General features: G+C 37.9%; 5 protein-coding genes across 5 annotated transcripts; 2 read left to right on the forward strand and 3 right to left on the reverse strand.

The window, feature by feature from the left end:
- Positions 1 to 8346: 8346 nt before the first annotated feature.
- map3k19 (mitogen-activated protein kinase kinase kinase 19) lies at positions 8347 to 16098 on the forward strand. The gene is made up of 7 exons (XM_051708239.1): positions 8347 to 8616; positions 9067 to 9272; positions 10784 to 10827; positions 10913 to 12838; positions 12939 to 13040; positions 14134 to 14825; positions 15094 to 16098. Exons 1-7 carry the CDS (start codon positions 8432 to 8434, stop codon positions 15182 to 15184), a joined length of 3246 nt encoding a protein of 1081 aa, XP_051564199.1. The 5' UTR covers positions 8347 to 8431; the 3' UTR covers positions 15185 to 16098.
- Positions 16099 to 16691: 593 nt separating this feature from the next.
- On the reverse strand, positions 16692 to 20118 carry ccnt2a (cyclin T2a). The gene is given in 3 exon segments (XM_051709512.1): positions 16692 to 18050; positions 18159 to 18229; positions 18374 to 20118. Coding segments are annotated over 3 exon segments (1695 nt in total). The 5' UTR covers positions 18639 to 20118.
- On the reverse strand, positions 18399 to 24896 carry LOC127446915 (cyclin-T2-like). Its single transcript, XM_051708238.1, has 7 exons — positions 24706 to 24896; positions 24291 to 24372; positions 23392 to 23520; positions 22216 to 22276; positions 21774 to 21836; positions 20147 to 20562; positions 18399 to 18537 (listed from the first exon to the last, which is right to left on the reverse strand). The coding sequence occupies exons 1-6, from the start codon at positions 24861 to 24863 to the stop codon at positions 20483 to 20485; spliced, it is 573 nt and encodes a 190-aa protein (XP_051564198.1). The 5' UTR covers positions 24864 to 24896; the 3' UTR covers positions 18399 to 18537; positions 20147 to 20482.
- A 269-nt stretch (positions 24897 to 25165) lies between these two features.
- Positions 25166 to 32200, reverse strand: acmsd (aminocarboxymuconate semialdehyde decarboxylase). The gene is made up of 10 exons (XM_051708235.1): positions 32059 to 32200; positions 31273 to 31317; positions 29902 to 29998; positions 29356 to 29405; positions 28947 to 29183; positions 28649 to 28742; positions 27072 to 27167; positions 26781 to 26953; positions 26230 to 26328; positions 25166 to 25891 (listed from the first exon to the last, which is right to left on the reverse strand). The coding sequence occupies exons 1-10, from the start codon at positions 32113 to 32115 to the stop codon at positions 25829 to 25831; spliced, it is 1011 nt and encodes a 336-aa protein (XP_051564195.1). The 5' UTR covers positions 32116 to 32200; the 3' UTR covers positions 25166 to 25828.
- A 3646-nt stretch (positions 32201 to 35846) lies between these two features.
- On the forward strand, positions 35847 to 75943 carry LOC127446913 (transmembrane protein 163-like). Its single transcript, XM_051708236.1, has 8 exons — positions 35847 to 36195; positions 39938 to 40057; positions 66664 to 66707; positions 67522 to 67613; positions 68769 to 68865; positions 70757 to 70868; positions 72927 to 73068; positions 73545 to 75943. Exons 1-8 carry the CDS (start codon positions 36006 to 36008, stop codon positions 73603 to 73605), a joined length of 858 nt encoding a protein of 285 aa, XP_051564196.1. The 5' UTR covers positions 35847 to 36005; the 3' UTR covers positions 73606 to 75943.
- Positions 75944 to 118140: the final 42197 nt, after the last annotated feature.

Below are 118140 nucleotides of genomic sequence, written 5' to 3' on the forward strand. Positions count from 1 at the left end.
ATCAGACTGCAACAGGCTATCAGAACCCAACGGATCCAGGCTGATCGGAGGCAACCCCAACTATCAGCCTGGTCAGAGGGTCTGGTTGTCCACATGTGACCTCAAACTACAGCTACCCTGCATGAAGCTCAGTCCAAGGTATGTGAGTCCTTTCAAAATTTTACGACAGATTAACCCAGTTACATACCGATTAGAGCTTCCTGCTTACTACCACATCTCTCCCTTTCATGTGTCCCTACTGAAACCGGTCCACTCCACATCTGGACCCGGTATCACAGATCATGAGCTGCCTCCTCTGTTGGAGATTGATGGAGCACCTGCATATATGGTCAAAGAGATCATGGACTCGAGAGGAAGAGGGGGCCAGATACAGTACCTGGTGGACCGGGAGGGCTATGGACCTGAGGAGAGATTGTGGGTAGCCACCAAGGACATACTGGACCCATCCCTGATTCATGATTTTCACTAAGCATACGCTAATCATCCAGCACCACGACCAAGGGGATGTCCCAACAAAAGAACACCAGGAGGTGTTCGTAGAAGGATGTATCATCTGAGGTTGATACATCCTACCACCACCAGAGTACTGATTATCACACATTCCTTCATTGCTCATTTCCTACTTGCTGTGTGTGTTTGTGTGTGTGTGTGTGTGTGTGTGTGTATGTGTATATATATATATATATATATAGCCATGCATATCCATTGTTCCTTGCAAAGTATTGCCAGCTAACCCCTGTCTTACTGAATGTTTTCCATTGCCTGCTGTTCATGTCTCACGTTATGACCATTGTGCCTGTTTCTCTGGATATCGTCTTTTGGATCACTGTTTTGCTTTGTATGCCTTGTTGGACTGTTTGCCTGTTACTGAATCACTGCCCGTTATATCGACTATGTCTCTCAGCTTAGCGATTTGGATTTGTTTAATAAATTTATGGATTAAGCATATGGATTCAAAGTTTCCTCCATGTCCAGTTCGTCACAACAGCTCTACTGAAGATACTAAACAAGTACACTAGAAATCAACTTAATACATTTATGTTTGAGATGAGAACATAATTATATGGCAATGTCCAAGTGATTCAACACAGTCATCAAAAAGTGATATGATCAAATTGCTAGGAAAGTTTCAAATTAATACAGACTTCTAACAGATGGTGTTCACTCAACGTGATTTTTACCGCTTGCTCAAACTTGTTTAAAATGAGCTAATCAAACACAATTCTTTAGCATCTGGTCTCAATTTAATTTCAATATTTACAATCCATCGATGTTCACTTAATCCAATTGTGTTGGGACTATGTGAATAATATTTGTTGCATCAATGTATTGCTGAAACCGAGCAGGGGATGTCCAGATCCTAGCATGCTTTTCAGGGGACTGAATTGGGAAAGTACATTTTAAAATTAAGTGTTTTACTGTTTCTATACAAAATGGAACAAGTAGGAGACTTGTTATTGTTTAATGTTATGTTGGGATTTAGAGGAGTTTCTATAATGCTGAGTTTTTTGGAGGTTGTAGAAGAGTGGAGCTAATGGTTAGGTCAAGGTTGGATACATTTTTCTGAAAAATCAGTGTGTAGGAATGTTGCTGTTTTAATGAAGCTAATATTGAGGGATATTAAGTATAATGACATATTGGGGATCTGTAAACTATCTGCAGCACTATGCTTGTTATACAGTGCACACACTTATCAGAGAGAGAGAGCAATTTGAACCGATCAAACTCAATTGGCTGCCCAAGTATTTGAGCAGAGCGTCATATCAAAGAAACTCATTTTCATTGTGTGGAACTAATGTCTACAATTGGATTATGGTAAACCAAAACCATTTTCTTCAGTGCAAAAATGCATTTACACAGCAATTTCACTTTCATAAAAGTTATGAGATTAATGTTTTAAATGTAAACTTATGAATATAGAAATAAAAATAATGAAAATATGAAGTTTTGCTTTTAAATATGAAACTAAATTATGAAATAAATGCTCTATCATGAAAACAAAAAAGTTTAAGCCTGCTCTGATGTTGCATTTTATTTGCACAGAACCAAAGCAGTATCAGAACTGCCTTTAATACTAGGGGCTGAGGAGGTGGGTCAAAGCAGGCATATTTAGTCTGGTTTATTTGCACCATTGCATCCTTACACAGAACTTTGTGCAGGCACAGAGCGGCCTTGGCTTGGCTGTGTAAAAACACATTTAGTGTGAAATGGTTTTGTTTCTTGTTTACTTAATGTTCTTCTTTTCAGGCCTTGCAAATGTGTAGTGCTTACTTTTGATTCGGGTCTTTTGATCTTTCATGTATTTTGTCATTAATCATTGAAGTATTTTGTGTTCTGGATTCATTCATGTAGCTGTAGTTTCAATAAATGCAAAAGCAACATCTAAAATGTTGCGGTGTTCCAGTAACTACTGAAAAAGGTAGTAAAGGTTCAGATCACATAAGTGGATGATATAAAATGATCTTTTAATGCAGCAGAATAAAAGTGTGTAATGCTGCTCTATGAAGGCTGTTGCACCCATTAAAGGCCTATCCCACAGAATGATGGCCATGGGCATGGTATGCAAAGATGTTACAAATTACAACTTCTCTGCAGAAGGTCATGGTGTACAATATGATGTAACTTATTTGAATAAAATAATGGATATTTATGATATTTCTATAACAATGACAGTGATGAGTTTGTGGTTCAGTCTAAAATGATGTGTAGCAAATAGAGGAATTTAGAGTTCAACATGAACAGCAGTATTCATCATGTTGTGAATCTGCATATTTGTTTATGTTGCACCAACTCTTCTCTAATAGAAGCACTCAGGTTGTGTAATGTTGTTAGAGAATTCCACTCTTCATGTTGTTGGTGTAAAGCAGGAAATAGAGTTCTGTTTCTTTATTATTTTGTTGTATGTTTGCTAAGCTGCTTATAGTACAGTGGACAATGTATCATACAAGTTTTCACAATGAAATTTAAAATGTCTTGGATGCACAGACAAAACTGAAGATTTTTGATAGAAAGTAGTATATTATCATAACAAAATGCTTCTATGGACAATTCCCCTATGAAACCAAAACAAAGGTTTCGCAGTGAGTTCATTGTTTTCATGCCAAAGCCACTGTCTCCTTGGCAACAGGCTGTAAACTCAAAGCTGCTTCAGGCAGAAAGACGCAATGAAGACAAAGCACTGACCCTTAAAAAGACAAAGACATAAATACAGGAACTGTTTGCTTATTTAACTGAAACATTTAAATCCAGAAACACTGGACAACAAACGGCTGGTGCAGGTGAGTCTTACTGGCTTAATGTAAATGACACAAGAGGCTTTTCATTAACTTAAATTCAGGAATTCTTAATTTGACATCTACTGATTTGTCTTTGGAATCTCTGGTATGATTTTATGTATATAGTGAATTATTCAGCTATTATGACTAAGTGATTTTTTTTCCTATGAACTTAAAGCTGATTTTCATGTCTATGGTCATTTTTAATCTACAGTATGTATTATTAAGTTGCATTGGATCAAATCAGTAAGTAAACAAGCCAAAAATGTTTTGATTATTTATTAAGGAATTTGTCCGCGAGAATAAAATATTGAAAATCTTATTCCAGCTCAAACAGAGCTGTAATGGGAATTTCTTTGTAAACACAAAACCGCATGGAAGAAGAAAAGCTCTTTTTCACACAGAGCTGAGAATACCAAGAAAGGTGAGATATTCATTACAGTAAGTTGACAAGAGCTGGAGATATTTTCTCCCTCCACTAGTTTCTGTGCTTGTGGATCTACTAGAACACTGGAGCATGGGGACGCATGACATAAGTAGATTTGTTGGGCTGCTGTTGAAGGAAGATCTGGAGGCCGTGGCTCTGGGGCTGCAGCAAGGACTTTACTCCTGGGATGAAATTAACCTGCCTCATGATTCACAAGGCTCCACTCCACTTATGAGTGTCTGCCAGAGGGGACTTACTATGGTATGAGACACCAGGGTTGATATGATCATTATGTTTGAAAAGCTAAGCTGATAGGTGACTTTTGTGTAGTGAAGCTGATAGGGGTCTAATGTACGGATTGATTGTGTGGACATTATATTTCTCTAATGAATTCTTGTTCCTGTTTCATGAATGTATATGCTTTATTTTGCAATATCATAAACCTGTGTTCCTGGAAATATGGCCAAATAATAATTCATGACCATTTCATTAGATTTTGACATTGTTGAAACTTCTTTCATCATACATTCTGAACATAGGTGATGCATTTCCTTCTGGAAAGAGCAGCAGATGCTACGCTATGTAACAACAATAACCAGACAGCTCTTCATGTTAGTCAGCCAGCACTCCAGGGGGAGCTGCTGTTGGCCCTGATCATCAGAGATTTACCCCACCAGCAGCAGCTCTCAGAGGCAGCCTGGAGGGGAGACCTCTGCTGTCTAAAGGACCTGATGGTGAGCGGCTCAGACTTAAACTTCCACTTGCCATTTTACTATTTGAAATATGATATCAACACTAGGTTCATTCAAAGCAGGTCAGACTCCATGGAGAGTTCTCTGATGGATCAGTATTGGTCATCTAACATGATGAGAGAACAAGATATATTTTTTCCTAGTCTTTTGTGTGTGTGACAGGCCCAGACAGACTTGGTGGACCTCAATAAACAGAACAGAGATGGACTGACCCCTCTGATTCTGGCTGTAAGAGATGTGGATCTGTTTGAAGGACTGGAGATGCCATGGGAATATCAACCACTGGAAGTGGTGAAAGAACTTATGTCTCTTTCAGTGTAAGGAACCCAAATGCACTTCATTTGATAACATCACAGATTATTTTGAAAGCATTCTGAAATCTTCTTGGACCAAGGTATTTGAAAGTCACAGACTGTAATGGAGATCAAGATAGAGATTGCATGTGATTTAGAAGGCCTGTCTCATAACAAATCTTCACTAACTCACTTGTTCTTCTTTCCAGTGACATGAAGATCACTGACCAAAGAGGTCACACAGCTCTGTGGTACGTCTCTCAGATTAAGAGCTCTATAAAAGAAGAGCTTCTGAGAATAATGAATTCTTCAGCACAAGGTAAAACGAATAGAATTACAATTTGCAATCTCATTCCCATATTTATCAGTCCATCATCATCAAGTTTTCTCTATAGTTATTTGTCCAGTGTGAGAATAATCTAGCCCTGAACATGAGAGATGCTTTTTAGACAGTTGTGAAGCAATCATGCTGTATGCAAACCTTTTGTTTAGATACATTTTCTTGCACCACCTATAACTCATATAATTCATATAATACAGTGTATATCTACTTCTCAAATCATTGTATTATTGTTAACATGTATGTTCTCAGTATACAAATGCATTTTCCATTTATTATAAGAAAATTCATCCCCCAGGGTCATTTGTGTCAACTCAACCAGAGGTCCCTGGCTCAAAATGTTTGAAATACACACTGTAAATGATGATGAAAGCCAAATTATGAAAGCCAATGGATCATTATCTAATCCACAGTTTTTTAAGGGGGGTTAATTAAATTAAGATTTCCACATATAGAGCAAAACTACAGGTACATTTCTGAAATCCGAAATCTTGATATGTAATGCACTGCTTAAATCGCCACATGTGCCACTTATTCTAAAGAAAATAGTGTATTTTTCCACTGTCAAAATTGAGATTTTAAGTTTATTCTTTTTATGGGGATAAATACAGGCACATTTCTAATTTCAACAGAATTTGTACTTTGTTAGACCTTTTTTTTTTTTTTTTGACAAGAAAAACTCACATACCATGTGACCCACATTTGGTTTTCGACCATTGAAAAGTTTAACATTTAACAGCTTACGCATGAAGCCACATTAAGAGACTCATATCTCTGGGATTTAACTATATAAGGCCTTGAATAATATGAAGATATGTTAGGGAAAGTTTGTTCTGAACCAGAATCTAAAAGGATATTAAGATATATTTTATGGCAGAGGCTATTTGCATTAAGTGTAAATAGCAAAATAAGCATCTTTGCACTAAGTGCAAATAGTGTTAGATGCTATTTACACCCCGGTGCAAATTGTGGCAGATACAATTTGCACCCTTATTTAAAAACTAACATACAGTATAGTGGCATCACTGCAGCGTGTTTATTGTGTTTATATATATTGAGTCCCACAGACACCCTAGACCAACCCCTACACCTAACCCTAACCTTCCCTTACAAATCTTCACCACCGTTTTACTAAAGTAACCATATTATCACCATAGTATTTTGTAGTAAAATCATAGTCACCACAAAATTAAACATATTTACTCTATTAACACCATATTGCTGTAGTAATACCATGATTAATTGCATTAAAATATGGCTACTACAATATTACTATAGTAAAACCATGGCTAATTTTACCTGGCTCTAACCATTCTCTCAATTCCCCAACCTTCACCGAGACCAAATTACTATGAGGAGATCAACCTTCATATTAATTTTGTATTAATTATTATAAGTAGTGTTACAGGAAATATTAAGGATGGAGACAGAAAACAGGATGGGAAAAGGTGGGACAAAAGGTGGATTAGAACCCGTGTCGTCCGCACAAAAAGATGCACATCCACTCTGTTGTTACCCACTACACCATTACAGTATATATAGCTGTGCTGTGTGGCAGGTGCTATTTACACCTATTGCAAATAGTCACTCCGATATTTTATACTTCTAGGGTTATATGCATTAAACATAAAATGACCCCCCCCCACTTTGGACTCACACCATTGGCATATAGTGAAACAAGGGGCGCTGAAGTCAGCTGATTTTAATAATAGACCTACCCATTTATAAATAATGATGCTAAATAATGATAAAATAATGCTGCTGCCACCTTTCAAAGGTAATTTTTTTGGACCTGTAATTTTGCTCCAAGTCATTGGCAAAAATTGTCATTTTGACCCTATGTTTCTCATTCTTAAACAAGTAGGGAAGTTTCTTACATTTGGTTGATTGATATGAAATAACCCACCATCTTTAAGAAGTTCAATTCATAAATAACTGTTTATGTTCTCAATAAAATGACTTATTCTTAGTATTTGTATTGTATTTTTAAGAAACAACATTCATGTGCCTGGAGTGCTATTGGCCAGGAAGTCCTGATAAATTCCCCATCTGCTCTCCTTCACGTGGCTTTTGCACTCCAGTTTCAGCTAGGATGAAGGTCAGGTGTTCACACGCGTCTCACTCGTTAATGTGATGTCTCCCCACAGAAGTCCCTTTGAATCATGTGAACAAAAGTGGACAGACTTAATGACTGCTAACTATATAAAATTATAATTAAAAAAGCCTTTCATAGCATTCCATTTGGGTAAGCCTTGGTCACTGTAGTCTGGCATTACAGCTGGCTAATGATGGTGTTAGCTGATTGAATGGATCACCTCCAGATGGTCAGTAACCAACAGGGGAATTATTCAGGTGTGAATTTGTGAGAGGTTATTGTATTTAGGGTAGGGTCAAGCTCTACTGGCTTTTGTTTAACAGTTTTGTTGCTTGGTGCATGCCAGCTTTGTAGATGAAAACCTTTTAAAAAATTGCTAATACTTTCTTTATTCAGTGTTTATCTAATGCACTGCAAATAAAATTACTTACTGAAATTTTGTGTTTTGCAGAGAGAATCAACAAAGATTATATTTGCCCAAAAACACCATACAGACATTCACCAAGGTGAGTCAACAACTACACTTACAAAACATTAATTATACTCATTCTGCAAGGGGAGAAAAATACAGAATGCCAGAGGTACACCTGTTCCTCAGACTTCTAAACAGCCCTATGGCAAACTTTTCCACCACCCTGAAAAAAACACACACACACACACACACACACACACACACACACACACACACACACACACACACACACACACACACTCACACTCTCTCTCTCTCTCTCAGCCTATCCCTCAAATGATCCATGACAATGGGAGGGGTTTATCTAACTCGGCTTTTTAGGCTTTTCTGTACCAAGCTAGACTACACAGAGTCAACAGAGAACCTTCACTCGCAGATAAGGATTATTCCATGACTCAGAGCAACCATAAAACATTTAGTTTCAGTGTGGCCTGGACTAATTTAGAAAAGACTGACTTTGAGTAAGGTAGAGAAAAGTATTTATATAATATAATATATTTCTTTTTAAAATATACATTTCTATGTGTATATCTGCATATTTTGTATACATCGTTGATTGGCTAGATAAAAAGTGATGTTTATGTGTAGATGTTAAAAGGCTTAATTCTACATTTTACAATTAACATTTTTACATTAATTTCTTTATTGAATAATTTTGATTTACAGTAATATATAGTTCTTGGTACATTGTAGGGTTTCTAAATTCATTTGTACTGGGTTTTGTGCCTTTGGATACTGGATGGTTGAGTAATACTACATTGTTGTGACCTCTGTATTATGACAATTGGAGTAATTCAGCCCTGTAATATGACCATAGGGGTTGCTTTACGTGGCCTTTTATATCCAAAGTGTATTTGTCTGCATGTGTGTATGTGCACAGATAACAGGATTTGCTGTGAGGGTTCTATGGAGCCAAAGATAGATATCAGGCAAGACGGCAAAGATGAGAGGAAACGAAGCAGGTTAGCCAGCTGATCATACAGTACTGTATATACAACCATTCATCCCTTCCTCAAACTAAATTAGCATTCACATAAACAAAGACAGACAATAACAAGTGAACAAATCACACTTAAATATCAACAACACCGCCGGTGCAAACATAAATTACACAAACAAACCTACTGTGCTCACAAACAATCTGGTCTAGCCTGCATGAAACCCCATGTCCATTCAGTGCCTCCCTCTTATTTTTACACAAAGACTGTACAGAGGAGTACGGTTACAGGATCAAGCAGTCCTCAGCATAACACTGGGGTTCCAGGATGTGCTATTATCTACAAAGAAAGAAGAGGAGATTTGGCTTTGTCCTTTTTTACTCAGCAACATTTAAAATTTTTTTTTGCTTTTTACAGAAAACAGTTATTTTTTAAATTGAAAATTGTAATATAATCAATATATTTTTCACCCAGTCGGACTTCATCCTTGCCGAGCTTGTGGGACTGCAGAAAAAGCTGGGACAAAATAAGGCATCCATCACTCAATAAATTGACCTCCTCCTCGAAACCTATTCTTCCTGTTCGACATTTCACACAGCTTAGTAAATCTGCACCAATGCTGATGCAACCTCTTCTTGATGCAAGTGTGCTGCTGCAAGCTCGGGCTAACATTTATAACAGTAAGTCCATACTTGTTAACTGCAAGAAGAACTCTCTCATATTTAATGGCTAATTAATCAGATACATACAGACCTGGGGTCCTAACTTCCCCAGATAGTGATGGGGACACTATACTCTAAAAAGGCACCATCCTTCAGATGAGATGTTAAACCAAGGTCCTGACACCCTGTCAGTGTTATTAAAGAATCCCAGGGCACTTCTCATAAAGAGGGACGTAACCCTGGTGTCCTGGCCAAATTTCCCCATTGGCCCAATCATAGCCTTTTAATAATCTTCATCCATGAAATGGCTCTATTACTCTACTCTCTCCTCTCCACCAAAAGCTGGTATGTGATGAGCGTACTGGCGCACTATGGCTGCCATCACATCATCCAGGTGGATGCTGCACACTGGTGGTGGTTGAGTAGAGTTCCCCGTTTCCTATGTAAATCGCTTTAAATGTAGTGTCAGAAAAGCACGATATAAGTGTAAAATTCATTCAGTCATACAAATCAGACAGACAGCCCTATTCGGACTAGATTAATTTTCCGGACATTGTCTGTACAGTAATTGTTACTGTTGACGTCTGTAATGTTTACTGTCAATTCATACAGGATGAGCAATGTCTGTAGAAATTACCGGATAGGCGTGTCTTCATTTACGTGTTGTCATCATGTTGGAAAAGATTATTTAGCAGCAATAAGGTTATTAATGATTAGCTATATGGCTTAAGTATTGGGAGATGCATATGCTGTGCTAGGCTAGGTACTGTAGAATAAATCTTACCTAAAATTGCCACAAGCCTTAATCCTTTGTTAAGAGGTTTGCATTGTCTTGTATTCATATTGCACCTTTCAGGCTCTGCATCTCCACACAATACTACCATATGATGAAATTCAAGCACAAGGTAAAAACAAGTACTTAAAACAGTGCAGAAATATCGGGGAAACTCCTTTCTCACAGGAGATTGGGCAATATTTACACACATGATTAGTATAACCTGTAGTTATTTTTTCTGGGTGTTTTATGGAAGGTAAGAAACGCTGTTACCTTTAAAGGCGCAGGAATGCAAAATCCAGAAAAAATTACTGATCAGACCGATTCGCACAGGATTAAAAGAACCCCTGTTAATTATTGCATTACCCAATGTCATTGTATAAAACTAATCCCAATTGAATATCAAATAACATATATATATACAGTATATATATATATATATATATGTGCAAACATGTATTACTTGGGAAGCAGTTTGAAAGATTGCAGAGGACCAATTAAACTATATGTACCAGCTGAAATGTAAATGGGTCCACAAGTTAGAGAACTGTACATGCACCAAATCATTACTCCAGACTGGGGTTTCATCCAAATGTGACAGTGGCCACTGCATGTGGAGGAGATGGACTTGAACTGTTTAATACCAATAGGCAGAAACGTGGCTCAAGATCATGGAGCATCAAGGTGATAATGTGCAGAAGTTAACATGAAGGGCAGGCATATAATTATTTTTTTCTTCTTCATTGAACTACAGGGCTCAGAGGTGGTGATACAGAGGATGAAGATGTTAGACAAAAGGTAAGAATAAATATTATTTATTTTAAAAATATTTAAATAAATACAAATATGCCTGAGCATTTCCTTTCATTGTTGTGATTGCCAGAGTTCACAACCTACTCTGTGCACAAGGACACCTAAACATCTAACTCCACTGGACACTAGATGTAGGGATGGCTCTGCGCTTTCAAGTCTTGAGCACCCAATGCATTTAAAACCAACTAGCATCTTACCCCTCTCCTCAGAGTCCAGACGAAATGTGGAAAGGATCTCCAGGCAATCTGTCAGAAGATCCAAAGGCACTAGAGCAGGCAGTCAGGAGAGCAATTCCTGCAGCAGTAGTAGTCAAGAAGAGGAGGAAAATGTTCCCCAAGAGACACACAAGATATTTGGGTGCTTAGAGAAGTCATTAAATTTGGAATTGGGGTCTCATTTGAATTTTCAGGATTTAGTCAGTTCTGGAATTATCACAAAAGCGACAGACCGTGCTATTTCAGATGACAAGAAAGATGATACACCATTCAGATCTTTTGAGGTTGAGGCTAAAATGAGACAAGAGTCTTCCAAAACAACTGAAAACTCAGAAGATCTTGAGAAAAAGTCTCAAAACATTGACATAATCAGGACATACTGTACTTCCTATGATGGACCCAGCAGTATAGCTAAAGAAATCCATCCTCTAGTCAGAGACAGAGGATCCGAGTTAATTGAAGTTGAGAAGCACCTCACCAATGTGGATATTAGTGTAGTAGATCAAATTCCACTTGACAAGAACAAAACAGTTAAGTCGATCAGACGAAAGGACAGAAAAGGCAAAACGTCTTTTCACACAAATCAGTCATTCAACATTCTGGCACACAAGAACCAGAGTACTGTTAATACCACAAGAAATAGGATAAATTCACCTTGTCACTCAAAGGCAAAACTTAGAGAAAGCAAAACCAGAGGCTTAGTTATAACAGGAGAGACCACTAACAAATCATATTTGCCAAGGATGACACCTACACCGACTTATAAAAACACTACAAATGAAGCCCCACCGACAAAAAGGGTCTCTGAACCCCTTCAACACACAAAGTTGAGTGGTGATGACAAGAAACTTAGTAATAATGGTGAAAACCAACTTAACAGAGATTTGAGAAGTGCAAGACCTTCCAAAAAGCCATCATTAGGTGCAGCACAGCGAGCAAGATCTGCTGTGGACTATGTCACTTACAATGACATGTTTCTGAAGATCAGTCAGGGAGATGAAGGTCCAGCAATCTATGAAATGTTTGCAACTCCTGTTTATGAAAATCTTAGAGCAGGCAAGTCTTCCGAGAAAACCATACAGGTACATACAGTGGTTGAAGTTAAACAAATCAATGGAAAGCAGAGAGGCAAAAAAACAGTGGAGGTTAACAGAAGGAAACATGCTCAATCAGAAAGATACAGTCGAACTAAGTGCAGGCAACTCAAGAGGAGAATTAATGCCCCAAAAGGAACGATAACCCATCCAGCCTTTGCAGAGAATAAGCACCCTGTTTTTGAAAATTCTGATGGGACTTTCCAGCAGATGAAATCCAAAATACCTGATATTAAGGGTGAGGGAAGGGAAACTATAGAAAGACAATGCAGTTCCATACTGTCAGTGATTGAAGAAGTACTATCAAACTCTTTGTCTAATAAAAACATTCCCCAGCTAAATAATTCAACCACAAGGCCTCATCTCATTAAGGACATAAAACATCAAGAGCCACAGACTCCAACTGACACAAGTGCCACGGTTGAATGTGAGTTATCGAGTGTGAACAGATTTACAGCACAGCCACTGATCAATACATGGACAAGTGACAGATCAGTATCACCTGCATTCCAGAGGTTTCTGAATGAGGTGAGTGATGGACCGCTTACAGATGACTTGCTGCGGTCTTTGGCAGAAGAGTTGATGTCACTGGAGGGAAGAGATGCTGAAACACTTAAGACTGAAAAGGAAGATAGAAGGGAGTCCAGAAATAACTTGCCCTCAGAATTCAAGAAACGTTTAAATGAGGTAAAATGCTAACACGACTGGATATTTAACTTGTAAATAGATTGTCACTTATAAATACACAATACCTTACTCATCACATAAGGTTTGTGTTGTCCATTAGGGTGTTTCCTCCGGTGAACTGCATTATACTAACGGATTCTGCTCAGATGATGCTATCACATGGACAAAAGGAGAGGTTCTGGGTAAAGGAGCTTTTGGAACAGTAGGTGTCAAAATGCAGCTCCTTCAAAGCACTTTAGTTTTAACCTGATACTAATGGAACAGGGACTTCTGGTTGATACGAGTATGAGGAAGTCATACCTCTTACACCCTCCCACAGTTATTAGCCCAACGATATATGTGCATGTTAAGTTGTCAAATGGTTATTTATTCTACAGCTGCTTTTACACGTGAACATGACCTCAAAGTTCAAAGCTGCATCCCAAATCCCATACTTCTGCACTATTTTTAAAGTAGTTTTCAGTGTTCACACTGCAAATGTAACGAAGAGTAGTGGTCATCCGATATAGGTTTTTTAATGGCCGATGCCGCTATCCAATACAATGCCAATATACTGTATAACACAATTTAATATTAAATAACAAACATTAAACGCTAAAAAAAAAATCTCTTATTTACCACTATATGTACTCAATTTCACACAAAACTAAAAAATTATATTGCATTTTAAGTGGTAGATAGCAGTTTCTTCAGATTTCTGTTTTGTCATCAAATTTTTGTAATTTATTTGCACATGAATAAATTGTTAATATATTAGGAAGAAGGAAGTAACAGTACACACAGTAGTCCAGCAACCATGGATGGCATGTCGCATTTACTAAAAAAAAAAAACAGAATCAAACCAATTGTACATACAGTGCATAGTGAATAAGACATTTACTTGTATCACAGGTGAAGCGCTTTTACCTTGGGCTGCATCCGAAAACGTAGGCAGCTGACCTGCTACCTTGCTGCCTAATCAGTTAATAACATGTCCACTCTGACCTTGTTAGTTGAAAAGCATAGAGCAGCCTTGTCATGTGAATTTTAGTCTTCATATTTCACCATCGAAGCAAGGTTGGACACGATCCAGGCAACGTTGATGGACCACAAAAAAACAACTCATCTCAAACAAGTCAAATGCAAAAAGAATCAAACAAAGCCTTCAAGCCCTAGAGATGAAATACTAATTGGGCACAAAAGATAGATTTTTGTAAACAGATCTGATTTATAAAATATTCTCCAAGCCCAATAATCATGGGTGCAAATAAAAGACTTTTATGTTTCTCATTTTGTTCTATATCTTTATGATATAGGTGTATTGCGGGCTAACCAGTCAAGGTCAGCTGATTGCAGTAAAACAGGTGGCATTGGATGCTTCAAGTTCAGAGATGGCAGAAAAAGAGTATGCTCGTCTGGAAAGAGAGGTGGATCTTCTTAAGAACCTTCACCACACTAACATCGTTGGGTTCTTGGGCACAGCTCTGTGTGAGAACATTGTAAGCATCTTCATGGAGTATGTTCCAGGTGGTTCTATCTCCAGTATCCTGAACCGATTTGGACCCTTACCAGAGAAAGTGTTTGCCTTCTACACCCAACAGATTCTGGAGGGGGTTGCCTATCTTCATGCCAATAGGGTCATCCATAGGGATCTGAAGGGGAACAACATCATGCTTATGGCCACTGGGGTGGTCAAGCTAATTGACTTTGGTTGCGCTCGCCGTCTAAGCTGTCTGACTGGAAGCAAAAGTGACCTTTTGAAGTCTGTGCATGGTACTCCATACTGGATGGCACCAGAGGTGATAAGTGAGACCGGTCATGGACGAAAATCTGACATTTGGAGCATTGGGTGCACAGTGTTTGAAATGGCCACAGGAAAGCCACCCCTAGCACACATGACCAAGATTGCAGCGCTGTTTTACATTGGAGCTCGAAAGGGCTTGATGCCTTCTCTATCCGACAATTTTTCGACACATGCTAATGGCTTTGTCCAGGCTTGCTTAACCAGGTAAACCTTCGAAGAGCAATTTATTTGTCAAAGTTATTCTAAAACAAACAAAAAAAAAAAATTATGTATATTTTACAGTAATATTTATCACGAAAATTAACTGCGCAAAGCTATTGCATTTCACCCAAAAGTTGAGAACGTTTTATTTTTTTTATTTTTTTTTTGTGGTTAGAAAGTGAAGAAAAAAAAAAAGAAATCATCTGCATAATTGTGAAATTTATCTGTTAACAGCTTGAGAACAGCAGAACATTCTTTTTGCTCTTTGCAGAGATCCAACACAACGACCATCAGCAGAGGAATTGTTAAAACATCCATTCATCTCTCATCACAACCAAGTCAACAAATGGCCAGTCAACTGAAAACTTATCCATTGACCAAATCAAACAAACAAAGATAGAACTGAGCAATTTAACCAAATAATCTAAGAGGAATTATTTTAACCTTGGATGTTTTTAAAACAATGACATAAAGCAAATTGACAAATTATAACCCTAATCCATCATAATTTAACCTGGAGGAATTTTTTTTAATTTACCAAACATGTTGACAAGCAGAAAAACTAATTTCATACATGTGCCATTATGTAAAAAACAATAAATGATAACACACACAAAGACTGAGGTTAAGGTAGTGGAAACCACTGAATGTATTATTAAATCTAAATAAAATGGGGGATAAGAAAAACATAGTTGGCAGGATTTGCACTTGCCTTACCTAACTGCAATATAGGGACCCAAATTAAAATGGTTTGAACAACACTGGCCTCATTTACCAATAGCTTCACACTAAAAATGCAATCGAAAGATCAAAACCATTCATCTGCATTCAGAAATAATGATACAAAGAGGGCCGGTGAAAGCCCAGATCTCTTTGGGTCAACATTGTGATAATTAACTCAATCTCCTTTTACCCACCCATGTTTCTGGTTTTGTTATTAATTAGGGAGTTGCACAAATAGCCTACTGCTTCAAGCCAAGGAATATATTAAATGCACTTCACAGCTAAGGTTATGTAAACTTCATAGAACTATACTTTTACTTTTTGAGGCACAGCCTTTGGCATCCAGCTTAAGGTCATCTATAAGGTCAAAAAAGGAACATTGCATGGCCTCTGACAACATGCCAGGTATTTGGCAGGGTGTGGATTGCCTACGAGTTCCTGGAAGTAGTATGGAACACTGGAGGACTGCAGCTAGAAAGGCCAACGTTAGATTTTTATCACAAGGCCCTCCCCACTATAGAGAGAGAGAGAGAGAGAGAGAGAGAGAGAGAGAGAGAGAATTTTACAAGCAGCTCCAAACCTGAGAAGTTATAGTACAGTTTTTAACTTACAAGAATCTATTTCTTCATGCTCTGTAAACAGGTCTCATCCCTTTCGAAATAGACATGCAGCCACTATAGAAGGTATCAAATGGAGAGGAAAGGAAAATAAACATTCAAGAAACTATGGAAATTAAATAGCTTGATTCTGCATTCCCTCTACTATATTCTGAACAAATGAGAGGAGTGTCAGTCGTTTTAGAGGGTGCTTTCAGTCTTAAGTGTTTTATAAATTATCACTATGAGAAAAACTGCCTTTCTTCACTCGTTCTACTTAGTCTCATGTAAAGAATAAATGTTTTATGTACTATAACAGCTCTGACAATCATATACCTGCTCACGCATACAAACCAACTGCTCATAAGGGAATACTGAGGACAAAGCAGCAGTTTCACAGAGAGACGGCCAGACTGAACCGAACTGCCAGAAGATCGGGAAACAGTTTTTATTTTCTTTCTCTTATTCTTTTCATTCACATTCCTGTTTTCTTAATCATGACACCTATGCTTGATTTTTCTTTTACATTTTATCCTCTTTTCCTATAGGTTCAAGAGTTCATTCATTGGGCACTTAACAGCGAATCAAGCATATCAAAAGTATCATTATAGTCTGTGTGTTGGCCATTAGCTAGTCTGGCGCCCTCATGGCCGTGGCTCTCCACTGGTTTCCTGTGCAGTTTCACTAGGGTGCTGAGATGTCCGTAGCCCACCTGGTATGTGACAGGGGGAGGGGGGGGAAGGGAAGGTTAAGAATAGAGTTGTGAGATGACACACTGCTGAACAGAGGAACAATGAGAGGAACTACCTGCACTGCCTTTGGAGCTTTTGCTCTTTTTGGAGTGGTGATTGAGGCTGGCTTCATTCACCCTCTTGCGTGAGGAGGCAGAGCTGGATGCTGAGCTTGCCCCCTCGCCACCAGGATCTACCGGGCTCCGAAGGGCCAAACCAGCTGCAGGTGCCTCAAACCCACTCCTGCCATTGCCGCTATGTGTGTGGGAATGGGAGTGGCCATGTTTGTGGTGGTGACGATGGGCTGAGTGGTCTCTGTGTTTTTCCTTGCTCACAAGTGGGCTGGAATGTTTGCTCTTTGCAGCACACTCATCTGAGGAGCTATGCTGTTCCGAGGACACCTTAATTTTCATTTTTAGCTCCTCCTTACTTGAACCTGCCTTTTCGCTATGGGGAGGGACTGGAAGACGAAGTTTTAAGGAGCTCCCCTTCTCTCGTTTGTCCCCCTGCTTTTCCTGCCCAGGGACAGGCAGCTTCATCTTCAGGGGTGAGGCTGTGGTGGCTCCAGCACTGCTGCTCAACCTCTGCTGCCCGTGAGAAAGTTGGGGCAGGTGCTTGCGGTGATCTGTCTGTGCTGGAGTACCATAGACATCCCTGACCTCAGTCTCCACATTCTGCTGCTCTTGTCTACGTTTTTGCACTGCCAGCTCAGCGTGTTTCTCCCTGTACTTATCCAGAGACATTTTCTGTGTGGGTGCTGCAGGTGGAGGACAGGTTGTGGCCTGGTGCTTCGACACACCACTGGCCTTGTGTACATGTTTTGCAGGGTTCAACTCTGAGCTTTTGTCAGGCCGTTGTGGGTGCATAGAGGAGTGCGGGGTAAGTTGTTTAACAGAATATGGGTCTGAACGAGCTAAGTCCTGAGGCCAGTCACTGGGGGCGGTGTAAGTGTATGAAGATCCCTGCATGTTGGCAATGGAATCCAGGGAAAGACAGCTGCTTGTGTTGCCTGGTAGGGTCACTGGAAAAGAATTGGAGGCTTTCGAGAAGGCTGTATTTGTAGAGACCCCGGGAATGGCATCCATCAAGGATAGGTCCTGGGTTAACGAGGTACCTGGTAAAGAGCTGCTGTCTGAGGCCTGACCATCAGTTTTGGGCTTCTTAGCAGCTTGTGTAGCCTAGAAGTAAATACAGCAACAGCTTGAAAGCAGAGTTTAATTTAATCAAATTAATGTACCTAAGACTAAAAAAAAAGAAGCATGATTTAACATATTCCAATCACCTACCCTCCAATTCCGAATTCTCTTTAACCTGCTGGGTGTCTTTTCTAGAATCTGCAGAAACTCGTGGGTCAGTTCTTCAACACAATTCAAATGAATATAAATCATAAGTGACTTACCTAACAATGTATGTAATGTGAAATAATGAGCCTTACTGGGTAATTTAACTCTGAAATGCCAATACACGTACAACCTGTTCATGGGAAGAACACATCACCTACCATCAAGAAGCTCAAGTGTAACTGAGCTGTCCACATACTCCCACCAGTGCTTTCCATCGGTGGAAACGGGGATCTCCCAGTTGGACCACTTGCAGGCCAGGTGAATGCAGACACAGGCTATGACTGTGGGCTTGTACTGTAGGCAGAAGGTGGTGAGGTGCAGACTGCAAGAGCAGCACATCATGGAGGAGAAAGACAATAAAGAGCACAAACGATTAACTGCTGAGGAGAGGGAAGGCAATCTTGAATATCTAGAAATTATCATTAAGGACACAGAGTAATATTAAAGCACAGTCACAAAGCTATTCCTCAATTCTAAGTAACAAACTTCCAAAAATTTGCCTGCACAGTTCAGAAACCTTTGCTTATATCAACTTTGATACAGCATTAAGCTATTTAATCACATTCAGTGTCATGTAAGATGGCTACGGTTGAAAGATAACCAGCATAAAATAAAAGTATTTTTCAAGCTTGAATTTATTATACACATTTTGTGCCATATGAAGAGGTAGAAAGTAGGTTACAAGGTAAAAACTGAATGGCAAAAGAAAGCATTTAAATATAGTTTTCCCAAAATTTGTCATTTGAAGTTTAGAACAGCACCCAAAGCAGTAGGTCTAAAAAAACTGTTTGTGGGATCAAATCTGTGCAAACAAAAATTACAGGGTTGTTACTCATTATCAAGGGTAAACTTGACACTGTTGAAAAAAAGGTGTAAAGGCCTGCAGACAACAGACAAATAGGAAACAGTAAAGAAAACAAGCATATGGATACCATCCATGTTTACCACATAAGAAATGCAAGCCCATGTAAGGCATAAAGCCGGGTTGACTATGTGGCCTGATTATGTGCTTATTATGTATATCTACGAACTTGCCAACATTTCTTAATAGCAATGTTACAGCATATTAAGTTATGTGGAAGGGTTGCACTTGCTTTATTATACTAAGGCCAGAACAACAGCAAATACTAAAAAGATCTAATCTGCTACAAGAGTCCTTGAAGAAACCAGCACAAACAAAACATTCCTTCCCCAATATGCTAACAATCTTAGTAGTGTTTTACTAAAATTTGAAAATGAAGAAAAAAAATTATAATAAATTGAAGCCTCGGTCAAAGGTGGATGGTAACCCTGTGCCATAGAACAGAATCAATGTTTGGACATGGGCTAAGGAGAACATGGACATTTTTGCCGGGGGTATGTTCAACAGGCTGCATTACCTGCAGGCCATGTGTTAAGCACATGCTCCTCTACTCCCATGTTCAGACATTGCAGACAGTGCTGCAAAGGTGATGAATACTAAATGACAGCTAAAGTGATTTAAAAATAATAAATAAAATAAAAAAATGAGGGGGGAACAAACACTATTTACTTTAATTATAACAAAGTAAATAACTGTACAACGGAGACTACACCCTTTAAGGACCTTTTCACCTGAAATCATAATCCTTTGTTACCTATCTGATACCATAAATCTTTCAGTTTACGATGTGCAAAAATATACAGCCAATGAAACAATTATTTAAAATTTACAAAGCCAGGTCCTTAATGGTTTTGTTTGCATTAAAAAATAGATACATCAAAACCAAAGCACAACAGATGTCTACATCTCAAAAATAAAGTCAGACACTGAACGACAAAAAAAAATGCAACTTCTAAATAATTTGAATACAAAAAAAAAAAAAAAAAAAACTATGACCAAAACAAAGGTTAATTTATCACTTTGAGAATAAAAATCATAGGAAACAAAACAAAGGGGTCTGGGTACTTACCGTGAGAATTTCTATGTAATGTTTACATCTGTGTAATCTTTAGCTGCTATTCAGGCTACCAAAGTGTCTTTTTTTAGACAAATGCACTTCTGTAACCGAGCAAACGTGAGGTTCAAGAGCACCACTACACTTCACATTGTGCATTCAACCCCTCTGTGCCAACAATGATCCCCCGTACAATACACCGCACTGCAACCGGGGCCGGAGCCGCCGAACCCCCTCCCCACCCCACCCTGAGGGCATGTTTGAGAGGGGGGCGTCCCAGTAGCCACCGGTGCAAGGAGGGTGTTGGACACTGGTAGGGTAACCTGCAGTAAAGGAAGCTATAGTGTGCAGTTACAGTGCAACAAATGAGGTTCTGGATAACAACCTGTTGGTAGCCATGAAATAGGAAGTCTGTGCCAGATCCTTGCTTGCTGTAATAAAAAAAAAGAAAAGAAAAAATGCGAGTGAGAAAAGATGGGAAAGTGAGTATAAAACATTATAAAAGCCCCGATATACTTCCAGAGAAATTCTTCTTCGTTTAGGGGTAAAAAGAAGTTTGAAACAGCCATGCAAACGTTATACTGTTTGCGAACATCCAGACACCCGCCATACCGCTGTGGGAGGTGTTTAGAAGTACATTTAAATATGAGGATGCTCAGTAAAACCTTAACTAATTGTGACACTAAAATGTGGTTATCAATGACTTTATGCCTCTTTCTATGAGTAGAATTCACACTAGATCAGTGAAAGTAATATATATGCAGTAGAAAATGTACAATTCTTCTTTTGTTTTGTTTACATTCTGAATTTATGATGCTAATGTGCTAACACGCCATACGTGGCCATAATATGTGCAGATTACACTCTGTTGTTGTAATTTTTGATGACACTGATACTACCGCAAAGATTGGTGTTTAAGAGTGTTAATGGGAAGAATACAGACAAAAAATGATAGGCATGTCTTACTTTGGTGTTACTGGCTTTCGGCTGCAGAAGGCACGAGTAATGCAGCATATAAACAAAAGAGTGAATGGGCACTTGAGAGTATTTGAGTAGATTTGATTCCTTTTGTAGACTAATAAAAAAATAAAAAATAAAAAAAAATGCATGACATGTTCTTGGAAAATGTCTCTACACGAACAATCTAACAGATGTAGGTAAATTTGCACCAGCTCGCTAAAAACTCTGAACTTTGTTCATGTTGACTGATCTTAACTGACTGAATGCCAGGAATTAGCTGCAGGCCTCAAGGTAGGTGGAGCCCCAGGTCACACCTACCGATGAAGTGGACCATTGGCAGTAAGGTGTTTAGCAGCTGGTAAAAAGCTTCCGTTAAAGTTCACCCTGGCGAGCTGTTACGAATCACCAAAACGAACTCAAAAACACATTCTATTTGGCCAGATTGTGTTGTAAATAACATCACACCCATTCATTCTTTAATTTCGTATGAAGTATATCTGGGCCTTAAGCGAGTAAGGATGAGACCTAATTTTGCTTGATACACTGAGGGTTACCTCTCCTTGAACTGCATGCTTAGCCATTGATCAAAGTCAAATTGTTTGAATCAAAGATTAAGTCAGCACTGTATTATATATAACAGTGATTAGGGTGTTGTAAAGATCATATGAAGGAAAGTCTATACCTCGCACTAGCTGGGAACATTTCACCACATCAGTATGTGGATGTTCAATTGTTATTTCAAAGCCTGCAATATAAAGCACATTTAGTTAATTCACAGCTGTTTCACACAGCTCTGCAACAGTTGTACATAATGAAAGCCATGCATTAGTTAGAACAAAGGCTCTAAAACAAAGCATTATTACTGATACATATGTATCGTGTTACAAAATAACATACTAGATAAATTTGAAATCAAAATGGGCATCTTTGCATTGAGCCTTAATACCCTTACAACCACCATTCTGGTGAATTTAGAAGTGGAAATGTGTCTTCTTTCAGAGCCAAACTCAATTTTCTTTTTTGGTTCAAAGTCCTTAATGGTTTCAAAGGTGAACCAATGTCAGCAAGCGTTCTAATATTCACTCTGATATTTAGTTGAAAGGAACCTCCTTCCAAAGACTTACCTAAAGTCTGCAGCACTATGGTTTCAAGTATCACCAGCTCTTGAGCTTGCTGGAGGTATGCCTGAAGTTCAACAGACAATCATTACATAGTGCTTGTAATGTGTCTTTCTGTTTCTTTAACCAACAGACATAATTTTACTCAGCCACTGTGACTGAAACCATGTATTCCTGCAAAGCTAATCAGATGCAATACTTTGCCACATAAATAGCACTTAATTATAAATTGGTGTCTTCAAGACAATGACCACGTTTACATGCACTTAAGTTTATTCCAGGGTTTTTGTGAAACGACGTGTAGAGAAAATGGTTTGACACACCTTGGTTTCTCCCAGAGAATGCGGATTATGTGGCCGTGTAAATGCATTAGCAGTGTTCTTACAGGTTTTTGAAGAGTGCGCATGTGCGCTGAACAGACCGATAAATAACGTCATAGGATGGAGCACAACAACAAATCAACAAAGTGGAAAGAATTCAACATGTCTGGGAGTACAGTGGGAAAAGCACATACACTATCAAATATACTCATTTATATATCACCAATTTAAAATATCGACTACTGCCCTTCACTTCCGTGTATATGTGCTCAAGTACATTGGGGGAATCCCAGAGTTTTATGTAAGAGGGAAACCCCAATATTGCAGCACAATATCACTGCAGGTCGCAATGGAAAGTTAAGAAAACAAACACAGCACCAACTCTGGAATATCTGTAAATAAAGTGAAGTTACAGAAAATAAAATGGCGAAGTCTTCCTCGGATCCCATGTTTGTTATTTACACAAGCGTCGCAAGGAAATTACATTGCTGTGGAGAAAAATGCTTTTCTGACTAAGCCACATGTATACGTGAGTAAAGAGAAAGCCGCAAACACAGTGCATGTAAACAGGAACGCCACTTTCCAGCCTTAAGCAGCTTTCTCACAATAAACAGCTTTCTGGTGTCCATGTAAACAAGCTCTATATTTCTTATTGGTAATTTCAATTCAAAGAAGATGTCTGTTCAACAACACTTAATTCAAATCCCAGCACTAGCACACTAGATTTCAAAAAGTGATTCTGTAAAGACATAATCTGTACTCTCTTGTGCACACAAGTTTAGTAAAATGTATTCAGTGTGATGAAAAGGTAGAGGAAATTGATGGGGAGAAAAAAGATAACACCAGAATTCACCAGACTTACATTACTTTTTGTATCCAGTGGAGGCTCCTGGGGGTTTAAACATGCATGCGCTACTTTAATTACATGTTCAAGTTTCCGTGGTTGTTCTTCAACTTTTGCAGCAAGAAATAATGTTGCTGGGGAGATGGTCTGTGGAGAAAAAAAACACGTCTTCACATGAGATATTACACATACTGACACAGTTGCATCAAAGTTTATGAATATTTATATATATCAAACAAAAAAGGACAAGGTGTTTCCCACAGGTTCATTGTGACTCTTGCAGTTAACAGTGTTCTTAAATATTTCCTTTTACTTTAAAAGGAATAGTTCACCAAAAAATGACAATTCTCTCACCATTTACTCACCCTTATGCTGTCTCAAACTCTTATGACTCTTTTTCGGAAAACAAACAATGCGTTTATATCTATACATTCCAAGTCCATGTAAAAAGACAAAGGCAGCATAACTTCCATCCACCTGTACCCATGATCTGAGATTCAAGTGCGAGTTTGTGTAATCAAGCTTCGAATCATGATCGCACCAAGGAGACTGCAGAAGGCAAGATTTATAGTGAAAAAGGAGTTATCTTTTAAAACCGACTGCATCGCTTCAGAAGACATTGATTAAACCACTCAAATCATATAAATAACCTTATACTGCTTTTATGTTCTTTTTGGAGCTTGGAAGTTTTGGACCCCAAGGCATTGTATGGATATGAACATCATATCTCCTTTAAAAAAAAAAAAATCTTTGTTTGTGTCATACGAGTTTCAGACGGAATAAGGGAGAGTAAATGATAAGATGGTTACAGTTAGCTTTAGGCTCATAAATAAAGCTGTTTGAAAGGACTTTCATGTTAACATATGGTTCAAAAGGGCATGCAGTACATGTGATAGGCAGCATAAATGGAAACTTACATTTCTGTGGAATTTGGTGAAGGAGTGGTACATATAAAATCTGTGCATGTAAACAATGGCAGTATTTATTGTGAGTTGAGACCTGAAGATTAGAGTAAAGGAAAACGCAAGATCATGTAACTTCAAATTCCGTCATCTACTGGCCTATTTTCACAATTTGCCCAAACACAAACAAATACCCCATAAGAGGTTCAGGGCTTTAATATTTACAGTAAACTGAGATAAGCGCGAGCTGGCAATATAACGGGGTTTAATTAGGAATATCAACCAATTTCAGTCGAATTTAAGGCTAATATAGATTTTAATAATAAAAAAGGTATTACAGAATCTACATCTATTCTAGATATTACAGCAACCCAAACTGTGACAGTGAGACTAAACGGGCCTGCTGTTGACCAGCACGTCTGAAGGATACACATTTAGTCTCTGGCCCATATCCTGAATGAGATTTGCGGCTTGCTGTCGGTACGACAGTTCTCTGTCTGGTTCCATTCCGCAGCGGCGGGACAGGGTGGTTTCGAGCTGCTCCCGCGTGAAAAACCATTTGGACGCTGATCCCCGGCACGTAGCCATTACCGTCCAGCAGAAGATCTGAGTGTGAACGTCACGTACGCGCAGCCACACGCTTCTCACTTACGTCACGCACGCCCGGTCTCACGTCTGTGAAGTACGTCATACAAGCGCTACTGCTGGGGGCTGTAGTTCATAAATATCAACGCTGTAGTTTTAACCAACTTAGTTTTAGATTTTATCATTCGTTTTATAGCATCAGGAAGAAAAATAAAGGCTGTCTGTTTATTAACTTGTAAACAAAACAAATAAATATGTTTTATTTACAAGTTGGAGGTAGATAAAACACAAGTAGAGTGCTCAGATGATTTATTTATGATATATTTATTTCAGAATCTTTTTTGTCAGTTTATTACAATAAAATACAATTATGATCAAATTGTGGCCTTCCATTCCTGTAAATAAAGATGCATAATCATTTGTGATTGACTGGAGCAGTTCGCCATTGTTGCTGCGTCGCTCACACCACAGATTATTATTATGTGGCGATAATGTAATATCAAACATGCTTGAAAATATGCAACATCTGTAACAGCTCAAGACTGGCTCAGATCATGTCGCTGAAGTGCCCATACATTATAATAAACATCTCTCGAGCATAACGAGCACCCACTTGGCTGTGATCTTGGGGTTTTGTCGCAGAGCTCAAAAATCCAACTTAAAATTGAAATGGAAAACTATTAAAGGGAACTTTTGAAAATGTAAAAATTGAAACAGGAAATTATCGTTTTATTAGGATGGAACAGTAACACAGAAGAGTGATCATAGTATTCTGTAAACAGAATATGTAAAAATACACAGCAGGTTGTCAAAAATCACATTCAATATAAATTAATATTGCATTAAATGAAATAAAATGAATAAAAAAAGAAAACAAATCAATTAAGGTTTTAAATGAATGACTTTTGAAAGTCATGATTCAGCTCTCTGGTGGCATTATCACTTCTGATGAACATCGACACAATCAGTCACTCAAACTGTTTTCTTGACAGTCCTAAAAATTCCAGAGCATTTCCAGCAAGCAATTTGTCCTAAATAAAACAGTAAAATGAGGAAAGTTGTAAAAAGAGAAGTACTTTTATATTAGTATACTTTATGTGTATATGTTTTCATTTAATAACATTAAGTATATAAAATATATATATATATATATATATATATATATAAATTAGCAGCAACATGATTATGTTCTTGACGTTTGAGGCCTAGTTTATTAAGATGCCTCACCATATTTGGCATTCATGATTTTTTTCACAATTATCAGTCGGATATTTTTATTTTCAGTTTAAGATTCTAAGGAAGCTGTTTATGTATCTTAAATAAAATCCAATGTGTTAACTGTGCACTTAAATATATGTTTATATATTACCTTTAGGGAACTATCAAACTCATCCATGGATTCAATCAATGTTCCTGGCTCCAGTTCCCCTAGTGGGAATGGGTAATCTGTTCCTAGCATAACTTTATCCTACAAGAAACAGAGCCTTTTATTAGAAATAAAACAGCACACATTTCAAAAGTTAGAGTTAGTGTTAGCTGTGGGTTTACTGCTGCGCAGTGTTATAACCAATATACAAATATCCTGCACATGCAAAATCTAGCTTTGCCATTTCTTTATTCAGAGCAGAGGTAAAACACCATGGGCGAAAAAATAGAAAAACAGGTCCCTGTTGCTGTTACAAACTAGGTTCTAAAAGTTTAGTGGTTGGGGTGTCGTGGTAGGAAAAAACTCAATAAAGGGTTGCTGTAGTTAAAAAAAATTTTTTGGGATCCACTGAGTTGTTGTTATAAATCACTGCCTATACAAAACAGTAATGACGAGTGTCTGTTTTCACTTATAGACAAATAATGCATATACAAATATTTTGTGGGCAATGATATTTGGCATTATTGATGATATATGAGAATTCAAATAACCACCTTTCCTATGACTTCTGTGAGTAACTTCAGTGAGAGTGGGTCATGCACAAGAGAATCTGTGTAGAATGATCCTAAGTATTTGCGTGGGTTGATCTTGTTGTCGGTTGCACAAAGATCAGGTCGCACCTTAAACCCGTGCTCAATTCGACCGATGGTGTATGGAAAAGAACCACCTGGATCAAAAGTATGAAATATGATACCACATCCCTCAGGATTCATAGTTTCCAGTTAGCACCTCAGATTCTGTTCTAACATTGATCATTTGTGTAAAATGAATATTTTGTTTTTTACCTCCATGAGCAAAGCAGACCTTAAGTTTGGGGAATCTTTCAAAAACACCTCCAAAAATCATGGAACAAACTGCTGTCGTTGTTTCTGATGGCATGCCTGCCAGAAAAAAAAAAAAAGAGAGAGAGAAATGGTGCCAAACATTTGTAAAACAGACGTAAAGGGATAGTTGTTGTTGTTCCAAATCTTTATGACTTTCTTCCTTCTGCAGAACGCAAAATGAGATGTTAGGCAAAATGTCAGCCTCAGTCACCATTCACTTTCATTAGATGGAAAAAAATGCAATGAAAGTGATTGTTGACTGAGACTAACATACTTTTGAGTTACACTTCCACAGAAGATGAAAAGTCTTACAGGTTTGGAACAACATAAGGGTGAGTAAATGATCACAGAATTTTTATTTTTGGGCAAACTATCCCTTTATTTACTGTGACATACTTGTCTTTTCATTATAACCACAATTTAATAGAGAGGTTTGTAGTCAAACATAACGTAGGCAGTGTTGGGTAAGTTACTTAAAAATAGTAATCCATTACAAATTACTAATTATTTCTCTACAATTTGTAATCAGATTACTTTAATAATTACTTCATTGAAAAAGTAATCACATTACTAATTACTTACTTTTAAGTTACTTTCTAAATCACTTTTCCGCTTAACAAATTCTTCTTCTTTTTTTTTTCTCCCCTTTTCTCCCCAATTTGAAATGCCCAATTCCCAATGCGCTCTAAGTCCTCGTGGTGGCGTAGTGACTTGCCTCAATCCGGGTGGTAGAGGACGAATCTCAGTTGCCTCCGCATCTGAGACTGTCAGTCTGCGCATTTTATCACATGACTTGTTGAGCGTGTTACCACGGAGACATAGCGCATGTGGAGGCCCACGTTTTTCTCCGTGGCATTCACGCACAACTCACCACGTGCCCCACCAAGAGCAAGAACCACATTATGGCGACCACGAGGAGGTTACCCCATGTCACTCTACCCTCCCTAGCAACCGGGCCAATTTGGTTGCTTAGGAGACCTGGCTGGAGTCACTCAGTACACCCTGGATTTGAACTCGTGAATCCAGGGGTGGTAGTCAGCATCTTTACTCACAGAGCTACCCAGGCACAACGCTCAACAAATTTAAAATAATGTCTGTATTTCTTTCTTGTTCATTGTTACACACAAGTCATACACTCAGCACCTCACATTTCTCCTTCATAATGACTCGTTACGGGGCCGTAATTCATGTATTCTGCATAAATAATATATTAGAAGCATGACCCTAAAATGCACTTAAAAGGAACTAAATTAATTGAAAGTCATTAAATGTAATTTGATTACAAGAATTTAAAATATAATGCATTAAACTACTTTTTTTGACTGAAAGGTAATTAGATTACAGTAACTAATTACTTTGTAACTGGATTACACCCAACACTGATATAGGCTATATTTGAGCTGTATGATTAACCCTCCTGTTGTGTTTAAATTTGGGCGACAACTTAAATGTTTGGGGTCAAAATGAAAGAAACTTCACACTCATTCATTCACTCAGTCATTCTGTGTTTTCAGGTCAAGACATTCAACCAAACCCACCAACTAACCAAGGCAGCCAGTATTTAGCCATTCTCCCATCTGTCTGCATGTCCCATGGATGTACAAATATCGAGCAGTTGAGTTCTTCAGCTGCCTGTAGTGAGAAGCACATGCTGGTTTTAAAATAATCTACACAATGAGACAAAAATGCTGCTGCTATCAGTTGTCAGAATGCTATTATGTCATGAACATGTATGTACTAGTTATGCAGATCAAATTAAAATGAATGATCAAATTTTGATTTTGATGTGCAAACAAGTGGGATCAGTAGTACATGGTGCACAAAATCTTGTCTTACAGCATAGATGGGGAACAGCTCTGGGGAATTGAGGTCCCATTTGTTTATATGAGAGCCAATTTGCACTCCAGGGAAGCCCAGCTGATTCACACAGCGTATCATCTCTTGTACTGCTAGATCAGGGGCCTGCATGGGCAGAGTGCCTAGCCCTACAAAGCGCTTTGGATATCGCTTCACTGTAGCCGCCAAATCATCATTCAGAATCCCACACAGGTCTAGTGTGTCATGGGGTTTAGCCTTTAGAAATGGAGAGGAATTGCTAGGACTGAGCTAATGGACAAGCATCAAAAGGAACTTTAAGGAATTATGTGAGGTGGCAAGTATAGTTTTTTTTTTAATGATAAATCTTTGAAACAAAATGTTTATTTGCCTAATTTATTTATTATATTTTTGCTTTACTGCTTCTTACCCAGTAGCTGAACATCACAGGCACAGTGGAAAGGGCCTGTACTGTCACTCCTGAACAACATGAAAACAAATCACTGTAATAAATCATAATGAACGAGAAATGTTATCTGCAGATAAAAGCAGAACGAAGAATAAAAGGGTTAGTTGCACCCAAAAATGACATTTCTGTTCACTCACGAACCACATAACTTTCTCCCAGAGAACACAAAAGGAGATGTCAGACAGAATGTCATGGACTGACAGCCTTAGTCCCTATTCACTTGCACTGTAGGGGAAATAGCAGCATCAACATTCTTCAAAATATATCTTCTTGTGTCCCATGGAAGAAAGTAAAGTCATACGGGTTTGGAATAGCATGAGGGTTAGTAAGTGATGACAGAATTTTCATTGGTGAGTGAACTACCTTTTAAGAGTGCATTTCTTAGAGACTTACATTGTGAAAATGTAAAAGTATAAAAAAAATTTTTTGTAAAAAATCCCCAAAACATTTTCATTGAAAAATAATTATATTAAAATGCACATAATGTTTGTATGTCACTGTCTTTACCATGTTTTTCCATATCCCGAATCCGAGCGTCAGCATCCCAGCAGTTCTCCTGGATCACACGGAACACTGTGCCATCCTTCATCATTTTGGCTTCTCCCTGGAACATGCGAACACAGCTGTACTGTATTCTTTTCAGTTTTTTATTTTTCAACAGGAGAAATTATCTGAATACATTGGCATTGCACATACTGTAAAAATCAACATTCTCACATCAATGATGAAAGCTACTATTTCCAGCCACTTGGTGGCAGTCCTGAGAATTGTCAAATACATACTTTAAATCAGTGCAATGGACTTTAGAATAAGAGGAGGTGCAACTTTTTGTTCCATGAGAAGCACATTTAAATCAGCAATCAAGGTTCATCTGCAGATTATAAAATATGTATTTACCTTTCAGATTGTTAAACCATAATATCATATGAGAAGTGGAAGTCTTTGTAAATGTGTTTATATGTACAGTATGTTCAGCAGCAGTATTGTTGTTGTGAGCTCAAGGTGATCCAGTTTTAGTCTGATACTCTACTCAAGCAAAACCCCATACAGAGCTCTACAGCTGCTCAGACAGGGAGCCCAGGGAAGGCCTGCTGTCGTCTTTTCCACAAACACAAACACACCTGATATCCTGCTGAAATTCTCAAGAATTAATACTTTGTAGAAAAGGTCCTTCTTTTTGGTTTGAAAAGAAAAGCCCAATATTGGGCTGCTCTCTTGACTTTGTCAATGACACTGCTACAGCGATTCGTATGACTGAATTTGTGATAGTTTAAAAATGCAACTGTGGCCAGAACAAACTTACAGTATACTGACCATTTTTTTTTTTTTTTACATTATTAGTAAGTGTTTATATAAACAATCATTCAGTTGTTTTGAATGATTTCTTCTGAAGAACAGAATACACTGAGCAGCTGAGTAGACCTGAAACCATCTGAGACATCTGAAACACACTGCAGAACAATCCAATCACTCTGCAGGTATGACAGATGCTTTAACATCCTCCTTTTCTGAGTGGAGGATCAGATCTTTCTGTGCTGCCCACTCATTCATCATGGGGTTCCTAACACACTCACACAAACACACACACTCTCTCAGGAAGAGCTCAGATGAGACCATGCCAGCAGGATCTATGGCCAAGCATGCAGAACATTTTCCGTCCAGCTGGTGTTCTTCCACTAAAACTGCAGATTGAGCTGATTTTCTCCATGAGCAACTGAGAAACCAACGGTAACTTTCTAGAATACTATAGTGTTCTATGATACATGCATACAAAACAGTGTGTGTTCTAACATGAGTTCTCTATAGAACATACACCAAACTTTATTTAAAATATATGTAATAAGGATTTTATCACTAAACATATCACTAAAAACTTACTTTGCAGTGATGGTGGAGTTGAATGAATCCATCATACCCATACCTCTGTGAAACATACCAGAAAGTTCACAAATGTCACATTTGATACAATTTTTACACTATAGTGAATTATTATTATTATTATTATTATTATTCAGTTTGCAAAATTGAAGTATGGGAATTACATCTGAGATGTAGTAATAAGCCAGTCATGCTACATAACAAATTGTTGTGTCTATTGTTGTTGTCAACAATGTAATTTTTGTTCAAGAACAGAAGTATAAAGGCTCAAGGGTGTATCCTGTTTCTGCAAAATACATACATGCATGCATACATCTATAAAATTATAACACAGATTTGGATACAGTGAGTTGGTATGTTAGGAAATAATGACATGAGGACTAGTATATTCTTTAGCTTGCCCAGATAAACAAGCAATAAAGGTCAGGGTACTGATCAAACCCTTTCATTAATGTTTAACAGATGCATACATTTGGTAAAGCTGAAGCTGTCTTGTTTGAAACAGAAAAACGACAGCACTGAGACCTTTTTGTTTGTTTGTTTGTTTTATCAATGAACATTTTGGTCAGTTAATTGAGAACATCATAAAATAGGACAAGCACATTTTATTTCTGTATATTAAATACAATGTAAACCCTGCAGACCAAGAGCTGACCAAAAAATATATAAAAACTAACAGAAATAATTCAGAGTCCTATGAAAAGAAGCATGATTCTTGGCAAGTCAAATGTTTACTTACATTTAAAAATATTTTCAAATATGGGATCCCTGTAAAGAGCAACCTACCTCTTTCAGATTGGGCCATTCCTTAGGTAAAATATGATTATGAATATCAATTTTCATTCTGCTGAGAATAACAGCTTATCTTATGGAACTTAAGATTTGACAGACTTGCAGACTGAGTGGTTAGTGGGAATGTTTAGCAGTGTACGAAGTACTCTGAGGAAAACAAACATTCCCTCCCCTGAATCCCGACTGTTCAAATGGACCAATAAAAACCCCTGAGAAGAGAGACGCCAGGTAACATTAACTTTGATAACTGATCCAAATGAATGTTATTAATTGTCTGAACAAATGCATGTCTTTGTAGTTTAGATTTGCCTATAGGCCTATATTGCGCACTTTTATAAAATACCAGTCGTTAAAAAATAAATGAATACATACAACAATAGTCTAACAAAAAATATTTTTGTTTTTTATAGAGAGTCTATAGTTTACAAGAACCATGGCTGTCACAATGCTGTCAAGTGAATTCAGCTAAAGTGACTATCCCCCATAGTATTAGTTATAAATTGTGCACAACATTGGCCTCTAGCGGTAAGTGGATGTAGTGCGTCAGACGCTCATTTATCTGAAAGGAAGCCTTCTCATTCATTTATTGCCCAAGACGAAATACTGACGGTTCATTTATTATTTTATTTAAAACGTAGACTCAGAAAAGCACATGATATCTGTATCATCGCGTTCTATTAGCTTTCGTAAACATTAGCTATATCTCACAATTAAAGGGATAGTTCACCCAAAAATGAAAATTCTCTCATCATTTACTCCCCATCATGTCCTCCCAGTGGCGTGCATAGACCTCAGTAGGGACAGGGGTGAAAGCTTAAAAAAGGGCACAGATTTTTTATTTATTTTTTATTTTTTTATTTTAAAGAGTAGCACTTACATACTTAACAGTGTATTTTTATTGTATATTTTCTTCTTATTTTGTGTATACTGTATATTGTATATTATTAGGAGTATATTGTTTACTGTGTTGTGTAACAAGATGTGTAAACTGTGTTATGTGTAAATCAGATGTTTATTGTAATTGTCATGCTGCTATGTTGCTTGAAACTGCACCCAAGACTTTCACCCACTGTTGCACTTGTGTATATGGTTGAGTGACAATAAAGGGATTTGATTTGATTTGATAAGTATACTACCAATACATTAACATATTTATGTACTAATTGAAAGTACCATATAATTGCACTTATTTCATGCTTCAAATGCACACAGAGAAACTTTGATCATTACAAATGAAGTGGTAAAGTAGTATAGCTTTTATAAATGCAATTAGAATAGGTATACACTAAGTTCAGATATAGTGTACTTTAAGAAATTACACTGGTTAGGTGCATGTTTCCATCTACAGCTTGTTTTATGATTCTACAACTTGTTTGAACAGTGTTAAAAGCAATTCTCATATCAATAATATTCTTCAAGTACAAAAAATATATTAGTAATATAAAATATGTTCCTAATATACATACTGTATATTTTAATTTTCACCATGTCTGTTCTGAGAACTTTTAAGAGCACATATTTCAACATCCTGTTATCATATTAACAGAGAACAAACTCTTTATTTGTATGCCTCATAACTCGGATGTCTTATAACAAGAGGTTACTAATGCTGGAAACTTGTTCATTTAAAAATGATAATTAAAACATTATTTTGAGTACTTTTTTAATTGCACAATGCACATTCCTTAAAACACAAGTGTGATACTAAATTTACATGTGCAGCAGTTACGGTGCCAAAACCAGTTTTGAAGTTGGGGGCCCCTAAAACAGGCTGGTTGTGACATCATCACAACAACAACATTAAGAAGTCAGTATGCAGAGTGTGTTGTACATTCAATTTATACCAGACCAGCTTCCAAAATGGTAAAAATCATGGTGATTAGTTATTTATCTACATAAATATTAGTCAAAAACTGTCCCCATACACGGTTCGAATGTTGACGCAAACTAAAAAGATTCAAATCTGCTTCCACGGAGAGAGACTATGTGCTTGTCATTATTTTCAGTTCACACAAACCACTTTTTTTCAACAAAATGAAATGCTGTCTGTTAAGGCACTGATGATGATACTACTGGAACGCTGAATTGGTTCAACTGCAGGATCTTGTGTATGGGTTCCTGCTTTTTATGTATGTATTCAGTCATTTGACAGTCTTTTATTGTTTGTGTCTGCATTCAACAACATTACATAAGCACAACATGATCTGTGTTTTATACCATTTATAAAGCAGCATATTGCATTCAATACTGTGTGCCTTGAAGATGTAAGAGTTAAAGTAACTTCATCATCCCCAATAAAAGGGTAAAAAGCAATATTTGTTAATTATCCTACTTTGTCTAATGCTGCTTAATTTATGACTGATCTTCGATATCAATCTTGTCTTACTGTGAATAAACACAAAAAAGGAATGTAAAACACTGTTATTATTCTTTGCTTGTTAACATTGTGCAAACAGCATATGGTCATTCTACGACTATAACGCAAGTCATATCATGAAAGTTACAACTACTAACATAAACATCTGGACTTATAATATATTAGTGTATACTGGAGCATCTCATTATTGTTCTAAATGCTTCTACAAATAACAAAGAATGGCAGTGACTAGCTTCATCCACTTTTATTAATTTCTGGCTACTAGCCACAAGTTAGCCACTGTCAGCCAGGGGCCTCTGTAGATCAGTGATTAGATGGACCAGTCAGACGTCTACATTTTTTCATTTTTCTCTGTGCAAAGGGCAAAATGGCACATTTACCTATTTTAATAAAATGTCAGGTGTTAAAACTACATAGGATTATAGTTATTTCCAGGAAAATACTGTAACGATTGTTGATGTTTCTGCTTGGAGACTTGCTATTGGCTGTTGTGTTTTCAAAATTAATGAGGTAGGTCTGTGTAGGTTTTGGGGAATGTTTGGAGTCCAGTGTAATGGAGTTGCAATTGTAATGTCACCAAATACGCTATAGGTTCACACTGAGTCAATTCTGTGTATTTCAAATATTAAATTCAAGGGTAGATCTTTAAAGTTTAATAAATTAATTAATATTTAAGTCCTTTTCACTATAAATCTCCACTTTTATTTTTGGTGATTTGCATTCTTTTTGCATATCGCTACCTACTAGGCAGGGAGGGGAATGTATAGTAAAAAAGGACTTAAATATTTATCGGTTTCTCACCCACACCTATCATATCGCTTCTATATAACCACTAGAGTCATATATGGATTACTTTTATGCTTCTTTTATATGTTTTTGGAGCTTCAAAGTTCTGGCCATCATTTACTTGCATTGTAAGGACCTACAGAGCTGTGTTCAGTAGAAGAAAGTCATACACATCTGGGATGGCATGGGGGTGAGTAAATAATGATACAATTTTCATTTTTGGATGAACTATCCCTTTAATTCAAGCAGCTTGAACAAATTTGACCAAACGTTTTGGCACAACAATGTGCAATTAGCCGAAGAATAATAGCCAAATATATTTGGAAACAAACAAACAAACATATATATATATATATATATATATATAGCCTAACATAAGAAAAGTATACTATCAATTGTCTGAGGTGAAAAAATGATGACTTCTCAAGACTTCTCACATTCATGTCTATCTGGAACTTCAATTAATCTTTGTGTGGGCTTAGCTAATATCAGTGATTGTGTGTTAAAGTCAAGTTAGGATGAGTGACACAACATCTCTTAACTAAACTATCCCCCATGTCTAATTACAGTTGAATTGTTGCAGTTCTTGAGCTCGGATTGGAGTTGTTCTCGGTGGGAGGGTGGGGTTGGGGTCCGTTGCTGATGCTGGGCAGATTGCGTTTATCTCCGCATCTCTGCTCCTTTCCCCTTAATGCTGGATGGCTGCTAGTCGCAGTTCGACGTGAGATCATTTTTTGAGGGCTTTTTCTGATTTCAAAAAACAAGCAAGGGAACAAACATGACAGACATGACGACTTTAGATTCATGCTCGGTTCCCAATCCGACTATCGTGGACCCGTCGGCTGCGCGAAACGGACAATGCGCCGCTGCCCAGGATCCGAACCTACCCAAGAGAGGGAGCCAGGGCGATCCCTTCGATATGGACCGGGACCAGGAGATGAAAATCACAGATAGCGTTGAGGGCCAAGGTAAACACATCTAATCTTTTAAACCACTCCAAATCAATCGGTACTTTCTGGAGTCATTTCAGAAAAAAATGGTTAAGACAATGACATTCACTGAGAGTCATTTATTTTGGGATGTAATGTGAATAAGACAAAAAAGCATGGCGAAGGTTGCGGTCCAGTGGAGCATGCAGACGCTTTGAACGCTATTAATAATTCAGGTGAGCACAAATCACTCAGTTCATATCTAAAGTTAAGAGACAGAGTAAACATATTTTCTGAGTTTATGTTATGTATAGATAGTAAAGTTTAAGTTGTAAACTACAGTTGTAAGTAGGTGGCTTGCACAGACTCAACATTTACAGTGCAGTATTCATATATTATAGTATATATTAATATATAAGTATGATATAAGTATTATATTGTATATACATATTATTTACTTTTAATTTTTGTAGTATTTTAAAGATTCAAGTATTGCAAAATAATTGTAATATTTAGCAAAATTCGCTGCAGAAATATAGGGCATCTTGTGGAGCACTTGCTTCTGTTTCACACATGGCACGAATAAATGACAGAGCACAAGCTGGTCCTGAATATTATTTAATCAATTACAGTCACGACAATTGTGCATGTGGACAATTTTATTTTTTACTCTGTGCTTGTGCATTGTGGGATTTAAATGTATCCAAGTGACTCGAGTGTTTTGACTACCTTCACCAAAATTCGTTCAGATCCATTTAATGATTCAGTGACCATTTCTGGTGATGCCAGAAGGTGGTGACAAATGAGTGTCGTGTGTGAAATGAGTTAGTCACTGAATCAACAATCAAAAGAAAATGTTAGTCCTTTAAAATTTGTATGTCTACAGACCTACAAACAGACTTTAGTAGAGGTTTTAAGCATTATAAGAACAAAGCAAATCTATCATTTCCCTACAGTTTGTGAGCTGCTGAACATGACTTTTATCAAAAGACAACAATAAATAGTCTTATAATAATTATAATTAGTTTCAATAATGTCCGTATGTTTTCATGTATAAAAAAGCGGGTCTGCATATCTATTGACTTCAGTAAAATGCCTAAGTGTTCTAAGAACACAGCAGATCTATCTTTTTTCCTACAGTTTGTCAGCTGCACACCAATATAGAGGTAAAAAACAGGAGCTGATGTTAAAATAGCTTTACATATTTAACACAGATCTAGTAATCTGCTTAAATTGGCATAAACAACCGATCAAACTATTACCTTACAGATATTATGTAAAAAGAATAACTTAATGAAGACTCATGCGCTGATATAAACTCCACTTACAATGTGTGCTTAAAAGAAGGATTGTCCTCTGTTTTTTTCTGCAGTGCATTTCACATTTATAACTCTCATTTGTCTGTTCCTCATCTCTAGATTATACATTTAGATCACCATCAATGCCTGATAAAAAACATGGATAAATGAGCATTGTTGAAAGCAACTTTGAATGAATGGAGCCGCGTTGATTAGACTGTCTGATTGATGGCCTATTACGTAAGGGTTGTTTCGGCTCATGAAACTCACCTGTGATTGGCTGGATGGCTGCTCAATCAGCCCAAAGTAACAAAACGCAAAGAATACTGTACACAAATCCACCATTTGGACTCGGTATGGGTTTACATTTTAAAGAGTGTGGGGGACGTGTCTGCTACGCCCTTGTTCATTACTATGTTATTTTTTCCTATTGGTCTGTAATGTCTGCTTCAATTGAACAGCTTCATTTCGGTTCCATTCAGTTTCATTACATCATAAGTTGCATAGTGACACTTCGCAACAAAGACTATAACACATTTAGAAGAATGGAGGAAGCAAATGTTATAGTTTAGGAATTAGCCATTGAAAAACCCATACAGGTGGATGTGAACATGTCCCCCTTAACATCTGAGGTGGTTATGGCCCTATACTCTGTAAGTAAGTGGAGATTTTCAGAGATGTATCTGATCTAAGATAAGCATTTCCACCCTTAAGCAGCATAGTCTTTTCCACTGCAAGATCTGAGTGTTACTGTTTGCTATAGCCCCCCCCCATGCAATCAGTTTGAGCCGTTGAATAATTCATAAGACCCTTCAACTCACCCACTGGTCTTTTGGAGAAATTGTCAGGGTATTATAAATGACACAAGTCAAAGAAAACAAGAAGGAGAAACAGGACTTTTACTGCTATATTCTGTTGTTTACTGAGTTATTATTATTTATTTATTCCACATTTCTTCACCTAAATGCATAGATATAAAGGGTGGGTCACAGTTAATTACAGTTTTCAACCAAAATGAAGCCAATTAAAATTAATTTAAAAAAAATACTCTTCTTCAAATTCATTCATTGAATTAGGAAATGCACCCCTCATCAGAGATGATTCACATATGGGAAGAGAAGCATATCCTATTTAACATACTTATTATAGTCTATACCATTCATTTCAAAATGGTCTAATTTTGCTTACAGCTTATCCTACAAGTTGAATAAAAAGCTAATCTTTTAGCTGATGTCCTATAAGTCTTTGAGAGGAATGTTTCTCTTTCTTTAATGCAAACCCTATTAAACATGAAAGAAATGCTAGGTCATGTGGATGTTCTGCTTCCACATGATTAGCAGTTGTGGTGGATTTAGGCATGGGCCCCTTGTTGGGTATTGGTTTGTTTTATGTGTGTAAAGTGTTTGTGGGTGAAGGTGCAAATTGAGCAACTTTACTGTGTGTAAAGGTTTGTGTAGCAATAGATCAGGAGGAAATTTCAAAGTTCAGCTTAACTGAAGTGTGTATAGGTTGGAAATGAAACACTTTGGAACTTATGGGTTACATTCGCAGGAGCGCAACACATGCTTCCCATCCTGACTGGGTAAATAGATCATGTGAGTGGAAAACAGGCCACATTCCCCAGCTCTGTTTTTCAGCTCTTACAATCACACTGACCAACTATTGAGTCTGTGCTTATAACCCTCATCATGTGACTGCTACAGGCTGACAGATCAGTTTGGAGTATAGCGGGGGAAGATACACAGGCACTCACTGTCACAATGACATACTTGCATTCATTTTTAACAGATGACACAGGTATATTTAAAGTTGACCTCTTTGGCAAGCACAACACAATATATACATTGCTTGCACATGAGACAATAGACACTCAACAGGTTGTATGGCTTTATTGGACCAACAATTCACATAGTCTTATTGATAATTAGTCTAATTGACTAAATTCATGACCAGTGGTGTAGTATTTATCAGTTATAATGCCATAAAGCACTATGTTTAGGACACAAATGTATTGTCTTGCATTTATACCATAATTTGGAAACTCACAAACCACTATAGGCACTGCACAAACAGAAATACCTATAACTTTGCTTGAGATGGACACTAATTCTGCCCCAAGTAAGCATGTAACTTTCAGCCTGCTACTGAGCCACTGGCACGGCTGCTGCAAACAACATTTACTGGAAAATCACATCCTGTGTGACTTGTTGCTGGCTCTTAAGCTGACTTTATTAGGGCCATCTAAATCTTGTTGAAATAATTTTGCTCAGCTTATTAAACAGAGCCATTGAACTGTAACAGTGTAGATTCATTTCTGTTCTTCTGACATACTGTAAAGCTTTTTAATACCTCTCCTGTCCCCGGTCTTAATACCTGTCATGGCCCAGTGAGTAAGTAATCTGTCCATGTTGTTTGTTCCTTTAGTGTAGTTCATATAATTGTATAATGGCCTTTAACCAGTGTTTTATTTACTCTGTTGACAGGTCTCTTGGAGAGCAGCATGCGCCTGAAGCCTCATGAAGCTCAGAGTTACAGGAAGAAAGCTTTGTGGGTGTCTTGGATCTCCATTGTAGTAACACTGATCCTGGCAGTGGCAGCCTTCAGTAAGTTCATGGTGATGTATATTCTGGCTGTGGCAACCTTAAAGAAATATTCCGGGTTCAATACAAGTTAAGCTCAATCGACAACATTTGTGGCATTTTCTTTAAAAAAAAGCAAAAATCGAGGTTCCAGTGAGGCACTTACAATGTAAGTGAATGGGGCCAATTTTTGGAGGGTTTGAAGACAGAAATGTGAAGCTTATAATTTTATAAAAGCACTAACATCAATTCTTCTGTTAAAACTCATGTATTATTTGAGCTGTAAAGTTGTTTAAATGCTCAGTTTTACAGTCGTTTTAGTGTTTTAGGGTTTGTTGACATTACATTGTCATGGCAACAAAGTTGTAAAATTAAACAGAAAAGGTTTGTAAGTGTGCATATTGTTTATGTGTTGTGGCTTTACTTTTGAAATATGGAGTATTTTAATGTTTACGGATTGGCCCCATTTACATCCATTGTAAATGTCTCACTGTGATTTAGATTTAGCTTTTTTTAATGAAAAGGAGGGGCAAGTCAAAATTAATTTTTGTGGAAATTATATTATGCCACAAATGCTGTCCATTGAGCTTAACATGTATTGAACCAGGAATATTCCTTTAAGTATGTACAGGTATTGGGCCTGAACTGGCAGTGGCAGACTACAGTAAATTTAGGCTAGAACTGGCCACTCTGGCCAGTGAGCAGTCAACATTGTTGGCACTGCTGCCTTATAGTTTTAAAGAAAATATATTCTGATTTTGCCAGTAGGTTTGCGTTTTGGTAACATTTTTATGTGAAACAAATATTGTATTATTATTAAAACCATCATAACTAAATCCATATTCATATTGTTAGTTATATTGTGCAATTTAGTTTATGATGTGTGGCTGAGTCATTGTCATCACTGTCATGATGCTTCGCTGTAAAAGGTGAAGAATGAATGAACAAACGAATGAAAATTCACCTCTTTGATCACTGAAGATAGAGATTTAATGGAAATTTTTTTTTTTATTTATGCTATAGACCTGGAATAAAGAAGAGCATTTTCTGTTTTCTGAGGATTTTGTTGCATTTTTAATATACTCTAAGTCTTTATAAGCATTCTATACATTCACATTCATCTATATTTGCAAACACACTTCAAACACCCCCACTACACCCAAAAACACATATAACATCGTAACACTACAAGAACACTGACTACGCCTTACAAACACATATACTCACTTGCATTATGTCATCCCTGTCTATTTGTAATCTGCATTTCATAGTTTGCTGTTTGAAAACAGTGAGTTTATCACGAGTTGTCTTCAGTGATAAAGCACTTTTGTTGGTCATCTTACATGCCAACAATACTTACTGTGTTGTCAGATGCACTGAACTATGCAAAAGCTACACAAGCAGTTTTGAATTTAATATTGACTGTGACTAGAGCTTGTACCAGTCAATTTTCTCTGGCTCTTCACCCTAAATTTACGTAAAACCCATGGCTCATCTGTCCACAAGAAGACTGATTGTCTCATGCTTAAAGAGCATGTTTGACATTACCTCTGTGTTTTGTCACACATAATGATGTGACATGTGGCATAAGTCACTGTACTGTCACTGTTCTACTGCTCAAGCATGACTGAATACTGCAGCAACATACTCTGAGCATAACATATTTTCTATACTGAACAGACATTAAGACTGCAGTGATGCCATGGGTGTTGGGCTTGTGACTGTCTTTGGTTTCTCAGAAGAAGAACACCAATCTTTGTTTTCACAATGTTTGTGGTTAGACCTAAAGACTTCCCTTTTTTTAGTTACTTCATGCAAGCGAGAAGGGAAATCGGGGTAAATATGATGTAATATAACGGTTTTTTAAGGCTTAATTCACTACAAAATGAAAATTATGTCATCATCTAATTACCCTCAAGTTGTTTCAAACCTTTATTACTCTCTCTTTCTTTCATGGAACACAAAAGGAAATGTTTGGCAGAATGACAGCCTCAGTGACCATTCACTATCATTGTATGGAAAAATTATGCAATGAAAGTAAATGGTGACTGTGGCCCACATTCTTTTTTGTTTTACGGAAGAAAGAGAGTAATAGGGTTTGGAACAACATAAGGGCGAGTAAATGATGACAGACTTTTCATTTTTGGGTACTAATTCTTTAATTCATAGAAAAAATATTTAAGGGGTCATGATATATTCCTTTTTTATAATTGTATTATCTTCCCTGAGGTCCACTTATAATGTTAGTAAAAAAAGGTGCACCACAACAGTCATAATTTAGTAATAGATAATAATTTTCCACACTGTCTGTGGCCCTCTGTCTGAAACGCTCTGTTTTAAGCTGTCCGGCCCTTTAAGACTTCAGTGTAAACGCCTACTGTTGTGATTGGCTAACATTGTGCAGCCCTTCCAATAGAGCGAGATTTGAAGTTTAATACGAAGAAATTAAACAAACTCCACATAACATTATAAAACTACATTTCAGGGTTAACACATAACATACACCCAACACATTTCATCTGAATGTATCAAACTGTTCACTCAAGCACAGCATAAACAATCAAATAGTCATGACATATGAAATATTCGTGAATGGAATTGGTCACTTATGGTTTTTCGGTCCAATAGTCCAATTTTAACTGCCCCAACTTTAGTTCCTTTGCAAAGCTTGAATCATATTGTGACTGGTTCACAATCAATCCATGCTGATACAGTATGAGCCGAAAACACATACAATCCACACTGAAATCTTCTGAAAACGAGTGACATCTTACATCTTCCATGTTTGTTTACACATAGGACTGCATGTGTTTCTCCCAGTCAGTAGTAGCAGCAGAATGAGATGCGCTTTTAAAAGTTGCGCTTGTACTGCTCTTAAAACGTGGCACACATCGCCGGTGTTGTGCGGAAACACATCAATACGATCAAAGTGGGCTGCAACAACTAATTGATAAAATTGATTATTATCGATAATGGAAATCATCGACAACGAATTTCATTATCGATTAGTTGGATACATACGTTGGAAAATGTGTTGCATGATGAAACTCATTTGAAAAACAATGGAGACAAGCTGAAGTGGGAAAAACATGATCCAAGTTGTCCAGCGCATGAGCTTAAAGATGATTGTATTATATTAAACTATATATAATGTTGAATGTAATGTATGTTAATGCTAAGGATCCTGATATTTTATCATCCTGATAATGCCAAATGTAATGTCTGATTCCACTAGTAAATGTATACCATGACAAACATTATTTTACTGGATAAACATACACATATTTTTGAAAAGAATAGTTTATAAAAATTTAATCAGCGACAATACTGTTTTAAAACCTACAATATTAATTTAAAATGTGTGTAATCATTGACAGTGTACAAGCATATGTATCTAACATAATTATGAATTTTTCAGCTGGGCAGAATTATTAATATTTCTATTCTGGTGTCACCATTGCCCTCTACTGGGCTGATGTTTTGTCCCACTCCATCCCAATGGATTATTTTACTCTTTAATGAAAGGAATGAAAGGAACTTGCATATGTACTGAAAGTAATAATAATATTAATTCAAACTTAACTTTTCATGATTCAGGCTTTGTTAAAAGTTTTGTGAGAGTATAGAATCATGAATTCAGTAATGTAAATTGAACCATATCCTTACGCCCTTTATCATTTATGTTTTTAAAAAATATATATTTTAATAAAAATACACGAAACAAAATGTAATTTTATCCAATTAATCGATTAATCTAAGAAATAATTGAAGAGTAATCGATTATCAAAATAATCGTCAGTTGCAGCCCTAGATCAAAGACGTTCATGTAGTGCATGTTTACAAAAGGCCAACAATTAAAAATAGCACAGATGGGTGCAAATACGGTCCAGGACACCTTCAAAACAACACAAAAGCAAGACAGCAAACAGCAAGATGAAACAGAATGGGGGTCAATAGGCATTGATGTCTTGACGAAGCGGCAGTCATATGCAGAAGTATTAAATTATAATATATATATATATATATATATATATATATATATATATATATATATATATATATATATATATATATATATATATATTATAATTTAACTATATAAACTGAACTCCCAACCCAAACTCCAAACCTAAACCTAACCATCAGTGGAGTAAAAATGTAATGTTAGGGAAAAATTAATCCTCTGAATCGTGCTCGACACTGATTACGCATTTGACGCAACACACTTCCGGTCACTCCACAAGGGAAGGTAAACACGCTGGAGCCGATGCAAAAATGTCTGATAGGAGATGGCGCTTGTCGTTGAGTCAGCATAATGTGGTTGATCCTATTGCTCTGGAACTATCGGAAACAACATGCCGACTTCCTGTGTGATCATGTTGCGTGAACATGATTTGCAAGTTGCTAATGCTTGTGAGAAGTGGTATAAAGGGGAGGGAATTCTCACTCTAGAGAGCATGAGTGAGTATAAGATGAGTCATCAATATTTTTGGTCCATTTTCCTGGAAGAGAAAGACTGTACATTTTAAATGTGTACATCTGCTAAAATATCTCAATGTTCGGAAGAACACTAGCATAGATGACCTTAAAGCTAACATATATGGATTCATGGGGTCTTTAAGAAACAGAATATAAGAGAAAAGTTTATCTGAAATCATGCTAAGCTAAGTCCACACCCTTACTTTTCTTTGGTAGAACATCCTTTATTGCATCACTATTTAACTGTTTCTGTTTTAAGTCACACAAATCAACTGCATACTGATTTGTGCAGTCTGATTTGTCCTCATATATTTTTCATAAAAGCTGAAAACTTAGGAGTACACCCTAAGCATTTCATTAGCAGTTAAGGCGAAATGAGCAGCTTGCAGGTGTCACAATTTAAGGATCATTTAATGAGGTTGCAAGTTCAATATTTGCCCATATTCTTTGGCCAGATTCTATGTATTTAGATGCTATGTAAACGGTCTGGGTTGTCAAGGAAACACCTTTCAACATTGGCCAGCTAGCTTTACTTCCCTAAGAAAGATGTCATATGAGTGTTAGGCAAGATTCACCCATAATCCCATGTCTTATTAGCTCCACTCAATTAGTTTTTACAAGCATGTCTTCTCAGCATCAGTAATGCTCCCATCAGCAATACTCCCATCAGCAAAAGAGCATGAAGTTTTATCTCTGGTTTCATCATTCAACCAGGCATCATGTGAAGCAGTTTGGTGCCTCTACCCAGCAAAGATTTCACAATATGCCCCTGAAACGCCACTGTTGTTCCTGTAAGATATGGTTTTCATGTGGTGGCTATAGCTCATTTCCGTTATATTAGATGCATCAGTTTTACATGAGTTTTAGATGATTATACTGTATATTTTGACAATCTCAAATCATTTGTTGCTACCTCCAAAAAGGTTACTTCCAGTTCCAAATGTAATGTTTATATATAATCCAAATCTAGTCTCACTGATGTTAGGAATATTAAATAATTATTTAGAAAGTTTCACATTTACTGTATGTTTTTCAAGTTTTGTATAATTCCTCAACTTTAGTGAGAATGACACAAAAACATAAATGCAGATATTACAGTGTTGTACTAGTCAAGGTGATGGTCAACCTCACCTACCTACAACTTAACTTGCTAGTCTCTGGTTTGATTAGCTACTTAAATTATTTTCTAATGTTTTTAATAATTCTTAATTTAAAGTTAATGTTCCGAGTTCAATACAAGTTGTGGCATAATATTGACTACCACAAAAATTTATTTTGACTCGTCCATAATCGTCCAAAAAAAAGCACAAATCTGGGATCCAGCAAGGCACTTATAATGAAAGTGAATGGGGTCAATCCGTAAATTTTAAAATACTCACTGTACTTCACATTTCTGCCTTTAAACTCTCCAAAAACTTGCCCTATTCACTGCCATTGTAAGTGCCTCACTGTACCCTTGATTTTTGCTTCAAAATTATTTTTTGTGGTAATCAACATTATGCCACAAATGCTGTCGAATATTCGGAATATTCCTTTAAGAACATTTTATCTTTTTTTTCAGGATTCTATCCTGATTTTGTTTTAGATATAATATCTATGTTCATTACAGTAATCTACAATAACATTATTAGAACATTTTTATCTTGCTACCTGCCTGAGATGATGCTTCTGTGGTAATGAGGAGCTTTTCAGTGCTCATGTTTGGCTTTTATGCAAATTATCATTTGTTTTGTTCCTTCAAAGTCACCTTACTCACAATAGCTACTTTACATTTTATCTGGCTGACATCTCATTCGGAGACACCACAGTAAATACATTTTAAATCTATTACTGACGCTGTTATTAGGCAGCCAGGGAGGGTGGGTGGATTTATTGTAATGGCATGTGTCATCTGAATTAAAATAGCCTTGAACCAGTCAGTGATCATACATTTTTCATTTCTGGATATTTCGAGTAAATGTATGAAGTGTCTTTTGTGTTGAAGTCAGGTTTGTGCAATTGGGTTTTGGATGACTTTATAGAAGAACTGGGTTTATAGTAAAGCTCTCATGGTAAATCTGTATTCTGATTTTGTGAAAAGTCATGATATGCCGAATAACATTTAGATTCTTGAGAGATTTCTTTTTTAAGAAATATTTCACCAACAAATGAAAATTCTGTGATTATTTACCCTCATGTCGTTCCAGATCCCATATGTCTTTCTTTCTTATGCAGAACGCAAAACGATTTCTATTTAAAAAAATGTTTTAGTTGATGATTTCCATACAATAGCAGTTGTTAGTGACTTAAATTTAATTCTTTTCATCATACAAAGTGAATGACGGACTTGTCACATTGACTAATTACATTTTGGGTGCTTTATTAAGCGTTAAAGTGAATCACTATCAACTGCTATTTAATGGAAATCAGCCATCACGACATTCTTAAAATATTTTGTTGGTGTTTCGCAGAAGAAAAAATGTCATATGGATTTGGAACTGTAATGTGGCTGGCAACAGGTAGACGAAGAGACGATGACGATGAAGTGCGAAGAACCCAAGTGCAGTTTATTTACATGATGAATATCCCAAACATGAACCAAACGTGAGAACAAACATGAATGACTTGACTAAACTTGACATGACTTGGCTTGACTATAAACTTGACATGTAATGCTGCACACCAACAACGATACATTCATAATACTTGACCATGGACAATGGCAAACATGAGGGCTAAATACTTGGACTTGGGAGAACACATGCCAATGATAACCAATGATCACACAGAACTCTAAACAAGATAACGAGACTGCTAACAAACTAATGAAACAATGAACCAATGGGGACAAGAAACAAGAACATGGAAAACACACGACAAGGTCACATAATGAAACAGGAACAAACATGGCATGGAACTATTTTACCAAAATAAGACATGAACAAACACATAAAACCATGACATATCCCCCCCACTAGGGGCAGCTCCTGACGCCCCAAAACAAAAACACAGAGTTCAAGAGGGAGTTGGGGGGGGGGGGGTGGACCGCCATGGTGGACTTGGCGTGGTTACATGGCATGACATGGTAACATGGTATGGCAGGATCCTGATTTGGCTGTGGTAGGCATGGATGCTGACCATGGAGCAGAGGCGGGCCTGGACCGTGGAGCAGAGGCTTGCTTGTGACATGGCATGGAGCAGTCTTGGGCTTGGCTGAGACATGGCATGGAGTAGACTGAAGCTTGGCTGTGACATGACATGGAGCAGACTGAGGCGTTATTGTGACGGGCTCAGGCGTGGCTACAACATGGCATGGAGCAGGCCAAGGCGTGGCTGCGACATGGCATGGAGCAGGTCGAGGTGTGGTGGCGACAATGGAAACATTCCTTGAGGGAAATCACATTAAAATCGACCCTGCAGGCCAGAGCACAAAAGTCCTCAACATATTCCTCAGTGGAAAGGTTTTCCTGGCGTAGACGAAGTAGTTGAACTGCTGGGTTCATCTTGGTTGGTTGAGTATTCTGTATCTGTGTGGCTGGCAACAGGTAGACGAAGAGACGATGACGATGAAGTGTGAAGAACCCAAGTGCAGTTTATTTACATGATGAATATCCCAAACATGAGGGCTAAATACTTGGACTTGGGAGAACACATGACAATGATAACCAATGAACACACAGAACTCTAAACAAGATAACAAGACTGCTAACAAGCTAATGAAACAATGAACCAATGGGGACAAGACACAAGAACATGGGAAACATATGACAAGATCACATGACAATGAAACAGGAACAAACATGTCATGGAACTATTTTACCAAAATAAAAGACATGAACAAAAACACATAAAACCATGACAGGAACAATATAAGAGTGAGTAAATAATGACAGAATATTAATTTTTGATTAACTATTCATTTAAGTGCTTCAAATATAGACCTGTGTTGCTTGGTACTGAAATAATGCTGAAAGTGAAAATGGATAGTGATTCATTGGTTTATCATTTCAGCCTTATAGTGACCTGAAGAAATGTGTGACGCTGTATCACTGCAGCAGTCACAACGCTTCTAAACCTTACCGATGTCTTATTTCATGTCAATTCTGTTATGAATATCTCATGATGCTAATTTCACATTATTAATGGCAACAACAGATCCAAATTTAGTGTTGTGTAATAAAACTGACAACTGAGGCCCAGTTCTTCAGATATATGCAGCACTGTTCATTAGGGTTATGAAAATTGTGTAGGCCAATGTGATATATAATAGATATCGCCCATTAGAGTGGCTTCACCGAGAGGTTGTTTAAGTGCATATCTTTGCACTGGGACTGCCTATATCAACCCCGTTCTGACATGCACTACATGATTTTAGTTTCACAGTATAATGGATTACATCCTCTCACACAGTGCAATATGACAGAGAAGATAAATTCACTGCAGCCTAACTTTATTCCAAGGTGTCTTTGCTGACAGAAACGTTAAATAAAATTCAACCAGGCATTCTGTAAAGAGAACATTTTACACAGTTTATACTCAGATATACTGCAAGTGCCTAACTAATGCGATGTATGTTTTTACATAGTATTCACTTTGATACGTATGTGGGCTTTTAACTGAAAGAATTCAAATGCATTGATTCCTACATTTTCTCCTGTAACAGCCCAGTTCTTTATAAACCATTAAGCATTAGAATGTGTGACTGTCATCATGCACACTGCTACTTAGAGATTATTCTGAAGCATTGGGTCTCACTACACTCACTGCAAAAATCAAATTGATAGGTTGAGCATAAAGTATATTGAGAGTTGGTGGTGGAAGGGGCAGGGTGTGGGGGAGGCTTGGGTGTCCTCCTTTGAAAGGACAATTACTGATGACATTTTTAGTGCTGAAACTGAATGTTCTTCTCACACTATATCAACACTTTGTTCATACGCCTGAGGCCAATATAACCACATTGTTATCAAGACAGTGATGACCATTTTTTGTTTTGTGCTTACTGTTGTTGAGTATTTCTGCTGAGTATTTAACATTTCTGTCCCTTGACCTGCTTAACGCATCAAAAAAGGTTTGGCTAAATAAGTTTCATGTATTCTGCTAGGCCTGTAACCTGAGCTCCAGACGTCTGTCGGTTCACTCCAGTAGAAACCTGTCTAAGCACATTAAGCCTTGGTGTTGAGTTCTCATACCAGTCCATTTAGGAAGGATGCAGCAAGACAAAACACCACAAAACTGTTCTCTTATACTGCTGTTCATGGTCCTGAATGCCAATTGGCCAATGCAGTTTACAAACAGTTAGTTCCAGTCTTCTAATCTTACTGTTCGAAGAGTGATTATATTTAGTATAATGGCATTGGGACAGTTTAATCATGTTTTTATCACTCTGCTTGTCTGTGTTTGCGGCGTTCCACACAAGCTGCCAGTTTGTGTGTTGCTCAGTGACTGATTTGGCTTTGTTTGGAACTATTTTTGTTAGCAGTGCAAAAATAACTGGTATAGAATGTAATAACTTGACACCAAAATTTTGTTTAGAACTGTTGTATAAAAGCAAAACAATACTCACGGCCGAATCACAGCTGAGCTGATATTTAGTGCAACAGCACTCTTCATAGTGGGATATTGATTAAAAAGGATTGAAGTAGTATGTTGTTGTTTCTGTAGTAAAATGTATACAGATTAAAAAGTGGACAAGAACAAGACATGAAGATCTTTCAAGAATAATTATAGGATGCTATGAAAAAAATATGGAGTTGATACCCTGAAAAAAAGCTAGTTAAATATTCCTGTATAAATGCTTTATGCATGCATGAAAGAACACCATATTTAGCACTAGGACATTAAAGTCTATTTCACCTAAACTCCTGTCTTGCTTATGTTAGAACATGAACATGAACAGCTGCTCCTCTGGTAGCCTGTTGCCATGGCACCAGGCATGTGTACATGCACAGCACACAGACACAGGCTGTGTCTCGTTTCGAAGGCTGCATGCTAGGTAGGACGCGTCCTTTGAAGGCTGCAATATCCCGAGTGTCCTCCTTTAAACGAGCCTTGTTTCAACGAGACGGCCTTTGTAGGACAAACAGAAGCGGAATGTAACATGGTTGCTATGAAAGCACGCCACTCTTTAACAAGCGCCAGTGCTTTGAGTAAGAAGGGAACAAAGTCCCTTTAGAAGGGAATGGTAAATTTTAGGAGAGTAATAATGATGTAAAGAGAAAAGAAAATAGATTTTATAGGTGTACTTTTAGTCTAATACTTTATTTTAATCACATATGAATATAATTATACATATTATATACTCTGCACCCATCTACTGAGGTACTTCAACTTGGGAATTAACATTACTTGCATTTGAACATCATATTTATGGGCATTTTTTTTTAGACATTTCCGTTGAAGCAAACAATTGTGGGTTGTGAGTGCCCATGAAGGATACACCTCATGCAACCTCCGAATTCCCGTGAAGGAAGGTCGCATTCAAAGGCTGCATTTGTAGTGTCCAAATCGCTTTTCTGAAACGAGACAGCCTTGATGACGTATGCGGCCGACAAATGCGACTTCCGGAGGATGCAGCCTTCCAAATGAGACACAGCCACACACTAAGCAGGCAGGTGTTCATAAAACATGTCAGCTCATCAGGTCAGCTTTCAACCTGTGCCTTGGTCTGCAGGCAATAGTAATATAGAGGGAAAAAAGCATCAAAATATGACCATCATCTTAAGCATGAGTGGATGTGAGGGTTCATTAAAGTCCTTGACATTCCAAGATTTCAAGCCACAATTTTTCATTGTAATCAATAAAAATAGTATTTTAAAATGTATTTCAATGTAATAAAATATCCAGTAATGCAATTGCAGATTCCACTGTGGCACAGTCTAATAGGCTGTTCTATAATATACACCAGAGGCTTTTAAGCAAAATGAAGTCACTATATCAACAAAGTAGGTCCTTTGTATTAAAACATTCTACCAAAACCTCTTGTTTTTGACATAAAGAAGCTTAAACTCTGAACAGAAATCTTTACTAGAAAAGATTATATCAGAAAGAGTTGTCATCCTCCATATTTGTTTCTCTAATGGCAGTCTGTAAGTATCCATCCAAAAATGCTTAAGGGATTTTGGTAGTGGAACAAGAATGTAGAAGAAATCAAATGAATTAAAGTCGGAAATTGTATTCAGTATCTGGCAGTTTATTTGCAATACTAAGGAGATTAATTTGTTCATATTGTATTTTAGACACATGCGGTCACAAGCTTCATTACAAGGGATACACCCAAAAATTTAAATTCTGTCATTATTTACTCATCCTCATGTTGTTCCAACCTCACATGACTTTCTTTCTTCCATGAAACACATGGCAGATCATTAGCCTCAGTCATAGTTCACTTACATTGTATAGCACAAAGCAGACTGATCTCATTGTGTAATCAGAAACAATAGGTTTACTTTTCTTTAGCTAAATAAGGGTCTGTGCTTAACGAAATTCTAAACACTGCCCCCAGTGTCCAAAGCAGTAAGTGTTGCTGGGAGGATGGGCATGTGTGAGCTCCATTTTCAGGTTGAATTGTCCACGGAGGGGCGCCAAAAGCGAGTTGTGATGCAAGTTTTTTTCAGCTGTACAGGATGTAATACAGTAAAGAGGAATTCATATTTTATAAACCAAACACCCCAACCCACCCCCAAACCTAAACATAACCATCAGTGAAGTAAAAATAAGGGTTAAATGCAACTTACGAATTGTGCTCAGCACTGATTATGAAAACGCAGTTACTTTGGTAAGCCTAAAGGTAAACATGCAAAAATGCCTGATGGGAGATGGCGCTAGCCAGTGAGTTGGTATAATGTGTCCAATCCTAGGGTACTAGAACTCTCGGAAACAACATGCCAACTTCCTGTGTGATCATGTTGGCAAAAAAGTTGCATGGAAACCGAGATTAACATAGCCTGCCTAACTCATTTTGTGTTTCACAGAAAAAAGGGTGAGTAAATTATGACCACATTTTCATTTTGGGGTGAATTGCCCCTTTAAAATGGAAACATTAATATTTTGCCAGTGACATTGATTAATATTTTCACTTCTTCAGAGTTCATTTAGTCAAGCAGTCAGCCAAAGAAGACCATTTAGGTGTTTATATGAGTGTGAGCATTGACTGGGGCATCAGATGTTTCTGTGGGCTTGCCAATCCTGTCACATGTTTCACACACAAAGCGTTAAATCTGAATGCCTTAAAACATCGAACAAACCATTAAACCCAAAAAATAGAAACACTGTCATTCTGGCACGTACTGACACCTATATCAGTACAAATATGATAGCGTTCTGCAGCACAGAGCAGGTGCAATATTTTTCCTGTTAACAGGGTAACAGCAGCCAAGCAAATATGCTCAACCGGGCATGTTGGCTGGGCATCTCTAGTCTCAAGGGGCCCATGGAGGCCGAGCTCAGACGTGAGCTGCATGTGCTGTGAGCATAACCTCAATAAATCAACCTAGATTAGGGCTTTGGAACCTGGATACGGAACCGTTGAGTGTTTGGAGGCAGGCCGGTTATGCGGTTTAGAGGATGTTAGTCTCAGGAGGGAATACCGGGATTCTGTGAATAATGCTAGGGAAATTCTTGAGTTTTATTTTATTTATTTTTTATATGCAACATTTGGTATGAAATTTGTAATTAAAATAAAATATTTGTTAAAATAACTAATAGTCAGTAATGCCAGGAGAAATATACTGTACTTTTTATTCTGTACTTTTAGCACTTTGTAATAATTTTCATTAATGACCAAAGTTCAGCCATGCAACTTTATGCATGTGGCTAAAGCTGAAAGGTTCTTTGACTTGTTATGTGTAAGCCAATCAGCTCGCACACATGTGACATGTTAAGCCAATCGGCTGGCATGGTGTAAGCTGATTGGTCTTTTGACTTGTAATCAGATAGCCAATCAGCTTGTGTCTCTCTCTTTGTCTAGCATTTAAAGGGCTCAGTTTTGCAGAGAAACTGGCTTCTTTGCAGCGTGCTGCGAGTGTTTTGTCTGAAAATGCTGTTTGCTCAGGTGGTTTGCTGGGGCGTATGTTCTGTCAGCTTGTATGGTAAGGTCTGCTTTTGGCCATGACACACAGAAGTGCATCTTTAACAAGGTAAGCATTAGCCAGATCTGGCTGGCACACATCGCTATTTTAGGTCATTAAATTAAATTAATACACGCAAAGTATCTAGTCAGGTAAGACTGTAGTGTGTAAATTCTTGTGCGGATATGCACATAAATCTCATATTCAACATAGCGACTGAGAAACTCTCCCTATGTGAAAAGAAATAGTCACATTGTTAACAATAATTATACTTACCATAACATATGATGGAAATGCACCACAGCTCCACCATGAAATAGTGTTGCTTATTTTTTCTTTGAACATGTATTGTTTTGCAGACATCAAGTTGCTGTTAGTGTTAGGCTTCAACACTCAGAGGTAATAAGTCACTGATAAATTGGTTCACTACATTCTGTCTGTTTATTTGTCCACTTTCATGGCCATTACAGTTTTTCTCGATCGATTTTATGCATATCTCCAAACTCGGGTCACTGCTCTCAAAACAATTAACACAGCCAACTGAAAACTTTGTAATTGTCTTCTTTGACAAGGAAACCCACTGCTCTGGAGCTGGTAAGCAGACCACTCCATCCTCCGGTGGAGGGCCGGGAGGAGAATCTTTTGTTACCTTTTCATTTAATTTCGCCACATGCCCAAGTGGCTGCGGTACCCAAGAGTTCAGCAAAAGAGCGGTTTCCTTGTTCCCTGGGTCACATACCCGGTGCATATGGCCGTCATCACGATCACCGTCCACCATTCCATTTTGGCAGGTTTGGCGCTCCAGCGGCGGTCTCCCCGACCCTGCGCGCCCAGCTGTGGCACAAATCTGCCCCCGATGTGACGGTCTCCACAGGTCACGAGGACAGGCCTCTTCCTCCCCCGTCCCAGGCTGTTCCAGGGGTGGTCACAAGGAGCCAGGTAAGTGCTTTGATGTCCCTGAACTCAGCACGGCCGCGACACGACGTGGCACCTCAAGCTTCGCCACGCCGCGAGGCCCCACCCGCCGATACGTCTGACGAGATTGTCGCAATGGCTGGTCCGGACAGTCCGACTCGGCTTCGCGATTCCAGACGTCCGCCCAGGTTCAGCGGCATCCACTTCGCCTTGGTGAAGGGCGAGAACGCCGCTACCTTTGCGCACAGAAATCGCTGCCCTCCTATAAAAGGGTGCGATAGAGCCTGTCCATCCGGCCGAGATGAAGAAGGGGTTTTACAGCCCCTACTTCATTGTACCGAAGTAAGGCGGTGGGTTGCGGCCAATCTTGGACCTGCGAGTACTGAACCAGGCTTTACACAGACTCCCGTTCAAGATGCTGACGCAAAAATGCATTCTAGCGAGCGTCCGGCATCAAGATTGGTTCGCGGCGGTAGACCTGAAGGACACGTACTTCCATGTCTCGATTCTACCTTGACACACACCGGTGCCGGTTCGAGAGTCGGGCGTATCAGTACAGGGTCCTCCCTTTCGGCCTGTCCTTGTCCCCTCGCGTCTTCATAAAGGACACAGAGGCAGCCCTTGCCCCGTTAAGGGAAGTGGGCATTCGCATCCTCAACTATCTCGATGATTGGCTAATCCTAACTCACTCTCGGGATGTGTTGTGTGCACACAGGAACCTGGTGCTCTCGCACCTCAGCCGACTAGGTCTTCGGGTCAACTGGAGAAAGAGCAAGCTCCTCCCGGTTCAGGGCATCTCTTTTCTCGGCTTGGAGTTGGACTCAGTCTCGATGACGGCGCGCCTCACGAACGAGTGTGCACAGTCGGTGCTGACCTGTTTGAAGGCGTTCAGACAGAAGACAGTGGTTCCACTGAAACTGTTTCAGAGGCTCCTAGGGCATATGGCATCTTCAGTGGTGGCCACTCTGCTCGGGTTGATGCATATGAGACCGCTTCAGCACTGGCTCCAGACTCGAGTCCCGAGGTGGGCATGGCACCACGGGACACATCGCGTGGCCATCACGCTGGTCTGTCACCACCTCTTCAACCCTTGGACCGACCTCACATTTCTACGGGCAGGCGTTCCCCTAGAGCAGGTCTCCAGGCGCATCGTGGTTACGACAGACGCCTCCAAAACAGGCTGGGGATATCCGCTGTATGCAATGGGCACGCAGCCGCCGGCTCCTTGACGGGCCTGAGGCTCCTGGGCCTTGACCAGTGGTGCCTCTCTAACAGACATTTGCAGAGCAGCAGGCTGGGCAACACCCAACACCTTTGCAAGGTTCTACAATCTCTGGGTGGAACCGGTTTCATCCCGAGTAGTGGCAGGCACAAGCAGGTAAGTCCGGGACAGCTGGCCAGGTGTATCGCTCGCGCATAGCGCCTTTCACCTCTCTTGAGCTGAAGACGTGCGCTGTTGACTCCCAGTAGTGTTCACAAACTGTGTTCCCTGGATGACTTCCTCCAAGCCCTGTGGCAGACAAATTTGCAGAGAAACTCGCTGCCCTGTACTGGGGTAGGTGCTCCGCATGTGTTGGTTCCCCATAGGTAACCCGTACACAACGTATATCTACCGCTAATTCATTTCCCTGTTGGTAAACTGCGTCTTCCTTAGGCAGAGGCCCCACTGGCCCAGTCACCATGTTTGTAGAAACTCCTCCCCCGTAGGGTAGGACCTACCATGTGACATCTCCACATGACATACTCCCGACAAAGCTCGGCAAGACCATGTGATGTATTTCCACTCAAAATACCCCTCCTCTCTCTGGGCGGGGTGTGGTCTCCATGGTGTCTTCCCTTTGGGAGTGACACCCCCCGACGTAGACCTGGTGGCCCCTGTCGGTTAACAAATTTCACTCTTTTTTTGGGGAGAGAAAAAAAAGAGAGGATAAGAAGCCATGACTGGGCTAGCCTGTCTCTATCTTTTGGGCAGTCGACTTGTCCCCGAAGGGCCGTTGGACACTCATAACAGCGTTGGGGGAGATTACGTGTCAGCCTGGTGTGCTGGCTACGAGGCACACAGTGGTCTGCCCATCACACACCGCCAGTTCACGTAACACAGGTCAGCCAGTTGTGGCATTTCATATAGGGACCCCTAGTGTCACTACATCGACACAACGTCGAGTAAGTGACATATAGGGAACGTCCTGGTTACTTGCGTAACCTCCGTTCCCTAATGGAGGGTACGAGACGTTGTGTCCCTCCTGCCACAACGCTGGACTACCCGCTGAAATGGCCGGGACCTTGTCTCGGCTCTTCAGCACAAAACCTGAATGAGTGGTTGCATACCAGCTCCTTTTATACCCGTATGTTCGGGGGAGTGGTATGCAAATACTTGTCACAAGAAGTGTGAGCTCCGAGAACCACGTCTGGGAGGGCCAGTAGGGTGCTACCAGGATGACCTGCTCCTCGTCCTCCTTGACCTTGCACAGAGTCTGTGCAAGTAGGCTCACTTGGGGAAACGCATATTTGCGTAGGCCAGGAGGCCAGCTGTGTGCCAGCACATCTATGCTGAGGGGTGCCTCGGTCAGGGCGTACCAGAGCGGGCAGTGGGAGGATTCTTGGTGGAGAGTCTCAAGGTAGAGGTGAACAGGTCTACCTGTGCCTGTCCGAATCGACTCCAAATCAGCTGGACTACCTGAGGGTGGAGTCTCCACTCTCCCCTGAGGGTAACCTGCCGTGACAGCGCATCCGTTGTAGAGTTGAGGTCGCACGGGATGTGATTGGCTTGCAGTGACTTGAAGTGCTGCTGACTCCAGAGGAGGAGACGGTGGGCGGGTTGTGACATACAACGAGAGCGCAGACCGCCTTGGCGGTTGACAAATGCTACCGTTGCCGTGTTGTCTGTCCGAACTAACACGTGCTTGCCCTGTATCAACGGTCGCTCGGAGAGCGAGGTCGGTCACCGAGCGCAGTTCCTGCATCAATCCTGGGGCGGAACTACCCTCGTGCAGTTCCTTTAGTGCCTTGGCGGACTTGCAGGAGAGCCATGATGTGCAGGGTGGAGGCGGCTCCATAGGCCTTGGCTGTCAGAGACGACGTAAGCCTACAGGCCTTGGACGGGGGCTTTGGGCATCCGCACCAGGTGGCGGCGCTCTGCGGGCATAGGTGCACCGCGAGCGCCTTTTTCCACCGGGGGATTGCCGAATAGCCTTTGGCCGCCATTGAGGGTAGTGAGGGCGGGGGAAGCTGAAAAGATCGTGACCGGGCAGTAAAAAGTGCCTCCCACGACCTTGTCAGCTCTTCATGCACTTCCGGGAAGAAAGGAATGGGGCGTGGCTTTGAGTGGTGCCGCGAGCCCAGGAACCAATCATCGAGCCGCGAAGGTTCATGGAGGAGCGGAGGGTTCCACTCTAGCCCGATGCTCACGGCTGCCCGGGAAAGCATGTCATCATCTCCGCGTCAGCCTGCTCGAGAGCTCATCACTTTCGCTTGCTCCGAATAAGAGGTTGAACTCGCCGTGAGACGAGCCGGCGGACTCACCCGGAAGCCCGATCGGGGCAGACGAGCGTGCTGGGGAATGGGAGGTCCCCAAATCGCCCCCAGTGCTAGCCGTGCTGGCCTCATACCCGTGGGTAAAAGGACCGAGGCAGGGAGCCTCTGGGGTGGCTTGCTTTCTTACGAAGGCAAGCCGCGACTGCATCGTTGCCATGGACATGTCCTCGCAATGAGTACATGACCATCCACGAACGCTGTCTCCGCATGAGCAGTGCCCAGACACGAAAGACAGTGATCGTGACCGTCAGAAGGCGAGAGATAACGAGCGCAACCAGGAATAACAACAAAGGAAAGGCATCTTTAAAAAGACGCATCTTTAAAAAGACGTTCTGTGTGTGCCGCTCTTTTAGAGAAATATACTCTTTTAGAGAAATATACTCTTTTAGAGAAATATACTCTTATTTCTGCCGAAGCGCCCAGGGGCATTCTCTGCAGTGCACCAGTGCAGAGGAGGGAGAAGCCGCTGAAATGCGCCGTCAGATCCAGCAGAGGTGAATGAACAGTCGTGAGAATTCAGCTCAGTGAGCATAACCGTTCAGCTCCGAAGAGAAAATCTGAATGAGTGGTTGCATACCAGCTCCTTTTATACCCGTATGTCTGGGAGAGTGGCATGCAAATACCACTCGCCAATTTTCATTGGCCTTTTATCAAAGACCAGAGGTGTTTCGGGCTCCCAAGAGTGACCCCTCGTGTCACTACATCGACACAACGTCGAGTGAGTGACAGATAGGGAATGCAATTTACTAAACTTTTCACACAACTATCATGACTCTGCTATCTATAAAAGGGGTAAAATATGAAAATTCAGAGTAAACATACAATGAGGAGGAAGAAGAAGAGGTAGAGTGGGTAAAGAAAGTGAAAACCTGAGTAAGAAGTGATGAGAAAAGGGGAAAGTTTTCTCAACTTTTTCAGGTGTGTGCATAGAAAGACTTCAGGAAAGACCAAATGGAGATGGTGTAATGATGGTGAACAGAAAGAGGACATCAGGGTGGAAGATTAGACTAAAGAAGGCTCAAATGATCTGCGAGTCCCTCTAATTGATCGTGTTATGAATTATGATCTCTCTAAGACACAGAGTGTTCGGCCTAATGTGAGCAGATCTACAGTGACTTCAATCTCAACAAAAATGAAGAAGAGGGAGGAATGGCATTGGAAGAGGAAGAGCAGGGACAACTAGCAATTTAGAGAAATGTTTTATGATAAATGTGTTATTTCAATAGTAGAGTTGTGTGTCTATAGCTGAAAATGTTATGAATTCAAAAGAGAACACATCTATAGTTTTGAAGTATTTCGTTTTTATAAATGCATTATCAGAAAAGAATATAGTGCTTCATTTTGCCATGAAATTGAATTGTTCTGAAAAATTGAGTGTCTGTTTCATCTGCTAAATGAATTGTTTTGAGAGCATTATGATTATAGTTTGGAGAAATGTATAAAATCGATTGAGAAAAACTGTAATTCCCTTCTTTGTCTCCCTTCAGTGGGCACAAGTCAGATTAGACAGCCCTCATTGACTGTGCTGAAAAAAGGCCTTAGGAGTACAAATATTCCATTGAAAGCCATAATGGTGTAATTTACAGCATACTGTATGGATGTGCTGTTGGTGAAAAGCAGAGCACCTTATTTCTTTTGGGTAAACCTGCTAACACTGTAAGCTGTTTGCAAATACCATGTTCCTGTTCCCCTGGGATTTAATTAGTATTGGAATCGATTACTTTCTTACTTTCTATGTAATTCAGTGAAGGCCTCTGTGGTCAGTGAGTAAAATGGCTGCAGACCATGAAATGGAATGGTTGTGTTTTAAGATTTTGGTTCAGGTGAAACAGTGTTTCCATATATCAAAGATTAGATCAAACATTGATCAAGTAACAACAAGTTTTCCGATTCTCTTTAAGGACTTTAACTTTTTTTATTTGCCGTGAGAGCTCAGAAATGTTTAGCATTTTAATGTGGGTATGCCATATTGACAGGATATTGGTCTTGGCGGACTAGATATGCTGCACAGCAAGTACGGAGACTTGCTACTGCTAGAACATACACAGACACACTGAGTTAAGCATGTGGACATGCTGCTGCTGCACAATTAGAAAAACACAATACATGCTGCACCAAGCATTTATGACATGCTGCTGGACAATTAGACATAAATACAATTCCTCCGGTAGCCGAGATGGTGAGTCCTAGTTGAGACCAAGACCAGTAAAGGATGAGTCTAAGACGAAAGTTTTTTTTATTTTTATAAATGTATTAAATATATAGTTTAAAGATCTGAATATATCAAATAAACCTAATTAAGCTTATGTTGGTTAAACAATATTACCAGTTGAGATAAAAAATTAAATTAATGACACGTCCTAGTTTAAGTGAACAAATTGGCATAACAATTCAACGTATCAGTGTCTTATAGACATATTGCAGATGAGCAAACAACATAAAATAGACATCTTCCAGATGTAAACACACACATCAAATAGATGTCTGGGTGTTGTACGTGTGCTACCAGGTAATAGAGTATAACACAGGTGTCTCGAGACACATTTGTAACATGTTTTGATGTTCTTTTTAACTTGGGGGTGGGGGGGAGAGAGAGAAAGTTTTTTAAAAATGGTGGACACCAAAAACACAGCGATATGTAATGTAACGTCAAAGACATCTGTTTAAAAAACAGCATGGGTGAATGCAACAGCATGTTTAGCATGAGCCCCTTATTATCAAGACAAAGCACCAATGGAAGTTTTTCAATGTTACCTATCAAAAAAGCAGTCTTTTGTTGACTGTTGGTAAATATCCACTTTATCCAACGATTGTTTTTTTTTTTTTTTCATTTTCTAAAATATCCCGATGCTGTTTCAATGAGTGAGAAGCTGCTTAAACTTATTCAGTAAGATAGCAGTCAGAACGAATTGGACTTGATTCAGACCTAACATGTTTGGCCAATTCGTGAAAAGAACTGACTCAATAGAATGATTTATTTGTGAACTGGGCATCACTAGTTCTGATACTTTGCAGCAGATTGAAATGTAGTACAAATGTCAAGATATCTGATATTGGGGGCCTGGGTAGCTCATTGAGTAAAGACGCTGACTACCACCCCTAGACTTGTGAGCTCAAATCCAGGGTGTGCTGAGTGACTCCAGCCAGGTCTCCTAAGCAACCAAATTGGCCCAGTTGTTAGGGAGGGTAGAGTCACATGGGGGTAACCTCCTTGTTGTCACTATAATGTAGTTCGCTCTCAGTGGGGCAAGTGGTGAGTTGTGTGTGGAGAAAATAAATAATAAAATAAAAAAAAGATCTTTGATATTGTCATCCAAAAATGTTTGTCAGATAAGTCGAAGCTTTCACTGTATATTTTTTTTGAAAAAGGACTCGACTGGACTCTGGGTTAAGTCCGAGTCCACACTTGTTCGAGTTTGAGTCAAGACCAAGTCAAATTGCTCACGAGTCCATGACAAGACTAAGACTACGAAAATATGCGACGAGTCCAGTCTCGAGTACTACAACACTGTGCCTTCACATGCTATCACGAATTATCGTAAATACGAGTTTCCCATTTGGAAGTTGCACTTGAACGCCGTAACTACAATTGGGAAACTCTGTGATAATTTTGATACCTGAGTTTCCGAGATGGGAGGAGTTGTAAACTTTCAACATTGTGGAAGAGAGTGTGGTTTCTGAATTACAGATTTTATTCATTTTTCTTAATATACTAATTGTTAGCGCTTGCCGATTCGTTCATATATATTTAAGTATATCAGCAACACTTTGATGCATTTTCACACAGTGAAAATAGCTTGTAATTCCATTAAAATCCATAAAAAAATTCCATTACCATCGGCAAGCTAATTTAGTAATATGTATTATGGTGTGACTGGTGTCAAAATAAAAGTTCCTCAAAAATATGTATGAATAAACTTGGAGTAGTCCATGTTTCCTGTTCTTTCTGACAACAAAACACTTGAATGCAACGTACTTGTAATTACCACTTCGGAAGTGGGAACTAGGATAATTCCGATAACACATGGAGGCAGCATAAGAGTGTGGAAAACTCTACTCTGCATGTATTAAATGGCCCAGCTGTAGTCCGTGAATTATTATAGACAACATATTGCAGCAGAGCAGAGGAAGAGTAATGTTGTGATAGCCACTGTCCCCTAACGTAGCTGCTATGTGAAGAGTTTGCATTCATTTGCATTGTAGTTGTTAATAAGCCTACAGTACGTCCTTCTTCGTAACACACACAAACACTCAAATTTATTTCCTCTAATGAGCTAAATGTTGATTATTCACACTGTGGGATGGTGAATGTAATTGGCACAGTTACTAATATGACGGTTCTAAATTATTATTATTGCCTTAAAGGGATAGTTAACCCAAAAATGAAAAATCTGTCATCATTTACTCACTTTTATGTTGTTCCAAACCCATATGCATTCTTTGTTCTGTGGAACACAAAATGAGATTGACACAGAATGTCACCATGAAAGTGCATGGTGACTGAAGCTAACATTCTGCCTAGCATCTCCTTTTGTGTTCCACAGAAGATAGAGTGTTATACAGGTTTGGAACAACATGATGGTGAGTAACTCATGACAGAATTTTGGGGTGAACTATCCCTTTAGGCCTATTGAACAATTTCAAATTATTACTTTCTGTGCTGCTTTTAAAATTGATCGCAAATAGATTGCACTAGAACTAATGGCATTCTGGATAACAAATGAGTCAGTCAGTTCTAAATATATTTCCAAATTAAGAAAATGGATGGCAGATTCTTTCCTTTCTTTTCAAAGCAAATAATTAGCTGCACTGCACCACCTTCAGTCATTAAAAAAGGAATCGTGACATCACTTGTCATGACATGTCAAGTCAATCACAACCTGAAATAAAAAGTAAAGCTTTGACATGTATATTTGAAGGTGACAATTCAAAGCAAAACAATTCCACCCTCTCTGTGAAATCAGATCATTAGAAAACAGGAAGGACACAATTCCACTTTCTGTTTCACTGATGTCTCTGCCCTCCATTGAAATTCACAACACACACAGTCTTACAAGAGAACGACATCCCCAGTCAGCTCAGCTCCTTCGAGACAGGGATTAGTGTGATAAAAAACAGGAGGGTGGCCATTATCAGCCCCAAGCACTTCGAGAGGGGTTCTCCCACCATTGTTCATTCATTACAAAGAGACTTTCTGTGCAAGAGGAATTTAAAATGGGAGTTTTATTCTGTAGAAATCATTAAAATGCTGTTTTAACTTGATGATTGATCTTGTTCCTGATTAGATGTAGAAATGCTGAAAAAATGACAGATGTTCTCTAATTAAGCTTAGTCATCTTCACTAACTAAAGCAGATCTGACCTTACACCCAAGACAGGGAGAAATTGAAAGTGAAATAGAGGTAAAGTGTGAATGAGAATAGATGCCAGCCATCTCCCCTCCCCTTCTGTCTCTCCCTCTCTCTTTTTCCTCTCCTGCTCTACCCTGTTATGGGTTGTCTTGTGTCTTGTTAGCAAACACCCAACTGTGAGTTTCATCTCATTAAGCACTGACAGAAACAGAGCTGTGTGTGTTTTGACAGAATATTTGACTTTTTTTTTTGCCGTTTTGTGTTCTGACTACAAAACTTTAAGTTTGCCTGTAATTTCTCCAAGTCAAAGCTGTTATTTGTCAAAGATCTGTGTCAACCCCCGCTTCGCACTTGCAGTCTCCTCCGGAGCCTTTATACGATACATCAGCAGAGAATGACAAATCCTTTTGTGTTTTTCATGTTAATACTTAATTTGGACATAATACGAGAGACAATCGCAGTTCTTTTGACCTACTTCTTCAGGCATGCTTCCTCTGCTGTAACTGCACTCACTGGATTCTTTGAACTTCATAGTAATGCCTATGGTGTGCAGAGATTTTTATTGGAAGTATTTCATATGCATATAGGCCAAAACACATTCTGTAAAGGTGTGATCAAACAAATAAGCATTTGACAAAAGGCAAAACTGACCAATCCTATTGTTTACAAACATCGCAGCGCATGCGCAGAAAGTGGTGGCAGAAAGCCAGCAAACTGTTATGTTAGATTCGACAGATTCAACACAATATAGAATAAAATTAGCCTTCAGGTTCAAAGCAAGCTATGTTTGGGTACACTATTGCTAGTAACACAGCTAGTTATAATCATCGATTAAACGAAAGTACGAAACAAAGTAAATCATAAATACAGAAATATTCTTAGCTGTACTATTATTATAATGATATGAGTTATAACATACCTGTAATAAAATGTTCACTGCAGATGTTGAGTTGGAAATGATTTCTTCAGTCCTGTCAGCTCTGTTGAAGAAATTCGTTAAAAACGAAGCCTTAGATTTTTATCGTCAGTCGCGCAGCACGACATTTCATTAAGCTTAACCAGACAATTTAAAGGTAACAGCTAACTTTCTGAGGACTGATACACTATTACCTAACTACAGTTTTGTTTTACTATTCGCGCCGTTGCAACACCAGTCTTTTTGCCAACATTTCCAACTGTAGGCAGTGACGTTACCAAAGTATTGGTCTATTATGCATTTAATTTTGCAGATACCTGTACTTGTTTTTTTTTTCTGCCTACAGTGGCAAGTTTATAAATACTATCAGCAAATTATTGCACATGTGTAGGGCTTTTAGGATTATTAGCAAGTATTCTGTTTGTTCATTTTACATTTTACAGTATGTGCTTCATGTGGTAAAATCTAAATTAACTGGTTTATTTAAGGTAGAAATAGCTCCGTAAGGTAACAATTGTAGGTTAACACTTTTTTCAGTATTATGACCCCTCTGCCTTCATCTACATACTAAATGGTTGCAACCTGTTCATTGCAAATTCAGAAATCCAGGAACCCAAAGGTACCTTTTTGTACAGTGCAACATATAAGCTTTGTTTTCCTACTTCAGACTGCTTTGGACATCATGAAATTATGATGCATTGTCTACATAAACATCTTAGGTTTTGATCTGAACTTTCACCTGTTATAAGGAAAATGAATCAATCCAACTGATTATTACATTTAAAATATAAATGAATAAATGTAAAAAATCCCTACAGTACATTTGTGTTCCACACATAACAACAGATCCAGAATAGTTTTGTCGTTTTGCTCAAGACAAAGAGGCAGAGGGAGGAGATATCATGTGGTGTCTAGCCCCTCTGTTGCTATGACACATGGTGCTAGAGTCTGTCTTTAAAGTTAGAGATCAATAGAAGAGTGAGAGGTTCTCGACCCAAGAGGGGGGCAGCAAATAGAAGCTCTCAAATGCAAGCTCACAGCTGGTAAAGTGTTTTGTCAAAAGAGTTCTGTCAGGGGGCAGCCTTTTCCAATTCACATGATACAGTTAGTTCCAGTCCTCTCATCTAATTGAGTTCTGATATTTAATATACAGCAATAGTTGATCCTGCTTTTGCTTTCTTTGGAAGAATTTTTGGTTGTAAAGAAAAATTACAAAGTCACTCTATATTAACTTAATAAAGAGTATTTTATTAAGTAGAACATTGTACAATAGACAAAATGTGTTCATTCCTCTAGGTGACGAAATTAGATTCTTCCTGTTGGCAGTGGGAATGTGGTTTAAAATGTTGACCCTTAGGTTGTGGCTCAGTGCTGAACATGGAACACTGTAAAAAGTATTAACATGGAATCGTTACCTTAAGGTTTTATTTCTGCTTGATCTAACACAACAATTAGCTTTATTGGCGTAACCTAATGTATTAAGGTTGATCCAGTCATATAAAATCATATTTTTGACTTGAACTTGAATGTTACCACATAAAGCGTATTTTTAGTTCACAAATTATTATTATTATTATTATTATTATTATTATTATTATTATTATTTTCTGAGCATATGTGAAACTTACTACTGGTTCACAACAATAACAATCCCTTCTCAATCTTTACAAAAGCATTGCCTGATGCCCTTTGTTGACCATCTCTGATTTGACCTGTCCATGGACTCTGTTATTCCAATTTTAATGTTTTTTTGCTGTCCAGTTTTTCTTCTGTTAATTTTATGAGAAGAATGTGATTTTGGAACTGAGGTTTATGGAGAATGTTGACGTTTTGAGCTGTGGAAGGCATATATGAAAATGAAGTGATCTTAAGGGCACATTTCATGATGCAATATAATAGTGAGATGTTTTTTAGTAAAAAAGAAAAACAAGTGTAGATATGCATTTCCTGTGTAACTCAATTGATATGTATTTCTTTTGACTCTTGATTTACCTATAAAAAGTACTGCGGCGTTACCATTGCACAATAGTATAAAATGGTAATACAGATGGCACTTTGATATACAACATGGCACTGAATGATTACCATATTCATATACCATGTTATTTACATGGTTCTCCAAGGTACTTCAGATTATAACAAGGTACATTTGTTGTCCAAAAAATGTTTATAATCACGGTACCATGTCCAAAAATCATGGTACTTTTTTGTCAATGCTGAAAATCTTATTTAAATGTTTTATAGCCAAATACTAGTTTAGACTTTTAAAAAAAGAAACAGAAGAAACAATCTAACATCCAAACAGAAGGTACATAATTCAATGCAATCAAGTGCTGTATAAGCTGCATCTTTCTCTCTTCCTTTTCTTCTGTGTTGGTTTGCTCTCCTCTAGCTGTATCCTTCATGAGACACAGTGCATCAGCATTCGGATTTGCTGTAAGTAGACTTCATTACATTTACATTAATGAAAATTCAGACAAAGATGTCAGGAACTGTGTATGTTGCTGTGTATTTATTTGACCAGTTTAATGACGATGTTCAATGATCATGCTATTATGTGTAAAAATGATTTAAATGGCGTTATTGTTAAAAATTCCATAATACCTAAATGATGGCTACGAGGACATTTGATTTTTATGCACAAATTTAGAACCATGTTTTGAGATGTAGTTAGAAGATAAAACAAAGTATAATAAATCTTCCTGGTGGTTTGCTTAAAAGTATACTCAATGTAAAATGTTTATTCATGTCACTGAACTTACACTGACACCTAGGGGAGCGGATGCAGCATCATTCAAACACAATAGATTTCACTTACCAATGCCATTGTAGAAATTCACAGTCAGCCATGAATAATTCAATTCATGAGTTAAAGTGTCCAATAATAAGGCACTTACAGAGATTAAGCAAGAATTATTGGGCTAGTCATGTGATCTAACATGGCAGCCCCCATAAAGAGACCCTTTGCATGTAGAATAAAACAGCTTTTATAAGGTTACTGATATGACTGGAGTTGTCATCTCATGTGAGTGCTCATTATTTTATACACATTTTAAAATTACAATTAATTTCTTTAGGGGTAACACTTTTTTAATAAGGAAAAAATACTGAGTGCACCTTTTAGACTAATATTTGAATGTGTTCATTAGACTAATGTATCATTGGACTATAGGAATATCATTGGATGACTTGATGTTAAAAAATAATGTTGTATGTTACTAATGAATGAATCACTTTTTTTGTTTTTCAGTTTGATGCGATTTTAGATGTTCTTTCCTCCATTATAGTGCTGTGGCGCTATAGCAACGCTGCAGCAGTTCACTCTGCCCATAGAGAATACATGTGAGTAAACAAAAGACAAGTTGTCGGTGATATGTAGGACACTGCATGGCTGCCTCAAATTGCAAAAAAAAAAAAAAAAGGAAAAAAAGAAGGAAAAAAATATTTTTAAATGGCTGTTAATCATATTATGAATGATGAAAAATGCGTCCTCGGCAACCAATTTTTTTACAAAGCCTAAAAGCAACATTTAATTGTTCTTAGTAACATTATAAATGAGTTTACAATGAATTATTAAATAATTAATAATTACAGAATGAATGCACCACAAATAGCTCCATGAATCCCATTAGACTGATGTTAAAGATATTTATTTATAGAAGGTCTATACATGTTTTCATTTGTTTTTGTCTGTGCAAAATTGCTGGTGGAAATTAGTCTAAAACTACTAGACTTGAAATTGTAATTGAACATCTTGAAATCAAAGTCCTATCACCCTTATTCTACCAGACATTCAATAAAACATTTTAAAGACTGAACATAGTTGTTTAATTTATCAAGTCTATTGAGTGATCACATATCCATTGTTTCTGGTTTTCACTTTGACTGTCTCAATTCGAGTGGCATCTCATTCGCAGCATCGATGTGTCAGAGAGGAATGTTTATTGAGCAACACAGGTCTCTTGTAGGTGCACCCCCCAATGTTCAAACCAAATCTACGACATTGTCAGTGTTCCCCAGATCCACCTTTAGAGAACTGTGAATGTTCTTGCTTTGACTGTGAACCAACTCCAGCAACACAAAAATACCAAAGCTTGATCAAATGAAGGTCTACTGGTAATCAGAGGCTGTCTGTTTTTTTGTTTTTTTAAAGCAAATAGAATAGGTTGAATATGCTTCCCATAAAAATATTCTGCTTTTAGACATAAATCTAAAAAATTTTAGTGAGGTTTATGCTTAAAACAAGATATTAACAATCTGTCAATGGGGTAAGAAAAATGGAAAATATATTTTAAGAATACATTATATTTTCTGAAATCAGCTAATATCTTACACAATTTTGCTTCTCGCGTAAATTTGTCTTGTTTAATAGATGTGTAGATATTTCTTTTTATTAGAAAACAATACAAAAATACTGACTTGACTGTCATCATAAATTACAGTTAAACTCATACATTTAATTGAATGTATACTCTTCCTGCTTTTCTCCATCCTCAGAGCCTGTGTGATCCTGGGAGTGATTTTTATCTTGTCCTCTATGTGTATTTTGGGAAAGGCCATCCATGATCTGGCCACCGAACTTCTTCCTGAAGTGGTAAGTTCATGGTAAACATAGCATTGTTTGCAATATTTAAGTTACTTTTCCTACTTTTCCTATAGTGTAGCAGGTGAATAAGAGAAACTGATACAGACGGCTATATTACAGTCACTGTATTTCAAGGCGCAGTTCAGATGTGGATGTTCTAGTCTGCACTAATAGCAATGCGTTTATTCATTTTCCGTTAATTAATCAAAAACTGGCTCCATTCCAAAGAAATCTTAGGTAATTCATTCGGATGTTGTGTTTAAGGATTTTGTGATATAATCTGTTTTACGATGCTGATAAATCTCTGAGCACTCACAAATATTTTTAATATAACCCATCACTACTGTGGAATTATTGTACAAATGTAATAATGTATCGACCCCTAACAATCAGTAGCTAGTTGATATCCAGGTCCAAATGCTGAATGCCTGCATAACAAAGTACCCTCTCTGTTTATAAATATATATATCTTTTTTCAAGAATATATATTGTCTATTGAAGGCCCAAAGCAATGTACTGTAACTCCTCTCTTTATGACTAGTCAACGAAAGTCTCAATTTAGCTGATTGTTTTTACTCTGTATTTATTTCTCTGGGTGGGAAATGGCAGTTCTTGCTATTTTCATTAGCCTGAAATGCTAATTAGTTTGAGGAAATTGCAGTAATATGAAGGCAGACATAAATGTCAGTTATAGGTCAGTTTGTGGTAAACAATAGGTGCCAATGTCAATCTTAAAGGGATAGTTCACCTAAAAATCTAAATTCTGTCATCATTTACTCACCCTCATGTTGTTCCAAACCTGTATGACTTTATTGCTTCCATGGAACATACAAAGGGAGGTATTAGGTAGAAAGACCTCAGTCCTCAGTCTAGGGACTCAGTCAGGCCTTTTAATTAAATGAAAGGGAATGGTTGCTGAGGCTGTCATTCTGCCTAATATCTCCTTTTGAGCTCCACAAAAGAAAAAAAAGTAATATAGGTTTGTAACAAGATAAGGGTGAGTAAATGATGACAGCATTTTCAGTTTTTGGGCGAACTATCCCTTTTTGATCAATGAAAATATGAAATTGTATCCAACTCCTTTTTGAAAAAAGGTTCTTTCTTTTTTTCTTCATATTTTCATTCAGACCACCTTGTTTTTCCCCACAAGGGCTAATGAAACTGCAATACATGATTTGGAAATGGGCTTCCACCCTCAATACCCTGTCTTTTTCTCAATCAGTTCTTTTCTTGCATTCATTACTCTTTAAATTTCATCACCTGGCCTCTCCATGTCAGTACCTTTGAAATTGCCACTATACTGAATCTCCAAGGTTTCCTTATTAAAAAGCTGTGTGATAATTTACCTGAATTGTCAGACTTAACTAGCCAGTCTACAGCTTAAGAGATGAAAGTCTCAACTATTGATTCTGAATTTAGCTCTTAGCGGTTACTCAGAGACGAAGGTTGCTGAATAGACATCTGATTAGAAATGGTTCTGGATATTGTGTGGGTGGAAAGCAGACACTCTTAGTTTGGAGTGAAAAGAAAGAAACCAGAGAGACAAATCAGCGGTAGTTCATCTCTGATGCACCTGAAAATGTGGGTCATTATGCATTTGTATTATCTTTAATAGCTTTTTTATTTATTTATTTATTTTAAGATTTTTGTTTTCCTTTTCATTGATGCAGAATGGAGACTTATTTGTATTTCTAGTTTTTACCTTTAAAGGGGTACTTTTATCACTCTTTTACATGCACTGGTCTGCAAGGTTTCTGGCTTTAATGTCACCATTTATGATTCAGCCATATCAGTCACTCTCTCTTGAAATACATTTTGAAATCAATCACTGCAACATTTCTGCTATTATATTAAAATCAAGTTTTACTTTTCTTCTTGTTACTGTCTGTCTCTCTGTCAGGATGATTTCCTATTTAGTGTTTCCATTGTCAGTGGCTTCACATGTGTCATTCTTGCTGTTGCCAAGTTCATGTTGGGCAGGGTTTTGACCAGCAGAGCCCTAATCACTGACGGTATGGTGCACACACACACACACACACACACACACACACACACACACACACACACACACACACACCGCATGTACACATAAAACAGCAGGGGCTCCATTTTCATTAGTGCACAAACAGAGCGCTATGTGCTACGACCGTGCACAACATCTAATTCAATTTTCATGAGAGCACTAATTCTAAGTGAAATTTTTGTGCCAGCGCAAATGGCCGTGGGTGGGAGTGTTTGCGCTATCTGTGGGTGAATGCGCGCAAACTGTGTGTGTATTGTGTAAATGAAGTGGCACAAAGCACGATTTTCTATTTTCCTGAGAAATAGGTAATTGTGCTAAGATGTTTCAAAAGCAGGTCTTCACTCAGCGCAAAGTCCAAATTCAGTTCCTGCATTTGCAGTTTGGAGATTCCACCAGCGGGTGGTAAAAGTTCATGTCCAAACTTGGAAAATATAGTGAAACATCAAATTATGTCCATGACGATCACTGTTAAAGCCGTTTTATGAAACAAACATTTATGAAATTTGTGTTAAACTATATTTAGGTCATAGTTTATATTTCAACTATAAATATTATGTTTATACTTACAATTTTATTTATAATCTAATTTATATTGGTATTTTTCCACCTGTTATCATAGAGTGATTTTTAAGTCACTGCAAAAGGGGCCAGTGGAAGAAATTGTAGAGAGTAAAATGTTTGGATTTGGGATGATTTTATTTGGCCACATGATATTTGTTTCATTTGAAATGTAATTTTAATTTAGAAATATTTGTGGTTTAATTTTCTTTGTTTCAATAATTTAAGTTTTCAAAATCAAAATCGACTGGTAGGAGTGAAGTGCGTTCTGACACAGTTACTGTTAATAGGCTACTAGCCATGATTTGTATGTCAGTAGATGAAAATGATTAATAATACTTACATTACAGAGTAATGCACAAAAGATCGTAAGTCCATATTTCTATTCTTCTAATTTATTGCATACAGTCCATTTACACTACCAACTTCTTATGAATGTGATGTCTTTGTTAATATCGCTGGTCCTTGACAGGGAATGGACTATTTTATGGGACGTAGATGGTGCTGCAGAAGAACCTCAGAATTAAATTGCACTTGACCCAACCCATTAGCAATCTGCGTGCACCAAACCCACTTGCGCCTAGACTTAGTGCATGCTTGCAAAAAAATACCAAAACTTCATGGCCATACCCATTGACTTTGCATGTGTAACTTATGGCATAACACTGCGCTAAGCGCTAGCGCTTTTATAATAGGGAACCCTGGTGTCTTAAGTGTTGTCACAAGTCTTGCAATTGTATTAGCCTTTTATAAACCTAAAAAAAATATATTTCCCTTGAGACATAATAGGAAGGTATTTTGTGCTAAAATTGAACATTTAAATCATTTAGTAAAGTCAGATAATAGAAAATTAAGAAAAATAATGATCAAACTGTGGAATGGAAGAGAGAAAGCCTATGGTACTCATTCCTGAGAAGGTGTCAGAAAGATAATATTCTTAAATAAACTTCACAGAGTTCATTATCAACCAATTAACTCTATAATGTAGGCTGTATCTTAGATTTAGCCAACTGATTTTGTCCAATTCTTAAAGGGATAAAAACACCTCTGAAGAAATGGCAGCAAAACATAACAATTTCTCTATGGCCCTGTTTACACCTGGTATTAATGTAACATCCATCTCAGGTGAACCAATCACATGTGGTAAGCTGAGACAGATTGCCGTTTACACCTGGTATGTACATGCATCTCAAATGTATCTCCTCTGTCTGCTTGGGATGGGATTTCGTCTACGGGAGTGGCCAAACATGAAACGTGTCGAAAAAGTATTATTTTGAGAATAAAAATGGCTTTGTCTTACACTTGTATATCTTATGCAATAAGAAATGTCCAAGTTTTGGTGGTTAATTTCGGGTTATACTCCCTGGTAAATTTAGAATCTGGTTTGATTTCTAATCCCCACATAGAGCTTTATGAATGAACAGAAAATTTAATTATGTGGCTTTTATTCTTTCAAATACTATTTCTTTGTTTTTCTCTCTCCCATAAGGCTTTAATTCTATGGTTGGGGGCATCATGGGCTTTTCCATCCTCATTAGCGCTGAGGTGTTTAGACATCATCCTACTGTTTGGTACCTGGATGGAACTATTGGGGTCTTGATTGGACTCATCATTCTTGCTTATGGGATTAAGTATGTGTATTCAGTGTAATCATCTTTTTACTTAGAGAGCATACCAATAGTTTTCTATTTTCTCCAAAACCTCAAGGCAGAAAAGTTTGTTTCCTTATCTTTGAAGGTAAAATGTAATTTCTGCACCACTAGCATCACCAAATTGCAAAATAATGACTGTTTTCAAACAGGTTTCCCACTCTTCCATCGTCTATTGGACGTCAAACAGATAGTCCCACCCCTAACTCACGTCATTGATTAAGCTAATGTTGCTATGTTGGGTTGATCAGGATGCTTAAACAAACAGAGCAATGTTTTGATATAGCCACAGTGTGTACACACTTTGCAGGGAAAACACCATACATATGGCTTTCAGCTTAGGACAGGAACAAGAATTTTAACATTTGAAAAAAAATACATGCATCGCCTTTAAGAGCATTGGCCATTCTGTCTGCATTCCGTCTCTTGGAAATTCCCATTTTTCCTTTCTCTTACAGGCTGTTGATTGACATGGTACCACGAGTAAGACAAACTCGACACTATGAGCGCTTTGAGTAATCCTAGTTTAAAGGCAACGGTATGGATCCATCCATGCTGTGACACCCATACCTATCACTTCCTGCCCTGACTCTCTCTCAACAAACACCATTCCCAAACACATCTCGGAATAAAGTCTGCTGGCAGCCAATTTAGCATCATGAACTTGTAGATTCATCATCACTAATCCCACCAGCTCCTGCTGTCCTCCAAGTCTTTCACTCTGCACACCTTCATCTTAGGAGAAATTGGGAAGAAAGAAGAAGAACACAGAGCTGGAAGGAGGATCAGCGTCCAGGCACTTGGTTTTTTATAAACCATGAGATCACCATGCAAAGTCCTCCTGGATGGAGGCACTGATTTATATAAGAGATCAACATTCATAGTGTCATTAAGCTTTTGTCGCATCCCTGAAATTTTTTTCTGTAACATTTCGTTCACTATTTCGTGCTTACATCATCGAGTAAAAAAACATTAATTTACACAAATTATTTTTGTCTTTGTGTTATGACAAATCCTGGCAATGTGTATCTGATTCCACATGCCTCTTATATTGCACTTTGCTCATGTTTGAAGGTCAAGCTGGCATCTCTCTCTGTTAACACCTTACATTACATCATATATTAACATCTGTCAACACCCAAAATGATTGCATTATATATACACTCTATGTGAGGTATGTTTATATTTTACTGTATAATATTGTATATAACCTCTCAGAGCTAGAAATCTGCAGCATTTACAGTGTAGGTAATACTCACTGCAGTGAAGAAAGCACACAGAAATTCCCAAACATGTACTGGCAAGACAGGTACGCACACTTATTAAAGATTTCTCAATACAATAATTCAGGGGCAGCAAAATTGCCTGTAAATTGTTTCAATATTTACAGGAAATGTCCACAGGTACCTGTGATAGGGAAAGCAAAAAATTATTCTCAGACAGTAAGCCCTTATGAGCTGATATTAGTGGAAATGACTGATCAGCACAAACCACCTTTAAATAAGACATGCACAAATATTTTGAAAGGTTATTAGCTGCTTGAATAGCATTACACGTGGCTCCTTTTGGACTTCTGACCAAAACCAATTAAACGATTACAGAATTTGAGAAATATTTCTGAATTTGAGATTTGACAGCACAGTTTGTCTTATTATTCAGACAGTTAATACTGTGAGCTATGCTAGGCAATGATTCACTATAACCAGTGCTTGGCATACACTGCTCATGTCAATTGCCACTTTAGTAGATTTTCTTTTTATGCCAACTTCTGGAAAGATAGAATAAGATTAGAACAGCTTGAAGTATAATCTGATGTAGAAATGATTGATTTAGGCTCAAGCAGACATTTATTATGTATTATGGTGGATTTGAGGTGGGCAGTTTATTTTTACAATGGAGAACAAAAACTGGAAAAACTAAGTTTCAGTATGTTACATTATTTAACCATTTAACAGGCACAACTTAACAATACAAATGTAAAATATAATGAAATTTTGACCTTTTATTTGTTTCTCGGCAGAGATTAAAGCAAAACCCAAATGTTTACACAAGCATTTGTGAACTTCAGTATTGTAAAAGCAAATTTTTTTGAATTAACAGCAATCAGCTTATTTTAAAATCTGAATTTTAAATCAAATATTTTGTTACAACATACAGTCAGTCACTGACCAATCTTTTCTAACATGCAAAGCAATTTTTTTATACAGTTAAACAAATTATTTGACATTCTCATTTGTTTGTTAGAAGTAGGTGAGGATTGGTGAGAAATATTTATGTACTGTATTACAAGCACAGTATCAGACACAGGGTTCCATATTTTGTATCGTTTATTTTGTAAGTTATAATTTTTTTTTTTTTTTTTCTGTCTCATATACATTTGGGACATAAATGTAACTGAATGTAAATGACTGTGATCAGTTCACTGTTCACGCCTACTACACACTGATGTATCTCACTAATTTTAGCAGACAATCATGATGCAACCAATAACTGCAGCACAGACTTCCAAAGCCTTTTGTGTACTGCTAATTGTGATCTCATCTGAAGAGGGAAACTTTGAAGCAGAATACTACATATTTGTGTTCTTTTTTTATTATCATGGCAAAGTTGTTAGTTTAAATGTATTTATTCTTGTTTTTGTTATTCAAGTGATGCCATATGCATTTTTGTGCTGTAATGCTATTGCAGTATGTTCATATATCATATATGTGTTTTAATAACTTGAATATCTTTAAATTCATTGTTCTTCAGTGTTCCATAATCCTATATAAAAACTGTAATGACTAGACTGTATATGTGTAGACTGCCAGTGGTAACTGATATTTTAATGTGCTGAATAAATCCTGTATTATGTTTACATTCTGTAATATTTAGTATTGAGTACATACAATATTCAGAATAATAGGCAGGTTTATTCTATTGGTCATTTTGCATTATTTTGAGTGTGTACATCTTGTTTTCATCAAGCATATTGTGCTAGTTTGTAAATCTCTAAGCATGTGTTGGGCCCTAATAATAATGTACCACTATCTGACATGTAGGAGAAAGGTGCTGTCTGGTCTTAGACTTTAGTGGCTATAGTTGCTTGTCCATCACAATAAAGATCATCGGGGTCACACAATGGGTTAAATTGCTTTAGTTGCTTTTGTTTAGGTTGTTATGGTTGTACAAATCACAAATTTGTCTATATCCCAAAGAAAAACCGTTAACCTAGTGAAAGTTAGACCCTGTTTTAGTTGGCTCAGACCTAAAGATTGAGTACACGTCTCTGTTCTAATGCTATAGTGTAGTCTTAGCATTTAAGCAATACTCACTGCTCAGTTAATACGCTTTGCATGAAAAAACAAACAAACTCAAAAACCACGAAATGATGCACAAACACACACTGACACCGAAGCACACGGATACTCAAGCAATTGCAGACACAACATATTTCTATTGTAAAATCATGTCTGGCACATAGATCAGAGGTTCTGAATGTACATTTATTTCAATAGTAATACTGATTATATATATATATATATATATATATATATATATATATATATATATATATATATATATATATATATATATATGTGATCTATATTTCTGTAGAACATGTGAAAGATTGATAGCTTGGCCTAAAGGTTGTACAAAAAATAAAACCTCTTTAGAAAACACTACTCGAATGTGTCTAATCCTCCTTATTTGTGCCTGTATACTACTGTGTAATGACAAGACCAAATATAAACGAACTAAATCAAACAAATATGACATAAAAGGTTCACGCAATAATTTCCATAGAATATCATACACAATGTAGGCCTACTGTATATTAAATATATATATATATATATATATATACACACACACACACACACACACACAAATAAATATGAACATCAGAAAACCAGAGAGTCAAATAAAATAAAAAAATACATATGGTTTACAGAATGTATGGGAAGCCTCCATGAACATACTGTTGGACATGCAAGGTAATGAAGCAAAGTCATTACTAAGATCTTCAGTAAACATAGTGTGTGAAAAATCCACAACTGTTATATGGTCACATGGCAGTGCTTTAGTGAACTAGGGAGAGATATTTTTCAAGAAACTCTTGAAATCCTTATTTCTCTCTCTGACTGCACCTGGTGTTCTGCACTTTTCATTTATGGTCACTAGATGGCGGTATGTTAACATGCAGTTAAATAAATTGTCACTATAACGGCACAGTTTATAGTCTGTTTCAGACAATACAACAGTATCCGTTTACCAACCAAAGCGTAACCTAAAAGATTCCCAAATAACACTTTGTTCTAAAGTTGTGGAACGAAAACTTTTACATGACCGTAGTTTTGAGTAGCTGAAGTTCTGTATAAAATTGGTTATCGCACAACTTCATTCATTATATTAGGCAATATTGTTTATCGCACTTTGATGTTTAGCAAGCACAAACACAGCCAGTAGGAGGCATACAAATAAAGATAACAAATTTGTGTCTCGCACGTGTCTGCTTGTGTAGGGAGGTAAGAATAAACGAGAGTTGAATTACTCCGTGTTCTTTATTCACAGTAACATCACAACCCAGTCTCCACCGGTGCGGTCCAATGACGTCAAACGGAGCATAGCCATATGTGGCATTACACTCTGTAACATCTCCCTTTCTTTAAACTAAAACTGCAAACCAACTATGTACAAGACACGTTAACTTAAATCCACCTTCTGAGATCAGGGCTAGACAGTCTTAACCTTAATCAACTTTTGCTATGAAGTATTACCAACAGACATCCCATGTGACTTATGAACAACTAAGCCTTTAACATCTTGACAATAGCTCACAAGTCAATTCTTTGTGGTGGCCAAGATTGATGGCCACAGTGGGTAGTAATTGGGGTTCCCCGCTGTACTGTTTCGTTAGGCATTGAAAGTCTTCGTGCCCAATCCATCTCTGGCTTACAGTCTGTGTTTCCTACTGAAGCATTGTCTCTGAGTGCTGTTTCACCGTTGCTTTCCTCTGCTGGGCACTCACTGCACTCCTGCATTCCCGTTTCCTGATGATGAGGCTGTGAGTGCTGCTCGGCCACCCTTAAGTCCACACAGTTGTGTCTGTATAGCATGCCTTCCATATCCACTTCATATGACCGTGGATTCACCTTTCCTAGGCACTGCCCTCTCCGTCACTGACCCGTGATGTGCTCGCCGACAATTAATTCTGGTAAGTCTTTTGCTCTCGCGTTGTACTGGAATTTTGCAGTGCATCGTTTCCATCGAAGTTTCTCCATGACTCCCTCGACCACTCTGAGGAAAAGCAACCCGCTGGCCACGGGAAGCCCTGTTTTGAGTCTGAGTGACATGAGCCGTTGCGCGGGACTGCTATCTAATCCCTGTGTGGGCATGTTTCGCCAGTGGAGAATCGCCGTCCACGGATCTGTGCCATCAAGTCTGGCCCTTTTACAGATTGATTTCACGATCTTAACGGCTGATTCGGTCTTTCCATTGGATTTGGGGTGGTGAGGTGACGATGTGACGTGAGTAAACCCCCACTGCACCACACATTTTTTGAACTGCTCACAAGCAAATTGCGGCCTGTTTTCAGATATTACCTGCTCAGGTTGTCCGTAGCGTGCAAACGTGACTTTAAAGTGCGTGATTACTGTGTCTGCTGTCAGATCTGGCAACTGATCAATTTCCCAGTAATCTGAGTAATGATCGACTATGATAAGAAAGTCTCTGCCACCGTATGCATACAAGTCCATACTAACAATTTGCCAGGGATGCATTGGGATATCATGTGATATCATAGATTCTCTTTGCTGTTTATGTGCATACTCGTTACATCCAGAGCAGTTAGACACAAAATCCTTTATCTCACCTCTCATGTTTGGCCAGAACAGAGTCTCTCTCTCCTGCCTGTAACAAGCCTCTCCGCCAATATGGGAAGCATGAATATGGGCCAGCATTTCTGCTCTAAGAGCTTTCGGTATAATCACACACTGACGCCTGTATAACACTCCATTCTGTATGTTCAGTTCATCTCTGAATGGCCAATATTCACGCACTGAGAGGGGCACATCTTCTTTGCGGTCTGGCCAGCCGGCTAAAATTATCGATGTCAATTCCTGCATCACATCGTCCATTTCGTATTGTGTACAATTTGATGAAGACTGGCATCAATCACTTTGAGACTCAAAGTTTGATCTATGAGTGAGAAAACAGACTCTGAGCTGTCTATGGTACACATCATTTGCTGCTGCGTTGCATGCTCGTTCAATACCTGCTTGTTAAGTTCTGCTCTGCTCAGTGTGTCACTTATGAACATTTCGGGTCCAGGCTTATACACCACATCTAGATTGTAGTATTGCAGCTGCAACATCATGCCTTGAAGACGTTTGGGGGCACTCAGGAGTGATTTCTTGAAAACTGTCATGAGGGGCTTATGATCGGTTACTGCTGTGATTAATTTTCTGCCATACAGGTAGTGAAGGAATGTCTGGCATGCAAACATGATGTTCAAGCATTCTTTCTCAATTTGGGCATAGTTTTGCTCCGTACGAGTGAGCGCACGTGAGCCAAATGCCACGGGCTGTCCCTCCTGAAGTAGGCAGCAACCCAAACCGTTCTTGTTGGCGTCGCTTTGTATTGTCACTGGTTTGCCAATGTTGTAATACTTCAGAACGGGCGTGTTAGATATCATGCATTTAATCTCTTGCACTGCCTCATCATGCTTTGGAAGCCAGTGCCACACCGCATCTTTGTCCAAAAGCCATTGAAGCGGCTCACATACCTCCGTGAGCCTTGGGAGAAATTTGGCCAGATATGTCACAAATCCTATAACTGCGTTTGCATCGTTTGGTGTCGATATTGCCAGGACAGCACTCGTTTTTTCTGGATCAACTTGCAGTCCCTGCGCTGATAATATGTGTCCATGAAAGTGCCCCGCTTTCAACTTGAAGTCAATTTGAGTCTCACAGCTCTACATTATTCCATTAAGGCATGGAGGTTTTTGTCGTGATCTATTTCGGCTTCTGTATCTGAATCACCGCAGCCAATGACCAGTATATCGTCCGCTATTGGCTCTATGCCCCGAAGTCCCATCAGCAGTTTGTGTTGCTTACGCTGATAGATAGGTAAGAATAAACAAGAGTTGAATTACTCCATGTTCTTTATTCACAGTAACACAACAACCCAGTCTCCACCGGCACGGTCTAATGAAGTCAAACGGAACATAGCCATATATGGCATTACACTCTGTAACAGTGTCCTCTGCAGGAAAACATTTCAAAGCACAAATTCGTATTTTTCGTAGGCTACAAATTCTTACATATGCGAGATAGTGGTTTTGCTACGTGAAGTGTTGGCACATTTGTTTACCCTTACACATTTCTAGCACTGATTCACAATTAAAGGGATAGTTCACCCCAAAATGAAAATTCTCTGATCTATACTCACCCTCATGCCATCCCAGATTTTTATAACTTTCTTTCTTCTGCTGAAAACAAATGAAGATTTTTAGAAGAATATTTCAGCTCTGTAGGTCCACACAATGCAAGTGAATGGTGGCCAGACGTTTGAAGCTCCACAAATCCCATAAAGGCATCATGAAAGTAATCCATATGACTTCAGAGGTTTAATATACTGTATGTCTTCTGCAGCGATTCAATTGCTCTGGGTGAAAAACAGATCAATATTTAAATACTTTTTACTATAAATATAAAGAAACATTAATAGTAAAAATAAATACAAAAATTTAAAAAAAAGAGAGAGAGAACTTATATATTGATCTGTTTCTCACCCACACCTCTCATATAATTTCTGAAGACATAGATTTAACCAGTCATATGGATTACTTTATATGGAGTGATATGGATTATTTTATGCAGCCTTTATGGGATTTTTGGAGCTTCAAAGGTCTGGTCATTTGTGTACTGCAGAAGAAAGAAAGTCATACACATCTGGGATGGTGTACGGGTGAGTAAATGATGAGAGAATTTTAATTTTTGGGTGAACTATCTCTTTAATTGCATCTTTTTTTCATAACAATGAAAGTGAATGGTGACTGAGACTAACATTAGGCCTTACATCATTTCTTGGGTTCCACAGAAAAAAGTCATGCAGGTTTGGAACAACAAGAGGGTAAGTAAACAACTGTATAATTTTCGTTTTTGGGTGAACTATTCCTTTAAATCTGTTTTACAAGCCGGACCCATGTCATTTATAGCTAAGATGCTAATAAGAAATGATAAACTTTAAAAAAGTGCCTTTTCCTTAGCTGTATATTTTCATGTTATACAGATTTAGTATAATTTCAGCTTTGTCTTATAAACACTGCTTGTGGAAACTACAATCTGCCTTTTTAGCTAACAGCACTTGGATTTCAGAGCATTTCCTAAGACTGAAACTCTGAGACTTTTGAGTCAGACTGTGCTGAATGAACAGATTTCACACTGGACACAGGCGTTGAATCAAACCAAAGCTTGGAGCCATGGTGACAGAGAGTCTATAGCAGCAGAATTCTCTTCGGCAATTGGAAGTGGGCTTTAGAGGGGAGTCAAGCTTTCAAATTTTGCCCCAAAGTCACAGGGAATGGTTGGAATCTCCCAATCCATTCCTCCCCCACAAGGCCTGCCTCAAGTGTAAATCCCCTGACTGACATGTTTGAAATGACTGTTACAGCTGTTCAGTATTGTTTTTGGACTCGGGGTCTATATTTGCAAAATGGCCTTTGACTTATTCAGACTGCACCACTGTCACATGTCATACTTAAATACTTAGTTTAGAAACAATGTTGCTGTTAAGAATGTAGCACGAGTTATATTTTAAAATGTTGTTTAATTCAAAAGGCCTGATAACATACATGAAAAAGCCCTGTTGGTTGAAAAAGTAAACATAGTTAACTCTGCTGAGGTGTGATGCATCCCTTCATATGCTGTACAGTACATGCCTTGCAATGTGACTAATAAGTAGAGAGTTTATGTGGTACACATTTCTCATTGCAATATGTTCCCAGGCTGGTCAGGCTGGTACAATAAATCAGAACATGTTACCCTCCTCCTCTCAGAGATGGAAGGACCTAAAAGTTGAGTTAAAGCTTTGTTCAGTGAATGAAACAGCATTCCAGAGATGATGTGAAGCATACCCCAACACAGTATCATGTGAGCTACAGCTCACAGCTGCAGATCTGTCACTTTATCTCCTGTGACCTTGTCTTAGCCTCCATAGTCAGATCCAGAAAGCTACAGCGAATTGACTTCTGAATGCATTGTCTTTTACGTAAAAGGATAGTTCTATCCTCATGTACTCACCCTCATGTTGTTCCAAACCCATATGACTTTCTTTCTTCAGTGGAACACATGGACCACAGATTTTCCATATTCAACCCTTTATGAACCACAATTCACAATTGTGTTTATTCTTAAAATTTTGTGCAGTGATATGGTTTCTTCATTATGACATTGACTGAAAAAAGCCCATAAATAGATGTAGAATGTAACTTTCTTTTCTAGCGACAGATGAATTGCATCTCCAGACAGCCGCGATGCTCTAGGTCAGTGTTTTGGAGTCCACACTGAGACCTGGGCATAAGAAAAAGACACCTGCTAACCTCAATCACTCAGAAGCATGGCAAGGGTAAGAGATCACCTGATATTACAAACATCAGGATCTTTCAGGTTCAGGTTTATCCCATTTCCCAATGTCCTCTCTTTGGTTTGAGCACTCCATCCAGCCCAACACAACAACACTGACTCAACCAATGGCATGAGTTGGGGGTGGGACTATCTGTTTATTCAATCAACAGTAGATGGTGGTGTATTCAGAAATCTGTTTGAAATCAGTGTTTATTGTTGCAATTCTGTGGCACAGAAATTACACAATTTAGCTTTAAGCAATATCACATGAGCAAGAGTGCTGTTTATATCAATACGGCTGAGACATAGGCTCGAGTTGCAAGATTGCAAGTGTGTAATTGTTTTTATACAACAGTTTAACGAAGTAAATACATTTTATAACATTTGGTTCAGTGTTTTTTAACTTATCTTTTCAGTGAATGAATCGTTCTCATTCACTTCCATTGTTTCGGTGGTGAACAACTATATTTTTAACAAATCAGTTAAATCAATGCTTGAATGACTCACTCATAGTAAAAAATATGCTAATTTGTTGCCACCTACTGGCGTAAATATGCAGTCTCCAAAAAATGGTCATTGAATGAATAGGTGAATGAAATTAATAAAATTCCCCATTACTATTTGGAGAGCAATGAATAAAGAGGAGCAGAGTGATTAATTTAGTGAAGCGTCCCAGTGCTGTTGGCCTGTATCTCAGCACTCTTGGAACTCCAATCAGATTCAAGGACAGCAACTAACTGTCATTTAATTAACCCTTTAAAGCCTGAGCCCAAAATTCCAAAAAATTCCATTCTGTGCCAGAATATGATATTCATATCCATATTCATATTACATTCATATTCATATCACACCTGAACTGTATATACCATATTGAAGATAAGAACTAGGGCTTTCAAATAATATAAATATATGTATGTTTATTTAAGGCTAATCATCCTTTATCAATAAGATTTCACACAGCAATTTTTACAAAAATCTTCTCCAGCCACCATACTTCATCAGACAATTGCATTTTCAACCATTTTAATTACAAGCTAGAGGGAAACTTAGAATGTATGAAATATACATAATTTTGTGGGCAATGTAGAATAGCAGACAGATTAGAAATATAATCTATTGTTTAAAAGTTATGACCATTCTAGTGATTAGTGGGAAAATGGAATACAACAAACATTTAGAATGATAAGATACATTTCACATGACCTCTCCTCAAATACTCCATTTGAGCACCTGTAATAATAAATTGAGATTGCATCTGAAATTGAAGGATACAAACACTGAAATATACATTTTATGTGTTCAATAAAACATACACTTTATTTAATTTGAACATTAGAATTACACACGAATTACACAGCAAAACATACAAAATCAAACTTTCGAACTATCTGCAGTAAATACATTTTTAATAAAGAGTGCAGGAACAGAATATATATAAATTCATAAATACACAACAACTGCAATACCTGTGGAGAGAAGAGAGGGAGAAAAGAGGGGAGGGGGAGGACAACAACACCAGTAAACATGGCTGGGGATCAGGTTCCATCTCATCCTCCATCTCCTCGTGGTCTGGGTCTTCCTGCAGTAGTTCCTGGTCCAGCAGATCTTCCTCCTGTGTGCTCATGACCTCATAAGCCACATCCTCCACTGCTATGAACCTAAGCTCATCAGCAGTCAGCTGCCTCCTCCTCTTGAGGGTGCTGAGCAGGGAGCCATAGTCTCTATCCATCTCTGCAACAGAAAAAAGTACAACAATTGGTAGCCAGCAGTGTGTTCTTCACAAATCTGTACACTGAATAGTCACCAAAGGCTTGCAGACTAACCAGAATGTCCAACTGCAGACAGCCCTCTCACACGTTCCTTGTGAACAAGAAGCTACACACAGCCTAAAATCATGTCTGTGTGAGGCTATCTGCTAAATTATAGAAAGATATCTACCATTTATTTTTTATTACATGGAAAATCAACAAGCTAGATAACTTATCTAACTAGCAGGCCAGTTTCCAGGCAGGTCTGAACAGTGTCTGCTCTCTGTCTCACATTACTTCACATTACCACATTATTCCAATGTGGAAACTCCGGTAAAAGGTAAGTGCCTTGAGTTTGTGTGATTACTCAGTCTGTTGTGTGTCTCAGCTGTGAAACGTCTTAATGCTGAATCCTCTTTTCTTGAAGCCTCAGATGTTCTGCATCATGCTCATGAGAATCAGGCATGATGGGGGCTGAACCCCAGAAAGAAGACTAGATTTCAAAGGCCAAGAGGATCATACTACTGGAAATTGCACTCATGGTGCTGTGCTATACAAACAAAACATCTAGATGTTAATTTATACAGTGGCCTAGACACATGCACAAATAGCCAAATGACCCTAACACACCCATCAGCACACACCCTGACACTGACTGATTGGGGCCTCAGTCTTTGCAGCTTAAGGAATATTTGTATCAGCCAGTTGGATGCAGGAGGGGAAGCTGCTGTTGCCATGACAACAGCCATCAGCTTGGAGGGGAAGGGTGAAAACAGGCATCTAATAAATGCCAATCAGTGGTGGATGGAGATGTCTGCAACTTGTTGGCAGATGGACACAGTTTATCATATGGAACAGCCATGCACACAGACAAACCTGCAAAATTGTTTCCTTGTCAGATATGAAAGGCTTCTCTGCCTCTCTGTAGGGTTTGTTCTTATTTCATTGCTTGGAAGATCTCTTGGAGATCTACTATCAAATAAATGAATGACAATTTATTCTAAATATCTAAAATAATCTAAATATCCTTAAAACAAGGTAAATTCACCTGATAAACTAAAGAAATTAAGACTTTTTGCAGAATGTATAGTCAATCTATGTGTATTTTGTCTCATGGCACTGGCAGGCTTTATCAAATTGTGGTTTATGGAATAATCTGAATTAGCAATTGCACCAGTGCCATCTAATGTTTCATTTGTCTTGGGACTAAAGACATGAGATGTGATGTGGCTAGAACAGTTGTCGTGAAGGAATAGGCTTGAAGCCCTAGTCTTACGCACCTCTGGGAATGTTAATGAGCAACCTTAGTTTGCACCATTGGGCATATCTTGTGAGTAAATGTTCCACCAGTGTCCTTCATCTGAAATTAGAATGTAGCTCAAGGTTTCCAATGCAGTGTTTACAAACAAAAGCAAATGTAGGGAGGATATGGATATTTGAGCGGTTAATCTATGGCAACAACCAAAGATTCCTGTCTGACCTCAACAGACAGTATTTCTCGAAAATAATGAAGGAAAAGTTTAACTAGATTGTGGTCCGTGCCAAAATTATACGCAATTAATTTATCGACACACACCTCTGTATGTTCTGGCATGTCTTTGAAATAACTGCATCAATACAAGGGTGAACAGAAAGAGAAAATAACTGACAATATGTGATTAGCTGTTCAAACGAATTCATATTGAGTTGAGACATGACAAATACCAACTAATTTTACCTTTCTGTCAGAAATTAAAATATATGTTTTCTGTTTTCTTTATGTCTCAGACTTTATAAGTAGCATGACTCCTTGCCTTAACACAACAATGTAGGCTTAAACCTGCCATTTTGGACTTGTCAAGTTCAATTATCAACTATATCTGTAAACTGCTATTTTGGCAGTAAGCTTGTGGAAAATAAGACATTGTAATTTGAGTCTTTGCTTGTGAGCAGTTTAGAGGGAGCTGCTAAGTTGATGTGATTATAACTGGATCTCCTACTGCAATATGATCTCATAAACCATCTTCTCATAAACATGTGATTTACAAATCCCTATTCCTATTTTGTCCACATAATTATAACGACTTATGTTTATGTATAAATCCACATTTGTCTTTGAAATATGTGTCTTTCTAACACCATGTCAGTATGATTTCTGACTGGAGCAATGGTGGCTAATACTAATGCTACATTTTATATTTGTTTGGTTCACAACACTGTTGATAATGGGTCTGTTTTACAAACAATGTGTGTATTCTTAGTGAATAAGCATGTTCCCTACAGACATCTTTTCTGTCCCACTTAAATTTTCTATTTATTTTCTGTAACAACCAGATATCCATTAACATCTTTTGTTGACTGGCTACTTATTTTCTCTGTTCCTTTTATGCTGTGTTAGCTTGCATACCTCATTTCACTAATTTAAAATTAAATACACAGGTTCTTGTTAGTTCTTTACTGATGAGATGTCACTGCATTTCTTTTTTATTTACAAGACCAAATGTGTTCAGAGAACATACTGTCATCACAATGGACATAATGAATCCTGACAACACAGGATTTTTTGTTTTAAATTAAATACCAACTCCAGGTGTGTTTGAGGTTCAGAATTGTTTGTACAATGTAAACAACACATTTGTTCATGAAAATCAAGCTTTTACATTGCTACACCCTGTTATTGAGAAACACCTAGAGTGCTTGTTCAGACTGGATAATGTTTGACTCACAGTACAAACACTGACTGCTATGGCAACAAGAGCGAGCTAAGATATGTCTAAGGGCTCCCACTTTCTCTGTTGAAACACATACACGCAGTGCTTGAAGTGAGCGGGTACACACTGGTACGCAGTACCTGCACTTTTCTAATTTAGTCTACAGAGTACCGGCAGTTTTTCTTGCGTACCACCACTTCTCAAAAGTCTCCCAGGATGATGTAATGTCTTTATTTAATGTAAGTCAGTGATTCGATGAGGCCAATCAATCACGTATCTGACCTTCCAAATGATTTTGATAAAATCGTGGCAGTAAACATCCGAGCCCTCTCTGCGCAAAAATCAGTGGTGAGTTTAACAACACTCTACACATGCAACAGCATCGGTGCTAGTCAAGCGATCCGTGGATCAGTTCCGAGGGAGCACGCGTGTTTAAAGGTGCACTCAGTAACTTTTGTCTTTGTGTCATCTTGGACTTACACTGACACTTAGTGGCTTGAAAGCAGCATCATTTAAAATCAATAATTTTCAGTTTCAGATGTCATTGTAGAAATGTAGTATTCATAGTCTGTGATTATTTTAATTAATGAGTGAAAGTGTTAAATAACAGGACAGTTACTGAGATTAAGCAAGTAGTATTCAGCTGGTCATGTGATTCTAACATGGCAGCCCCCATGTGCGGACCATCCCCATGTAGAATAAAACAGCTTTTAAAAGATTATTGATATGACTGGAGTCTTAATTTTAATGTGAGTGCTCATGATTTCCTATATTGCAAAATTACAATTCATGTCTTTAGGAATTAAACTTTTTTAATGAGGAAAAAATTACTGAGTGCACCTTTAAGCTTGTCTGGGGGAGAGTCGTGTGGAGCCATGCGGTGGTCGGACGTGTGAACGGCGAGCTCTGTGCACTTTGCTAGTTTTTAATTATTTTTGTGTCTTAAACTGGTGAGATTTGATACACCCTGCTACATAACTGTTCTAAGAAGTCAACATGTCAAAGAATTCAAAATCTTCAGCTCTGGAGATATTAAAAGACACTTACGTGCTCAAGCTGATACCCCAGACAGGGCCATGACCAGGGACTCAGTTTGGATGGTACGGCGGGAGAAATTCAACGTCAGCTGTCCAGCATGTCTGTAATGCTGGTGAAGGTCGTGGTGGACTTGGAAGATCTTGCAGTAATACGTCGATTGATAACTTCCATGGATGCGAAATTCTCTGAGTTGGTCACAAGAATTGGGGATGTCGAGAAATGGATCGATTATCTGGAGTCATCGGAGAGGGAGTTAGCTGCTAATCCACTAGCGACCAGAGTAGATTTGGAACGCATTTGGGAAAAGTTACCTTGAGAATCGTAATCATTGAAACAATGTCTGAATTGTTGGAATTCCTGAGCATGAGGAAGGCCGAGATACGGTAAAATTCCTAGACGAGCTCTTCCCGAGTCTGCTCAACATAACAGGCCATAAGCTGGAAATCGAGCGAGCTCACAGAGTCCCAGATCGGAGATCGGCTGAGGGATCAATTCTGGCCAAATTTCGGAGATCATCCGATAAGGATCTCGTGTTCTGCGAGGCGAGGAGTAAAGGAAAGCTTTCTTGGAAGAACCACAACATTTTCTTGTTCCCTGACTTTGCAAATTCGACAAGAGAGAAACGTGATTGATTCAAGGAATGCAAGAAACTCTTACATTAATGGAAGATCGCTTTTGCACTGATGTTTCTGGCAAATTGAGAATAGATACTAAGGATGGCCGCAAAATATTTACACGCCCACAGCAAGCATTGTCTTTCATAGAGACAATGGGGTGAGTAAGCCATTTGGTGATTTTCATGTTGCCCCTAAGTGAGCTTGACTTGCTGAACATACACTTGCCTGTCTGAGGAAGCTGGGCACCTTTTTTTTCTTTTTGTGTTGGTTCCACCTAGCGGCTGGAGTTTGTTTTGTGGAATAACACTCCTTCAAGAAACTTTTGCATCGACGGAATGCAAGAAACTCTTACATCAACGGAAGGTCGCGTTTGCACTGATGTTCCCGGCCAAATTGAGAATAGATAATAAGGATGGCCACAAAATATTTACATGCCCACAACAAGCCATGTCTTTCAATAAATCAATGGACTGAGGAAGTCATTGTGTGTTTCTCACATTGCCCCCAAGTGAGCTTGACTCACTGAAAATTCACTTGACCGTCCGAGGAAGCTAGGCGCCTTTTTTGTTTCTTTTTGTGGAATAACACTCCTTCAGGACAGTTGTGGATGAATCTGCATGTTCCTTGTGTTTATGGCACCTATTGGCTGGAGTTTGTTTTGTAGAGTATTTTCTGCAGGACATTGGAAGGATTAGGTCATCTGCTGCACTCATGAACAGCTGGCTCACTGAGCACTCATTTGACTGTCCGAGGAAACTGAAGGGATTTTGTATTTATTTTTTTGCTGGTTGGTTGTGCACGTTCTGTGTGTTTATTCTGCTTATTGGCTGGAGTTTGTTTTATAGATTATTTTCTGTTACAGTATGTAATTCTGTCTTACAAAATGTGTTTGACAGACTTGAGCAATCCGACGGCAAAGTTGTCATGGGGACTCTTGTAGGCGTACATGGACAGTTTGAGTTTAGAGGGATGGACGCCAGTTGGCGCTGTCGTGCGCGGGTTTAATGCACACGTTTTTCTTTTTTCTGTTTGTTTGGTCCAGGGTTTGATTGTTGCACTAATGTTGGAATGTGGTCTTTATAACTGTATTTTTGACACACAATCTATTTTTTCTATTATGTCAAAATGTCAAATGTTAGTTTGAGTAGATTGTCTCTCTCCATGTGGAATGTGAATGGGTTGGGACACCCTATAAAAAGAAGGAAGGTTATTTCTTTTCTTAAAGAAATGCATCTTTCCCAGCAGGAAACTGAAACATTTGGGAAGATATGGAATGGACATGTTTTCTTTAGTGCTGGCTCAAGTAAGAGCAGGGGAGTCATTACACTGATAAGCATCTACAATTCAAATGTCTTAAACAGATTAAAGATAAATTAGGAAGAGTTATTATTGTTTTAGCAGAAATTCAGGGGCAAAGGTTGATTCTGGCTAATATTTACATACCTAATGCTGATTATCAGGGCTTTTTATTAGATCTTGAAGCAATGTTGCAAGCCATTGGCACCCCTCATGATATAATATTGGGAGGAGACTTTAATCTATCGATGAATTCAGTCCTTGATCATAGTGAAGCAAAAGTGTGTAAGCACTCTAGAGTAACATTGACGCTTCATAGGATGTGTAAAAATCTTGGTCTTACAGATATTTGGAGACTTTTAAACCCATCTGAGAGGGACTCTAAAATTTTTTCATCAGTCCATAAGATTTATTCTAAAATAGATTTTTTTTTATATCTAAGTCCCTCATTTCATCTGTTGTTGATTGTTCAATTGGAAACATCTTAGTCTCAGATCACGCCCTGGTGAGTTTAGACGTGTTGCCACATATAGAGAAAAATAAATCATATAGTTTGCACTTTAATGTATCCCTTTTTCAAAATCCTGATTTCCAACAAATGTTAAAGGCTGAAATCAGTGTTTATATGGAGACCATCTGGTCCTCAGTATCCTCTGTGGGCGTGGCTTGGGAAGCACTTAAGGTGATTTTTAGGGGTCAGATCACACAGTATGCCTCATTCATCAAAAAATCCAAAGCACGAGAACTCGTGGAGTTGGAAGGGAATATTAAAAGTGCCGAGGCAGAGCTGAAGCGCTGAATGTCGTCTGATGGCCTCAGAGAATTGAACCGATTGAAATACAGATATAATACTATGTTGTCGCGGAAGGTGGAGTTTTGGTTATTCAGGGCAAGACAGTCATACTTTGTGTCAGGGGATTAGGCAGGGAAGCTTTTGGCTAGATATATACAGCAGAGAGACTCTTTTTCTACCATTCCCTCAGTGAAATCTACTGGTGGTGAAATTTTTACTTCGGCCATTGATATTAATAATGCTTTTAAAGAATTCTATCTTGATCTCTATAGTTCCACGTCTTCATCTACTGATGAGGATATTAGAAATTTTGTGGAACCTTTAGAACTCCCTAAACTAATGACTGAGAAAAAAAATTATCTTGATTCTGAGATAACCTTGGAGGAGCTTGGCGAGGTAATTAAGGCCTTGCCTACAGGCAAGGCTCCGTGGCCAGATGGCTTTCCCGCTGAGTTTTTTAGATCTTATGCTACAGAACTGGCTCCACTTTTGTTTGAAGTTTATATAGAATCATTAAAGAATGGATAGCTTCCACCTAGCAGGACACAAGCCTGGATCAGTCTGATTCTTAAAAAAGACAAAGATCCAAGCAAATGTAAGAGTTATCGTCCAATTTCCCTGATACAGCCAGACATTAAAATATTGTCAAACATTTTGGCTAACCGATTAAGTTATGACATCTCTTATCCGTATAGATCAGGTAGGGTTTATTTGGGGCAACAGCTCTTCTGACAACATTAGGCATCTCATCAGTATCATGTGGTCAGTGGCTACTGATCAGATTCCGGTCGCAGCCACCTCACTTGATGCTGAAAAGGCATTTGATATGGTAGAATAGGATTATCTTTTTAAGATTTTGGAAATATAAATATAAATATAAATAAATATAAAGCAAATTTGTCTGATTTAGTTAGTGTTGATTTTGATCCCTTAATAAAAAGGTTTACGAGCGATGTGGGCAGGTGGGCTTCATTACATTTATCTATGATTGGGAAGGTTAATGTTATTAAAATGAATTGTATTCCAAAATTTAACTACCTGCTACAATCTCTCCTTGTAGATGTCCCCTCTCTTATTTCAAGCAATTTGATAGCATAGCGAAGACCTTCATTTGGGATGGTAAGCGTCCTAGATTACATTTTAATAAGTTACATAGGCCGATTGACAAAGATGGGCTAGGCCTACCCAAGATTTTGTTTTATTATTATGTATTCGGTCTCAGACATTTGGCTCATTGGTCGCTTCCACCTGAGAGAGCCCCTCCTTGGTTTTGTATTGAACAGGAAGTTCTTGACACCATTTCACCATTGCAAAGCCTTTCTATTAAACTAATCAGAGAAGTTAAGTCACACCCCGTTATCTCGCATTTGCACTCGGAACTAAATATCCAGAGTGTTTAATTCTGACATTTATTTTAATGTTGCCTCAAGCATATGGCTGAACCCAAAATTATGTATTGATAAGTCCCCTTTCTGCTGGTCAGAGTGGATTGTGAGGGGGGGTTACTACACTCGGTGACCTATATGAGAGTGGAGTGTTGAGATCTTTTGAAAATTTGGTCAAAATTTTGGGATTCACAGATCTCAGTTCTATAGGTATTTACAGCTGCTCCACCTGCTCTGTATTGTTTTTGGTAGTAGCATACACCCCCCTAAAGCGGCAGATACTCCGGGAGAGGTGATCGCTGCTTTTGGAAAAGGTCATTAGGCATCAGTGTATTACTCCATGTTAATTCAGAGTCTAGGGGATGGAGCTCTAACTTCTATCAAGAGATTATGGGAGAAAGATTCAAACTTGGTATTGGAGGAGGGAGGCTAGGATTCAAAAAATTGTCAAGTCTGTACCTAGAGATGCAAGGGTTCACCTTATGCAATTCAAGATTTTATATAGATTCTATTGGACCCCCTCTACATTGTATAGGCTTGGTCTTAAAGACACACCCACCTGCTGGCAATGTCAATCGGAGGATGGAGACACAACCCATGTTTTGGGGGGTTAAGATTCAAGGGTTTTGGTTGAGGGTTCAGAGTTTTGTATGTGACATCTTGGGTAATAGGGTTTCGTTCTGTCCCAGACTCTGTATTTTGGGAGATGGGGTGGTCATCAATGTGGGTAATAAACATGTGGAGGATTGGGTCCTATCCAGTGTTATGGTAGCCAGACAGGTGATTTTGAGGGGTTGGAAGTTGGCTGGAGCGCCCCCATTTCAGGAGTGGTGCTCGGAGATGGGGAGGGTGGTGGCTTTAGAAGAGGGGTCATATAGAAGAATGGAGAATTTGGATTTGTTTGTTGGGAAATGGGGTAGATACTTGGCATTCTTGGAGGGTTCTCGGGGTGGATCAGTGGAGAGAGAGGGGTAGTTATTAATGTGTGTGATTTATATATATATATATATATATATATATATATATATATATATAATTATTATTATTATTATTATTATTAGTTGTTTTGTTTTTGTTTTCTTGTGTATGTGCTCATGTACTGTATGACCGCAGGGGTGTTTGTTGAGGGTCGGGGTGGGGTGGGGTGGGGTTGGGGTTGGGGATGGGGAGGTGTGGTAGTGGTAGTGGGTGTTAAAAGGTGATTCTGTGTATTTATGTTTTTATTTTCTGTGTATGAATAAAAATGTTAATCATAAAAAAAAGCTTGTCTGGGCATAGATCAGTTACACTCTTCTCCAAAACATGAACCAGCAACTTTTGGGTGAGCGCATTTTCATCGAGTCTTATTCAATCAAATGTATTTATGCAAATTGCTTAGCTGCTGGGTGCAGTCAAAACTACAGTCTTAAAAAAATGTCAAAGCTGTTACAGAAGTGACGTCAGCACATATGCACAACCTTTTTTCACAAAAAATAAAGTGATGATGAAAACCGAAGCTTCAAAGACAATACACAAGAAAATTTGCTTTTTATTCTCAATTCTTTTCTCTAGTGCTTGTAAAAAGATTATGTGAAGTGTCACTAAACTTGCCTGTGCATAAATCCTGACAGTGTTTCTTTCTACATACAGATGTGTGTCAGCGTTCACAATCCTGAACATCATCAAAATCAGTTTGTTCACCGTTTCTAACGATTATGATCTGCACAAGGATCTGGTTCCTATGTGCAGGATGAGGAAAGGCTAATTTTCCCCTCATTTAATGGGAGGATAATAGAGAAAAAGTAAGAACAGACATAATGCTCTTTTTTCAGTTTTAGGCTACATTCATTTTGTGTAAAAAGACAGTTCAACATTAGATTGCCATTATTCTCTTATGTGGGTTGATATAGTCAAAGATACACACTTTAGCATATCTAAATGCTCCTCCTCAGTTTTCATAAATAATAACCCTACATGTTTTTATTTTCAAAGTAAAGTTAATCAAAACCTATTTGTTAGTTGAGGTTTTGAGGTCATGTTTGTTCTTCAGACAAATTTTAATGTAATTACATACTATTTTAATGTAAATTAACACATATTATTAATAGTGTTTTGTTTTTCATATTATCATGTTAGTTACAATAAAAGAGTGTTCATCTGGATAATCTGGCCCCTACAAGAAAGTAGTTAAAGAGCCTTTCTGTTTAGTATAAAACCCCAAGTTTATTTATTTATTTATACATAAACATATGTTGTTAACAAAAACAGTCTCACAGTATCATTTATTTACCCACCAAAAATTACATTTAATACTAACAAGGAGAATACCTGCACTTTGTTTCTTCCACTTCAAGCACTGCATACACGGTTCCTTCAATTGCACACTACAATTCAATAACCTTCTCATTTTTAGCTGCCTCCTCTCATTAAGAGCTGAACTCATCTGTGGTCAACATCCAAAATGAGAGACAATGAGAGATGATGTCGCCTTAAAAGTGACTTGGTAATTCACTGGTTAAATGAGAAGTAAGCATATAGTCATTTTGTTCGCTTAAGCTGTCTCAACTGCCTTGTATTAGACAGGGCATCCAGTATTTTGGCCCATTGTCAAGTATTTAATGATCGAAGGGGGAACATGCCGTAATTTCTGACACAGGCAGAGGCGGACTGGCCATCGGGAGAACCGGAACTTTTCTCAGTGGGCCGGCTGTGAAACGGGGCCGTGAAATGCTAAAGTGGGCCACAATATGATGAAGGGGGCCCTTTATTAGGAATGAGCACTTTATTAGGAACACTATGGCCTTTATAAAGTGCACAACCTGGTCTTCTGCTGTTGTAGCCCATCCACCTCAATGTTCGATGTGTTGTGCACTCTGAGATGCTATTCTGCTCACTACAGTTGTACAGAGTGGTTATCTGAGTTATCGTAGCCCATCTGTCAGCTCGAACCCGTCTGGCCATTCTCAGTTGACCTCTCTCATCAACAAGGCATTTCCGTCTGCAGAACTGCCACTCACTGGATGTTTTTTGTTTTGGGCACAATTCTGAGTAAACACTAGAGACTGTTGTGCATGAAAATCCCAGGAGATCAGCAGTTACAGAAATACTCAAACCAACCCGTCTTGCACCAACAATCATGCCATGGTTGAAATCACTGAGATCACAGTTTTTCTCCATTCCGATGGTTGATGTGAACATTAACTGAAGCTCCTGACACATATCTGCATGATTTTATGCATTGCATTGCTGCCACACGATTGGCTGATTAGATAATCGCTCGAATAAGTAGGTGTTCAGGTGTTTCCAATAAAGTATTAAGTGAGTGTAACTATCACTGATTGACTGCCCTGGACTGAGTTCTTTTTTGGGATTTTATAAATCACTTACATGTTTTTATTTTTTCATTCTTGGAAAAAAAAAAAAGTTCCACACCTGTTATGGTGAGTCGTTTGCTCTGCAAAGATGTCAGCGAATCAAAAAAGTGGGTGTGCCTTAAAGTGAAGTACACAGAAACCAAGAATTTCAGACAAAGGGCCAAAAGGTAATAGAATACTACATTGACTGTTTTTTTGCACAAAAAACTTTACTAACAAAATAAGTGAACTTCAAGGGGAAAAAAATGCTTGACATGACATGGCATGAAATAAAGGGTCAAAGGGAATATGTAATGTGCTGTGCATTTGTGGATTTTAAAGGCATCTTTAAGCTATTTCATTGAGAAAATGTAACCCAGTCTCTATGCATACCAAAGTGGGGAAACATCTACTGTAATTAACCAAACAAACAAACTAAAAGACAGGGCAGGCAGTCAAAGCTGGTCTGTATTTACGTTCTCCAGCTGGGGACCCCTCATGACCACCTCTGACCCTTTGGTCCCACAAAGGCAGAAGCTGTAGTCTCAGTGAGAGCTGCTCATGTGTGGGAATTGCTTCCTGAGAAGGAGTGGTTGAAAAAAGACAAGAACAAAGAGAAGAACAAAGAACACTTTGTTGTTATTCCCCAAACCACAAGATAGAGTTTCACAGATGTCTAATATGTTTCTTCAGGGATAATAGTGCAGATTTTAGTTTAGGATGAGTATTTTCTGTCCAAACAAACGTTATCATAATTTGGATTATTATAAATATAGTAAGGACCAACATGTTACAGAATATTTTGAGTTGACCAGTTACGGTTGCTCATAACAATGTTTTACTAAAATCTATTTGAAAATTTAGAGAAAATTCATAAGAGACCATAAAGATGAGTTTGAATTCCTGTGGCATTACCTGGCAAAATCTCTCAGCTTCTTCCTCAACACTCATACCATTTTCCAGCTTTCCCAGGTTTCTTGTGCAGGATAAAGTTGTTCTTCTTTTACTTGACTAATAGTGTCTCAGCCTTGAATCAGCCTGTGTACAAAGATTCCTTTCTTTCTTTTTTCTTTCCCTCCATGTTTGCACAAAGGGGCCAATGAAGGTATATGTAACATATTTGTGTGGTCTTGTTTCATGTTTAGATTCACATTTTCAGCTCTTTTATTTTGAAATTAGTTCACTTCCTTGTCTAGTCTTGTGATATTCTGTTTCCCTCATGTTCATGTGTCTTGTTCTCATTGGTTTATTGTCTTGTTAACTTGTTATCAGGCTTGTCTTTTCATTGGTTCATGTTTTAGTAGTCTTGTTATCAGTTTAGTCTTGTTATTGGTTGTCTTTGTCATGTGTTTCCCTTGTCAGTGTATTTAAGCCTTCATGTTCTCTAGTCGTTGTTTGAGTATTGTTGTTTGTAACGTGTGCGCAGACTGCATAGCAAGGCAGTGCTGACGTGGCAGCAGGCTCTGGGTTGGCTGAGGCTTCAGGCGCTGGCTCTGTCGTGGTGGACTCTGGTGTGACGGACACCATAGGAGTGTTGATCTCATCAACTACTCCCACAGTAAATGTCACACCAGAGTCCACCACCACATCAGAACATTCCACCCTGTCCACCCAGACCTCGCCAACATCAGAGCTCCCAGTCACGGCCTCCATGGTCAACGAGCCAGTGCCCACGCCTGAAGCCTCGGCCATCCCAGAGCCAGCACCTGAAGCCTCGGCCATCCCAGAGCCAGCGCCTGCAGCCTCGGCTGCCACGTCAGCCCCGCCTTGCTGTGCCGTCTGAGCACACGTTACAAACAACATTACACCAACAATCCTCAACCAAGGACTAGAGAACATGAGGGCTTAAATACACTGACAAGGGAACCACATGACAAAGACAACCAATTACAAGACTAAACTAATAACAAGACTACTAAAACATGAACCAATGAAAAGACAAGACAGATAACAAGTTAATAAGACAATAAATCAATGAGTACAAGACACATGAACATGAGGGAAATAGGATATCGCATGACTAGATAAGGAAGTGAACTAATTTCAAAATAAAATAGCTGAAAACATGAACATGAATCTAAACATGAAAAAAGAACACACAAATATATTATATAATAGTGAATTCAGGGCTTCAGTTAATCCTTTAAAAGCTATTATATTGTTCTGTGCTATTAGATTTTTACCTACTTGTGGTGGGAAAAGATTTTCTCAGTGTTTTAGCCCTTAAATCAAATTGTAATGCATTGAATTGGACCAGTGAGTCATGTTATTGATTTGGCAATTCCTATCACTCTCACTATTTTCCACAGAATTTGCTAAATTAATGTAAAGTCAGCAAAAAATGTGGATGAATGTAAACAATGGCATTTATGATGTAAATGAAAAATGAATTACATGCCCACACACAATTCTGTCACAGCTTCACAAAATAATGCTGCTCAATGCAAAAGCATCTACAATGAAAAATATTTTGTTCTGTAAAAATTATTATTTTTTATGAAATATCAACAAGGAGAATGTTCGTACAATTTTTAAAGCAGAATGAACAAACAACCTTACAACTGATAAAATATCTTAGAGAAAAATGTTTGTTGATTGTGCTTTTTACTGTAACTGAAGATGGAATTAAAGCTCAAGAAAGGGAGCTGTTACATAATCATTTACATGATCTTCGTACCAATGTAATTTTTTTTATTTATCTAAAGTTTAGATTGTTTAGATTCTAAACATACAGTACATTCAGTTTATGATGACAATGCATTTTAATTCTAACACACTGTAAACTGTCCATCTGCTATAAGGATATGATTTAGCATAAGCAGTTGTTCTGTATTGGTCTGAAACATAATCTTTGATGCAGAACGATGGCATTGTTAATCTTTATAGAGAAACGACTTGAAATCTGTCCAGCTCGGAGCAAAAGCAGTTTAGAAGAAAGGACTGCAGACCATGACAAACAAGAGAAAAAGCCACAAGAGAGGCAGTAGATTCCTCACCAGATGTAATCGGTGCTCATGGAAGCAAGATGGCATGACAGATGTTGACCACAGAAGACCTTTCTTGGCAAGAGATTAACCTAACACCATTGCAGAAGTTTAATTTAGCATTTAGCAAAACTTCTTGTTGAGAAGAGAAGAGGCAAGTAGTTTCTACTATGTAAACAGAAACATGTGGTGTTATAGTACTATGCAAAAACAAAATCAACTGTTAGAACATTTAAAGGAATAGTTTGCAAAAATACAAATAAATAAATAACAAAAAAAAAAATCCTCATGTCATTCAGAACCTGTATGACTTTCTATATTCTTCAGAATATAAAAGGAGACATTTTAAAGCCTATCTTTCATGTTCTTTTTCATGCAATTACAATGAACAGGGACTGAAAAGTCATTATACACTGAAAATTTTGATTCCGTTCTAGCTCTCCATGGCACATTTTTTAGATTTCATGAGAAAAGTAGTGATGTCCGGTTCCTGATTAAAACTTTTTTTTTAGTTGTATCATTTCAATGAATCAGATGATCTGGTTCACAAAACTGGTCCGAATAATTTGTTCACTAATCTGCCTGATCCGGTTCTTGACTTCAACTCGATACCGTTTTCATACACTTAAGAAAACTGTTTATTGCAGGGTTTTTGCAGATGTCTGAAACATCATGTAAATGAGAATGCCATTTTCCTTACACCACTTAAGAGATTAAGAGAAAGCAGTTTAACACACATAGGTTTCTCCCAGAAATGCATAAGCGGTGTTCTTACAGGTTTTTGAAGAATGCACATTTGTGAGGAACAGACCAGGGTAGGGTTGCACCAGCTGTGCGTAAATTCTCACGTAAATTAGGACAGAAAGTTCACACTAAGGGCTTAGTAACTACAAGTTAGATTGTAACTAAGTCAGTGCTTAATTTGGTTGCACCACCTGTTCTTAAGGCAAGACTTAATTAGTAGGTCGTAAGCTCTCCGTAAAGTAATGCGTAGTCACATATTATGACGTTTACCTGTATTTATCCAATAAGCAGCCTTCAAATTTGTACACAGTAGTGTTAAAAAGCCGTGAACTTCAATTTGATCTTGTTACGGTTGATGTTCAGACCCATTAAAATATGATATGTAATAAAAGTAGATTTGATTAATAGTATATTTGCCCTGTGTAAATAACAATATTTTAGGAACTGTATCTAAAATAAATGAGGGGTGATAAATACTAATACAACAGGCTGAAAAAACAGACATTTACTCATTTTAATATCCTATATATATATATATATTTTGAATGTGTTGAAACTTGACACCGGGTGACACACCCTGAAAACTGCCCCGTTAGAATGGTTTCATGCTGAAGAACCACTTAAAAGTACATTTGTTTTTTCTCTCTCTCTCGTAATGTCAACATCATAATGTATGTCGAAATGATTGATGCCTGTCATGCAAAACATGAGCTCATTGATGTCATAAAATATCAGTCTGCTTTTTTATTCCATCTGTTACGCCTGGTCGGAGGCTTCCTTAAATATTTAGTTTATACGTAGGGTTACGTTCTACCTAAGTTTAATGGTGCAACGGTCACATATTTAGTAGTGTGTAAACTGTGACTTAGTGCCCATTTATGCCACAACTAGGCTAAGTTTGAATTGATGCACAGCTGGTGCAACCGGCCCCGGATAACTATGTCATTAGGCTGATGTCACAGTGAAATCGGAAAGAGTAGGTAGATTTTTCTTTAGTTAAAATCAGTCTGTGCTTAGCAAATTGCGAAACACTTCCCCCAGTGGCAAAAGCAGTAAGTGTTGTTGGGTGTATGGGCATGTGTTAGCTCCATTTTCCAAGTAGGTATAGCCAGTGCCCGAATTGATTCCAGTCTAATGGGAGGTCCCATACTACAGAATTCATTAACAAAAGATTCTTGATACATGACAAATATTTTTTACAGGCAGCACAAAACGACATCAGTCCTGATGGATCTCCTTAAGCCACTAATAAACTAATAATGTATTGATGACACTTTATTCCTTCCATTTGCCATTAACAAACATATATTGAATAATTCTTAACAGATTAGTGGCTAGTTCATCAACATTTAAATATATCAAATCAAACTTTCATGACATTCATAACTACATTAATGTATTTTCAGTTTTAACTGTCTATTAAGCATTGTATAATGCAATAATGCTTAACTTGTTATTCATGAAAGTTATAAAATGTTAATATATTTTATATGACATAAACTACCAGAAAGAAGCAATTCTGCGTCTGTATATGTTATTTTTTTTGTATTGTTTTTCTATGAAAATCTGCGCAAGACCAGTGGTTCCCAACCTTTTTATATGTAAGTCTACACATACAGTACAGGTGCATCTCAATAAATTAGAATGTCGTGGAAAAGTTCATTTATTTCAGTAATTCAACTCAAATTGTGAAACTCGTGTATTAAATAAATTCAATGCACACAGACTGAAGTAGTTTAATTCTTTGGTTCTTTTAATTGTGATGGTTTTGGCTCACATTTAACAAAAACCCACCAATTCACTATCTCAAAAAATTAGAATATGGAGACATGCCAATCAGCTAATCAACTCAAAACACCTGAAGAGGTTTCCTGAGCCTTCAAAATGGTCTCTCAGTTTGGTTCACTAGGCTACACAATCTGCTGATCTGACAGTTGTCCAGAAGACAATCATCGACACCCTTCACAAGGAGGGTAAGCCACAAACATTCATTGCCAAAGAAGCTGGCTGTTCACAGAGTGCTGTATCCAAGCATGTTAACAGAAAGTTGAGTGGAAGGGAAAAGTGTGGAAGAAAAAGATGCACAACCAACCGAGAGAACCGCAGCCTTATGAGGATTGTCAAGCAAAATCAATTCAAGAATTTGGGTGAACTTCACAAGGAATGGACTGAGGCTGGGGTCAAGGCATCAAGAGCCACCACACACAGACGTGTCAAGGAATTTGGCTACAGTTGTCGTATTCCTCTTGTTAAGCCACTCCTGAACCACAGACAACGTCAGAGGCATCTTACCTGGGCTAAGGAGAAGAAGAACTGGACTGTTGCCCAGTGGTCCAAAGTCCTCTTTTCAGATGAGAGCAAGTGTTGTATTTCATTTGGAAACCAAGGTCCTAGAGTCTGGAGGAAGGGTGGAGAAGCTCATAGCCCAAGTTGCTTGAAGTCCAGTGTTAAGTTTCCACAGTCTGTGATGATTTAGGGTGCAATGTCATCTGCTGGTGTTGGTCCATTGTGTTTTTTGAAAACCAAAGTCACTGCACCCGTTTACCAAGAAATTTTGGAGCACTTCATGCTTCCTTCTGCTGACCAGCTTTTTAAAGATGCTGATTTTATTTTCCAGCAGGATTTGGCACCTGCCCACACTGCCAAAAGCACCAAAAGTTGGTTAAATGACCATGGTGTTGGTGTGCTTGACTGGCCAGCAAACTCACCAGACCTGAACCCCATAGAGAATCTATGGGGTATTGTCAAGAGGAAAATGAGAAACAAGAGACCAAAAAATGCAGATGAGCTGAAGGCCACTGTCAAAAAAACCTGGGCTTCCATACCACCTCAGCAGTGCCACAAACTGATCACCTCCATGCCAAGCCGAATTGAGGCAGTAATTAAAGCAAAAGGAGCCCCTACCAAGTATTGAGTACATATACAGTAAATGAACATACTTTCCAGAAGGCCAACAATTCACTAAAAAAAATTTTTTATTGGTCTTATGATGTATTCTAATTTTTTGAGATAGTGAATTATCACAATTAAAAGAACCAAAGACTTAAACTACTTGAGTCTGTGTGCATTGAATTTATTTAATACACGAGTTTCACAATTTGAGTTGAATTACTGAAATAAATGAACTTTTCCACGACATTCTAATTTATTGAGATGCACCTGTATATCACTGCCATGAATGTGTTTGCTCATGTGATAGGGAGACGACTATCATCGATGGCTGTGAGAAATGCAAAATTATGATTATAATACAATGATTTTTTTTGGAACGTATATTGCCTTGGATTTTGCAAAACCGCAATAGACATGATACTTGATACATTTCTAGTGGTTATCAAATCTACTGGTCTATTACACATTGATGCAGAGTCATGCAGCAGCTTGGTGGTCTCATTATAAAACATCAACAAGGTATGCCATTTTAAGAGGTTTTTACAGTCTTGCAGTGCATGGTTATGGTGTTATTGAATTTTCATAACAATTGAAGATCCAATAAAATGAAACCCACAAGCATTCATCCATGCGACAACCAGCACACCTGCATTAGAAGCAGAATAAGTTTGGTGCGCATCATCCTCATGCTGTTGTGCAAAGAGGCTGTTATTGGTAGAGTAGCATTTCATGATTTTTTTTATTATTATTATTATGTTTAATATCACGTTGAGTTAGACAAGGATGCTGACATGCTGTTTACTGTTATCGCGCATTTTATGGATGCGCACATTTTTATTTGCCTGGCTATTTTTCTCACAATCTTGCGTGTGACTAGGGCCGTAACTGCAATATACTGTACTTTGATTGAAGTCCCCTTCAATGATCAGATATGGCCAGATTGCCCCCCCCACCCCCCCAATAATTGATATCCTTGTTGCTGTTCTGCTGCAGTCCATTATGCATTGGCGTCTAGTTGTCATTAAGTTGTTGCGGGAATAATATAAAGGTTTAAAAAAGTTTACATTTTTTGCGTGCTCAGTAGTCTAAAACCACTCGTCAATGTCAATTGAGATAGCCAATCAAATCAATGAAGGCGGGACTCAAGTTTAAGAAGTTAAGCGGGAACCTCATGGATTATTCCAGCGGCATGCATCAGCAAGCAGTTCAGGTTAAGAGTGTTAGTGTCATGTAAGATGAAAGTTTCTAACTAAACATGCAAAATTTGACCACTGTTTTATGATTAAGACATACCAACCAAAAGTAATTTCCAAAGGTGTAAACTATTCACCATTTGACGAAATTTGCTGTTTTGAATTTAAAATATGTCATGTACAGTACGTGATTCCGATGTCATTCATATTTGTAAATGTGAAAACATTAACGGAGCAGTTTTCAGCATGTCAGGCTTACGATAAAGCGCGAATGTGTGTATATTGTAAAGGAATAGAATGAATGTGGTGATCTGGCAGGTTTTTGAGGTAGCTTTTTAGAAAATTCACTTGACATTAACTAAGTTTTTGCAACAAAAAGTGTAGCGCATCAAAACGTTTACTGATATAGCTGATGGAATTCGAAAATGATTGCTAAAATTTCACGTGTTGACAAAATATTTTTCTGTTTAACTCTAGCACATAAAGTCTATGTTGATACTTCAAATGTCGTGAAAAACTGGTTTGGAAACACTTTTTTCGAGAAAATAAGCATTAACGCAAAAATATATTGTCACATGACAAAATTTACCCCAATCGTTAGCCTGTGTTAATCATGACGGCAAGGTATATGTAACGGTAGCCAGCTGGTAGGTAGCTGTGCAGTGTGTAAAACTCACTCCCCTGGCTTCAAGAGGCACACTAGTGATTGATGTAGCCTTTAGCCTCCTTGTTAGCATGCCCACCTCCCACACTGGAGATGCCAGTTCGAATCCCGTTCGGAGCAGGTCGAGCAGGAACGGTGTGGTGTGGTGTCGTGACCCGGATGGGAGTGAGGTTTAGGGGGATGAGCGTAACGGTGGCCAGCTGGTACATGTGTGTGTAAACCTCACTCCCCTGACCTCAAGAGGCTCACTAGCGACTGACACTAGAGTCTGTAGCCTTTAGCCTCTTCGTTAGCACGCCGCCTCTAATGCCTGATACGCCGGTTCAAATCCCGATTGGAGCAGGTCAAAAAGGACCGGTTACAGTGGTGCCGTGACCCAGATGGGAGTGAGGTTTAGGGGGGTGAGTGTAATGGTAGCCAGCTGGTAGGTAGCTGTGCAGTGTGTAAACCTCACTCCTCTGGCCTCAAGAGGCACGCTAGTGGCTGTAGCCTTTAGCCTCCTTGTTAGTGCCCCCACCTCCCACACTGAAGATAACAGTTCGAATACCGTTCAGAGCGGGTCGAGCAGGACCAGTTACATATACATCCTTGAAAGCCATTTTATTGTACGTGAAGCATTACTCACACTGTTATGGATTGGTCTTAACGGCACATGCACAGATCTGATGCTGCAAACACATCTGCGTCATGACACTTCCAGGAGTGCCAACACAAATATCTTATATCATGCACCTGTCATCGACAAGTGTCCAAGTGTCCTATTTGTCCAGTGCTGAGTTCACTTTCAGAAAACTAGCTTTTGAAAAATTTAAAACTTTTAAATATTTTAAATCTAACCCTATTTACCTCAGATTGCATTTGCTGAGCTTCTTCAGAAAAGCTCAGCAAATGTAGCCTTTTTTTGTTTTTGTTTGTTTGTTTGTTTGTTATCGACAAAGTGAAAATGAGTAAAAAAAGGTAAAAAAAAGGAGAAAGGCAAACAATTAGCAATATACACACATTTCTGTATGGAAACGGCTTAAGGGCAGATTTCTTATGCGATAAACCAAAGCTTATGTGACAAATTGTTTTTTAAGCATGTCATAACGCACACCATTTTTATAGATAAAAGGCCATTTAAATGGAAACAGGCAGAAGATGGCAAATTTCACAAATATTCTTTTTTTACTCATTTTCACTTTGTCGATAACAAACAAACAAACAAACAAACAAAAACAAAAAATGGATGAAAACTAGGTTATTGTCAGAGAAAATGATCAATAAAACACAAAGTATAGCGTTATCACCCAGATCAGAACTAGAACATGGTAAGACCTGTGACTTGTGGCTTCAACTGCGTCTTTAAGTTGTGACAAGGACAGACTAGTGCCATACATTTTTAGTGCAAATATTATTAGGTAATCATTAAAAATCAATTTAAGATTTTCTAAATAATTTCTTTATGTCTTTAATTCTGAATTTTGTACAGCATCTCCTAAGAGTCTTCTTTTATATGAGACAATTTTATTTTGAGGATGAGCCACCAGTTAAAGTAGTTCACCTAAAAATGGAAAATGTACTTTTACTCACTCATTTACTCACCCTTATATAAGCCCATATGCTGTTACTTTTGAGGGACAATTTAAGGACAGTAAATAATTTTGTGTATTTTTTTTTTAGCCAGCTGTCATGTCATTTTACGGATACATCAGTGATGAAAAGAAATTCTAATTATACTCGTCTTTTCTTTGATACAGCACAAAAAGGAAACGAAAGATGACTGAAACAGCCGTATTGCTAGCAATGCAGACACAGTGTTTGTCTTGTACTGTGTGAACTTAAACACATTTAAAGCATTTATTCAGAAAATTATAATTTTATCACCTTTACTATTTTAAAGGACCGAGGACCATTATATCTGTGACCTCAACACCCACGACCCCCCACCCCCCAAAATGGTTTGGTCCCTCTCAATGTTCAAGACATGGTTACGGCCTTGCGTGTGACCACGAGATTAAATCGTCATTATTCAAAATGCTGTCTGTCATTTTGACCCATAAAAAAACAAGAAAAAAACTCCACTTAAACCATCTTCACATGGTATATCTCTGCGTGTGCATGAAAGAAAGAGAGAGAGGGCTCTTGCAGCCATGTGAGAGTGAAAAAAGTGCACTTTTAATGCAAAAATAACCAACGCGCCTCATTTAAATGTGTTTGGTATACGAGGGAAGATGCATTAGGGAGATTTTATTCTGATGGTTGGCTGCAATAATAAGTTCATAACTTTGGCTGTTAGATCGCACCGTGCACCCAAATAATTTCTACATTTGCAAGCAGTAAATTTCACTAGCAAATGTAAGTAAAACGCTTGCACGGTAGACCCTGATTATTGTAAATAATTCACGAAATTCATAAAAATGTACCGTATCCTAACTGCATAAATTAAATGGTATTTGTCATTATTATCTTTACTAAAATACAAAGACTTGAATCTTTTCCTAAATGTCCTAAACTTATTAGAAGAACACATAAATATGTTTTTCACATGTTTCAGAGTTTTCAAAATCCCTGTACACATTTTGACCACATCAGTGATGTTTGAGGTCATTTTGACCCCAACCTATTTTATGGTTGGTAACCTGGAAAAATTGAAAGCTTTATTTTCATCTTCCATTTTACCATTTCTTGCTGACTCTCTCCCATGATAATGTCAACTTATTACAAAAGTATCTCTCACCTTTATGCCCTAACATTTTTTTTTTCTCGATTAGAGAGCTTTTATGATCTTTTGTGTGTTTCAATCCTCTGAAATCCTCTTTTTGACTAATTGTGAATGCTTTATATCAACAGCTTTCCCTAAAATAAAGGAAGAAAACTAGTATTTGTAAAAACAACATAATAATGTGTTTATAAACACATTACTCTATTTTTCTTACAACCATGAATGAAAGGGCATCACTTTTAGATGCAAAAACATAATTTTACAAATGGTCTGTACATTGTAACTTTGTGCAAGGGACTATTCTAAATTTGTGTTTGGCATGCAACACACTATCAATAGTGCCACAGAAAAAGGTGTACACATTTGAACTGATGCAAAGATGTCTGATGGGAGATGGCGCTTGTAAGTAATTTGGCAGAATGGGGTCGATATCAGGGTGCTGGAATATTTGGGAGCAACACGTTGACTTTCCGTATGATCATGTTGATTGTAAAGGGAGAGATTTGTATTCGTATTTGTCAGTAAATAAATTCAGTGAATGTAAAATTAGCTAATTTGAAAATGTAACTCGGTTTTTATTATTATGATGATGATGATGATGATGATTATTATTATTATTGTTATTATTATTATTATTATTATTATTATTATAGATTTTTATTATAGTTTTATCTAATATGAAGGAAGAAAACTGGTTATGTGAAAACAACATAATAATGTGTATATAAACACAGTTGGCCTAGACTAATAAACACATGTTTTACAACCATGAATCAAAAGGCATTGATTTCAGTTGCAATAAACATACATTTACAAACAGTCTGTACATTATGTGTACAGTAGCACAGAGGAGGACTGAACACTGGGTATGAATGAACATTAGTATCACTGGTTTATTGTTCTTGTTGAGGATCTGTGGTGTTTTTTTTTGTTTGTTTGTTTGTTTTTGCAAATAAATATGTAAAACCTGTTTGTTTTGACTGGGGTCAAATTGACCCCAGACATAATAAATGCCATGATTTTACAAAATATACAGTGAATTAATTTGCCCTTTCTTACAAAACTAAAAATATATTACTTAATGCTACAAACTGAGCCTTCAAACAGCACAAAGTATTGTTTGCTAACACAGTTGTGATTTTGCTGGTTTAAAAAAAATGATTTTCCTATGCAAACTGGATATGTCATTATAAATATAAAAATAAACATATAAATATCAAATACCATGTTTTATCCTAATATTTTGTATAGAAAGATTGGTCAGAAGGGACACAGCAAATAACATTTTGAATTTGAGTAATCAATCTTATTTTTAAATGTTTCACGTCATTGGGGTTGTCGCCCAAATTTAAACGCAACAGGAGGGTTAAATTTGGCTCTTTTCCTCACACAATAATTATTTCAGAAGACTTGTAATATAGCGTACAAGTTGTATGGACCACTTTTATGATATTTTTGTGTTCTTTTTTTGAAGCAATCTGCATTAATTGTAAATGGATGGAAAAGAAAGACAAATAGAATTTCTTCTTTTGTGTTCCATGTAGGAATGTAGTCATTTGGGTTTGGAAATGTAAGATGATGATGACATCATTTTTATTTTTGGGTGACCTATTCCTTTAAGTAAATCAAAACAAGGGCTATATCCACAAAGAGAATTTATTCCAACCTGAGCCCAAAACTGGCTTAAAAGATATAATAATCATGTTTTTTACTCTGGTGAGAACTGTGAGAACTCTTTAGTTTGAAAGTTTTTAAGACCATACATATATATATATATATATATATATATATACACACACACACACACATACTACCGTTCAAATGTTTGGGGTCACTTGCCTGAAAAGTTTCACATTATCTTAAAAATCTTTTGATCTGAAGGCATATGTTTAAATGTTTAAAATTAGTTTTGTAGACCAAAATATAATTGTGGCAACATATTAATTTATTTAATTACAAAACTAAAATTTTATTTAAAAAAATAAGTTTTTGAAATGGATGACTTGGACCGAATAATTAAGAAAATCAGCCAATAAGTGCCCAGCATATAGATGGGAACTGCTTCAATACTGTTTAAAAAGCATCCCAGGGTGATACCTCAAGAAGTTGGTTGAGAAAATGTCAAGAGTACATGTCTGCAAATTCTAGGCAAAAGGTGACTACTTTGAAGATGCTAAAATATAACACAGTTTTGATTTATTTTTGGATTTGTTTAGTCACAACATAATTCCCATAGTTCCATTTATGTTATTCCATAGTTTTGATGACTTTACTATTATTCTAAAATATGAAAAAAATAAAATAAATAAATAAAAATAAAAATAAAGAATGAGTAAGTGACCCTAAACTTTTGAACGGTAGTGTGTGTATATATATATACACACACACACACACACACACACACACACACACACACTACCGTTCAAAAGTATATATATATATATATATATATATATATATATATATATATATATATATATGTTTTTTTTTTTTTTTTTTTATTGTGTACAAAGAGTTATCTGTGAATTAAGAGGATGTACAGAGTTTCACACTCAAGGCGTTCTTGTGAATAGTTTTCCCCTGTGGAACCCTACGATTCTCTCAAGACAGCTGGAGTGTGAACAGATGGACTGGTTGCCATGTCAACCTCTTGATTCCCTCTCACTCTTGTGAAAGTGGGGTGATCATAAACAAAGCTGTATGTCATTACTTGATCCTTCTGCCTCTCGCTCACATTTCAGCTGATTGGACTGATGGTGACTCTACACAGTGCATTTGTCAATATGAATGAAGGACACTAATGGAACAAACACCTGGGCATCATCAGTAAGGTGTTTTTTTTTTGGTATTAAAGGAAAGTCATAGGATATAGAAATATGTTGTTGGCACATTCCAGCTTATTTTCTTACCATGCAAATGTTGCACCATTTGCTGAGAAACCAGAAGCTTTGCGCTGTGAATGTGGAAAAAGAAGGGAAATCGAGACTTGAGCAGTCTAAAGGTGTCAATTCTGATCTCACACCTTCATAGAGAGACTCATATTGAGAACCGTCAGCACTTCCACTAGCTGACATGAGCTGATCATTTATATTTGGGTGGTGATTAAATGAAAGAAGTGAAAGTTATCTGAAGGATAACATTGGTTTAACATGCCTCAGATTCAGCCACTGACAATGTATGCTTTCATGGATCCTGCCATGAGCCTATTTGCGATTTTAAATATTTTAAGATAGAGATGAAGCAATCTCAGATCATCCTTATTACTTACAACATTTCTCCTCCCCATTAAAAAAAAAAATCAAAGGATTCTGTATCCAACAGTCTTTTCCTTTTAAGTGATTCTTGCACTGCTTTTCACTCAATTTGCACCACACTGTGGGGTCATGTGGAAGGTTTTAGGCAGCGATAATGAGACAGAGAGATCAGGCACGGTCATTAAACATGCGTATATAACTGGGTTTGTGGAGATGTGATGCTTATGGCTGCATTTGCCAGTCAATAAATTCTACCTCATGTCTAAGTTTTGCAAACAGAGGTATAAATTCAGTAGGTGCTAAAAAATAAGACAACTGCACTCTGGCTGGTTTTGGTAAGGTATGGTTTTGTTATATTACAGACAATGATTGTGAAACAGAAGCATCACTCTGTCAGCAAATTGAATATTTGAAAACCTACTGAGATTTTTATTGATTGTTGGCATTTTTGCTTATTAAATTGATTGATCCAAATATCTACAGTATATATTATCTATAGTGTTTCTGAATAGTATTTGAAATCTTTTTTCATCATGTCTGTGAAAAAAGGTTGACAGAACTGTGGGATTTGTAGAGAGTGTTTTGTCTCCCACAAGCCCTTCTCGAAGAAAACTGTGCTCAGCTGTTCAGCCCACACACTGTTACTAGTGAGTTTGACACTACGTGACACAGATAAAGCCAACACTCTTGTGAGAGAACAAACAATGACTAGGACTCTTTTGTCTCGCCAGTCCTGTTGTTTTTCCAGTCCTGTTGTTTTTCTTGAAACTGCCACTCTCTAATCCCATCTAGAGTTTTCTGTTTAACAAGGTGCTATTCATAAATCTATCTACAGCAGTCTTCATTGAAGGATTGCAAACCATTATTGAACACTGGATGTTTTATATAATATAGTTGTATATAATTTGGCCTTGCATGACACTTATGTTATGAGAACAGACAAAGCAAAATGTCTTGTTTGTACAATCTCCAGTAACTCACAATAAAATTAAAACTGACTAATTCATTTTAAAATACAAAAACAAACTATATGTAATGAAATGTAATTTGAAATCACAGTTGACACTTTGACGTATCTATTATGGCTCTGTGGTTTCTTTTCTGTATTTCTTTGCAGCAGAGGCTTGTTGAGCTTAATGAATGATACGATTTCTCCAGTATGCAGTGGCTCTGTCTTTCTCTTATCCATTAGTGTGACTGCTGCACCCAAAGCCTGTTAGTTTACTCAAGCATGCATGGACTCGTAGAACTTTAACCTTTGACCTATGACACTTTTCACAAAAAGTCTCAACTGAGCAAATAGTGCTGGCCTTCAACCACCAAGTGGCATTTTTGTTCAGAGCTTTGACCACACCCACCCCTTTCCCCAACCCAAATCAAGGCTTTATATTGCAAGAAAAAACTGGAACCCAACTGGATTTTCCACTAACTTAGCTACCTGCTTTCTTTAACCAGCTACCCAAATCAAAAGTCTTTTGCAGATGAAATGTACTGTATGCTATGTACAACATTTAGCATGTGGCTCTGAGTGACTACAGTGAGCTTGTTAATGAAAGGAAGTCATGAGATTGCTGTTAATCATATTCATTCATTATGTTAGACACTATACCATACTGGTCTAATCACAAATTATTAAACCTCAGTTATGTGTTGGAAAGACAATTTTCCCTGAAATACCATAAAGAATAACTTCTCACTTTAAATAAAACCATCTTTCCCATCTTCTACCATATTATGTTCATCATTTGTCAAATGGCCTTTTTTTTTATTATTTCTAAAAGAATCTTTCTTGTTAACAATTGTTGAGTAGTTTTAACATTCTGTCTACCATCTATTTTTTTAATTACATAATGTAATATGTGTTTGGAATGGCAGGTTATGTGTAACAGGCAGGCAGACAGGTTTGCAGTACCCCACCTAAACAATGGAATTAGTGAGAACTCTAACACAAAGGTGTTCGCGAAGCTGCAGTTCATGGATCTCACAATAGGGCCTTTCCTTCCTCTCATATAGTTGAACCAGAAAGACTTGAAAAAGGAATTCAGCCTGGCTGAACTCCCAGTGAAGGTGAAATGCTGACGTGTTAGAAAGAAATGAATGAGGGAGGGAGTAAGTTTACACTTTTCACTTTTCAATCAATGCAATACACAGAGTGAATAACTTCAGACATACTTTTATCATCATTACAGGGACATATTAAAGATTGTATTAGTCATACTGGTCAAGCTAAATTACAAAAAAATTTAGATGTCCATCCAGTCAAATGGACAGCATCAGGGTGGATAAATGAGCCAATACATGGTCTATGATTGATATCTAGGAAACATATTTGTCTATTAACATAAATACTGTATATTGAAATGTATTAATTATATTAATTTCCCATATATCTTCCCGTAATAGGCTGGACATGTTGTGCTTGACCACAAATGACTAACACCACAAAATAAAGGAAAACATAAATAAAACACTAAAGTTATAAACTCCAAATAACTCATAGTTTTGCAGAACGGCTGATGTCCAACTCCAGTGTGTGTGATGTAATTTCCTAACATATATCTTCAGTGAAAGGTCATGGTATCATGACATAACAGGCTGCGCAATAAATAAAGGGGCACACAAAAAAAAAGCATTTACCACAAATCAATACATGTTAGTGAAAGAATGTAACACTAAACTCTTAAATGTACATAGGGGGAAAAAAATTGAAATCCAATGATTTAGCATTTAGTTTTGTCAAAGATGTTTGACAGGCGGTTTTTGAGACATGAGGAAGTGACACGGTGCAATAGAAAAGGATTTAAATGATTTAAAATTTAACTTTTAAGCCCACAGAAGTGTGTAACATTATAAAAATGTATTCTTTTTAACGAGCCTATCAAAATTGTAATTGGGTGAAATTAAACAATATAAATACCACACACCACAATGGGGACTTAAATGTCAAAGAACTGTAGGAATGACCCATATTTACAGGAGTTCCTGCGAGAGACACTGCTTAACATTGAAAAACAGCATAGACGGACGCAAAAACGCGTTCAGTGTGAACGTCCCCTACTAAATTTAAAATGAAAAATGCTTTAATACAATGACAAGGAAGAAGAGGGAAAGGGAGAGAAAAGGTTTAACATGAAAATAATGTATTTCTCATTGGATTAGTGTTGTTGTTTTGGCAGCAAATAGTGTTTATCATAAGGGAAATGTAAGAAAATCATGTTAAGTGTTTTAACTAAACCTATACTACTGTACATTTTTTGAATTAATGCAGTAATGCAGTTTTTCTTACCTCTCTCTCTCTCTCTTCAAGAACAAGCTCTGACATATGCAATAAAATGTAATGGCATGTCATACATAGGTGCGTTTACTGGTGTTTTAAAATCCCAGTGGTGGGAAACATTTAATATGCACTCGAATACTATATGATTTTGACAAAATTATCTTGCTTCTGACAGAAAACATGACAGAAGCTGTCCACTGATTGTCACTGATCTGTCCCCCAGCCATTTCTGTCAAGTTTAGCATTTGTGTAAAGCAACAACCGATATCTCACACAACTCACACGAAAGGTGTGTGTATTTCAGGTTCATTTCTCTCGATTTGTGAAACATTCTCAGCAGTTTGGATGTGTGACACTAAAATATGGGACAAATGGCATTGCTTATGGATTTCCCTTAATTATGGCACGATTACTTATTTTACAGGACGTTTGGCATATTTCGTTAATTAATTTTACCTGATACTGCTTCAGTGTGAGGGTGACTCTCTCTCCATTCACTGTCATAAATTTCCTCAGTCGATGACGGCGGTGACAAAGGTTGTCAGTGGCAGGGAAATGTAGAATTCAAGTGATAATGCACCAATTACAACAAAGAAGATTATGGACTTCTGAAGCAGCAAAACAAATGTGTATGCCGAGGGTATACGCAAATATTGATCCTTAGAAGTCGTTATATGCAAACAGCCCTAGGAAAAAGTACGTATACGGCGTATATGTGTGAATGGCCCCGACTACACCACTGATTATATTGCATGCATATGTTTTATTACATGTTTATTGTTTAAATAAATATTTTGTACTATTTACAAGTATTTACAGTACATTAATATGTAGAACAAGAGCTAAAACAATAGTGACTACGTTTACATGGACACCAGAAATCGGGTTAGAGTGAGAAAGCAGGTAAAAGCAGTGTTCCTGTTTACATGCACTGTATAAGCGGTGTACTCTTTACTCCTGTATACATGTGGCACGTCAGTAAGCAGCTTTCTGCACAGCAACGTAATTTCACCGTGACTCTTGTGTAAATAACAAACATGGTATCCGAGGAAGACTACATTATTTTATTCTCTGTTGCTTTGGTTTATTTTCAGATATTCCAGAGTTGTTGCTGTGTTTGTTTCCTTACCTTTCTATCACAACCTGCAGTGGAATTGCACTTCAATAGTGGGGTTTCCCTTTATGTAAAACTCTGGGATTCCCTCAATGTAGAAGCCCATATACATGAAAGTGAGGGATGTTTTTGATATTTTACAGTGGTGTTTATAAATGGGTATAGTTTATAGTGTATGTGCTTTTCCCACTGTACCCTTATGTTTTTACATGGCCACATAAGCAGCTTTCTCCGGGAGAAACCTAGGTGTGTTAAGCCACTTTCTTTTAATCCCTTAAACGGCGTAAGGAAATCAGCATTCTCGTTTGGAGCTGACACTATGGGAACTCCAATATGGATTGATGTTCTCTGAAGCCCGTATAGTCACGCCAATCTATTGGCAGGTGATGCTTGATGCTCCGGCCCTCATGCACGTGTTATTGCATACATATAATGTGGAGAACAGTGCCATTTCATCAGGTTTTCTCGTCTAGAATTGGAGCCATCTCACAGTCCCTAAAAAGCAAGAAATCTATAGTGTGGCAAAGCTATGCAGTTTCTCATTCCCTTCTATCAGGGAACCAAGGTTACATTCGCAACCGAGATGTTTCCTTTCAAGTCAATGCCCTTGACGTTGCGTTAGCAGCTTGCACTATGGGACTCAAATACCATAACACAGCGCTACTGATTCAGATGCACCAGAACAAATTAGCTCTCCTTCGCATATAAAAATGGTATGGGAGAGAGGAGAGGCCCAGGTTATAAAACCTGGCAAAACATTACAAGCAATGCCACTAGCCAGTCAGGGTAAAAAACTTACATATTTACCCTCCTTCACAGTCAGAATCTTGGACGAGAGGGAGGAAACATCAAGGTTACAAAACCTGGCAAAGGTGTTAGGGGAAACCCAAAAGGTCATATCCTGCTGCTATGGCAGCAACATAAACTTTGATCATGAATGGAGAGAGCCCTGCATCCAAATGCTCTTGTAAGAAGCGGAGCACCGCCTGCATAGAATAATGCGCTGGGTCCTTGTGCTGGGAGGAACACCAAGTAACAAAAAAGTGCCATTTCAATGCATAGAGCCACTTCGTCGAGGCCATTGACCTGGCTCTGGCTTGTAGTATGGTGTCGTGCATTAGCTGCAACAACCCCTGAGTGTCTGACAAGCCCCATTCAAGAGACATTAATCGTGTACAGAGAACTTCCTGCTCTTTACTCCACATATATTAATCACTGAAATGTAGGGTGAAAGGCGATAAGTTCTCCATACAACTAACAAAGTAATGCAACTACCATTCAAAAACTTTTTTAAAAACACTTCTTAATGTAATATATGGATGTGCATGTATAGTCTTAATTCATTTAGGAATACTGTGTGAGAACAACAAACATTTATTTTAGACTCTGTGTAGGAAAATCCAGTGAATGTGTGGAAATGAACCATAAATGCCACAATATTTTGTGAAGAATAAAACACTGAGCTGTTGAGATTGATTCAGTCAAACATGAGCATGTGGAATAGAAGAGAGTCAGATAGGGTGGGAGAGAGAGAGAGGGGAACAGTAGAGAGCAGGGCAAAAGCAAAGTTGCTCCATTTACATCTGAAAAGAGTATCCTAGCTTGGGCTGCTGAGAATTGAAGGCAGAACTCATTTTCACTTCAGTGACTGTCTCACATTTTCAAGGAAAGTGGAGGTGGCATCAAAATATCTATATATGTGCAGACTCAAGTGCCAGTACAGCTGTGTCTGTTGCATATCTGTAGTGTAAACCTACCAATGACTGGTTGCAAGGTGCACTCAGTAAATTTTCCTCAATAAAAAGGTTTTACTCCTAAAGAAATGAATAGTACTTTTGATATGTTCAAAATTATGTACACATTGATATTAGATGCCTAATAAAAGCTGATTCATTTTACATAGAGCAGGCTGCCTCATGGGGGTAGCCGTGATGAGATCACATGACCCACCGAATACTATTTGGTTTATCTTGGTAACCTCCCTATTATCAAACACTTTTGGTCAAGGAATCAATAAAAAATGGCTGACTGCAAATAGTGCATTTGTACACTGGCATCGGTATTTGTTTTGCATAATGCTGCTTCCATGCCACTGTCATTATAAGTCCAAGACAACTGCCATATTGGCCAGCACAACATAAAAAAAAATAAATAAAAAGAAATACTGAGTGCATCTTTAAGATGTTCTTCAGCATTATCTCCACTTAAACTAATCTTAAGAAGATACACAGCTTCCAAAATCACAAAATTTTTAATTTGATCATGGTGTTTAATATAGAATGCTATCGAATAAACACATATAGATTGAACTTAATCAATTGACATTCTTGTGCCCCTGTGTTATATAAGTTCTGACTCACCCCACCAAGCACAAACAATTAAATTATTGTATTATGACCTAAAAACATAAAACAGTACAAGAGGTGGGTGTGGGATGTGACCCAGATTTCTCCCCTTCAGAACAAAAGACCATTGGGAGTAGCTGCTGTTTTACACTGATCTAACATCCAGTTGTGGTTTCTCTTACAATGTTTCTATCAAAGTCAAGATATAAGAAAGAACTTAGATGGCAGATCAGCAGCTAAAGCCTTCTCTACCTGAAGCATGTGCGTAAGGTAATATTTCATACACAGCTTCCCGAATAAATTCATGTACTGAATCATGGATACTGTACATCTTTCCTTCTAGCTCTCACACTCACTCTCGTTGAACTTTAAAAGTTCGATTTAAGTGGGACTAAAGCAATAATTTGTCTTTTTAAAATATCACATAAACAACTGAAATCATACTTGTCCGGTTTTTCTGACTTCGAACTAACAGGCCTACACTACCGGTCAAAAGTTTTGAAACACTTGACCGAAATGTTTCACATGATCTTAAAAATCTTTTGATCTGAAGGCGTATGCTTAAATGTTTGAAATTAGTTTTGTAGACAAAAATATAATTGTGCCACCATATTAATTTATTTCATTATAAATCTAAAATGTAATAAAAAAAAATAAAAAAAAGTTTTTGAAATTGATGACTTGGACCAAATAATAAAGAAAAGCAGCCAATAAGTGCCCAACATAGATGGGAACTCCTTCAATACTGTTTAAAAAGCATCCCAGGGTGATACCTCAAGAAGTTGGTTGAGAAAATGTCAAGAGTACATGTCTGCAAATTCTAGGCAAAGGGTGACTACTTTGAAGATGCTAAAATATAACACAGTTTTGATTTATTTTGGATTTGTTTAGTCACAACATAATTCCCATAGTTCCATTTATGTTATTCCATAGTTTTGATGACTTTACTATTATTCTAAAATGTGAAGAAAAAAATTATAATAAAGAATGAGTAAGTGTTTCAAAACTTTTGACCGGTTGTGTATATAAAGCTCGTCTTCATCCAGCATGCATACATGTTATTAGGACTACAGTCGGCCTTGGCGTTATACTCACTTTCCAAAAAAACAGAGGTGCCCGAAAGTCGAACACAACACAAAGTAGAGGAAGGAGAGCAACAAAACAAAGGTTCCAAAACCTATGACAAGTAATGTTACAGCAGTGTTATGAAACATGTTTGTTATAATCAACAAACATTACATTGACATATGCACCAATTTAATGTTTCGAACAATCTCTTGCTAACTCACTGGTACATGACGACCACAACTGCTTGAAGCACATAAGAGGTCCATCCTTTGCTGTTCACGAAACCTCTGTACCTGTCACTTGGAGTCAGT

This window comes from Myxocyprinus asiaticus, chromosome 10 (genome assembly GCF_019703515.2).
Source record: "Myxocyprinus asiaticus isolate MX2 ecotype Aquarium Trade chromosome 10, UBuf_Myxa_2, whole genome shotgun sequence".
NCBI lineage: Eukaryota > Metazoa > Chordata > Actinopteri > Cypriniformes > Catostomidae > Myxocyprinus > Myxocyprinus asiaticus.

Coding starts and splice junctions, on each gene's coding strand:
- map3k19 (XM_051708239.1), top strand. CDS start 8,432: ATGACAATTGGAGTAATTCAGCCCTGTAATATGACCATAGGGGTTGCT. Junction 13,041..14,133: donor GTAAAGGAGCTTTTGGAACA/GTAGGTGTCAAA, acceptor TTTATGATATAG/GTGTATTGCGGGCTAACCAG. Junction 14,826..15,093: donor GTCCAGGCTTGCTTAACCAG/GTAAACCTTCGA, acceptor TGCTCTTTGCAG/AGATCCAACACAACGACCAT.
- LOC127446915 (XM_051708238.1), bottom strand. CDS start 24,863: ATGGCTACGTGCCGGGGATCAGCGTCCAAATGGTTTTTCACGCGGGAG. Junction 24,373..24,705: donor ATGGGCCAGAGACTAAATGT/GTATCCTTCAGA, acceptor TCTAATCTTCAG/GTCTCAACTCACAATAAATA. Junction 21,837..22,215: donor CATAGTGCTGCAGACTTTAG/GTAAGTCTTTGG, acceptor TTTATATTGCAG/GCTTTGAAATAACAATTGAA.
- acmsd (XM_051708235.1), bottom strand. CDS start 32,115: ATGAAAATTGATATTCATAATCATATTTTACCTAAGGAATGGCCCAAT. Junction 29,999..31,272: donor AACTCCACCATCACTGCAAA/GTAAGTTTTTAG, acceptor CGCATGTTCCAG/GGAGAAGCCAAAATGATGAA. Junction 26,954..27,071: donor GGTCTGCTTTGCTCATGGAG/GTAAAAAACAAA, acceptor CTTTTGATCCAG/GTGGTTCTTTTCCATACACC.
- LOC127446913 (XM_051708236.1), top strand. CDS start 36,006: ATGACAGACATGACGACTTTAGATTCATGCTCGGTTCCCAATCCGACT. Junction 66,708..67,521: donor CATCAGCATTCGGATTTGCT/GTAAGTAGACTT, acceptor TTTGTTTTTCAG/TTTGATGCGATTTTAGATGT. Junction 67,614..68,768: donor TCTGCCCATAGAGAATACAT/GTGAGTAAACAA, acceptor CTCCATCCTCAG/AGCCTGTGTGATCCTGGGAG.